Raw genomic sequence first — 144179 nt, forward strand, 5'->3', positions numbered from 1 at the left:
GATAGCTGTATTCTTCCTAAATGTGACAGCACATGTTCCGTGTAAACTATCAGGCCTGAAATCTCCAGACAGTGAACAAGGGCATGCGGGACAGTTTCCTCATCCCACCCGCACTTTGGGCAAGCCGGTAGTACTGACATGCCATGTCTGGACAGTTCATCATGAACAGATAAAGTGTTCCTATAGGACTAGCAGGTCAAGGATGTTTGGTAGTTATCCAGGTAACCCAACCCGAAAGTTCTTTTAAACAGGTTGGCTAGCTGGTCCTCATCGAGTCCTAGAACTTCTCCCAGGACATCATCCCTCTTAGACTCTACCAGCCCACTATAGAGTACCGAGGTGGTATTCTCACTGCTGGCCTTGCTCGCCTTGTGGATTAGCATGAGTGCCTGTCAGCACTCTTTTTGCCAGTCAGTCAGATTGCGTCTTTTCACGAAACAGGGTTTAAATTCCAGTCACAGAAAGAACATTTCTGCCAGCAAATTCCATACCTGGTCACCTTCCAGGTAGAGTGAGAGATGCCCCAGCTTTAGCACATGTCTGTGCATGATTAGCCATGGCATCTCTAGCCCACTCTTTAGTGGGTTTTGGCAGCAAACAGAGTGCCGCACAAGCAGTTTTCCTCCCTTCCACAAAAAGTGAAAGAAGAGGCTTCCAACTTGGTTAGCCATGAATCAGAGCAAAGGACAACGATCAGACGGTAGGTGGTAACAGATGCGATATACACCTGCACCACCTCCGCCCTCCCTTTCAGGGATAGCGCCCTTCTGGACCAGGTCCAGACTAGAGCCTCCACCCTGCCTGCCACTTCACTCCAATTCTTCTCTGTTTGGAAGTCCAGTCTAAACCAGACTCCAAGCAACTTAACAGGACCTTCTGTCCAATGTCGTGGGACACTGGACAGTATCGTCTTGCCACTCCAGGTACTGAGCCACAAGCCGACGGACATGTCCTTGTTAATTTTTGCCCCTGCCACCACCTTGTAACCTTTGATTGCCTCCTCTACATGAGGTAGCTGAGTCTCATAAGTTATGGTGATGGTGACGTCATCCATGTAAACAGAAACACACTTACCACATCCCAATTCATTGGGCATGCCCCCACCCCAAATTCTCCAACTTGTGCAGCAATAGCTCCAGAGCTAGTACATACAGAAGTGGAGAGAGGGGACACCCCTGACAAATGGAGCACTTGATCTTAAACAGCACTGACAGGTAACCATTTATCTGAACCGTAGATTTGATGTCACCATAAATGGTGGTGACCCAGCCATGGAAGTCTGGGCCCAGCCCAGCCTAGCCGCCTTGAGGACCACCACTAGATACTGGTGGTCTACCCTGTCAAATGCTTTACTTTGGTCTAAATGGACCAGTGCCCCACCTTTACCAGATAACTTACCCACCCTGTCTAAGGTGTAGCACAGGAGATGGAGATTGTCCTGGATCAACCTGCTTGGAATGGTGCATGTCTGCACCTTCCTGACAAATTTCTCCGTGACATGCACCAACCTCTTAGCTAGCACTTAAAACCTTTAACTCTACATTAAGTAGAGTTATGGGCCTAAAATTACTGATATGGTCCCCATTGCTCGGGTCTTTTCTGATCAGCGTCACCACTCCCCAACTCACAGAGCTGGGAATCCTCCCATTCTGCTGCCAGTTGGTGTAGACGCAGGCCAGCAAGTGCACGAACAAGTCCAGCATACAACAATAAAATTCATAGGATAGACCGTCCAGCCCCGGCGACTTGTCCCCGGCGCACTCAGGCAGTACCTCTTCCACCTCTGCAGCCGTAATCGGCCCTTCACAGCATTTCACCTCTCGTGCCAAGAGTCTCAGTCCACTAGTGAAGAAGTCCCTTAGGAGCTGCTCACAGTCCAGTTGGTCACTCCTGTCGAACAGCTGGGCAAAATGCTGGTGAAAAGCCTTTCTCATCTCCTCCTGTCCTTCTATTGAACGCCCCTCTTCATCTGTTAAAGACTTAATAGAGGCTTTTCTACCTCTCTGACTCTCCACATGATGTACCCATCCAGCAACATTAATACCTTCCCTTTGCACCACACAAAGTTTAGCTCTGACCCTACATCCTTCGTGTTTGGCTTTGAGATGACGGTACAAAACCTCTCTCACCGCCAACATTCTAGATGCAGAGCCAGACGTCATGGCCTCGTCTCATTCCTTAGTTAACATCCCTTCTATCCTAGTTTTATCTAGACTTAACTGCTTGCTAAATCTGATTGACTTGGAATGAATGACTCATTTGAGGGTGCACCACCACCTATTATTGATAATGGCACCTGTTAATGCCCTCCGCACTAACTCCTTAACCTGAGCACAGAAGATTTTACAAGTCAAAATAGACTTGTTCATGTTCCAGTATCCAGGTCCCTGTCTATGACACTTACCTAGGTACACCCTGCACGTCACGAACTTGTGATTCATGTAGGAGACACAACAGAAGTGTGGACAACTAGCAGCATGCCTATCTCTATCTCTAACAATAATCCTATCTAAGTAAGATCTGTATGAACTGTCGTTATTAGACCATGTCCACTGTGGAACAAGTGGCTCATCCGGTCTGTACTGGTCCACTAGATTATAGCTCTCTAGCAGCCTTTTGAGGTCAGGATTTCCCCTTCTATCTGCCAAGCCAACATTATCCACCCTTGCATTGAGAATAGTGTTAAAGTTTCCTAGTACAACTAGACTTTTAGACGTCACTAAGAAACTCTCCAGGTTCCAGTAAAAAGCAGCCTGCCTACACTTGTTTGGAGCGTAGACAGCTACCAACCTGAAGGACTGTTTACTCATGTGTGCCACATTGAGAACAACCAACCTACCTTCTGAGTCTAGAAAGACTGCACTTATCTGCACGTCCAAGTTTTTTCCTGAATAGGACCACCACGCCACCCCCACCCCCACTGACTAGGAGAAATGATGGCCCACTCAGCTTGGACTCAGTTACAACACATATATCAATTTCTAGTGACATAAGGTCGTTCAGGAGGCAAGTTTGCTTCCATTTCAACCCCAGGCCATGCACATTTATGCACCCTAACTTAAATTGCATAGAAAAGTGTACTTACATTTTGAATTTGGGGAGAGGCTGTATGAATTCAGCTTCCCCGCCACCCTCCTTTTTCTTTGGTGTAGCCGCTGGACTCACAATGAATTTCTTGCTGGCCATCTCTGTGCTGATGTCTTTAATGTCTTCTTTATATCTTACTAAAAGTTTGTTAAATAAACTCACCTCTATTCTGGCCATCCGAATGTAAGGTGGCAAGTCCTGATTTGCTTTGTACACTCATGCTTTGTGGTGAGCACATATAATCCATGACAAAGCTTCATTGCTTTCTTTGAAAGCTACTATTTTATATTGTAGTTTGGGTTGGAGTTTGGTGAAGGGTTTTGACTGGGGGTTGGTGTGGGGAGATTTTTCTTGTGTGTCTGCGGTTGCTTTCAGTGTTTTAGTATGGGGAGGAAAGTCTGGGACTGAGGCCTTTTTTCTTTTTTGTGACTTCACCATGATGAATTGTGTCTCTTCTTCTGTGTAAGCTGTTTCTTGCCTTGTTGTTTCGCTTTCCTTGGGCACTTCTGTTTGTTTTTTGTTTTCTTTTTCTGTTGTTTCTTTGCATTTTGGTTGAGTTTTTTGTTGAGGAGGGGGCCTCGTTTTTCTCTTCACATCCCTTGCAGACATGGCTGTTTTTGCCACACTTAAAACAGCGCGGCCTACATCCCTCTACACTCACTCTCATGCTCAGCCCCTTCCCTATGAACACCCTTTCGGGAAGCCCTTTGAGAATTTCCATGCTGGCTTGTACTGCCATCTCAAGCGACTGGCCTTTCCAATTTTCATCCTCCTTTTTCTGCATTTGCAGAATGGACATTTTTTCCTCCAAATCGTACAAAACGGCTGCTGCTATCCATAAAACGTCCAGCCCGGCTGGAATTTCCTCCACTTTGATTTTTGCCGTGCTTCTGCCTAAATAAGTTGGCAGGAGAATTATGTCTGCCTTTTTCAGTGTCAGTGTAGACAGTTCTTCAGCTGTACTTTCATCAGCGAATTGTGCTTCTACTGTAGCACTTTTTAAAACTCGTCCAACATATCTAATTCTGTTCTAAATGGGTTGTAAACATTTTTCGATGAGTTTGCTTTTCACCAACATTATTCTTTTTTCTTTCAGACTGTACATCTTATAGACGACAGTTTTGGCAGCTATATTTTGTAGTGTTTCCTGGGGAGGGAGTAACTTGGTGTCATTCCCTGTTTACTTAATCATGTTACGATACTTGAACAGTTCCATCATGGACACATTCAAATTTACTATGTTGCTGCCAATGCCAGCCGAAAAATTAGTTTTTTCCTTTTCAACCTTTTTTTTATACTTTGGTTTATATTCTCTGTAGCCTATTCCATCTCTGGGAAATTGAAAATTGACTCCAAGTCAAAATCCATAATGAATACAAAAGTTCCTTTTATAGGACACCCAAATTTTCAAAAAATATTTGCTTAGTAACAAAAATATTTTATGCCAAAAATGTCTATCAAATAGATATTTAAACAGTATGTAATTCAAAGATAACAGTATTTTTTTTCCCCCGCAAGGTGAAAATTGCCATTATTGACATGAACAACATTCAACTTGCCAATCACCAGCTAGGGAGGAGAAGTGATTTCGAACAAAAATGCATATGCTTTTTTCCAGCAACAAAAAGTCACTGATCTCAAAAAAGGAGAAACAAGCAATAATAACTCTCTGAGCAAGATGTAAACAGTAGCTGCACGACATCATGAAGTATATTTGCCACCTAAATGTGGCTGACCCATATGGGACGATGTTACTGTAGTTTATAGCCCCAGGAAGACATCTCCAACAGCTGATCAGGCACAGACAGTGTGTCGTTAGCCAGCTGGATGTCTCCTGGGGCTGAATTACAGCAACATTCGTCCTTGCCATGTTATGTTGGCAAACAATCTTTACTCCAAAGTACTGTTGCTGAATATCTCTCATTGTGAGATTTAAAAATAGTAATTTTCTAAAATAATTTGTGTATTGTAGAAGTATAACCAATTTATTGCAAATAAATTTTAACAACAAAATCTTATATGAACTCTGGTTGAGAACCACTGGTTGAAAGTATAATATATATCCAGGACTGCAATACATAGTAGTTCTAGCAATTGTATAGAGGTGACCAGTTTGGCTTTGGTTGAATGAGATCTGTAATGCAAGTGCTGTGGAATGCTAGTGAGTTCCTAACAAGGAAATTGTGTATGGCTACTCCAGTTCAATTTCTAGTCAAAGCATATTTCATTTATTTCTCATAGGTAAAGGTAAAATTACCCTCTCAAGTCATGCCGACTTACAAGGCCTAGTTTCCTAGTTTCATGGCATATAAATTCCCACCTGGACAGGATGCTTGTCCATCACAAGATTACTCATTTTTGCCAGCTGAGTGAACTGGAGCAATGTGAAATGAAGTATTTTGCTCAAGGACATAATGTGCTGCCCGGTCTAGGAATTGAAACCACAATCTTATAATCATGAGTCTAACATCCTAACCACTAAGCCATGTGTTTCCACATTTATTTCTCATACCAACCATAGCAATCAGTTTTAAAAGATACAGGTTTGGCAAAACTAATTTGTTTTTGATATACAACAGGGAAAGAAAATATCTAGTAGTGACACAATGAGCCATTAATAAAAATCGTTGAATATTTGCATATTATTTCATTAAATCTTTGATATAATTTAAAATATACAAAAATTACTTTCTCTGAGATTACTTTCTTCACACTCATCTAAAATTACACATTGAGTAATATTATACTATGTTCAGGAAACTATCATTTATCTAACAAACAAACTTTCCATCACAAACTGCCATCAATCAGGAAATCTTTGTTAAGATGCATTTCCTACTAGGTTATTACACCAAAATCTGCTCTTCTGAATTTTCTTGTACTGTACCAATCCATTTAAAGATATCCTCAACTACTATCTCCCTTCTTAACTAGTTAATCTCTATTAAATTACCAGGCTCCATAGGACTGGCATTGAATTTCAGTTCTGGGCATCAAAAACTTGTATGTGCAATACAAGAGCCACTCACTGGTTCATGCATTTTATCAAAACATAATTCTACAGAAACAAATTATGGAGTTAGTTTTTCCTGTTGAAGAATTGTGGCATAGTGGGTGATCTGCCGCAAGTGAAAGGGGAAGTTAGTGGGTAATGCACTGGAAGCGAGAGGGGAAGTGACATCAGATGATGAAATGAGAAATTGGAAATGTCCTTGAGTGTCCTAGATTCTGGCCAACAGTTTCAGATAAAAGAGTGCATCTGGGTCACACAGTAAGTTTTAGTTGACAATTGAGATCTTTTTTGGAGTCATTTGTCAAAACAAAGCAAGAGACTTATTATTTAAACTCTGCACTGCATATTAGCAAACACTCATCAATTTCACAGTGCTTCCACTGCTTGCTGGGGAAAACTGTACCACTCACTATCCTTACCTAGAAATTAGGTGGACTAGTGAATGTCTTAGCCATAGACACATTACAGTGTAAATAACAGAACATGAATTGTAAAACCTTCAATAGTCGTTTCACTATCAACTTAGCCATCTTAGCGGGTATCAAAAAGTTCTGGAATAGTTATATTTAATAAAAAATAACTTATTTACCCAAGTTTTAACATCATCTCCTTTGAAATAGTCACTTTGTACAGCAATACACTGGTCTCAGCATTCCTGCCACTTTTGGAATCTGACCTGGAAGTTATTTTCCATAAGCGATTTGCTCTGAATCTCGACAACGGTGTTAAAACAGTGTCCTTTGAGCTGCATTTTCATCTTGGGAAAGAGATAGAAGTCTGCAGGTGCTAAACCTAGCGAATAGGGTGGGTGTGGAAGTGATACCATGTTATCTTTAGTAAGAAACTCACAAGTGAGCAAAGCTCAGTAACAGGGTGCATTGTCATCATGAAGAATTCAATTCTTCCTGCTCCACAGATCCAGTCACTTTTACTGAATGTCCTCCCCCAAATGCTTCAGAACATCACTATATAACTCTCAATTGACAGTCTGGCACTGGGGAATGAATTCTCGATGCACAATGCCACATTTCTGGGGGTAATGTTCATGGCATGCCTTCCAGATCACTCGTTGTCTTCCAGGGATGCTCTTTCGCTTTTGAAACACCTGTGCTCCTCAAAACACTGTGTGCAACCCATTGCCACATTTGCTGTAAGCTTGCTGAAGCATTCTCAATGTCTCTGTAGTAGACTTCTCAAGTTTAACACAAAATTATACGTTGGATCTTTGTTCCTGTCCATGACAAAATCACAGACTACAGCTTACACATGATCAAAAACACACAAATTTCACAACTTGCAAAGTAAATACAGCAATGTCACTTGACACACTAACATGAGGTTTAAATAAGTGCAGAGTTTAAATAAGGTCACCTCTAGCTCTCACTGCGCATGCAACTGTGCGCACCCATCTATTGGTGTGCTACAAAACTAATCTGGGAACTTTTTCATACTACTTTATACACCTCTTTCTTTTTAGATACTGTAGTAAATATTAATCAATCCTTTATATTTAGAATTACATCTCATCATTTCTCATGATTCAAACAATTAACAAATATCAATGTTACTGACTTCACCCAATTATCTCATCTTCTGATCCTGTAGTGTCAACCTGCAGATAATTTATTTATTAATTTATTTAAAGTCCATAAAGCCTCCATAGTTCAAAGCTGACCATGCAACTGCACTTGTGTGTGCAGACTTTCACAAAATATTTTGGGAGGAAGATTGACAACTGCTTTCCCATGCATTTTCCCCTCTCCTTGCCAGGAGAAGAAAAGCACTGATACAACTTGGCATTAGTGTCATTGCAAATATTGCTGGCAGAATGCGGCAAAAAAAAAAAAGAATTAGATATTGGAAAGCATGTTGTTCAGCCCTCTAATGGTGCCATTAATCCACTGCTCTGAATTGATACTTTTCATTGACCCAAAAAGCAGGAAAAGTAAAAGTAACTTCAGTAGGATTTGAACTCAGAACAAATACTGCATGTTATTCTATCCAACACACTAATAACTCTGCCAATTCACCAACTTGTTAGAGTGAACAAAGAAAAGTCCTGAAAAATATCTATTTTTCATTTAATTTCAGTTTATTGAATTTTGTTCAGTAACCAGACATACTTTTGCAAGAGTTACTGCACTACAAATGGCAGTCCCAGTATACAGTCTTTATTATCTAAGAATGAAGTTAAATGTAACTAAGTCATTTCTTTAATATCATTGTAAATAAACAATTTATAGAGAGTTTACAGACAATCAATATCTTATTTCATATAATAATCATTGTCAGAAAAAGACTATTGATTTTGGGATGCACCAACACTTTTAAATTGAGATTTGGGGTGTGTAAACACATTTAAATTGAGTTTTCATTATAGTCACAAGAGTGATTGTAGTCTTAAGAGTGATTGCTTGATAGGACTATACAGTGACAGGAAGTTTTTTGGAAAACAGCCATAAGAGCAGGCAACCTGACATTGAGTTATATATAGCTTGTTCTTAATTCTGTGAGACAATATTAAATAATTAACAATACAACTCAGTGAATAAAGTAAGTAAAAATATTGATTTTTTTAAGAATTTATAAACTTCAAGAGAATGTAAAATAATTCTATTCATTTCTTTTTTTTTTTTGTCTCAAAGCAAATGATAAGGCTACAAGTATGGGCTGAAAGGTTCATAGGCTGACTATGAAGGAGTTGTGCTAGAGCTGTGAAAACTTGGATGCATTAATTTCAACTCCTCTTATTAGTAACTGCACTGTTTCTTTCCGACTATTCAAAGACTTCAAAAGTAACTAATAGCAATTTCTCTTGAAAATGGACAAAATTTAGCATTGTTATTATCATGTACCTTCAGTAAAAGGGTTTAGTTTCTAAGGACATTCATACTGACATGGTTGCTACATTAAGGAATGATGCTCCAAGATTCATCAACAGAGGAAAGGTAAACCACAAAACTTATGAGGGGAAGGGAGAGTGCAACTGTCACCACCTAAGAAAACATTGATCATGTTCACCACATGGTGATGGATCACAGGCAATTGATTATAAATCAAATAGCCAATGCTATTAGAATATCCCATGAGAGAGATGAGAATATTCTGCATAATGAACTTAGCATAATGAAGGTTTCTGCTCAGTGGGTGCCATGTCTTCTGACACCTGATCATAAGCACACACCAGGCTGATCACATCACAGGAAAATCTGATGTTGTTTGAGGCAGACTTAGCTAGTTTGCTTGAATATTTTCTGACCCAGGTTAAGTGTTGGCTTCATCACTTTGAGTCAGAGATAAAGGCCCCCAAAGAAGGCCAAGATCATTTCATCTGCAAGGAAGGTGATGGCCTCAGTTTTGCAGGAGACAAAAGGTATTGTGTTCATTGAGTATTTTGAAAAGGGCTGCACCATCAATAGAGAGTATTATGCCAACTAACTGAGACAGTTATGAAAGGCTATCAAGACCAAACACCTAAGAAAACTGACGAAAGGGGTCTTGATTCTCCAGGACAATGCTCCAGCTTACAAGTCCTTGGTTTTAATGGCTGCTGTGCATGACTGGCTTTGAACTCGTTGATCAGCCTCCCTATTTTCCTGATTTGGCCCCCTCTGGCTATCTTCTATTCCCCAAATACTTGGTGGCAACCAGCATTGCAGTGATGATGACATATCTACTGTTGCTACTAGTTACTTTTGAAGTCTTCTTTAAACAGTCAGATGTCAGTTTACCTGAAGAAAAAAAAAACAATGCAGTTATAAATTAGAATAGTTGAAATTAATGCATGCAAAATTTTGCAGCTCTAACATCACTCCTCCAAAGTCAGCCCATGAACTTTTCAGCTCACCCTTGTATAAATAATAGTGTGTTGATATTGGGTTAAAAACCCCTTTGGATACAAAATGCTTATTGGAGATGCAGGGTCAAATCCCACAGACAGCCTTTAACTTTTTTTGTCCAAAGTGTTTTTTTAATCCAATATATTTACATACTATTATTTAAAGCTTTATCATCTGCTTTGAGATCCACTGTCCCAAACATGGATTATCTTTTACCTTTTTAACTTTTACTTGTTTCAGTCATTTGACTGCAGCCATGCTGGGGCACCGCCTTGAAAGGATTTAGTTGAACAAATCGACCCCAGGGTTTTTTTTCAAGCCTAGTACTTATTCTATCGGCCTCTTATGCTGAACTACTAAGTTACAGGGATGTAAACATAATACACTACTTGTCAAGCAGGTTTGTGTGTGGAGATAAACACAGACACAAAAACACAATACACACACACACACACCACAAAGACACAATACACACACACACACCACAGACACAATACACACACACACACCACAAAGACACAATACACACACACACACCACAAAGACACAATACACACACACACACACACACACACATATATATATATGGCAGGCCTCTTTCAGCCTGAGACTATAGTAGAAGACACTTGTCCAAGGTTCCATGCAATGGGACTGAACCTGGAACTATGTAGTTTGGAAGCAAGTTTCTTACCACACAGCCACATCTGCACCTGTTATTATAATTTTTTTTTTCCTGTCTCCAACTTTTATGTACAGAGTGCTATTAAACTTTTAGTTAAAAGTTCTTAGTTCTTTGTTACCATCAAAGGACTTCCCTATCAACAAATACTGCTGAATGTTGTAAATAATATTAGAATAATAATTGAATTAAGACTGCTTTTTACTGATGGATAAACTAGAACTACCCAACATGCACAGCAAATGCAGATGTAATCAACTTATCCCCACCCCCAAATTTGCTATCCTTATGCCAAAATTTGAAACCAATATATAAAGGAAAACATATTTATCTGTCAGTCTTAAGTGATAATGGGGAAGCATACTTATGATCAAAGGTGATCCAGTCTTGACTAACCAATTTTGTCTTCGTGTGTCTGGGACTCCACTATCCAATGTGTCCTTGTATTTTTAAGACTATAGAGCCATTTGAGAAAGATATGGATGATGTTATTTCTAATAACAGCTTCCTTTTATTAGCTTGATAGATATAATGCTTCTTTAATATGTTTAAAAGAGCAGACAGTTTTAAATTTACAATTATTATATTTCATTAAGCTTGTCATTAAACAGATCAATCTAATTTATAAGACTTCTTTTCAATCTTATTTGAAAAATACAACAGTAAATATTGTATACCATCATCATCGTTTAAGCAGACGTTAAACGATGATGATGATAGAATGGCTATAATTAGGTTATATTTTTAGAAGAATAATAGTTGTCAAAATTGTGAAATAAATTCATTACAATGTCTTGTTTGACTCAAATTACACAAGTTTATTTTATCATGATGAACTCTATTTCCACTGTATAGTAAATATTTTCACCATCTCATTTCCTTGATGAAAACAAAATATCTCAAATTCTTTGCTTAACTCTCTGAGTGCATCTTGTAGATATTTCCTGTTTGCATTCTAAAACTAAATACAGAAATCATCTTTTTCCTTTCTTAATGTAAACTGTCCTCTAAAGCAGGCACATAAATTCTGAACAAATTAGACTTATCGTTAGTCTAGATTCTGTTGCTTTGTACTCAGTTTTTATTCATTATTAGTATTTTTTTTCTTTCGCAAATGAAAATATAGTCTACACTGAATTCATTAACTTTTGTTGAATATATAGTTTATATAATATTTTAAATGCTACTTTGAACATAGTTTATTAGCTTATTTAATTCTCTGAATCAGGCATGGCTGTGCGGTAAGAAGCTTGTTTCCCAACCATATAGTTCCAGGCTAAGTTCCACTGCATGGTACCTTGGGCAAGTGTCTCCTGCTGTAGCCTCAAGCTGACCAAAGCCTTGCAAGTGGATTTGGTTGACAGAAACTGAAAGAAGCCTGTCATATATATATATATATATATATATATATATACACACACATATATTTATACATATATATATATATATATATATATATATATATATATACACACATATATTTATACATATATATATATATATATATATATATATATATATATATATTTATACATACATACATGTATATATATATATATAATTATGTGTATTTCTTCTATCTTAATGAATAAAAATTCTTCTGATAGAATAAATGGGTTAATAGAAACCAATGTAGCAAAGAACACGAAATAACTGTGGTTTAGTTCCTGTTTTTAAGGCAGGAACTCCTTGAAATTTTGGGTATTTGAGTATATTTAAGAATTTAAGGAATGGAGAAAACGCATGTTATAATTGCATACTTTATTCCTACATATGTTTCAAAGGATTACAACCTGTGTGATCCATAGGGATCTTTGATATTAAAATTGTAACCTCATATATATATATATATATATATATATGAGTTCAGTAAAAATTTAGATTCAGGTGAATATGGTACCTAAGTTAAGGCACCAGAATTTAGTACGCTATTATCCATACAATTTCAAAGTAAAGTGATTAAAATCAAAATAAGCAATAAGGATATCCACAGGTAATGCAGTACGATCATTTCATGCAACTCCATTTAATTGAACAATGCAATCAATTTAAAATGCAGAGCAATCCTCAGCTGCACAGAGACATAGAATTTAATTAAATTAGAACAGATGGACACATTAGTATAATTATACCTAAAATCTCCAAGAAGTTAAGGAGAGAGACAAAGAGCATGTTGTCTCTATGTTGTAGTACAGACATGTTCTTTGTCTATCTCCTTAACTTCTTGGAGATTTTAGGTATAATTATACTAATGTGTCCATCTGTTCTAACTTAATTAAATTCTATGTCTCTGTGCAGCTCAGGATTGCTCTGCATTTTAAATTGATGTAATGATTGCATTGTTCAATTAAATGGAGTTACATGAAACGATCGTACTGCATTACCTCTGGATATCCTTGTTGTTTATTTTATATATATACTAGCAGTATAACCCAACCTTGTCCGGGTGTGACTTATTATGCCAGCTACGATAAGTCTTGCTAGCTGAAAATCAACTAAAAAAGAAAGCCTTACAACGAAAAAACCCTTATGATGTAAATATGTTCATAATTCAAAAAACGATGAAATTAATAGGGAAAGTCTGAAGGCTGTTTTGCGTAAAATTATTAAGCATTCGTAAATTTCATCCGTGTAATTGGCTATAGAAATGCTTGTGCAAAACAACTTTTTGCGCTGCCCTGATTATACATAGCAGGGTAATCCCTTTTCACAGGAGCTAGGGTGGCAATTTGTGATGAAGCAATTGCTGGCGATCTGTTGCTAAACAGTTTTGCCAGAATTCTATCAGATTGGGCAGAAGGTGTTGATGCACCATTTTGCATTATGTTCAAAGTAGCTACTGGAATGTGGTGAATTGCTGCAGTCTGTGGCTGTCATTTTAAACCGGTTGCTGTCTTTCCCCAGCAAACTCTCTTCTTTGGAGGCATAATCTATGTATATATTAAACAGAACAACAAAAGTTATAATAGATGGCAGGGTCGGTACTTTTCACATATCTTTAATTTTTCAGATTAACACCCGCACGATTACCCAACCCTAATCCTAAACCTAATCCTAACACTAACCCTAACACTAACCCTAACACTAACCCTAAACCCTAACCCTAACCCTAACCCTGACCCTAAAAAACGTAACCGTAACATTAATCCTAAACCCTAACCCTGACCCTAAAACCCTAACCCTAACACCCTAGTGAAAATCGTGGTAAATTTACAAAACATTGACGAACATGAGTTATATTTTACTGAATGATTGTGTACTTGCACGTGTATGCTTTTGAGAGAGCGAGAGATGAAGAGGTAGAAAGGGGGAGAGAAAGGAATAGGGGTAGTTAAAAGTTTTCTTATGACTGCTTCTCTTCACTGCCTATTACTTCATTAGAAATCTAAGGATGCACATAAGCACATAATAGAGAAAAATGAAACAAATATGGACGACTTGCTCCGAAACACCACCGAGTGGGGAACACTTCTCAAAAATAACCTGCAGTTGTTTCCTTCAAAATTCCTACATGCTTGAAATGTACATACATCAAGGTACATTTGTACAAAATTTCATGAAAAAATATTCATTTTCCTGGAAGTTAAGAGGAATTTAAGTGGAATTTCCGAATATTGTACCCCACCCCCTTCCAAAATACTTTCACCGAAAATTTTTGTATATTTGGAATCTACATAATAAATAATATATGCATAGAAAATTTCATTAAAAAATATTCATTTTTATGAAAGTTATGACCTTCCAAAGTTGGGGGATACAACTCTGTAGTTATGCCATCAATGTTTTGTAAATATACCACGATGTGAATGATTGTGTTTACTTGCACGTGTATACGTTTGAGAGAGCGAGAGAGGAAGAGGGGGAGAAATGAATAGAGATTGAGAGCAATGTGTATGTTTTTTCACAGGTCATGTATGTGTGGTTGTGTGTGTTTTTACGTATCTATGTTATGAAAAATAGGTAAAGAATACTGAGATGAAAGTTTAATCTATGACGTTGTATGTATCACTTTCTCTCTCTCTCTCCCTCTCCCTCTTTTACTCTTAATCTCTATATTTTTATGTTGAGCGCGTGTGTAAGAATGGCGTTCCAGGTAGAAGGGATGAAATATAAAAGTTGCTAGAAACAACAGCCAAATCTCCCTTAAATCACATAAAGTAAACGGAATTTTAAAAATCTAATTACTGCACTGGAAAGTTCACATCGAGAAAATTCCATTGATGCAAACATTTTTACGAAAAAGTGGAAAATGTGGATTTCTATAAATTTTTTAAAAGGCTTCACACAGACACACAACTTCAGCTTTATATATTAAGATATAAGAAACAAGTTAAAAATAATGATCATTACATATAATTCCTTTATTAGAGTAAATTTGACTTACACCTGTTCCTCACTAATCTAAGTAATATTGTTAGCCTGGTGTACCAAGAGAGAGCTGATGAAGTATTTTGCCCAGATTGATAATCCCTCACTATTTATTCTATATATATATATATATATATATATATATATATATTGTGCGTGTGTGTGTGTGTGTGTGTGTGTGTGTGTGTGTGTGTGTGTGTATGTGTGTCTGTGTATGTGTGTCTGTGTTTGTCCCCCACCATTGTTTGATAACTTGTGTTGGTGTGTTTATATCTCCATAACTTCATGGTTTGTGCAAAAGAGACCAATAGAATAAGTACCAGGCTTTAAGAAAAGAAATTCCTGAGGTTGGATTAGTTTGACTAAAACCTTTGGAGGTGGTGCCCCAGCATGGCCGCAGTCAAATGACTGAAAGAAATAAAAGATAAAAGATTAAAAAAAACAATCAGTTTACATCTGTGTTTCTTTATTTTTGTCTTTGATAAAGTTTATATAAAAGCTATACTTAATTAGCAATTCAATCTATGACTTCCCAGATATTAAAATAAGTTCTTAATGCATGCATTAATTTCAAATAACTTTATTTTTCCTTTTTAATCACTCATAATTTTCACTTAATCTAACTTGAACCTTTACTGTACCTCCTATTTCCAGAACTAGTAACCATTGTGAAGGCACATAGCTGAGTGGTTAGGCTGTTGCACTCACAATTGCTAGACCATGGGTTCAATCCCCTGACTGGGCACCACATTGTGTTCTAGCACAAAACACTTCTTTTCATGTTGCTCCAATCCCCACTTTTGATCAGTGGAGAATTGTTGGCCTGCTCACCTAGCCAGTGGGGTGACATCATTTGAAGGCTAAAACAGTGCAAATGCACATTGTGGTCGGTCACGTGATCTTGTGAGTAATCATTAGGAAAGAAAACATGCTTTCATCATCCTTCATCATTCATTCATCCTCATTTAACATCACCTTTTCCATGCTTGCATGGATCAGACAGAATTTGTTGAGGCAGATTTCCTACAGCCAGACACCCTTGCTATTGCCTACCCTGTTTCCAAGGTAATATCTCTCATAGGCTGACTTTTTTTTCCTGAAGACTGGAAATGAGTAAGCTCATTTACAACCATCATGTGATGTCAATACACTGGTACACACACACACACACACACACTCACATACATGCACACAAACACGCACACACACACCTACACATGCACGCACACACCTACACATGCACACACACACAAGTACATACAAATATATGACGGACTTCTTTTAGTTTATGTCTACCAAATCCACTCATAAGGCTTTGGCCAGCCCAAGGATTTAATACAAAACACTTTCCCAATGTGTTGCACAGTGGGACTGAACCCAAGACCATGGGGTTGAGAAGCAAGCTTCTTAACCACTGAGCTACATCAAGTAAAATACACAGAAAAAAAATGTTAATCTAATTTTACAGTCACTGACTGTGATAACTCAATTTTATTATAGATATTGTAATTTTTTTTTAATAACATATATGGTTAATACAATTATAATTTTTCAGACTATTAACATCATTAATAACTTCAAATTATTATTATCATCATCATCATCATATCATCATCATCATTATCATCGTCTAGGTGTGGTTGTGTAGTAAGAAGCTTACTTCCCAACCACATAGTTTGAGGTTCAGTCCCACTCTGTGACACTTAGGGTAAGTGTCTTCTGCTATACCCTGAGGCCAACCAAAGCCTTGTGAGTGGATTTGACAGATGGAAACTGAAAAAAGCCCATCATGTGTGTGTGTGTGTGTGTGTGTGTGTGTGTGTGTATTTATCCACCCACCACCACTTGACAACCAGTGTTGGTGTGTTTATATCACTGTAACTTAGCGGTTCAGTGAGTGAAACCAATAGAATAAGTACCAAGCTTTTAAAAAATAAGTAGTGGAGTCCATTCATTCAATTCATGGCCGCAGCATGGCCGCAGTCCAATGACTGAAACAAGTAAAAGATAAAAGAAAAGATCATCATCATTACCTTAGTGTCTTTTTTGCCATGGTAACATGGATTAGATGGAATTTGATGAGGCAGCTTTTCTACAGCCAGAAGCCCTTTCTGTCAACAACCATCACCTGTTTCAAAGTAAGGTATTATATGCCCATGGCTGGGTGTGTTTTCACAGAGGACTGGAAATGAAGGATACCCCTTACATGACAGTGACACTTGTTTACATCAATCACATGATGTCAGGACAAGGAGACACAAATACACACACACACACACATGCATATGTATGCATATATATGTATGTATTCAATGGGATTCCTTCAGTTTCCATTCACCAAATCCTTTCACAAGGCTTTGGTCAACTGAAAATTATAAAAGAAGACACTTGTCAAAAGAGACATAGAGTGGGATAGAACCCAAAACCATGTGGTCGGGAAGGAAACTTCTTAAACACACAGCCCCACCTTCACCTAACATCATTAATAATTTTTCTGATTATTAACATCATTCATAATTTCAGATTCTTTTATCTTTTACTTGCTTCAGTCATTAGGCTCTGGTCATGCTGGAGTATTGCCTTGAAGAATTTGAGTTGAACCAGTACTTACTACTTTTTGTAAAGCCTGGTTCTTATCATATCAGTCTCTTTTGACAAACTGCTAAGTTATGGGGACATAAACATACCAACAGCGGTTGTCAAGTGGTGGATGGGGACAAACACACACAAACACACACACACACACACACACACTTATATACAACAGGCTTCTTTTAATTCCTGTCGACTAAGCTTTGGTTGGCCTGAGGCTATAGAAGAAAACACTTGCCCATGGTGCCATGCAGTGGAACTGAACCCAGAACCATGTAGCTGGGAAGCAAACTTCTTACCACATGCCATGTCTGCACTTAACAATCATTAGAGATTCAATAATTACATTTACACACAGTTTGAATGGTTGATCTCTGTCATCGGGTGTTTTATTCCTGGATATACTCATCATACTAAACCAGATTTGAACAAAGAGCCTTTATTTTTAAACTAATCCTTTGTAATGTAAGCACAAGGTCTGAAATTTTGGGGGAGCAAGTAGTCAATTGCATCAACCCAAGTCCTTGACTGGTACTTATTTTATCAACCCCGAAAGAATGAAAGGACAAAGTCAACCTAAGTGATATTTGAATTCAGAATGTAAAGCCAGAAGAAATGCTGTTAAGTATTTTGTCTGGCATGCAAACAATTCTGCCAGTTCCCCTACTTTAGGAATCAAGTCTATTACTATGCATATATCCAGGGATAAGACATCTGATGTTGACTGGATATCAACCAACTTCCCTCCTCCCTTCTCCATATTTCTATCTCTCTCTACTTCTTTTTATAATCTCTCTCAATATATAAATCTTCATTTCTCTTCCTTTCCTGCTTTTTCAATTTGGATGATTGACAGCCTGTCCAATTGGTTGAATTGTCACTTATTCCTGAACAACATCTCATTCTTTTCTCCTTCAATGATCAAACTGTTTTAATTCAACAACTTCTTTACAATTTTCTTTAATTTTCAGCCCTAACATCATTTAAAAAAAAGATGAGATCAATTTGGACAATGCAGTACCAGATAAACAACATGGTTGGCATGGTTGGAACACTTTTGATCATAGATTTGCATGAAATAGACTGACTCTGAGACTACAAATACAGCAACATCCACTTTATTGCTTTCTCATTTCAGCAATTCTTGTTTCATTGTTTTATGCCAAGAAAAATCCATTCATTATATGATGGATAAATCTGTTCTGTCAACTTTATGTTCTTATTTCTTCTTATCGTCTTCCTGCTCCTTCCCTTTCTTCTTCTTCTTCTTCTTCTTCTTCTTCTTCTTCTTCTTCTTCTTCTTCTTCTTCTTCTTCTTCTTCTTCTTCTTCTTCTTTCTTCCACTTGTGTGATCTACTTTTCATTTCTTTGAATTTCTTTGGTTAACTTATTCCTTTTTCTTTTCCTTCATCTTTCTTTTATGGTATAAATGCAAATATTAAGTATTAAATATTTTATCTTGTAAAAGGCATTAGCAGGAATATCTCAAACCTATTCTCCAATATGGATGTCTTTGATGTAGTGGGTCCCTACTATAATGAGGCTTTGGCTGCCAGTAACTTTTAGGACCACATCACTTACATGCCCAGCCCTACTATCTACAAGAAAAGACACCTCTGCAAAGTCATCTAGTTTTCCCCTACCTTTTCTCACTTAACCTAAAAACCTGCATATGTAGGGCATTCCTTAGTTTAGCAAGATGAGCATTTCATGCATGACCATAGATACAGGAAAATTTTCAATAGGCATAGCTTCAGTTACATGCCTATCATCAAGAAAATTTTAGTTAATAATCCCCAAACCACAGACAGGCAGAATGCTCGTGTTAGAATTACAGTATGTGCCCACTAAATAGTGCACTACCTCTGTCTATAAGGCAGAGGTAGTTAACCATCACCAATTAAATGACAAACATACAGAAACAGATCATAGTTAGGTAGGGTCTCTTTAAGATCCACAAAAAGAACAATACCAGTTATACTGGGCAATTAAAAGAGAATGCAATATCATATATCAACTGGAATTTGCTGGAAAGATCTATGCTGTACCTCAACAGTAGTAGGAGGTGCACACTCTGCATGGCAGAGAAGATGAACAAATGTGAACCAGATACTTTCTTGGACACAAAAAGTGAAATTTGAACTCTCTCTTTTACTCATTTCAGTCATTTGACTGCGGCCATGCTGGAGCACCGCCTTCAGTCGAGCAAATTGACCCCAGCACTTATTCTTTGTAAGCCTAGTACTTATTCTATTGGTCTCTTTTGCCGAACCGCTAAGTTACGGGGATGTAAACACACCAGCATCGGTTGTCAAGCGATGTTGGGGGGACAAACACAGACACACAAACACACACACACATATATATATATATACATATACATATATACGACGGACTGCTTTCAGTTTCCGTCTACCAAATCCACTCACAAGGCTTTGGTCGTCCCGAGACTATTATAGAAGATACTTGCCCAAGGTGCCACGCAGTGGGACTGAACCCGGAACCATGTGGTTGGTAAGCAAGCTACTTACCACACAGCCACTCCTGCGCCTGAACATAAATTTATTTTGGTGAAGTGGTCAAACCTCACTTCACACTAGGGAACAATACATTCACAAGCAGCATACTTCCATTTATAGTTACTGCTACATCCTACATCACCTCTGGTCCCAACCTTCAATGGGGTTTCCAACTCCTCCAGATTTTTGCTTTCTTCACTCATTCCTTCCCACCTGCCTCATCAAATGCCCCTGCCCCCACATACACATGCAATCAAATAGTTTTTTGCATATATATAGGCATACACACACATATACACACATGTATATGTGTCTGTATGTGTAAATATGTGTGTATCAGTGTGTGTATGTGTGTGTGAGAGAGAGAGAGAGAGAGAGAGAGTGTGTGTGTGTGTGTGTGTGTGTGTATTTGCACATACAAGATTTACTCCTTTAATACCTATGATATTATCCTTCGTTGCAATTAATAACATTAGTTTTGGTTCCTTTTCCTTTACTATTGTTATTGCTGTTATTTTATTTTTGTTTTTATCACACAGCAGTTTCAGCTCATTCTTTAAAACTAATTTAACAACCGCTCTCCATTTTACAAATGACCTTTTAACACAAACCCAGGGAAATAACTCTTCCCGACTTTTTTTTATTCCACTAAATTATCCTTCTTCACTTTTGCCACCACCAATTCTGTATGTACTTCCAGGGCTAATGAAACTCTGAGCTTCTAGTCACCATGTTTGAAAAGACATCAATATTTGAAGTGAAACCAATGGTAACATCTTAACCTGTTATATGTCATAACCCATAATATATTGTCAATAATATATATAAGTTGGTGAGCTGGTAGAACTGTTAGCATGCTGGGCAAATTGCTTAGTAGCATTTCATCTGTCTTCACGTTCTGAGTTCAAATTCCACTGAGGTCGACTTAGCCTCTCATCCTTTCAGGATCGATAAAATAAGTACCACTTGAGCACTGGGGGTCAATGTAATTGACTTATTTCTCCCACCAAATTTCTGGCCTCCAAGTGGTTGGCATTTGGAAGGGCATCCAGCTATAAAAATCATGCTAAAACTAACTTCGCTTGTGCTAGTACCACATAAAAAGCACTGAGTCCACTCTGCAAACTGGTTGGTGTTAGAAAGGGCATCCAACCCTGCCAAAACAGATACCATAGCCTAGGGTGGTTTTCTACCTAGTTGGTTCCTGTCAGCCATCCTACCCACGCATGCATGGAAGAAAGACATTAAATGATGATGATGATGATGATGGTATATCTCTTTCGTCTTTCATTTGTTTCAATCATTGGATGGTGGGCATGCTGAGGCACCACTTTAAAGAATTTTAGTCAAGCAGATCAACCCCAGACAAACACCGACACAAAAACCCACACATGCATGTGTATGTACGTATGTACATATGTATGTGTGTATGTGTGTGTGCATGTGTATATATATATATATATATATATATATATATATATATATAACGTGAGAGAGTTAGGGGTTGGGGGTACAACCCACTAAGGGATAGTATCTATCCAGTATACTGCTGGGAGGGTACCCAATTATTGCTACACTAGTGCTATACTAGGTGCAATCAATGGGAGCAGGTAAAAGTGGAGGTTTTACCCAAAATTTGTGTAACAATTAGAAAATGGAGGATAATATGCTGAACCCAACCACTTGCAGACGGTGTATATATATATATATATATATATATATATATATATATATATATATATATAATACAAAGAATATATATGCATGTATACACACATATATGTGCATACTTACATCTACATGTGTATATAGATGCATATCAGGGTGCAGGACGTTAGAACAATGAACTACAGACCACGGAACGAACACATAGGAAAACAGATAGCTACTTGGAATTAATCCTTCGTCAGCTGCCTCTATTCTAACTAGACGTTTCGAAGATAAGGCATATATATATATATATATATATATATATATATATATGGGCTTCCACAGTTTGCATCTTCCAAATTCACTCTTGACACATTGATCAGCCTGGGTCTATAGTATAAGATGCTTTCCCAAGTTGCTCTGCAGTGAGACTGAACCCAAAACCATATAGTTGCAAAGTGACCTTCTTGACCACACTGCCATGTCTGCAAGAGTATGTGGTGGGGAGAGACAGGGTAAGGATTGACAAGAGGGGTTACATAAGTTGGGAGGCTACAGGGATACTGACCGTATGGTCTTTAATTGTATGCTTGTTTCTTATTTCTTTATTACCCACAAGGGGCTAAACATAGAGGGAACAAACAAAGACAGACAAAGGGATTAAGTCGATTACATCGACCCCAGTGCGTAACTGGTACTTAATTTATCGACCTCGAAAGGATGAATGGCAAAGTCGACCTCGGCAGTATTTGAACTCAGAACGTAAAGACAGATGAAAAACCGTTCAGCAATTCGTCCGGCATGCTAACGTTTCTGCCAGCTCGCCGCCTAAATTCTTTAATTCTATGTTCTAATTCTCGCCTTTAAACAACTGAAACTGCTTGCAATATCAACGAAACATTTGGTGAGGAAATGACCAGTGAGCGGTCAGCTCGAAAATGGTTTAAACAATTATTCAGTGGAGACCTGAGCCTTGAATATCATGAGCGTAGTGGACACCCATTTGTCATTGATGACGGTCAATTAAAGACTGTCATTGAGAAAGATCCACATAAAACCACTCGAGAACTGACAAAAGAACTTCAAGTTAGCCAGAAAACTGCCTGCAACCATTTGCATGCGATTGGAAAATCAAAAAAGCTCGACAAATAGGTATCACATTATTTGAATGAAAATCAGAAAATGCACCGATATGAAATTTGCTCATCGCTTCTCCATAACAAGACTGATCCATTTCTCAATGTATTGTAACTTACGATGAAAAGTAGATTCTGTACAATAATAAAAAATGCTCTTCGCAGTGGCTGGACCAAAATGAAGCACCAAGAACCTTCCCTAAACCTGAGCTCTTCAAAATGTAGGTTATGGTGCCTGTTTGGTGGTGTACTGCTGGACTCATCCACTATAACTTATTAAAACCTGGAAAAACCATTACTACAGAAACATATTGTCATGAAATTGCCAAAATGAATGAAAAACTGATACTCCTCCATCCCAGACTGGTCAACAGAAGAGGGCTAATCATTCTTTATGACAATGCTTGACCACACATTTCACTAACAACACTCTAGAAGTTGAGGGAACTTGGCTATGAAGTTCTTCCCCACCCAGCTTATTCCCCAGACCTTTCTCCTACCAACTACCACTTTTTAAGCACCTTGATGGTTTCCTGCAAGAGAAGGAGTTCAAAAATCAAACCGATGCTGAAAGTGTGTTCAAAGAGTTCATCAGCTCCAGAACTCCAGATTTTTATGTTACCAGAATAAACAAACTTGTAACTCGTTGGCAAAAATGTGTTGATTGTATGGTACTTACTTTCATGAATGAAATTTCCTCTTTGTTGAAACATATTGTGAAGAGAATTTCATGTTTCAAAAGGTTGCTTACTTTTTACTCAACCTGATATTTAATACAAAGTATCAAAAGGCTAACTAGAGAAAAAAAAAAATTGTGCAGTGATGGGAAAAAATCTTAATCAGTGACTAATATTGATTTTTACTTCATTATATAAATTTTTCTAGTTAGAACTAATATTGTATTTTTCTCATAACATTTTTGTTTTCTTTTTGATGTTCCCTGCTTTAAATATCATTTACTTGATTCAGTCATTAGACTGCGACCATGCTGGTGCACCACTTTGGAGTATTTTTAGTCAAATGAATCAACCCCAGTACTTATTTTTAAGCCTACTACTTATTTTATTGGGCTCTTTTGCTGAACTGCAAAGTTGCAGGGACAAACACACACCAATACCGGTTGTCAATCAGGGAAGGGAGAGGCCAAACACAGACACTAAGACACACACATGTAGATGTATATATAAATATATGATGGGCATCTTTCAGTTTCTGTACCAAATCCACTCGCGAGGCTTTGGTCAGCCGGAGACTATAGTAGAAGACACTTGCCTAAGACACCATGCAGTAGGACTGAACCTGGAACCATGTGGTTGGGAAGCAAGCTGTTTGCCACTTACACTTGACTATTCTTCCAAACAGATGTCATCGAAGAATAATTGGCACACCAACATAAGTGCACACTGTTTTGTTTCCTCATAACTTTCAGAAAAATAGATGGTTTTTCTTTTTCAATGAAATTTTCTACAAATACTTTTCAGACAGTGTAGATTACAAGTATATCAGAATTTGTTGTGTAAAACATTTTCAGGGGGTGGGTGGGTGAAGAAGAGTTTCAAATAATTTACATAAGCTGACTTTGTTTCCTTATAACTTTCTGAAGATAGGTATTTTTTAATGATATTTTCTACAAATACCTTTTAGATTGTGTAGGTTACAATTATATTGGAATTTAATGTAAAGAAAAAAATTGAAAGGTGCACACATGTGATGTGTGTCAATTTGTATGTGAAAACACTCACTAGATTATTTTTGTTTTGTTTTGTTTTTTCACATTAAATTTTGATATAATTTATAATTGTAATCTACACTATCTGAAAGGTATTTGTAGAAAATTTCATTAAAAGACAACAGTTTTTCTGAAAGTTATGAGGAAACAAAGTCGATGGGGGCGGGGGCACACTTGTATGCCAAATAATTTGTTATAAAATAAAAGTGTCAGTAGCAATTATGTCGGTTGTAACGAAGTGGCATAAAGGAAATTAAGATGATAATATTTTTGTTTTGTAAACAATTTTCACAGAAGTAGAATTCTCAGTGATGAACTGGAAATGAACAAACTCGTGCCCGATATTTAAATAGTATATCGAAACGAATTAGTTAATCTGAAAGAGTTGCTTCCCTTATGTTTAATCCGCTTGTCTGTGGTAAGATTTTTTACAAGTTCGAATATCGAAGAAATCATTATTATCATTTTAACGGCCATTTTTCCATGCGCACATGGTTCGGGTGGAATTTGTCGAGGAAGATTTTCTACAGCCCTTCCTGTCACCAGCCCTAACCTGTTTCCAAGCAAGCTAATGTTTCTTCATGACCAGACGTTTCCATGGAATATTGGAAATGAAGGACACTGCTTGCATGACGGTGGCGCTTGTTTGCAACTATGACGCAATGTGAAGGCAAAGAGACAGTTACACACACACACACACGCACGCACGCATGCACACACACATACGCGCGCACACACACACACGCACGCACACACACACACGCGCGCACACACACACACACACACACACACACACACACACACAAAGGACGTCTTTCTGTTTCCACCTACCAAATCCCTCACAAGTCTTTTGTAGGCTCAGGGCTATAGTAGAAGATACTTACCTAAAGGGTCACACAGTGGAACTGAACTCGGATCCATGTGGTTGAGAAACAAATTCCTTACCTCAAAGCCATGCCTGTACTATAATAACATGAAACATGGAATTGATTCAAGGAGATAATTCTATCCAGTACTTTTCTTATTGAAAAATCAGTTTTTACTTTAAATTTGAGAAGTTGTTATTGTCGTTGCTGTTGTTGTTTAACCTCAAGTCAATCCTGCTCAAGCAGATATATGATGAAAGGTATTCCAGCTCTGAATTTCCAATCATTTTTGCAGGTTGCTATTTCTAGCAGATCTAGTGAGCATGTAGAGGCTTTCCCCACTGAAAAAAAAGTGATCTATAAAGATGAAGAATCATATAAAAATACCTCTAGCCATTTATTGTCTGAGTTAGATGGTAGAAAATAGGGTTTCTTGAATAAATAGATACAGACTAAATACACTAATTCTTTATTATGATGTCACTTGGAAGCAGACGGGATTGAAACCTGTCGAGAGATCTGTTGGAGACTGGATTCACTTCCCTACTGCATTCTTTTGTTAATTCGAGAATTACCTCCCCTGTCATTCTTCCTCAAATTTAATCATTAAGGCAAGACTAACCCCTCAGACGTAGGAAGACACCCTTAAATTAAAGATACTCTCAATGGGAATGAAACCCAAGCAAACCAAATATGGCATATATCAAGTACAATGTTGGCTCTATCAAAAAATATAATATTCAAATTTCCACATCTCTTCATGACCTAATTATATATTCAAAATGACCGACAAGACAAACAGACCCTTATTTTAAGTCAATTTTTCTACCAAATTATCAAAGATAATATGCTCTAATTTGGAATGCCAACAGACTGGGGTACAGACTCGTAGATGCCGAATCAAAGACACTGATGAAGTTGGCCTAGATTTCATTCAGGGGTCGCTCATAGTCATATGCAGCAGTTCAAGCGTTTTGGATCCCTACGTAGTAGCATTCAAGTGTCTCTGGAAGATGAACAAATAAAATTTCAGCCTATTACATCAATTATTCTCAGAGATATCGTGACCTAAATATTGCTACTTATAGTCAGAAATGTCATTTTGAAAAAAAATGCAAAACACGCTGGAAATGGTTGGTTTTACAACAATGCCCAACTACACAAGTATAATATCCACATTTTAATGAAATATTTGCAGTTCTGCAATAATAACCTCCCCCTACTCTTCCTTACAAACATGAGTTGTGAAGAGAATGTAAAGATTTTTACAAATACATATTTTTAAAATTCATTTAAAAGTAGGAGTTGCGTCCCTTGTTTTAAATGCGTAACAATTTAATACAAACACCTTTGACTGGTTATTCTATATACTACAATTAGGCAGAATGATTAGCACTCTGGACGAAATACTTAGCGATATTTCGCCCGTCTTCTCGTTCTGAGTTCACATTCCGCCAAGGTCGACATTGCCTTTCATCCTTTCGGGGTCGATAAAAAGATTACTGGGACAATGTAATTTGAAATCATTGTACATGCTACAATTAGTATCCAAACCTCTTTAATATTTTACTCCACTGTCTACAAAATGGACTGATATATTAGTTAAACTAATCCTGCATTTAACACATATGATAAAAAGATGGAGCACTCACAACTTGAATACCAATCAAACACAGAAATATACTATTATAAAATGGATATAAAGGTATGATTCTAATAATGGTCATATTTCTAGACATTTAAAATACAAATATATTTATGATGACATTGTTACTTTAAAAGCTTTTGTGTATGTGTGTGTAAGGAAATTCAAAAGCTTAGTTTCCAAATTTGAACTGTTCCCATTTCATAACTTCGTGGCTGATGAGTTCATTTTCAAGCAATTTATTTAGTGTACGTAAGGTAGGCACCATTCTTTCCCAAACTTAACTGTTAGAAGTTAAAATCAGTTTTCCAAATTTATAAAGCCCTTACAATTTTATATATTTCTCACTTTATATCTCTGTTTATGGAAGAAATATCTAAGAGAAACACTCATTCAATTCCAACAATAGCCGTCCCTGTTTGTTTTATAATCCTCAGGTTCATGCCTACATAATATAAAAATGGTAATTTCTTTTTCTTTGTGCTGTTCAGTAGCTTTCATTACCCACAGCCATCCTTTTTTCAATTCAACATCATTATGTTGTACAGTTGTCAAAAGCAACATGATGTACAGCATTGATCATGCATTATCAGCATCATTCAACATCTGTTTTCTATGCTGGCATGGGCTGCATGGTTTGACAGATGATGAACCAGAAGACTGTGCCAAGCTCTACTGCTTTTGCATAGTTTCTATGGCTGGCTGCCCTTCTTAATGTGAACCACTTTACAGAGTGTACTGTATGCTTTTTACGTGGTAAAACTTGGCAAGTATATGCAAGAAAGGCTTATTTTCTTTAATATTCTGAATAAGTCCATTTATTGTGCAGTTGTGTTGTTCAACCATATGAAAATCTCTATGACATAAACACGAGGAGACTTAAATCATTTATGAAGAAACTAAACAGATGACATAATCTGCCTTTGATAGAGTGTCAATCTATTGTTGGTAATATTCTCAGTAGATTTGCTACTTATCCTCAACATAGATGGAATAAATAACATAAAATAATGTTTTCTCATCAGATATATAACAAAATTCCAAAAGGGAATCTAAACTCAAAGTCTAAGCTTTGGTAGTCCAGTTAACCGATATACTATACTTTTACCTGTTTCAGTCATTTTGACTGCGGCCATGCTGGAGCACCACCTTCAGTCGAGCAAATCGACCCCAGCACTTATTCCTTGTAAGCCTAGTACTTATTCTATCAGTCTCTTTTGCCGAACAGCTAAGTTACGGGGACGTAAACACACCAGCATCGGTTGTCAAGCGATGTGGTGGGGGGACAAGCACAGACACGCAAACACACCCATATATATACATATATACGACGGGCTTCTTTCAGTTTCTGTCTACCAAATCCACTCACAAGGCTTTGGTCAGCCCGAGGCTATAGAAGAAGACACTTGCCCAAGGTGCCACGCAGTGGGACTGAACCCAGAACCATGTGGTTGGTAAACAAGCTACTTACCACACAGCCACTCCTGTGCCTATATAATCACAATCTCACAATGACACTGCTCTTCTTTCTCCCTTTATACTACAATTGCTTCTATTACTCTGAGCATGTTGCACACCACCTGTCCCCAACCTATTTCATATACTCATCTGTTCCTTTTATCAGCCCTACATCATTTCAACACTAAGCTGCACTAAAAAATTTTCTCAATCATTCTTCGCCATAATGCAATTTCAGTCTCCTGGAATTCCCATCCTGTCTCTATTGTTGTTCTTTAGCCCCAAGTCAAATCTGATTGAGCAAACATATAAAGAAAAGCATTCAAATTGTGAAAATCACCTCCTTTCCCAAAAATCTTGGACTACATTATCTCACTAGCATAGCTAGAGGGGGTGGTCCACCCTAAGCAGCACTTTTATGAGAGCAGCACCACTTTTGGGTCTGCTATAGGCAATATGTATTTTTTTGTGGGGGCCTGGGAGCGGTAAACTGAAAGGTCGCTCCAGGCGACACACTCTAGCTATGCATTATCTAATATCTCCTTCCTTTTTAAGATGGTAGAATGTGATTTGAGAAATATTTGACATCTACTTCTAGCATATCAAATGATTATATATAGCAAGCACACAGGCAATCAGTTTTGTTAAAAGCAGACCACATGATACATGGCATCATAAAAATCATCTTTGCATGTTATGCCTGATGGCATTACCACATCCTGAGCATCATTACTGATGTAGTAAAACACCTTATCGCATACTTCTGTTTTCCACAAGACAGGGGGCAAAAAGGACAAAGCAGGAACATACATATAAGAAAACCAATGCCCAGAGTTCTGTAGGGTGTGTGTGAAAGGAGCATTGGTATTCATATACCATATTGTAATATCAAAGCAATGCTTTAACGTTATGACATTACATGGCTTGACAAAATAAAGTTTGATTGTTGAGTTGATGGTGCCTTACAAAAGCAATATGGAATGGATACATAAAAGGATGGGCAAAAAGTATGGGGAACTTAGAGAATTATATGAGACCAGAAGATGAGATGACAGTGTCTGTTGTTTCTCCTATAGATGTTATGTCGTGGGTTTGTAACTAGAGCCATGATGTTTTACTTGGTTGGTATTGAATTTAGGAAGGACAAGACTAACCATTTTCTCAAAACTCCTTTTCCCACCCAATCAGAAAAAAATTCCCCACAAATGTCTTTATAATCGTTATCTATGCTGTTTGAAAGGTATTTGTATAAAATTTCATTTAAAGAAATTCATTTTTCTGAAAGTTACAAGGGGAAAAAGTTGGACCATGTGAATTTTCCGAAACTCTTCTCACCACCCTTTCGGAAAAATTCTTTCCCATAAACCCCTACATGCTCTGAATCCACAGCATCTAAGCGGTATTTGTTGAAAATTTTGTTTAAAAGTATCAATTTTTCTGGAAGTCATGAGGCCACAAAATTGGTGGGGTACATATCTGTAGTTATGCCAACAAAGCTATCCAAGTGTTCACAGGAAGGGCAATAACTCCAGGTTTTACTTCTTAGATTTGTGGAAACAAATTTCAAAACCCGCGTATCTCAGGACTCCGTGGTCCGATTTACGTGAAATTTGTTTTATTCCGTTTGTATTCGCATTTCAGGGCTACTTTACTTTCAGAATATTTTCCCCATTATGCGCTGGTTTGACTGTATTAAATTACAGACATGATCGCAAGCAAGCAATTACAGAATTTTAGTAGACAGATAGATAGCGAATCAGTGACTTGTGGAAGAGAGAGAAACAGAAACTGTTTCATTATGGATTGGCTGATGCATGTGAGAGAAAGACCAAAGAAATGAGCAAATAACAAATGCCCAGCAAGTAGTAAAAGAAAACAAAAAAAAACGTTAAAAAGTTGCTGCAGCTGTACCCGGTTAGGTGTAATGGTTGCATTGGATAACAGAAGGAAAAAAACGTGCTCGCGTGTTGGTCAAAAGGACATTGGTAGTTATCAAGGTTGTTTGAGAGAGCAATACTGGAGTGAGAGGAATGATTCTTTATTATGAATAGTTACATTCGTACAAAGAGAGAGAGGGAGAAATATGTAGTTATTTTATTTTTGTTGTTATGCCGTTATATATAAACATTACCCAGCCTATCAGTGTTATCCCCCGTGATATATAATTGGAGGAGAACTTACAGTGGTGACACCGTTTCGATAGCCAATATGGCGTTTAATGTTCAAATACTGTGTCCAAATGGACGAAGACAAAATATTAAGACAAACTTCAACACCACTTTACTTCAGGTTGAGTCATGTATTTGTATTATTATTTTGCGTCTGATTTTTTCTGTTCACATTTACTTCACTGGAATATAGCATAAGGCAGACGAGTTATTGTAATTATTTCGCCCTTTCAGCTTATTTATTGATAAATATATTTATTTATCTATATCTCTCTTTCATATATTATATATATAGGCGATCTTTCGTCTATATATATATACTGTTTTATGTTTTCGACGTCTTTCTTGTGATACAGTTGTCACAACCATAACCTCAGCATGTTTTCATATTTGAAAATAATATATTATAAGAGAAGCAAGAATTGTATTATGAACCTCCACATGTTTTACTTCATTGCTCTCAAAGCAAAATAACACTAACCGTTCCTTTTTAATATACACCTTCCTTCCGCCGAGGTTGACTTTGCCTTTCGGGGTCGATAAATTAGGTACTAGTTGCGTATTGGGGTCGATCTAATCGACTCCCCCTCGCCAAAAATTTCGGGCCTTGTGCCTAGAATAGAAAAGAATATACACCTTTTCTTCTATACATGAAAACTTGCTGATCTTTTGGTCATGATAAGAAAAAGAAAACGAAATATATTTTAACCGCTGAAGTTGAAATATAATATTTTCACTTATTAATTCCTTAATATTAGTTTCAGTGATAAAAACAAATAAATGACGTTTATGTAAGAAGTTGTCAGAAGTGTATTCTTCACGTAAAGCACAGACAATTTCAACAGTGATATTTAAACACGAGTATAGGCCAATCTTAATTTGAAATTGAATGTAAACAAACGGTTTGATTGAACTATTAGTTCTAAGTTTAATTAATTTATTAATGTGCGCGTATTATACTTTTCAAGCACATTGTTCGTGTGGAATTTATATTCTTTGTCTAGGATTTGCTGAATCGAAACATCTGAAGTTCATAACGTGACAGGAGCGCTACTTTGTAACTGTAATCAAAACGCAAGATTACACCGAGCACTAAGCAGTACGAAGGGTGAATTAGTTCTCTATACAAACCGAAGTGTAAAATTAACGAATATTTCGTTATCTCGTAGTGCTGTGTTCAAATCCCTATATGCTTGGGAAAACGCTATATATTTTTGAATCACTATATGAAGCCCATGTCTAATACCCTAACTCTATTAGATCTAACTACCTTCACCACTATTGACGTAGTCATTCTTATTAGGTGATTGAACTAAATATTTTGTTATGTTGATATACTGGTATATCATTTCACTTAATTGGCGCTCGTATACTTGAGCATTCATTTAAGAATCAAGGGCGGTAATCAAAAGCGCTAACAAAAAATTTAGAAATTTCTCGTCGGTTGAGCTTCGTATATATAAAATTAATTCAGTTGTTAACTAAGAAAAATTAAAAGAAAGTATTCGCACACATAATGTTAAATGACTGTTTACTGTTTTCCGAGAGCAGATGAAATTTTAAAAGTCATAAATATTGAATCAGTTGTTTTTTTACGAAAAGATTTGAACCATAATAAAACCTATTTAAAAGATTGAGTTGTAAATATTCAATTAATTGTAGTTGATCAATACCAATATTTGTAATTTGAAATAAGTTAATCGAAAACAATAAATAATAATTAATAGTTTCATTAATCAATAACCGATGTTTTATTTAGATAAAGTTTTATTCAAAAGAAATTTCTCATCTCATTCCAGCAGTTTTGATTATTCTCACACCTTCATTATTCCAAATTCCCTTCGTAGTACTTAACTATTTTAGTTTTAGACTTAATAGTATTTAGGCAAGTATGTGTATTCTATTATTTAATATTGTGACTATGGTGTTAAGTCGTATTTTCTGTGTTTTCTTTGTTATGGATCAATGTTTTAGCCTACTCTGAGATGTGTAATAAATGATTTAGTTTTGTGGAATATATCTAGTAGCAAGATATTCTTGCCATTCGTTTTTGCCATTGATAGATTATTCTTCAGAAACTGCTGACTGCTCTCTGCCAACAGTCAAACAGATCCATTGAACCACCACTCTATCTCTTGCTATCCATACTCTTGTTTTTTGTTGTCTGTAAAACATTAAATTTGATCCTTCAATCTGAGGACCATCATACTATGGAAATGCTTTATAACTTTAGAATAACTGAATAAATCTTGGAATTAGCTTTCATTGTTTTTATTCAAGAGGAATTCCAAGGATTATGGAAGCTCTTACTTCCTCAGATTAATGATTAAAGAGAAAAATCTAGATGAGAAAATAATGTGAACAGACAAAGTGAATATGAATACAAAAAAAGAATTGGATCAACTCTTGTCTGACATTCAGAGATACAAGTGGAAATGATGGCTCTAAATGCCTTTGCAACCTTTAAGGATAGTGCTTAGCTTTAGATTCAGTGGAGATAAACAAATGAAATATAAAGGAAATGAACGTTTTAAAAAAAAACCTCGTCAAATTGACATCATTATATCATAATTTGCAAGTTTGAGCTCCTAAAAGTTATGAGTTTACAAATTATATTTGTAAACTTATAACTTTTTAGGAGCTCAAACTTGCAAGAGAAAGCCTTTGACAGGGTCCCCTAATCCCTTATCTGGTCATCAATGTGGAAACTAGGGATAGACAAGTGGTTGGCGAGAGCTGTACAAGCCATGTACAGGGATGTTATCAGTAAAGTGAGTGTTGGCAACAAGTGCAATGAAGAATTCAGGGTACAAGTAGGGGTTCACCAACAATCAGTCTTCAGTCCCCTCTTGTTCATCATAGTCCTCCAGGCAATAACAGAAGAATTCAAGACAGGCTGCCCCTGGGAACTCCTCTATGCTGATGATGTTGTTTTAATAGCTGAGTCACTACCAGAACTAGAAAAGAAGTTTCAGGTGTGGAAGCAAGGTCTAGAATTGAAGGGCCTTCAAGTTAACCTAGCAAAACCCCAAGTCTTAGTAAGTAGGAAGGCGGACAAATCACAAATCCCTTCAGGTAGATGGCCTTGCTCGATCTGTAGAAAACGCATAGGTAGAAACTCCATAAGATGTACCCTGTGTAAGCTATGGACACACAAGAGTTGCAGCAATATCAAAGGAAGGTTAACTGGGAAGATAGTTTTTTGTGTGGAAGATGCACAAGTGCAATAAACACCGAAAGTGTACAGAAAACAAATTCCATCCCATGCCAAGGGGAAAAACTAGAAGTAGTTGATAGCTTCCATTGCCTAGGTGGCCATGTCAGGAGCAGGGTTGGTTCTCTGAGAGCATAGCTGCTAGAATAAGAATAGGCTGGGCAAAGTTCAGAGGGTTCCTACCTCTGCTGGTAACAGAGGGTCTAGAGTGAAAGGTAGATTGTATGATGTCTGTGTGCAAACAGCCATGCTACACAGCAGTGAAACATGGGTTGTGATTGCTGAGGATATGCATCGGCTTAAAAAAAAATGAAGCTAGTATGCTCCGCTGGATGTGTAATGTCAGTGTGCATACACAACAGTGTAAGCATCCTGAGAGAAAAGTTAGACATAAGAAGCATCAGATGTGGTGTGCAAGAGAGACAACTGCACTGGCATTGTCATGTGATACATATAGATGAGGACAGCTGTGTGAAGAAGTGTCACACCCTAACAGTGGAGGGAACTTGTGGAAGAGGTAGACCCAGGTAGTGGAGCACGACCTTCAAACGTTGGGCATCACAGAGGTAATGACAAGCAACTGAGACCTTTAGAGACATGCCATACTTGAGAAGACCCAGCAAGCCAAGTGAGATCGGCCAGTGCCAGTGTCGCATAACTGACCCATTTAAAAGCACCCTTCAATTGTCAGGTGATATGCTATGCTTGTGAAGACCTGTTGAACCAAGTGAAATCATAGTTCTGGCCAATGCCAGTGTCGCCTGACTGGCACCCATTCTAGTGGCACATAAAGAGCACCATTCGAGTGTAGCCGATGCTTGTACCACCTGACTGGCACATTAAAAAGCACCATTCAAGTGTGGCTGATGCCAGTGCCGCCTGAGTGGCACGAAAAAGCACCCACTACACTTATAGTGGTTGGCATTAGGAAGGGCATCCAGCTGTAGAAACCTTGCCAAATCAGATTGGTGCCTGGTGCAGCCTTCCAGCTCTCAGTCAAGCCATCTAACCCATGCCAGCATGGAAAGCAGATGTTAAATGATGATGATGATCTGATGTTATTATTTTTTTCTATTTAAAGATATTAGAAGACTGCTGTAAAAAACAAGGGTTTTTACCACCTGAAGATTATTCTCTCATGTAAGTTCTTTACATTATAATCATGTCATTACCAATTTGTTAATGATAATATATTGTTAAACCAGTTTACTAAGAACCATTTTTTCAGCTATGTGACGCACTTCTAAGATCTAAGTCACTGTTATTATCTACTTGAATTGTAGCAAGATCCTATCTAATTTATGATATGTCTCAGCCTATTTCTTTCCAAAAGATTGTAATTCTCTTCTCTCATAACACATTGACACATTGACTTTAATGAAGTAATAATTATTGTTGTAGTTCATCACTACTAACACTTTTTCTTTGCTTTGTTAAGTCTCCAAGCTCATAGCACTTTTTCAATTCAGCATCTGCCAGCCTTTTAAATCAGTCCAGTCCATTGCTATTATCTATCCTTTTTTTTTTTCCACCAACGAAAGCATTAATACTAAGGTTAGTCATGAAGGAATCTCTATATAGGTGCTCTCCTTGATAGAAATAGCAGTCAAATCTTCCCCAAATCATGTCTTATCACCTTAAAAAGAGGAAAGAATACATTGGTTACTGTATTACAGAGTATATAGAACCTGATTCACAAAGAGATGATAAACTCCAGCTTCGATAGATAAATAGGTTACATGAAAAAATTTGTTTGTGATGTTGATCCCAGGGAAGCGAGGGCACTTGATAATGTGACACTCTGGCAATCTTATGTAATCCTACTGTGGGGTAAAGCTCTCATTCAACTGTAGGAAAAATGTAAATTCAATGAATTATTGTTCTAAACTTACATTTGAGAGATTGCAGCCATGATTTGGGTGTTCCAAGGAACTTCAGTATTACATTAAGTTGATTGTGTATTATTCAAAAGAGAGAAATGGTTTTGGTGAAATTGCAGCACTCTTGTTTGAAAGTAAACAAAAATAAACAGGCATGGCTGTGTGATTAAGAAGTTGGCTTTGCAAGGCTTTGGGTTCAGTCCCACAGAATGGCACCTTGTGCAAGTGTCTTCTACTATAGACCCATGCCAACCAATGCCTTGTGAATAAATTTGATGGATGAAAACTGTGTGGAATCCTATTATATATGTGTATGGCTATCCCCATCGCTTCTTGACAACTGGTGTTGGTTTGTTTACATCCTCATAATTTAGCAGTTTGATAAAAGAGATTAATAGAATAAGTATCAGACTTTTAAAAAAAAAACAACTACTGAGGTGAAATTTGTTCAAGTAAAATCCTTCAAGACAGTACAACAGTATGGCTGCTGTCCAGCAACTGACAAAAGTAAAAGATAAAAGATAAGCAATTTTCTATTTTAATGTCTTGATGTAACTGAGAAACTGAAACACAGTATTGCAGCAGTATTATCTGGTTTTACTCCTAGTTCATCACTTCCTATTCATGTATTAGACATGTCTCTACCAGGTTCTGTCCTGGTGCAAAATAAGCAACTAATTTGCTTCTGTTTACATTGGTTGTAAAAAAAAAATATTGAAAATAAATGGCCACTGTTGAATTAAAACCTTGTGAGTAAGCAAATCATTTGATAAGTTTGTTCAATTGGAGCTGGCTTGGAGCTGAACAACAACTACAGCCTCTTACCCAGTTACTTGAGTTCAATCTACTTCTCAAGTTTACATTTACTTATCTAAATAACTTCTTACTCTGTTAATCCAACCTTTTTAGCCACATGACTTGCTTGAAATAGTTATCAAATTTCCCTCAAACAAAATTCTACCATAATAAAAAAAAAAAGTGGGGGTATGTTTGATAGCATCCTCTATGTATTGTCTGCAAAAGAACTCAAATATAGCAAGTTAAATGATCACTTTCTTTACCACTATATGCCTTACAGTATTTAGATGTAACCAATTCCTAATTGCTTCACATTTTCTATTAATCCAAATCTCACTGTGGGTGGCTTTTGTCCCTTATGCAAAAGTAGAAATAATAAAATCATCATCATCATCATCATCATTTAACATCTGCTTTCCATGCTGGCAAGGGTTGAACAGTTTGACTGAACATTTGTAAACTGGGGAGCTGCACTAGGTTCCAGTCTGATTTGGCAAGGTCTCTACAGTTGGATGCCCTTCCTAACATCAACCTCTCCAAGTGTGTAGTGGATGCTTTTTATGTGCCACTTTCATGATCCCAACATCAGCCACAACTACGATCTCACTTGGCTTGACAGGTCTATACAAGCATGGCATATCACCAAAGTATTTACTTACATCTTTTCTTCTGATACAGTGGTATTGTGCCTAATTAGTATTTGTTTCAACAGGAACTAAAGAAACAAAACTGTCATAGAATTTTTTATTTGTTGATGTTGTTAAATCCCATAAAATAAGCTTTTATAGAACAAGTCTTTTATTTATATTTTTATACAAGTAGAATCACAATTAAGGATATTGCATGCATCTAATATCTCTTATTAAAAGATTAGAGGTTACTCTTATGTCTTCATGATGTTATGGTTACAATGAGTTTTTTTTTTAAAGTTTTTTTCTTGTAAATTTTCAGGCATGGTCGAACAATCCTTGATTTAACATTGTCCATTCGCTATTTAAATTTAACAAACAATGCTAAGCTAGAATTAGTGAAAGCAGCAACACCACGAAGAGAATCTGAGATAGTAGTTGCCTTACAATTGTCTGATGGTACACGACTTCAGAAAAGTTTTCTGCCTCAAGTAACATTATGGGAAATATTAGAACACTGGCAGAAGGAAGCAGACAGGTGAGTACATCCAATTGTTATGAAACCTACCACTGACAATGATACGTTTGTTTGTTTGTCTTTCAGTTCTTTTGTTTTTTGCAAATATACCCTCTTATTTTGGTTGTATATAATACATACCCTCATTTAGCCACCTGCAATATTACAAAAGACTCAGACAAAGCAGAAGTGCTGCGAAGGTGCCAGCTCATTGTTTGGGACGAATGCACCATGGCACATAAAGGATCCCTTGAAGCACTGGACAGGACCCTGAAAGACTCTTACATGAGGGCCCAGCTTTTCGGTGACAACTTATCGGGTGACTTCTCCAAGCAACTTCTCACCATTGGTGATGGGACAGCTCCCACTGATGCAGCTGGAGAGATGGCTGTCTCACACGTAGGCACACCTGTGGACACTGTGGATGACCTTACGACTGCTGTTTTTCCTGATCTGCACATAAACTACCAAAACTTGAATTGGCTGTGCGAAAGAGCGATATTAGCTCCCAAAAACATATTTATTGCGAAACTCAATGAAAACCTACTGCGAAACCTTCCTGGAAACCTTCACACTACATGTCTGTGGACATTTGTGGACCAAGAAGAGGCTGTTAATTTTCCCACAGAATTCCTCAATTCCTTGGAGCCCTCCAGACTACTGCCTCATCAACTGCACCTCAAAATTGGAGCTCCTATCATGTTGCTGAGTAACCTGGAGCTACCACGTCTGTGCAACGAAATGCAGTTAGTGGTAAAAAAATGTGCTGCCTCAGGTTATTGAAGCAACAATTCTTATGGGTTGCAACATCAGAGACAATGTCTTTATACTTAGGATACCTCTTACTCCATCAGATAAACAATGTCCCTGTCTCTTGTGTGGACTTCAGTTCCCTCTTCAACTTTGCTTTCCCATGTCCATCAACATGTCCCAAGGCCAAACACTAACAACAACAGGCCTCCATTTAGGCAAACCATGCTTCTTGCACAGCCAATTATACATTGGATGCAAAAAAATCCTTTTTGTGTTCACCCCAAAAGCCAAAATGAAAAACGTTGTCTACTGTGAGGTGCTGTAGGCTGTCCAACATACCGCAGCTTCCCTGCCAAACAGGTTTGTGGTGAGTGAGTACTATTGTTGCCATTCTTTCAAAATTACCTGTTTTTCTTAAGTCTTCTTTTTATTTTGTCTGCTACAGCTTCTCAATCTCCTTGCAGATGGCTTGAGTTTTGGCATCACTGCACCCACGCTTTTCATGTGAACGAAAAGGGACGTTTACACCTGTGAATGGTTAACAATCTTTTTCGGGGTTATTGTGAGAATGATAACACAGCCCTTTTCAGGGTTATTGTGAGAATGATAACACGGCCCTTTTCAGGGCTACTTTACATTCACTTGTTGCACCTCCTGAGATGCTCTTGTGGCTTCTCCAGGGCTTTTCACCCTGTTGTTACTACTTTAGTTATGGTCTATGGGAAAAATCACTTCCTCAATGTCAATGTTTGCAACTTAATGCAAAAAATATTCAAAGAGATGTACAACAAAAAAGAATGATAGAACCTATTAAGACCATTGCCGAGTATTTAATACCCGAGCAACGCCGGGTACTCCTGCTAGTCAATGCTAGTTTTTCTGTGTTTATGTTGTAGACTTTTACTTATTTCTCATAAAACCTCTTGTTTTGTATTAAATAGTTGTCTGTCTAATTTAATAATTCACAAAGTTCATTACAATCTACATGTTTTTCTGTGTTCATTTATTTCACCTACAGCTCTTTACAACCACTTTTAACAACAGAAGTTGATACAAGCAGCTCAACATGTGTGCACCCTATTTGTATATATATGAGAGAAGAGGTTAGTGAAGTTTTATTTCACTTAATAACAATGATAATAATAATATTTGTTTCTTTATTGGCCACAAGGGCCAAACACAAAAACAAACAGGGACAATACAAAACAAGGGACATGTAGGGTTTAACACAAAAATTGAGTAAACAATAAAATAACAATGACAATCAACAAGAAAAATCTAACAACAAAAATCCCCAACATGGGGAGTTCCACCCAGGACCAACCAAGGCACCCCACACATCTTGGTCACCCCGACCACCAAGGCAGGCACTCTTCTTCCTCTCAACTGCTCCAGCCTACAAGTGAATGTTCAGAGTAGGCCCATTCACATGAGCCATTTTTGCCACATTCATCCTCACTTTCCTTTTTCAAGTGGAACTTGAAAAAGTTGATGAGGGGCTTGGCCAAAGAGGAAAGTGTTTGTCTTCAGTCCTTTCAGCCTTGTCCACAACACCACCTTTTTTACTTTAGTCAAATAATGTTACCCTCCAATGCACAAGTTCAAGCAAGGTTGATTATGGAAGACCAACAGTCACCCATGAATACCAGCCTCCCTCCTCTATGTCACCAATGTTATCCAAGGGAAAAGCAAGGGTCAATACAGCTTGGCACCAGTGGCACTGCAACTCATTTCTACAACTGAGTGAACTAGAGCAATGTGAAATAAAGTGTCTTGCTCAAGAACACAACATGCAGCCAGGTCCAGGTATCAAACCCATCTCCTCATGATTGTGAACCCAACACTCTAACCACTGTACCATGCACCTTCATATATAAACAGATTGATAGATATAAATTAGAAAATTAATATTTTAATCAAAGACTAAGCACAGACATATTGCTAATAAAGTTTGCTTCACTGTCACATTGTTCCAAGTTTGATTCCACCATTTTTCAATTTGAACAAGTATCCTCTACCATAGCCTCGAGCCAACAAAGGCTTTCTCAGTATAATTTGATAATCCATCAGCTATATATACATATGTATATTCACTGGAGATAGCACATATCCTATATAGTTTAGCTTATGACTTTCTTCAATACAGTTCTATATTTAAGAGATGAAGAATTATGTACATTATTTACATTTGACGGATATTTGTCCTCATCTTGTTTGTTGTTAACACAATGTTTCAGCTGATATACCCTCCAGCCTTCATCAGGTGTCTTGGGGAAATTTTGAACCTGGGTTCTCATTCCTAGGGTATTTTTTGATGTTGCTATTGTTGTTGTCGTCATCACCATTGTCGTTGTCATTATTATTATTATTATTATTATTATTTAGGCAGTGACCTGAATAGTAGTAATAATAATAGCATCAAAAAATAACTTAGGAATGAGAACCCAGGTTCGAAATTTCCCCAAGACACCTGATGAAGGCTGGAGGGTATATCAGCCAAAACATTGTGTTAACTACAAAGATGAGGACATATATCTGTCAAATGTAAATAATGGACTTCCTTCAAGATAAATAAAATAAATACTGGGGTTGATAAAATCAACTAAAATCTTAGATTTTGCTTCAATATGACCGCAGTCCAATGACTAAAACTGGTAAAGGAATAATAGAATATTATTTCTGAGATATTACAACACAATTGATTCAAACTCTTTCCTTTAAGAAATACATTTTAATGATTATAATTTGTATTTACATTTTTTTGCTGTTTAGATTATTGGAGAAATTGCTTTGAAAACCACACCCTTACGGAAATTAGGACTTACTGGCGGCAAAGCAGTTATACGGTAATTAAGTAGGATTTATATTTGAAGTTGTTAAAATTATTATGAATATTGATCTCAAATTTTGACACAAGGCCAACAATTTCAAGGCGAGATTAAGTTGATTGCATCAACCCCAGTACTCAACTGGTACTTATTTTATTGACCCCAAATGGATGAAATGCAAAGTCAACATCGGCAGAATTTGAACTCAGAACCTGAAGACAGGTGAAATGCTATTTAGCATTCTGCCCAGCATTGCTAATGATCATGACAGCTTGCCACCTTAAAATTGTTATAAACATTGACATGAAATAACAGTAATACTTTTTATGACATACTATACTTGCTTCAAATGTTATGTATTATAAAAACTCTACCATGCAAAACAAAGACACTGTGTGTGTGTGACCACCATTTGACAACTAGTGTTGGTTTGTTTACATCTTCATAACTAAGTGGTTTGGCAATAAGAGACTGATAGAATAAATACCAGATTTTAAATAAAAAACATGTACTTGGGTGCTCCAGTATGGCTGCAGTCTAACGATTGAAGCAAGTAAAAGATAAAAGATATTGTTGTATGTATGTTTGACAGAAAGAGAATTTTGTTGTTTGTCCCAACAAATTTGACTGATAGAACTATTATCTTATGAACCTTAAGGGGGTAACGATTTTATACTTTACTCTGCAATTAACCTTATTGTTTTTGTTTTTTTCTGTCTAGGCTAGTTCACAGACAAGTTGATGATGTTACCTATGCTCAAATTATACAGAAGATTGATACTGAAACTGCCAAGAAGATGAAATTAGATCAGATAGCAGCCAGGCATTTAAGAGAAGAGAAAAATGAAAGAGAATTGCGAGCTGTTAGGGATGTTGGTGATAGTTCTTCTGATTATATGATGGAAGTATCTCAAGAGGCACCTAATCCTGTTTCAGCGACCCAACCAAATATGCAGATCTCAGGGCATCTTACTTCTCCACAGGATGTGGCACAGCGTGATCAACAGAGAGAATTTAAACAACAGCAGCAACAAAAAGTATGTATGTATCCACTTGCACATAGACATAGGCATGCAAGCAAGTTCAGAACCAGGGCCTAGATTCAATGGCAAGTTAAAAGCCTTTGGTTGGTGGTCTGTAGTCTGAGTCTGAACCTCATTGATCCAGTACATATTTCTAACAAAAGATATTAAAATGTTCCACCGTGAAACATGCAAGATAGTTTCAATCCATGACCCGTGAACAGATAATCCAATATCTTATCTATTTGACTAGCCCTCTCTTACCAGCAAACATCTAACTGCCATTCTTCTCTCTATTACTGTCTTCTCTATCACCCTCTCATCCCATTCACTGTTTGTCTCAACATATTTTCTCTTCATTCACCCTCTCACTCTGGTTCTTCTGTTTTGCTCTCTCTCTCATTTATCATCTTGATCACATTGAATAAAGATAACATATAGTAATGAGAACTCTTCAACCTTGCTGGATACAAAGTGGCCTTACTACTATAAGTGTTACAATAAAATGCCTCCAGTATATTCTGTTGAGTGGTTGTTGCTAGGAAGAGTATCTTGCCATTGAAACTGTACCAAAAATAGAAAGTACAAGTGACGCATAGTCCTTGACCCATTTGGAGACATGTAATTCTGAATAAAAACTCACTCAGACCATTATGACCCATCCTTCTCATACCAGCATAAAAAACATGTAATGTGACATTATGTTATGTAATGGCTGTGATGTTAAAAGTGATGGTCTGTAAGTCAAATAGGTCATTATTTCAAAGCTAACTTTTTTAGAAAGTGTGCTATGTCCCTGTGCAAAATATACACTTTTTACTTGAATAAAAAACAAAATAGTGAAGGGAACCAAGAATGATTCCTTCTGAATATAGCAAGATGCCGTATCTGTTTCTTAGTTTCTTTCATAACATCTCTTTGCAGCAGTTGTCAAGTATGCTAAACAAGCCCTTGTTTAAATATCTGAGCTGAGTTATTGTTAAGATTATAATAGTTCAAACTATGAACTTCATTTTTAGACATGAGAAACAGGCACTGAATAGGAGGAAGAGCTTTGGCAATTACAAAGGAGCAAATTGTTAGATTTGTAATGTTAAATAACATTTGAGTAAGGTTGAGGACAAGTGAATTGAGATAATGATAAACATCTACTGAATTTCTTTAAATACAGGGTGAGTCAAAAGTATTGCCCAATTCCTGCTTCCCAACTAGGAGATGCTTTTGACTCCGAACACTTGTTCTGCAAGTTGAGATATTAATGAGTATTAACATGATGCATGATCCAGATTCAGTAACTTTTAAAACTCAGTAATAACCTGCAAAACAACTAAGGCATGACTTCCCAGAAACTCTGCGCTACTTTTGACTCTGTATAAAAGCCAGACAATTGTGCTGGTATTTGCATAGCATGTTTCTTGGTGGATGTAGAAAAAACCTGCAGAACACAGACAAGAGAAATAGTGGAGAATATGTAGTAAGGTCAGAACATTAGGCCTCACAGATGATGCACAGTATAAAATTGAAATGCATGGAAGAGTGCTATGTTGAAGACCTTTCCTAATTGTTAAAATTACCACTGTAGCAGCAATATCAAAGATGACTAGTTTGTTTTAATTAAAGGAATTATCTTTTCTATAAAACTACTAAATTCCATTTTTACCCCCTTTTTTTCATATTTTTCTCTTTGTTTTTAATTATTACAATATTGTGTCTTCCAGCACCAAGAAAGAAATTTTGCCAATGAGAGGTTAGTGTGGGTTTTATACTAACTTTTATATATAAGGAATTTTTTATAAATGCATATTTGCAAATATTACTAGGCTGTAAAATTAGAGGTGCTATACTACTAATAGTTTATAATTTCTTTTGCAATAAAACATGCTCTGAACTAAATGATGTAATTAAGAATTCTAGCTTCTTGACTCAAACTTTTCTGATACTTTCACATTATGTTTATGCCTCAAATCTACCTAACATGTAACTTAAGAATGATAAGAATTTTATTATAAACTTTAGCATTTTGATATACTATACTCAAGAAGACATGTCCACCAGAACAGAATCGAGATCCTAAAATCAAAATGCCATGTAAAAAGCATTGGTGTGGGTGAGTGCTGGTGCCACGTAAAAAGCACCCTATACACTCTGTAAAGTGGTTGGTGTTATTAAGGGCATCCAACTGTAGAAACCAAACCAAAACAGACTATGGCATTTGGTGTGGCTTGTCAATTCCTGTCAAGTCATCCAACCCATGCCACTAAGGAAAATGGTCTTTAGATGATGATGAGGATATTGTCTGCATATGTTTCACAGAAAGAAATTTTTGTTATTTAAGATTAATTATTTTATGTTCTAATCTACAACTGACTTCACTGTATTTCCTGTGTAGGCTAGTTCATGGAGAAACTGAAGGTACTACTGATGCTGTACAGGAGACCAACAGAGAAACTGTCAAAAAGATAAAAATGGAAGCGATAGCAGACACACATTTAAGAAAAGGAAAAACTGAAAAGGAAATGGAAACTGTTAGGGATGTTGGTGATAGTTCTTCTGATTGTAGGATGGAAATATCTCAAGAGGAACATAGTTCTGTTTCAGAGACTCAACGAAATGTGCAATTCTCAGGGCATGAAGAAAATCTTATTTCTTCACAGGAAATGATGTGGCATGATCAACAGAGAACATCTACACTTCAACAACAACAACAGCAAGAAGTAATTATGAAACTTTGATTTTTTTTATTATTTTTATCTATACATGATGGCACCTGTGCCCAGTGTCGCCTTCCTGGCACGTGTAAAGACATTCGAGCGAGATCGTTGCCAGTGCCGCTGGACTGGCTCCTGTGCAGGTGGCATGTAAAATACACCATTTTGAGAGTGGCCGTTGCCAGTACCGCCTGACTGGCCTTCATGCCGGTGGCACATAAATGCACCCACTACACTCTCGGAGTGGTTGGCGTTAGGAAGGGCATCCAGCTGTAGAAACTCTGCCAAATCAGATTGGAGCCTGGTGTAGCCATCTGGTTCACCAGTCCTCAGTCAAATCGTCCAACCCATGCCAGTATGGAAAGCGGACGTTAAACGATGATGATGTACTGGCACATATTCTCATATCAAACAAAATACACAACCAGCTTTGAACACAAACAACCAAAATTAGCTCATAATTGACATCAAAATCAGAGTCCAGGTTGAATGGCAACTAAAACCATGTAACTGGTGGTTTATAGTCTACGTGTGAACTCCATTGATCTAGTATATATTCTTGATAGGAAATGATAAAATATTTTACCCAGAAAAACACAAATGACTTGCAGTAAGTTTGAATTCTATCTCTAGGAATTAATATTTATGTCTGTAGTAGATGTAAATATGTAAGAAATGTTTCTTCCCAAATAGTCTGAACTGTTATAATCTTAACTCACCTCAGCTTCTACACAGAGATGTTGCTGTAATTATGAGAGCAGAACTACACATATTGTATTTCCTTTTGTGCTACCAGTTATCCCTCTCCCTGGAACCATTTCTTCCAGACTTCCAGACAAATATATTAGTAATTAGTATTGCATGTGTCTGAGAGCAAATGAAAACAGTGGATGTTGAAAAACTGCAGTACACCAACAAGAACAATATTGAAGAATATGTAGTAAGGTCAGAATGTTAGGCCTCACTGATGATAAATGATATTAAATTAAAATACATGGAAGGGCCTGTGTTGAAGACCTTTCCAAATCAAACCTGCATTTAAATGTGGATGTTAAATTTACCACTGTAACAATAATGGTAAAAAAGATGATTTTCTTTCAGCAAAGAGGATAATTTTGGTTGCAGGAATTAACTTTTTTCTAAAATAAACTACTATCTTGTAACTAATAGTTTTTCTTTTTCCCAATTTTAATACTATTTTCTTTTATTTTTAATTATTTCAATAATGTGTCTTCTTTCAGTTGCAAGACAGAACTTATTCTCAAGAGAGGTAAGTGTAGATTTGATACTAACTTTGTTTGTTTACTTTCATCGTAAGTTGAATTTAACGTTAGCGTCTTATGAAGCTATATTTATAAGTTCTAAAATTGCAGAAGAATTTGTTACTGGACAGTTTAGCTTAATGGTATAGCACTTAATGCGTAATCACGGGGATGTGAGTTCGAGTCTCATGGCTGGCCGGTAACGTATTTTTCTGCAATATAAGGAGCAAGTAATTTGGTTGATTAGACAACTGAATCCTCATCATTCAACTGGTGGGGAACCCTCCTCTCTCTCTCTCTCTATATATATATATATATATGTAAAGTGCCAGTCACTTAAAGTAGGAGGAAGTTGTGGAAGAGGGAGACCCAGAAAGATGGGACAAAGTATTGATGGCTTATCTCAAAATGCTGAACCTTATGAAGATGACAGAGGGCCATGATATGCAGTACATTGCTGTACTAAAGAAGACCCACCCACCATAACAGAATTGATATCCTAAAACCAAGCTACCACAAAAAAAAAGCAGTAATGTGGATGCTGGTACCATGTAAAAAGTGCTGGTACTACATCTTAAGCACTGGTGATGGTACTCTGTAAAAAGCACCCAGTACACTCTGTAAAGTTGTTGGTGTTACTAAGGGCATCCAGCTGTAGAAACCAAGCCAAAATAGACTGGAACTTGGTGTAGTCCCTGGCTTTGCCAGTTCCTGTCAAGCCATCCAATCCATGCCAGCACATGAAACAGATGTTAAATGATGATGATATATAATTATCATTTAACATCTGCCTTCCATGCTGACATGGGTTGGAAGGTTCAATCGGACCCAAATCACCAGAGGACTGTATCAAGGTTTATGTCTATTTTGATAGTTTCTATGGCTAGATGACCTTCTTTAACACCAACCACTTTTTTTGTTTTCATAGCACTAGTGAAGTAACTTGCAAAACAAAAAGCTTCTTTTACTGAGTGGGGATGGGTGGGTAGTAGAGAAGGAGTGGCTTTATGCCAAGTGGTAAGAGGCTAAAATATAATGGAGGGACAGAAACAGGTGTCTTGTATGTATGTGATCATAGACAATCCACTCTGCAATGTTCTTACTATTTACTACTATGACGTCTTTCTCTTTATTTCCTAATTCAAATATATTTCTATTTCTTAGCAATAATTTTCCATCAAGAGAGGTCTTTTGGACCTCTTGATAGAAAATTATTATATAGGTTAACGTCTTAGCCCTGCTGGGTTCAGTGGTTACAGCGTCGGGCTCACAATCATGAGGTAGTGAGTTTGATTCCCAAACCAGTTGTGTGTTGTGTTCTTGTTTAAGACGCTTTTTTTCATGTAACTCCAATTCTCTCAGTTGTTGAAATGAGTTGTGACATCACTAATGTCAAGCTGTATTGGCCTTTGGATATCATCCTTTAGATGACATTGGTGGTGTGGAGAGGGGAGGCTGGTATGCATGGGTGACTGCTGGTCTTCCATAAAAAAGCCTTGCCTGGACTTGTGCCTCAGAGGGTAACTTTCTAGGTGCAATCCCATGGTCATTCACAAACAAAGTGGGGTCTTTACCTTTTTACTGATAGCAATATAAAAAATTAAGAGGAACATGAGACAAGATATTTAGATCTTTTCTAAGAAATCATACTGTAGGTGTATCATTAATTATGAAATGAAGTGTTTTGCTCAAGAACACAACGCGTTGCCTGGTCCAGGGATTGAAACCACAATGTTATGATCATGAGTCCAACACCCTAACCACTAAGTCATGCGCTTCCACAAAAACAGTAAGTGGTTCCAAGACATGAAAAAGCATTTTAAAAATTTATTAGCTTAGATTTATTTTAATAAATGGTTTGTACATATTTTCATATGTATTTTATTTCATATTATACTTCTGTATTGGCTTTTAGGTATTTTTTTTTTGATCAGCATAAGGCTGCAGTAAATGACATATGCCTAAAGTGTTGCATAGTGGGATTGAACCTGAAACCACGTAGTTGGAAAGCTGGCTTCTTAACTACGCAGCCATGCTTTTTATATTATTATCATATTGGGTCTTTATGTCTCTATTACATGTTTAATTTGGGTTCTGAATTCTCTGGGCACTTGCATTGACTATCTTCAGTAACATTTTCTGGTTGGTTTCATGCTCATTTTATTTTGAATCTAAATTTCCAAATAAACTGCTCTCCATCCCTTTTCGTTTTTTACTTCCTTCCACTTTATGGTGATAAATTTGGTAGGATCAGTGACAACAAGGTCATGTAATTCAAATCTTTTTAAAATATTTTTTCAAAATTTTTTTTTATCATTAACTAGCAGTATAACCCGACGTTGTCCGGGTGTGACTTATTACGCCATCTACGATAAGTCTTGCTAGGTGAAAATCAACTAAAAAAGAAAGCCTTACAACGAAAAAACCCTTATGATGTAAATATGTTCATAATTCAAAAGACGATGAAATTAATAGGGAAAGTCTGAAGGCTGTTTTGTGTAACATTATTAAGTGTACGTAAATTTCATCCGTCTAATTGGCTATACAAATGCTTGTGCAAAACAACTTTTTGCGCTGCCTTGATTATACATAGCAGGGTAATTCCTTTTCGCAGGAGGTAGGACGGCAATTTCTGATGAAGCAATTGCTGGCGATCTGTTGCTACACAGTTCTGCCAGAATTCTATCAGATTGGGCAGTAGATGATGATGCACCGTTTTGCATTATGTTCAAAGCAGCTTCTGGAATGTGGTGAATTGCTGCAGTCTGTTGCTGTCTTTTTAAACCAGTTGCTTTCTTTCCCCAGTAAGCTCTCTTGTTTGGAGGCATAATCTATATACATATTAAACAGAACAACAAAAGTTATAACAGATGGGAGGGTCGGTAGTTTTCACATTTCGGTGATTTTTCAGATTAACACCTGCACGATTACGTAACCCTAACCCTAAAACCGTAACCGTAAGACTAACCCTCATCATAACCCTAACACCCTAGTGAAAATCGTGCGGGTGTTAATCTGAATAATAATAATAATGACCTCTGCAGATCAAACTCCCAACCCACAACTAAGTCTTAAGTGTATATATATATATATGGGCAACACACACACACACACATACACACTAAATAAAAAAATGTTAGTAAGTACAGAACTTCAGCATTATATATTAAGATGGGCAACACACACACACACTAAATAAAAAAAAATGACAGGTGTTTGTATGTATGTGTGTATTAATGTGTATTCTGTGTCTATATATGGTAGTAAGTAAATTCGTTTTAAGAAAGATATTAAAAAAATTCAGTTTGTAAGGAATAAATGTTTAACTGTCGATCGTATTTGGAAGAGAATGACAGATATTTGTATGTATGAGTGTGTGAGTTCAAATTCCGCCGAAGTTGACTTTGCCTTTCATCCTTTCGGGGTCTAAAAAATAAGTACCAGTTGAACACAGGGGTCAATATAATCGACTATTCTCCACCTGCCCGAAGCAGCCGTTGTGGGAAAAATTTAAAATAATAATAATAATAAATAAATAATAATAAAAATGACCTCTGCCGATCAAACTCCCAACCCACAACTAAGTCTTAAGTGTGTATATATATATGGGCAACACACACACTAAATAAAAAAGATGTTAGTAAGTAAAAGTGTTTTAAAAAAGATTGTTAAATTTTCAGATTAACACCCGTACGATTTTCACTACAGTGTTAGGGTTAGGTAGGTAATGATGTGGGTGTTAATCTCAAGATTTACGAAAAGATTTTCCAAAAAAAACTCAGTTTGTAAGGAATAAATGTTTGTTGATCGTATTTGAGAAAGATGTCTCGATGGTGAAGGACAGTGTTAGAAATGGAAAGTAAACTTACAATTCCCGCCAATTAGAATGAGGTCATTGGTAACCATAGGTACATATATATGTGTGTGTATTTACGTATGATTGGTAGTGTGTCTGTTTATTTGACTCTCACTCTCCTTCGTTTCTCTGTCTTTTTTCTTGGATTGTTCGTAAACGTTCATAAGAGAAAGTAGCAATTGAAACGATGTGTAAGAGGAATAGAAATAGTTAATTTACACAGGGGTCAATATAATCGACTATTCTCCACCTGCCCGAAGCAGCCATTGTGGGAAAAATTTTAAATAATAATAATAATAAATAAATAATGATAATAATGACCTCTGCCGATCAAACTCCCAACCCACAACTAAGTCTTAAGTGTATATATATATGGGCAACACACACACTAAATAAAAAAGATGTTAGTAAGTAAAAGTGTTTTAAAAAAGATTGTTAAATTTTCAGATTAACACCCGTACGATTTTCACTACAGTGTTAGGGTTAGGGTTTGTTAGGGTTAGGTAGGTAATGATGCGGGTGTTAATCTCAAGATTTATGAAAAGATTTTGACAAAAACTCACAGTTTGTTGGGAATAAATGTTTGTTGATCGTACTTGAGAAAGATGTCTTGATGGTGAAGGACGGAATTAGAAATGGAAAGTAAACTTACAATTCCCGCCAATTAGAATGAGGTCATTGGTAACCATAGGTACATATATATGTGTGTATTTACGTATGATTGGTAGTGTGTCTGTTTATTTGACTCTCACTCTCCTTCGTTTCTCTGTCTTTTTTCTTGGATCGTTCGTAAACGTTCATAAGAGAAAGTAGTAATTGAAACGATATGTAAGAGGAATAGAAATAGTTAATTTTAGAGGGGCAAAGTAATTTTGTATGTAGTTTTAGTATCTGTCATTAGAGTATCGAAATGTGATTGTTTCAGTTTTGATCTTTTTGTATTTGTTGTTGGATTGATCGTAAATGTTCATAAGAGAAAGTAGGAGTTGAAAGGATTTGTATTAGAAAGAGGAAATTAGATTTTATTAGGGAGAAAATGTTTACTGCTGTAGTTTTATGGATTTTATTCATTATTAGGAAATTTTTGGAGTGAAAAAATGACGCAGTGACCTAACAAATTGTATTTAGAATATTAATTGCGATTGTTCAATCGAAGAAATTTGGAATTGTGTAAATGTATGAATTTTAAACATACACACACACAGAGAAAATTTGCCCTTTATAGTATAGATAAATCACAATAATGCTTGTTTGTGTTTAGCTATAAATAAGTTTCTTGAAAGATTATCATGCCAAAAAATGACTGCTCCAATTCATATGCAAATATCCAAAATTTACAAAAGCTTTTTCACTCATGTTGACATAAGTATTTTTAACTTACTCAATATTTTTATTCTACAATTTTTTTTTTGTTTTTAGTGATAAAGAAAGTGATGATTTTGAGGTAAGTTTTTTTTTTTTTTTTTTTTTTTTCTCTTTATTGAAATAACTTTGCTACTGTTTAGTTTATTTATTCTATTTAAAAGGTTTTCTTTTTATGATGTTATTTCTTTTCTGAGCACTAAAACTTGTTCAACTCCAACAACTGAGAGTTTTCAAAGAGCACCCTGAGTAAGAGAGTGTATTGCTTAATTTGTTTGCAATTCAATATTCTTAGGGCTATGGTTACTGTGAAAATTTGTTTTTTAAAATAAGATTTGATGATTTGGAGTTGCCAAGTAAAAGTGCCTGTGCGATGTCACCTAAAAGTGCCCGTGCAACAACATATAATAGCACCTGTGTGGTAACATGTAAAAGCACGTGTGCAGCAACACACGTAGAAATGCCCATGTGGTGATACGTAAAGTGTCCATGCAGTGCCATGTAAAAGTATCCATGCAGTGACTTGTAAAAGCATCCGTGCGGGGACATGTAAAATTGCCCGTGTGGGGACATGTAAAACTGCCCATGTGGCGACATGTAAAACCGCCCGTGCAGCGACATGTAAAGCCATCAGAACTACTGTCACACATGCTATCAGTGCCAGCCTTAGAACCACTCTTAAAAACTATATTTTAAGTTTAATAATTATACAAACAGATGAAAGACAGTGTTGTTGGTGTAGGGATTGCCATTTATGTTGCCAACCTCTTCATGGTATGGTGAGACAGTCTTTTGAAGCAGTGCCTAGCAACTAGTAACATCCACTTAGCTATGTACTCTCGATACGTCAACGACATTAACCTTGTCGTGAAAAGAAATACACATATGAACAATATACTGAATGAAGAACAGATAATTACAATTATACAACACATAGTTGACTAAAGGTTACTGTAGACTACCCCTCTAAACACCCCAGAAATAGATTATCTGTCCTAGAGCTGTGGATAGAAAATACTATGTTCAACAGAACTGTTAAACTCTGTTTACTCCATTCACACTATTATAAGCCTATGGTTAAGCCACTGGTAATCTGTAGTGACTCAACAGTGTCAGGTACTACCAAAATGAACATCCTTATGGCAGACTTAGAGCAATGAAGAACATATCCCCACTATGCCAACCACAAGAACGACAACACATCCAGCAACATTCCAGTTACACACAGTATGATAGAATCAGAGTGTACAAAGGAGTGGAAACAAGATTTGAATACATTTTAAGAGATGATGAAAGCGGTATATGCCCACTATACCACAACAAGTTCTGGAATAGGTTGGAGAGAGACACCAACAAAAGAAATAAAAATAGTACTTGGTATGATAAGAATTTTCACAGTGTACTGTTTATTGATGCTACACCTATGAACAAGTTAAGTAGGACATTTAAGAAAATTTTACGCACAACTGGCCTTAAGATCAAAGTTGTAGAAAAGACAGGTAGGACTATCAAATCTATATTAAGTAAGTCATACCCATTTGATAGAATCATGTGTCAAAATAATTGTGTAGTATGTTCTACAAACCCACATATGAACTGCAAAACGAATAACACTGTATACCAGATTAAGTGCCAGGAAGGGACTTGCACGGTTCTCTTGAAGTCCTATATTGGTGAGACATCTAGAAGCATCAATGACAGGTTCAAAGAACACATGGACAACTACATTGAGAAAAAAACCAAACTCCATCTTTTATCAACATACTGTAGACTGCCACAATGGCTCCTTAGGGAGACTTAGGTTAGACATCCTATCTACACATACCACTGATGCAATGCTGAGACAAGTCACCGAAGCTGTCTGTATACAGGAATACAAATCCACCCTCAACCGTTATTCCAAATGGGGTAACACTCTGATTCCACCTGGGAGTACCCATTCATAATCACCTCTTTCTCTCATTTACATGTAGAAATCCATATATACATATTGAGAGGTATGATACTGAAATATATTTATGTAATTATATTTAGTCGTATGAATGTACATAGATTAATATGTATGTACGTATGTGTATTTTAGCGTGTGCGTATTTGTATGTGTATGAGTGTGTATATGCATGTACGTATGGGTATGTATGTATGCACATATATGCATATTCTGTAAGATTATATGTATATATGTGTTTATATGATTGTGTGTGCTTGTACATATGTATAAGTAGGTTTATATTTGCATGTATGTATCTAAGACATTGTATCCATTCACCGTTAGATGGTGGTGAAAGGAACATATATATGTACAACCTTCAACAGAGTTGTATAGGATCTCTTCAGTTTCGCTCACAGATTGAAACATTTTTTTTTTTTTTAACTAAACAGTTTGATACTTTGTATACTGGTGTAATTTCTTATGCTGAACATAGTTTACTTTCAACATTTTTGACAAAATTTGATATTTTAGAAGTTATTTCTTATTAAAGTTGTCATATTTGGGTAATTTTAAGCAATCAATGACACGTATTCAGCTGAAGAAAGCTACTGCTGTATGCAATAGTAATCAAAGAGCAACAACTTCCAGATCATCTCTACTAAATGTCACCACTCTGTTCTATTTTATTTTTGTTTACTGCCTGTGTTGCATATTATATGGTTTGTTTGTTTTTTTTTGTTTTTTTTTATCGCCTCTGTACAAGTGGTGACAATGCAAATGTACAAAGAGGTGACCAAAAAGTGAAAAAGAGGAAAGCGTGTAATATGCAACACAAGCAGTAAACAAAAATAAAATAGAACAGAGTGGGGACATTTCGTAGAGATGACGCACACATGCATAAATACATATATACATACATATGTACATACATACATATATGCTTATATGCATGCATACACATGTACACATGCATACATACATGCACACATACATAAAAACATATATATCATGAACTAACTGTTACTTTCTTAGATGCAGCATGAAGTTTTGTTAGTAAATAGGTCATGGTTTCAGAACGACAAAAATATTAAATGAAACTAACGATTTTTGTGTGTTCTTAAATGGCTTACAAACATCTTCTATACTGCAATTATTATATATATATATATATATATATATATATATATATATATATATATATATACACACATACACATGCACACACATATATATACACACGCATGCATACATATGTATATACATTGTGTCTCTCATTTTGACTTACAGATACCTGAACGAAATACTCTGATCTTTTATCAAGGTGAAAAGGAAAAAGAACAAACTACATATGAAGGTAAGTTAATATTAATGTTTCCCCTTCCTCTAGGTTGTAATAATAGTAATTGCTTATACAGGAAACAATGCCACAAATAATACAAAAAAATAATAGGAGTACATTTTACTTGATAGACCTTACTATTTGAGTAATATTTTTTTTATCAACCTCAGAAGGAAGAAAGGCAAAACTTCTACCTTGCTACATTTAAATTTCAAATATAAATGGAGGAAACTAAATATTGTACATTCTAAGTTTAAATTCATACATGGTTAGCTTAGCCTTTCGTCTCTTAGAGATAGATAATTACCAATAATTATCTTGGAATATTCATCATCATCATCTTTCTGTTTTCCATGCGGGCATGGGTTGGATGGTTTGACCAGAGCTGACAAGCCAGAGAGCTGCACCAGGTTTGTTTTTTGGGGCTTGATTTCCACAGCTGGCTGCCCTTCCTAACACCAACCACTTTACTGTGTAAGCTGGATGTTTTTAACATGGCACCAGCATGGGTGCTTGTGTGTGGCACCAGCACAGACTCTTGCAGGCCAATCCTCTTTACCAGAGGATGCAGTCTTAACACTTCTAGTGTGGTGCCAGATATCTTGGGCCTTTTTCATCTCATGACTATTTAAAAAATAATCTTTTTTTTTTTTAATGTAAGTAATTCAATTTAAAAGTTTGCTACCTTTTTATTCAAATGTTATTAATCTGTTTTAAAAACATTCCTTTACCATAAAGTTTCACTATTTTAAGCAATTTTTGATATCAACTCACCAGAGATTTCTTCGTTTTCCATGATACAAAACTTCCTGTTTTAAAGTATTCAGATTTAAAACTTTGCATTTTATAGTTTAATATCAGAACCTTTTAAGATACATTCCAAGTGTCACCTTAATTAGGACAGTTAGTTTACTAATTCCCTCCAAAAACTTGATTTTCAAAATTAATTGAAATAGCATAGATTGTGTACTTATATAAACATATGTACAAGAAAGGAGTAAAAATGACACTGTCTGTATTATAGATCCTCCTGATGAATTTTTTGAGGTTACAAAAGCAGATGTGATGACTATGATGCTTGATCTTCAGAAAAGATTGTGAGTTAATAAATAGATAAATTTTGATTATTTTTTTTATTTTATTTTTTTAACCTTTTAGCTTTCAGATAACTCAATTAAGTGTAATTCATATTCATGTTGTTTTGAATTAATCATGCATTATCTCATAGCTTCAAGATTTCAATGATGTGATTGTTTATTGTTATGACTCAGTAGGGTAAGTGTGAGAGGCCTGATCTAGCTGGCTTTAGCATAAACTAGGTCAATTATTTGAGCTGGGTGTAGCCAGCTTAAATGCTAAAAGAGTTAAACAGTATAACTTCTAATTTCCATATATATTTCTCCAGACCTGTGTCTCACATAGCTTTATTTCATGTTTGTATAATTTGCAGGTATAGGTGTCCTGGAGCTGGAATAGACTTCTTAGAATTAACAAAATAATTCTAAGTTGTTGCTGTTTAACTCCAGCTCAGTTCTGATTGACCAAAACCATGACCATCCTGTTTTTTTGTATATCTAAGACTAAGTCACTGCAAGGTTACTCCAACTTATTTTGGAAAAACCTTGTTTTTCAGTGAATTAAACTGAAGTTAAGTAAATCTAGAAAGCAATATAATCATATAATATACTAATATATTATAATATTCCCTTTTCATTATATTGGGATTTAAAGTAAAAACAAGACTTGATACCTAAGTATCTCAGAAATTTCAATGCTACCCAAATTTGCACAGTGCTGTCTATGGGTATCATGAGAACCATATCACATTATCTCATTTAAAGTCACAATGTTAAGTATAGGGATATGTGGATAATCTCAGCAATAAACTATATTTTCCTTATGTCTTAGTCTGAGGAAGACCAGTGCCTACATTTGCAGGCCAGCCAAGACTAATGAAGTTTAAACAGTTGTTCAGACTTCAGTAAGTTAATATCTGCAGGAAAAATAGGGACTGAGAGGGAATTCCAGAGTGATGACATTGTGAAGAGGAAGGGTTGGGAGGAGTTGTTAGTATGAGAATTAGGGACAGAGATATAACAGGAGGTGGCAGGTGGATCTGAAGGAGATAATGCATGTAAGAAACTAATTCAGAGGAACATTGTTGTAATGGTGAGAGAATAGAGTGATGAGACAGCATATCTGTAGATCAGACTTTTGTAGTGTCTTGGTGAATCAGTTGGATGGCATTTCTATTGATGATAGTAGGGGGTCTAATGTTTGTGAGTGTCTTAGATGTGGGGGGCAGTATTCCAATATGGGTTTTACTTTGTAGAGGGTCAACTATTGATCAGAAGTGAAGTATTTTCTGACCCTGAAGGGGATGTCTAGTCTCTGGGATACAAATTCAGCTATGTTATATATATATATAGGGGCCACTAGGAAGATTCATTGGGTATTTGTAGCAATTTTAAGGGGTTTTGATTGCATATGGTTCAGTCTTGGAGAAAGCAAAGTACAAGATTGTTTCTTTGATATGGCCAGTGATTTTGTTTTGTGCTTTTGAAGGAGACTAGATTGTCTTGTTGCTTGATGAAGAAGGTTTTTCATGTCTTTGTTCAAGGAGGATTGCTGGTTCGGTGTGAGATATCTAGGTTGTATTTTGGTAAGGTAATGCTTATGTGTTAACGGTTAAAGAATTGTGTGTTATAAGTAAGAATGAGAACTGGAAGGGTATTGGGGAGCATAATCATCCTTTGTGTTTCCATACAGTAAGCATAATCTCTCATGCTAGAAATGGTTAAAGGTTTTGCTGATGCCCAATGCAGCAACATTACTTTTGCTGAACATCTTCAGGACAAAGTACCATTTGTAATATGGGAGAGCAGATTCCTAGATCCGGAGTCTAAAAAAAACAGCCGTAGTCAATGAAGAGAGAAAGAGTGTGTGACTTGAAATATTGGAGATTATTGCTTGCAGCTGTTTCCATCATGTTTTATATGAGATAGTGGCCGTTGCCAGTACCGCCTGACTGGCCTTTGTGCGGGTGACACGTAAAAGCACCCACTACACTCTCAGAGTGGTTGGTATTAGAAAGGGCATCCAGCTGTAGAAACTCTGCCAAATCAGATTGGAGCCTGGTGTAGCCATCTGGTTTCACCAATCCTCAGTCAGATCGTCCAACCCATGCTAGCATGAAAAGCGGACGTTAAACGGTGATGATGATGAGTGAGAGAAATAGTGGGAACAATAGGTCAATGGTTGGCAAGGTTAGAAAGTTTGCCTTTTTATGAATACTAGTATGTTTCCAAAGATTGGATTAGCTCTACATAGAGAGAAAGATTGAAACATCTAATGCTGATATGAACTTTCTCTACTTTGATCATTTGAAGACAAATGAAAGGGCATTGTCAGGGCTGGTGGCATTACTGGCTTTGAGTGACCAGAAATGTGATGAGACAGCAGCTTTGCTGAGTGTGTGCAGTGTGGAGTTGTAGACAAATGTGGAAGATTTTTCTTTGATAGTAGTGTTTATGGAGTTATCATGGTTGAGAGGTAGGAGTAAGAAGTTACTACAAAGTCAACAAATCCTTGTGGTAGGGGACTTGAAGGATCAGCGGCAGTTTGTAAATAATGAAAACATCATTTTGATTAGTAGTCTTGTAGGAGTTGTGGGCTTTGTTCTTTTCCTGTACTGCTACAGTGCAAACTGTACCAAAGCACTCAGCTGCTAAATAAATGTCTCTCCAACTTAATATTTTTGAATATTTAAAATTATTATTATGTCTCATAATATCTTAAAATAACTATAATGCTTATTAAATTACATTTCACTGATTCTTCACAGAAATTACATTGCATAAAGTTTGTTCATAGTAATTTTTCTTTATGGTAATTCTTTGAGATATCCAAGTTCTTGAATAAAAATACAATGCAATTTAAATATTTATAGCAAAGAATAATATTTAATGAAATTGTTAATTTTTTTTTCTTTTAATGAAAGGAAAACGTCTGTTCTGGCTCTAAGAAATACTTTCCTCAAATGGCTTACTGAATATCATCTAGACATTTAAAATATACATTTTAAAATATATTGTTACATGAAAACTAATTTCTGTTTACCATTTATTTTGGTGTTTAATATGAACAGCCGAGACCTTGAAAACGTGCCTTTAATGACAAAATCTGCAAAAGAAGCTAAACTGTTTCAAAAGTATGCAAAATACAAAAAAGCAACTATAAGAATACATTTTCCTGATCGTATGGTATTGCAGGGAACATTCCATCCTAGAGAAGATGGTATGTAGATTTTTATTTCTAGAATTTTTTTTTTTAAATAGTACTTGTCAAATAATCCAGTATAAAGTTAATAATACAGAAATAAATGTATTTATACCGAGCACTCAGAGAGTGCAAACATCCGCCAAGGCAACACCAATGTTTTCTCAACGATTAGCCAGAGATGATTTTTAAAATGAGAATATCTGAAATAAACTTGACTGCTCTCACAAACAAGAATACTAAAAATGAACCCGACCGCTCTTAAAAATTAAGTTTAAAAAAAAATGGAAAAATAATCCAGAATCCTTGTCTGGTACCTGATCAATCCCAATGGTTGTCATGGAATGTGAAGGTGGCTGTAGAAAATTTAGTAACAGTAATAAATAGTTTATCCTTATCTAATAACAAACCAAAGTTAACAAATTCACCATTCAAAATAGTTACAGCGTATAGGGAGATAATTGAGAAAAACTTGAAAGTTAACGTAAGATTGTAATCAATCCAGAATCCTTGTCCTGTACCAGATCGATCCCAAGATATAATCTGTTCATGCCAGTCACGAGGCCAAACATCCCTGAAAGTTTCATCCAAATCCATCCAGTGGTTCTTGAGATATCTTGTCCACGGACAAACAAACACGACTGAAAACAATACCTCCCCCTTTGCTAAGGCGGAGGTAATAATCTAGCATAGAATGAGATATGTATTTTATATTTTCTACTGCAACAAGTGGATAATTGTGTAGTCTATAAAGTGCAATAAAACTGAAGTAAACTTTTAAATGAAAATAAAAGTAAATTAGGTAACTATGTAGTTATTCATTTTCTCTCTTTTACTTTGAGTTAGAGGATGTCATGTAGGAAGAAAAATTGATGAAAAATTACCAATGATGATACTAGGATTCATGAGTGTTTCTTTAAGCACAAATTAGTAGGGAACAGCTCTTGACAAGATAGAAATATACAAGTACACTCAAAGCATTTACAATTTGTATTTAGGGTTGTTTTAAGTCAAGTAAAGATGTAAATTAGAACCAGAAATCCATTTCATTTGTTCTAGATTCCTGGAATAGTTCCCCAAACCATTATTTTCTAGAAACAATATCCTTAAAATTTATCAGCAGTAAGTTTGATAATCTGATTTGGTTGCACATTTATTAAATAGTATTTGTGTTTAACTGTGAAGATGAGAGGAATGACACCTAAATAGATCATCAAGGAAACATATGACCATTTAAGGGGTTATTACATATTCAGAAATATTTTGTTTTATTGAACTAAGGCAAAAGATTCAGGAATGTATAAATATTGACTACGGAAATATTTGGTTTGTATTTGTTTCTTTGGAAACAAATAAAAATAATTCACGGTTTGCTCAGAAGATATATTAAAGAAATAAATCATAGATAATACCAAGTTCTGTTACTGTAATCATAATTTATTGATATTAATCAGTGTAATTATGTATTAATGTTACAGTGGCTGCTTTACATCAGTTTGTGAGAGACAACTTAGAAGATAGTAAGACAGTATTTCATCTCTGTAAGTATAATTAATTAATTATTGTCTTTTCATTTACTTTCCTGTGTGTATGTGTGAGCGTCATTCTACCACTTGATCACTTGAACAAAGTTATTGTTATATAAACTATAGTGTGTTAAGCATTCTTGCTGGAATAAGCCTTTCAGCATAATACAGTTTCACTGCTAACGATAATCCTACCCTTGTTTCCTTTCCACATAAGGATTTTTAATCTCAGATTAAGCACACTACATTGTATATAAATTATAACACAGAAGTAATTTTTCATTTGAAACTAGTTGTAATTCTTGTGAACTAGAGAACTAGAGTTGTTCTCGTATGCAATTTTAATAGTTCTACATACAGTTATGTATATGGATGGTAAATTATACACCATTAGCTGACTATAGAGCGTGCTTACCTATTGGTCCATGATTTGTATATGTGGCTGTGTGGTGGGCTCTAGATTCAAACCAGGACCACCTAGTTGCACTATACTTTTGGGCAAGTGTTTTCTACCATATCATGTGTATCATTTGTTGATTTATCAATATAAGATATAAATTTGATGAGAAAAAAATATAATAAAAACATTCTTTTACAAGAAGTTCCTTTCACATGGCGAAATGTTCCCTTTATACTCTGACTCAGAAATAAAATGAACTAATGATTGGCCTCTTGGAAATCTATGACTAATGATACCAAAATAAACAAACTGCCTGTGCTGTATTAATGTCACCCCTAGAGATATTTACTTTTCAGAGATTCAGTCCTCTTGGTTCTACATTATACACCACAGATCAGGCGACCTCTATAAACAGTGTATTACTTTAAATGTTTTCTAATATTGCTAATGATTCTGCCAGCTTGCTGTCTTCACATTCTGAGTTCAATTTCCACCAAGGTCAACTTTGCCTTTCATCCTAAAATTTGAAATCAATATTGCTAGAAGGACTTGCATTCATCAGGAGAGGATAGTTGATTAAACTGATCTCCAATAATTGACTGGTACTTCATTTTATTGATCCCAGAAGGATGATAAGCAAAATTATTTGAACTGCAAATGTAAAAATTAATGACTAAATACCATAATTGATAGGTGTTTTGTTAGCTTTCATAGCTGAAGTGAAATCCATTGTCATTTAGCCATCTTTAAACCACTTCATAGCAATGTCTTATTTGATGACACAATGAATACTGCTCAGTGAGATTTTAGTTGTACTCTAAAGCAGTTTTGTGTGAGTTGTTTGATTGTTTTGCTTTTGAGAAGTTCTTTTTTTTTTATTTCAATAAAAATCTAAAATAAATTGTTTATTCTCTTTGCTCTGTTACAATCACATTTATAGAAAATCTAATAAAAACAAATGTTTAGAACATATTTGAACTGATATAAATGTTTAATTCACAAAACTGCTTTCATGTGCCAACTGCATATTAAATTAAGACAATTTTATTGACAGATATCTCTCCTCCAAAGCAAATTTTGAAAGACACGAGCGAAAACTTGATTTCAGTAAGTTATTACTACATCAATATATAACTGCTACAGTATTACAATACTGTTTCCACATTTTGACTGATCTGTTAGACTGAAAAATAGCTTTTATAGATTTATAACATAATTAACTCTTTACCATTTTAAAGGAGCATAAGATAAATGTAAATGTTGGTATTAGGAAGGGCATCCAACTGTAGAAAACCATGCCAAATCAGACTGGAGTCTGGTGCAGCCTTTCAGCTTACCAACCCTGGTCAAACTGTCCAAACCATGCCTGCATGGACAATGGACATTAAATGATGATGATGATTACAATACTTCTGCTTCAGTTTTGACTTAATTTCTTTCTATTTTATGTTTACATTCCTGGTAATTAGAATTATTTTTATCTAACTGAAGAATTATGTTAATCTTAGGAAACATGAATAAAAACGTCCAATGTTAACAAAGCCATGTGAGAACATTGTAATATTTACAGATCCCAATTTTGCTATTTTTTAAACATATCTATGAAAGGCACCAGATCCATTGTTGTAGTGAATGATATCTATATTTATATGAAATCAGACAATGATATACAGAAGTTGTGCACCATCCTATACAATTTATATTAATATTTGTCAGTTTATATTGTATGTCTTCAGTGATCTTCTGTGTGCCTTGTTCTATGTTTGATTTTTGGTTTTGTATTTTCTGATATAAATATATACAGCACTTTACTTGTATAGTGCCTCGTAGTGCTGCTATCTCTTTAATGTGTATAACTTTTGGAATGTCAGTTTATGAAAATATCAGGTTATCCCATAAGTTCTGTCCGAATTTTGAATAAAGAAAACAATTGATCAAATGTTATATTTAATTGAAATTTAATCATCAATGTACTTTCCCTGATTTTCTATGACTTCCTTCCATCTATTTACAAGCTTTTTAATCTCATCAATGTAAAACTCTTTTGGTTTCAAAGCGAAGAACTCTGAAATGTCAGTTTCGACCTCTTCCTGGCTTGTGAAAGTTATGTCCCCCAAATGATTCTGTAAACTACAAAACAAATGGTAGTTTGAAAGAGCAAGGTTAGGAGGATAAGGTGAATGAGGAATTTTTTCCCAACCAAGCTCTTCGATCTTCTGTGATGTGATCTTTGCAGTGTGGGATCACACATTGTCCTGATGAAACATCACTCCTTTTCGATTCACTAAAGCAGGTCTTTTTTTCTTCAAAGCTTGGTTCAAACGCTCTAATTACTGACAGTAGACTTGAGCATTGATTGTTGCATTAGGTGGTAACAATTCAAAGTGAATTACTCCTTTGTAATCCTACCAGATAGAGAGAAGAACCTTTTTTCCATGAAGTTACCTTCTCTGTTGTGATTGAGCTTTTTCCCTTTTACCAAGCCACTGTTTACGACGTTTAACATTTCGATAGAAGATCCATTTTTCCTCACCAGTCACAAGTCTATCCAAAAAGGGTGAAATGAGTTCGCGAGAATGGAGAGAAGAGCAGATGTCAACTCGAGATTTGTAGTTGCTTTCTGACAATTTATAAGGCACCCATTTTTTAAGTTTAGGAACCTTTCCAAGTTGTTGAAGTTGACGATGAACAGTTGTATGGTTTGAACTAAGCTTTATTGCCAATTCTTTAATTGATAATGCAGGATTTTCTTCAAGTAATGCCTCAAGGAGCTTATCATCAAACTCAACTGGACATCCTGTTCGATCTTCATCTTCAAGGCTGAAATCTCCACTTCTGGATTTAGCAAACCATCTTCTACAAGTTCTTTCATTCAAGCATTCTTTCCCATAAACTGAGTGTATGTTTCGAGTCTCTTCGGCTGCAGAGTTTCCTTTTTTGTACTCGTAAAGCATTATGTGCCTCAAATGCTCTTTGGATACTTCCATGTTAGAAAGGGTTTTAATCAAAGAAATTTTAATTCTATTATTCTGTAAAATAATATTTAATTAGTTTAAATGTACACAAATGCATGAAAATAATTTTAAGTTCCATTAGACATTATAAAATGTTATTAAATTTCATTCAATTTTAAAAAAGGTAAAATCAGACAGAACTTATGGGATGACCCAATAATCTAGAATGTCTCTCCTTTTTGCCATTTTCTTTAGATGTTCTTATGATTATTACAAAAATCTATACTAATTTTGAATACCATTTCATATTTTGATATACTTGCTGATATTTAAACAAGGTTCGTTTACTTTTATTTCCTTACATTACAGGCAAAGCTTGTTCCGGCTTCCAACGTATTTTTTGGTTCTACACACAACAAAGGTGCGCATATAATTTTAATCTGTTTTGGGCTTTTATTTGTTTATTTATATGATTAAGCAAAAGTATAGCTATGTGACTAAGCAGTTCACCTCCCAACCATGTGCTTTTGGGTTCAGTTCCACTGCATGATACTTTGGACAAAAATCTTTTAGTAGAGACCTAAACCAACCAAAGCTTTATGAGTAGATTTGGTAGATAGAGACTGAAAGAAGCTCATCGTGTGTGTGTGTGTGTGATAGATATGTGACATGTATATTTTTTTCAGACAATCATACTGACTTTCCCGTAACAGCATGTATGTCAACTTGTTAATTTTGGATAATTCCTGATTCATGAGATTATCTCCCCTTCTCGTTTGGCGTTGGTACCGATTTCCACCATGGAAAATTAGTTTACTTGCTCTGGAAACCAGAGACAATTTCAGTAAATCGAGAATTTATCTGGTAGGTTATCTAATATACCCTTATTATTTTTTGTTTTAATGTTCATGCCCACTATGCTCGTTTTTATTTTATATCCGAACAAAGAGTTATTAATAAGAGATTAGTAATCTAAGCAAAATACTTTTTGGTGCTTGGCATTGAAATCCAGGTAATCTGAAGGTGAGATCTGAAGTCAAAGTCCATCACCAGTTGACATAGTAAATCCATTTTTACATTACCTAGTTAGTATAGTATGTTTTCACAAAGTGATACACAAGAAAAAGACAAATAATAGGCTTTATGCATTTATTTGTGAATTATAGACTTACAGCTGCTGTTTCTTATATGCATTTCGAGAGCATTCGTGATTCAGTTAACTCAGCCGATTAACTGATTGATTGGAAATGCAGTGAATGCTACTGTTGTCAGTCCAACACACCAACTGCAGTAAACTAAATCATGAATGCACCCAAAATGCATATCAAATACAGGTATAAGTTTATAATGCACAAATAAATGTATCCAGTCCATTATTTATACCTTTTACTTTTATTTATATATACCAACCAGAGGCACAGGGACTTTTAAATGCAAGTTACAAAATTTTTGGCTCAAAAAACATAAAACAAATACATGAGTGGACAGGAGGTACATATATTTTTTAATGAGTTTGACTTAGCTCCATAAATGTCTTGAGTGCATAGGACACACCCATCTCATCAGATTTCTGATTAGATGAATGTGTCTTACATACCCACAAAACTTTGTCATATGGAACCAAGTCAAATTGTTATTAAAATATACATACATAGTTATTCAACAGAATTTTTTCACAAATATAAACTAACAGGCGTAGGAGTGGCTGTGTGGTAAGTAGCTTGCTAACCAACCACATGGTCCCGGGTTCAGTCCCACTGCGTGGCACCTTGGGCAAGTGTCTTCTACTATAGCCTCGGGCCGACCAAAGCCTTGTGAGTGGATTTGGCAGACGGAAACTGAAAGAAGCCCGTCGTATATATATATATATATATATATATGTGTGTGTGTGTGTGTGTATATGTTTGTGTGTCTGTGTTTGTCCCCCCAACATCACTTGACAACCGATGCTGGTGTGTTTATGTCCACGTAACTTCGCAGTTCGACAAAAAGTGACCGATTGAATAAGTACTAGGCATCCAAAGAATAAGTCCTGGGGTCGATTTGCTCGACTAAAGGCAGTGCTCCAGCATGGCCGCAGTCAAATGACTAAAACAAGTAAAAGAGTAGACCCACACACACATAAACGTGTGTGTGTTTGTTTATATTTGCACACCACCTAATTCATGAGCTACAAGTAGTGTTGGTAGTATATCTCTTGTTAACAAATCATCTTCTCACTTTAAACCTTCAAATATGTATGCAGTAAGAGATCCCTCACTTGGAAAACAGGCAAGGGCTTACAACAAGAAGGGCATCTGACTATAAAGCATAAACGTAAAAAGAATAAATAATATATATATATATTATTTCAGTATTCTTGCTTAGAGATTAAAATTACCTGTATCACTTAATGATTTTAACTCTGTCACTGATTGTTAACCATCTCATTAAAACTGATCATGAATTACATCCCTTGTCTTAAATTGACTATACTTTATAAAAATCCATGGGGGCGATGTGCAATATGTTGTATCTTTTATTTGTTTCTATAACTAGACTCTGACCAACCTGGGACTCTATCTTCAAGAGTTTTAATTGAACATTCAGTCCCATGTTTTTTTTTTCCGGCTCTGGTACTTCTGTTGGTTTCTTATACAAAACTGCTAAGTTATGGGGGATGTAAACAAACCAACAGGTGTCAAGTGGGGAGGGAACACACACATATATATAGGTGCAGGTGTGGCTGTGTAATAAGAAGCCTGCTTCCCAACTAAATGGTTGCATGGTACCTTAGGCAAGTGTCCTCTACTACAGCGTCGGGCCAACCAAAGTCTTGTGAGTGGATTTGGCAGTCAAACTGAAAGTCTATTGTATATATATATATATATATATATATATATATATATATATATATATATATATATAGATAGATAGATAGGTGCAGGAGTGGCTGTGTGGTAAGTAGCTTGCTAACCAACCACATGGTCCCGGGTTCAGTCCCACTGCGTGGCACCTTGGGCAAGTGTCTTCTACTATAGCCTCGGGCCGACCAAAGCCTTGTGAGTGGATTTGGTAGACGGAAACTGAAAGAAGCCCGTCGTATATATATATATATATATATATATATATATGTATATATATATGTGTGTGTGTGTCTGTGTTTGTCCCCACTAGCATTGCTTGACAACCAATGCTGGTGTGTTTATGTCCCCGTCACTTAGCAGTTCGGCATAAGAGACAGATAGAATAAGTACTAGGCTTACAAAGAATAAGTCCTGGGGTCGATTTGCTCGACTAAAGGCGGTGCTCCAGCATGGCCGCAGTCAAATGACTGAAACGAGTAAAAGATATATATATATATATATATATATATGTATATATATATATATATATATATATGGGTGTGTCTGTGTTTGTGTGTTTACATCCCCGTAACTTAGTGGTTTGGCAAAAAACACTTATAGAATAAGTCTTGGGCTCAATTTCTTTGACTAAAACCCTTCAAGGTAGTGCTCCAGCATGGCTGCAGTCAAATGACTGAAACAAGTAAAAGAATAAGAATATATATATACTCTCTCTCTTTACTCTCTTACTTGTTTCAGTCATTTGACTGCGGCCATGTTGGAGCACCGCCTTTAGTCGAGTAAATCGACCCCAGCACCTATTCTTTGTAAGCCTAGTACTTATTCTATAGGTCTCTTTTGCCAAACCATTAAGTTACGGGGACGTAAACACAACAGCATCAGTTGTCAAGCGATGTTGGGGGGACAAACACAGACACACACACATACATATATACGATGGGCTTTTACAGTTTCCATCTACCAAATTAAGTGGAGCGCTAACAGCACCATCTGAGCAGGATCACTGCCAGAGCAGTGGTCTTGCTTCCGTGCCGGTGGCACATAAAAAGCACCATTTGAGCGCGATCGTTTCCAACTTCGCCTTACTGGCACTCGTGCCGATGGATGCGAACAAAACATTGGACTGACTCCTGTGCAGGTGGCACGTAAAAAAACACCATTTGAGTGTGGCCGTTGCCAGTACCGCCAGACTGGCCCTTGTGCCGGTAGCACGTAAAAAGCACCCACTACACTCTTGGAGTGGTTGGCGTTAGGAAGGGCATCCAGCTGTAGAAACTCTGCCAAATCAGATTGGAGTCTGGTGTAGCCATCTGGTTCACCAGTTCCCACTCAAATCGTCCAACCCATGCTAGCATGGAAAGCGGACGTTAAATGATGATGATGATGAAGGCTTTGGTTGGCTCAAAGCTATAGTTGAAGACACTTGCCCAAGGTGTCACGCAGTGGGACTGAATCCGAAACCATGTGGTTCGTAAGCAAGCTACTTACCACACAGCCACTCCTACGACTATGTATATATTTATATACACACGTGTGTGCACATGCACACACACACACACACACATACACACACTGTGAGCTTCCACATAGTTTCTGTCTACCAAATTCACTTATAATTCATTGGTCAGCTCAGGGCTATAGTAAAGACATTTTTCCCCAAGATGCTGCACTGTGGGGCAATTCAAAACCAAATGGTTGCAAAGCAAGCTTCTTCACCTCACAGCCATGCCTACACCTAACCAAAATTCCTCCCTTACTTGGGAAAAGAAAGCAATGACGTATTAGCATTTATTTACTGCTTTCAAAAGAAAGCAGAAATAATTTTAAGTAATTAAGAATTAATCTTTCAAATTTTATTTACATGTTTAAGGGAAGAGAAGTCTGATCTTAGTCAGCAAGGACATAATTATAGACTTATTTTGGTCTATTAGACTTCTTCAGTATAGTATAAGCTAACATTGATCAATTGACAAAGATATTTACACATAGAAAAAGAATTATAATTTGCATTTTTTATTTTGATAAATAAAATGATCTAAGGGGAGTAATTCAAATGGGCCATTGACATAAATTAGTGATGTAGTAAATACCATGTGCAAAGACTTAATTAAAATTTTTCTGTTAGTTGGAGAAACTACCTTAAATTTGTATTTGTTATCACCTGTTGTTTTTTTTAAAATTGTAATTGTATCTTTGAAAAGAATGTATACTGAATGAATCTGCATAAATGAACAAGCCAAGTTGAAAACCAAAATCAACCTCAAATGTGACATGCCATTACTAGGGCATCTTGTGGTCATTCAATCTGTTAGAAATATCAGCCATATTGCTCTCAGATTAACTCCACTATGTTCAAAAAAGGACATATTGGATGATGTATCTCTTATCTTGTTTCAGTCATTGGACTGCAGCCATGCTGGATCACTACTTAAAATGTTGTCAAGTGGTTTAGGGAGACACACACACACAGAGGCTACTACATAGTTTCAATCTACTAAAACCACTCACAAGTCTTTGGTCAGCCTGGGGCTATAGTAGAAAACATCTGCCCAAGGTACCATGCAGCGAGACCACAAGCTATGCTTGTGCCTATATATTCACAAAACAAAAGTTGCATCTGGATAACTGGAATGTTTTTGATCATAAGTCTCCTCAGTCATGTCTGACCTGAGGCTAGACAACATTGAATAAAATTAGCTAAACATGTGACTATATGGTCACTTGGTCTGCTATAAATGACAGCCAAACCTCCCTCAAATCTTACCCCTACTGTCTTAGAAAAGAAGGACCCATAGGATAATATTGCTGTATGTGTACTGTTTGAATGAAAGATGGGATGGTTTCAGCTGAAATACCTTTCATTGTGGATCTGCTCAATACTATGTGACCTGAGGTGAAACAACAACAACATAAAAAAAATTGTCTTTTTTTTTTTTAAGGATGGTTTCATAGCAATGGTATTTCCTGCATTCAATGCCTTGCATTCAACGCATGCCTAAAATGTAAACAAATTGAAATTATAAATCAGATTTTAATATATTACGTGGGTGTGTGTGTGTCTTCTACTGCCATTTGACAACAGCTGTTGGTTTGTTTATGTCCCTGTAACTTAGCAGGCCAGTAAAAGAGACCAAAAAAATAAGTACTGGGGTCAATTCATTGAACTAAAAGTTCTTCATGGTGGTGCCCCAGCATGGCTGCAGTCTAATGAATGAAACATGTAAAAGATTATAAAAAAAAAAAAAAAAAATGTGCTGTATTAAGTCTCAGGAGTCATTACTGTTTCATAGTATTGTTCCATTGATATTTTGTGTGAATAGATAATGTTATAGGGGCTGAGTGAGTTGGAATATGCAGCGGACATAAATTATAAGCCTCAGATGCCTAAATGATCTTAAAGTTTTGGTTGAATAAACTGTGTGGAAAATGTGACAACAGGTGATTAAATTTTTTTTTAATATATTTTATGGTTTCATGTTATTGTTCCAGTGTGTTTACTGGTGTGAACAGATAAGATATAGAAAGCAAACAACAGACACGACCTGCATGCTTCAGATGCCTAAACAGTCTTAACACTTTTAATACTTTTATTTCATTGTGTAGGTAGTTGATATGTCTGGTATGTGTGCAGCCTGTTATAACATGGAAACCACCACTTTTTCTTAGATCTTTATAGCTTGTGTCAGAAACAGTATGCATCTTGGCAGAGCCAGCATGTCCATGATATGTATATATATATATATATATATATATATATATATATATATATCATTTAGTCAAATAATGAAAGGCAGTGCTCATGACCCCTCTCAGAGCCTTAGAGACTGGTTGGAGGAATTTATCCAAGCAGTAGTGTTAAGCTGGGTGATAGATCTTTAATCTTTTAATCTTTTACTTGTTTCAGTCATTTGACTGTGGCCATGCTGGAGCACCGCCTTTAGTCGAGCGAATCAACCCCAGGACTTATTCTTTGGAAGCCTAGTACTTATTCTATCGGTCTGTTTTGCTGAACCGCTAAGTTATGGGGACGTAAACACACCAACATCGGTTGTCAAGCGATGTTGGGGGACAAACACAGACACACAAACACACACACACACATATACATATATACGACGGGCTTCTTTCAGTTTCTGTCTACCAAATCCACTCACAAGGCTTTGGTCGGCCCAAGGCTATAGTAGAAGACACTTGCCCAAGGTGCCACGCAGTAGGACTGAACCCGGAACCATGTGGTTGGTAAGCAAGCTACTTACCACACAGCCACTCCTACGCCTAGTTCCTATATATTTAGTGTATTGGTGTAGTTGTATAGATTGTATAGATTTTCTGGAGTTAAGATTCTAGTTTGAGTTTTTGTTGCTATGCCCAAGAAGCTGTATGAAGAAATAATCAGTATGCTGTCAACAGAGAATGATGTATGGTTGCATTAGTAAAGTCGTTCGTGTGAGTGTGTAGAGGGTGGAGTTAGCGGAACAGAATCTTGTCATTCTTTTTCAGTAGTCATGGATCTTGGAGACTCTGTTGTTATATTAATTGTCAACACGTCTCAAGAAGTATTTAGCTAATTAAATAGGGTTACATAAACTTCTGAATCTGGAATTAAATCAAAGATTTTACTGGTATCTGTGATTGTTATTTAGTCCCATATCAATCCTGATCTAGCAGACTTGTAATCAAAAGAATTCTATCATTTTCGTGTATGTGTAAGGGACCCAGAATTACATTATCCAACTTGTTCGTTTACGCAATGTTGTGATATGATTTGAGAGAGATTTGAGTACTATTTCTAATAGGTCAGTAGACCATATAGAACAGCACTTCACAATCTTTTTTTTACTTGTGAACTCCTTTGATTACTATTTTACTTTAGTGGATCCCCATTGCCATTCAATGTCTAAAAACTAGTTTTAAGGAAACTTCTTTCAGAGTTCTTTTTCTGTTTTTCACACATTAACCTGTGTAGGTTGAACTATGAAAAACATTAGAGAAAGCAGTCTAGCTGTTTTTGCTATAAATATAGCTAAAGGAAATTTTTTTCATGGACCCTTAATATACTACTGTGCATCCCCAATTTTGTATTTTGCTTGTGTGGACCCCCAAAAAACTTATATAGAACCCCGTTTGAGAACCACTGAGGTAAAAGATTTCTCTTGTTGGGATTGCAGAAATTTGTTGTTAGAATGGTGATTGATTGTAAAGACAGGAAGTTTTTTAATAAACCTTTAGAAATTGTAAGGGTGTTGATAGAGGAGTGGTGATTTAATTGAATGTAATTTCAGTTGGATGTATTGTGATTAAGTTTGCCCTGGGAGTGGCACAAATCCAAGCTAGCTAAATGAGATGATGAGGGAGTGGTAGACTTTTAAGCATGTGATTGGTCAAGGTTGAGTTTTAGAGAGGTAGACAACTTGAAAAGTTGTTACAGTGACATAGAAGAAATAGGATTGGGAAGAGTATTGTAATTATAGAATGTATTCAAGGGAAAACAATAAGAAGTGAAAGGTTATAGATCAGACTGATGAATAATTTTTTAAAAATAAAAGTAAAAAAAAAACATAAATAAATTTCTAGTGTATTAGTGTTGTAAAAAAAAAAAGGGCTACTTGTGTCCTGCTTTCACATGCTACTGAGGTTACTATAAAATAAAATAAAGTACCAATCAAGTCCTAGGATCCATGGCAATGAGTAACCCATCTCCTTAAATCGAGAACCTTGTGCCTAAACCAGAGACTATTATTAAAAGGACTATATCTCTTCTCAATAAATTTGTACTAATTGTATTGTTAACAGGTTTGCTTCATAGCTGCATAGTTTGGAGTTCAATCCCACTACGCAAGGGTAAAAAGGTTGAGAAACACTGGTCTGCAGGCTTAATCTGTCAACCAATTTAACACCACTAGCTGGCCATGGGATGCCTTTGGCAGAGTTTACTCTGCCAAAGTATTCTCTCCAGATCTCGTCTGGAGGAAAGAATTGCAGGCATTGAGCTTTCACCTGTGTAACTTAAATAAAAAATAATAATAATAGCTGTAGTTTTTATTTGTTGCAATTGCAATAAATTATTTTAATCACAAGATATTTGTATTAGCCACAAGATTTTGCTTTCCAGACGGAACTGTATAAGGAAACCTTCTCTTTATATGCTACGGCTACACTGGGCTAAAAAAAGACATTTAACCCTTTAGCATTCACATTATTCTGCCAGAAGTAATTCTTATTTATTCACAGTTTTGAATTAATCATGCATTATCTCATAGCTTAGAAATTTTGATGCAGTAACTGTTAATTTTTAGAATGATGTTGTATGATCGGTGTGAGAGACATTTAACCAGTTTGAAAACAGGTAGAATATTTCGACTGGATATGGCTGGTTTTAAATGCTTAAGGGGTTATATCCTAGAAATAGTTAATTGCATTAATCATATAATTAATTACGTTAATCATAGCATCAAGGGTGATGTTTTGTTTTTTTGTTGCTTTTTTTGTAGGGAATATGTTTGTAGTCCAAAGTGCAAGCACAGTGCTCATGATTCTTGGTATGAGAAACTGAATATCTGCACTAAATAGTTACAATAGAATGGACTCTACTAAAGTTTAGATTATGATATTAAACTGGACAATGATTTTTGCTAAGAGCAAGGTGTAGGTGGCAGTACTGGAATTAAGGGAGGGATAAAAGTTGTGTTATGAAATATTACTGTTGCTAGAAACCAGATCTCTCTCACTGAGCCAAGGGTAGAGGATTTTACATAGGTATCATCATCATCATCATCGTCATTTAACATCCGCTTTCCATGCTAGCATAGGTTGGACGATTTGACTGAGGACTGGTGAAACCAGATGGCTACACCAGGCTCCAATCTGATTTGGCAGAGTTTCTACTGCTGGATGCCCTTCCTAACGTCAACCACTCAGAGAGTGTAGTGGGTGCTTTTACGTGCCACCGGCACGAAGGCCAGTTAGGCGGTACTGGCAACGGCCACGCTCAAAATGGTGTATTTCATGTGCCACCCGCACAAGAGCCAGTCCAGGGGCACTGGCAACGATCTCGCTCGAAAGTCCTTACACATGCCGCAGGCACAAGTGCCAGAAAGGTGTCGCTGGGCACAGATGCCATCACAATTTCGCTTTCGCTTGCTCCAATAAGTCTTCGCAAGCTGAGTTTCGTGTCCAATGAGGGAGATGACATTGGCATGGGTGTCAGTCGTCAAATTTAACTCGATTTCGATTTCACTTGCCTCAACAGGTCTTCGCAAGTGGAAGTTTAGTGTCCAATTTAACTCGATTTCAATAAGAATTATATAATATATATGGATACTTCTGGACTGTACGTACACTAATTAGATAATTATAATCTACTGGATATGCAATGTTAATCTGTTAAAAAAGACTTGGATAGCAGAAACAACAGAGTACCTTAACAGTGTTTAGTTATGAACCTTTATGTTCTATGTTCAAATCTCACTGGAGTTGACAAAGAAAATAATTACCAGTGAGCTACTGGGTTTTGATTCAATTGACTATATACATTATTGCTCACAAAATATGTGGCCCTCTGCTAAATTTACTAATCAAGCACTGGGGTTCATTCAGCTGATTATATTTACTATTAAGAAATATGCAGTCCTCTGCTAAAATTACCAGTTAGGTACTAGATTTGATTCAACTGACTTTTATTTTACATTATTACTCACATTATTGTTGATGCTATTTTTGCAGCAAGAAATATGAGAAATTTTAACTATCATAATGCTAATTTCTCAGTTGTTTAACTCTAATTTACAAACTATTTCTGTCATATCAAAAAAATTACTATTTGTAAATCTCACAATGAGAGATATTCAGCAACAGTACTTTGGAGTAAAGATTATTTGCCAACATAACATGGCAGTCCTGGTTTAGGACGAATATTGCTGTAATTTAGCCCCAGGAGACATCATCACCAGCTGGCTATACGCCATGATCTGTGTCCTTATATTTTTGAACAAGGGAATCTAGCACCCCCACTCAGCTCAAAACAATATCTGTGTATTGCGATTTTCGGGTTATTTCCCTTCTGAGCTGATGAAGGGAAATAACCTGGAAATCGCAATACACAGGTATTGTTTTGAGCTGAGTGGGGGTGCTAGATTCCCTTGTTCAAAAATATAAGGACACAGATCATGGCGTTTAACCAGCTGGAGACAGTGTCTCCTGGGGCTAAATTACAGCAACATTCGTCCTAAACCAGGACTGCCATGTTATGTTGGCAAATAATCTTAACTCCTATTTCTGTCATGATTTACTACTTATCAACAGGCTGTCTAATGTGTCATAACTTGTTGTCATCCCCCAGATAAGTAGCTCTCCGTTTACAGAAATACTGTGTTATATAGAGTTGATAGGTTAATAGTTCAACTTTTTTTTATGTGTCTATTAAAAGCTTTTTTACTTCAGTTTCTCAATTAAGTAATTTTCTGTATTTTTATAATATCTTTTCTTTTTTTTATTTGCAGCTCCTTTTTTAAAAGCTGATTTGTCAGCTCATGTTACATGCAAAAAGGATATAGATAATAGCTTTCCATATTCAGAAACGTAAGTGATGTTTTTGAAAATATAAATTTATGATTTAAAATTTGTTGTTATGATTTACATCCTTAGTCATTAGATCCTCGTCAATTATGAACTCTAAATGGTTAGATCTCAATTATCTGAAGGAGACAGGAAGGGAGTATTCATTTTGGATAACTGGCATGATCATATACAAAAACAAGACATTCAACATAATTACATAAAGTGTCTCTTTACAGAGTTCCTATCATTGAATTGATAAAATGTATACTTACATTAGACATTACTTAAAAATTCATGTTACAAATAAATTACCATTCTCTGCTTAAATAAAAAATATGGAATTGAAGATTCAAGGCAGCATGGTTGAATGCATTTGTATCTGCATGCATGCATTCATGCAAGATGCATGCATGCATGCATTCATTTGTATCTGCATGCAAGAATGCATTTGTATCTGCATAAGTTCATAGATTTTGGCACTGCTTGGTTTTATGTAAATAATTCTTTGGGGTAGAAGTTGGTCATTGTTGCTTGAGGTAGTTTTGCCCCTTAAAATAACCGAGATCAAAGTGGTAGAGTGACCAATATGCAGGACTTTTATAATGATTATAAACTAAAGATGGGATCATCACACAACTGTAAAACCTCTTTATATAACAATTAGCTTATAACAGAGTATGAAAATATTGGTTTTAAATTTTGGCACAAGGCTGGCAATTTCAGGAGAGGGGCTGAGTCAGTTACATCAACCCCAGTGCTCAACTGGTACTTATTTTATTGACCCTGAGAGGATGAAAGGCAAAGTTGACTTAGGTGGAATTTGAACTCATAACATAAAGACAGACAAAATACTGTTAAGCATTTTGCCTGGGACGCTAACAATTCTTCCAGCTCCAGCTCACTGCATTACTGTTTCAAATTTTGGTACAAGGTCAGCAATTTTGGGTGAGGGGCTAAGTCGATTACATTGACCCCAGTACTCAACTGGTACTTATTTTAGCAATCCCAAAAGAATGACAGGCAAAGTTGGCCTTGGCAGTATTTGAACTCAGAATATAAAGACAGACAAAATGCTGCTGAGCCTTTTTCCCAGTGTGCTAACAATTCTGCCACCTTGCTGCCTTCAGAGTATAAAAATATTTGCAGTCATTCACTGTCTTGTCAGCACCCATCCCCCTCTAGATAGCAATAGTAATGACCACATTCATTAGGGACTGTAAACATTACTTCAATATAGCATAGCTGTCTTATTCAACTTTTCTCTATTTGCTCATAGTCATTCCTCCTTTTCACTCATCTCTTTTCCTTGACATACCAACTGGACAATATCAAGTTGAACTACCATACCATACCATATCATACTTAGAGTCAAACCTCTGTTACTTCAACAATGGATAATCTGAAATTAAGATAATTGACCTTTTACCCTTCAGATTTCTCTGTCAAATGTAAGGTAAGGGTGAGAGACCAGATATAGCCAGTTTGAACATAAAACTGGTAGAATATTTTGGCCTGATATAGCCAGTTTAAATGCTAAAGGATTAATATCTCAAGCTACTGTGAACATTTAGTTGAGTTTAGATTACTCTGTGTAATTCCAAACTCAGGGATAATTTCCGTAATTTGAATTTGTCATTAATTATTGTAAACAAAATACAAAATGGTGGTGCCATTATTACTGTCAAGATTGGGTTACATGGTGTAGCTAACTAAATGTTCATGGAAACTTAAGATATTGTTCAGATAACAGGTCTGGTATGGTAGTTCAAGTCAATATTGTCCAGTTGGTGAGTCAAGGAAAAGGGTTGAATAAAAGGGAGGAATGGCTTACAGCCAAAGGAAAGAAGTTGAATGAGACTGCTATATTGAAGAATGTTTGTAAACCTTGATAACTGGTTATTAGTGTTGCTAGCTGGAAGAGGTGAGCAAATACTAACAAAACTGTATCAGGCTGTCAATATTTTTATACTCTGTTATCAGTTTATTGCTTGGTCACTACGGCATTTATGTTAATCAAACTGTGTCAACAAAGAAGGCCTACCACTATAATTGGTGCAGTGTGTATGCTCCAGCCTGCTCAAATGGTACAGTATAATCTTCCACTTGACATACAGCATATTTCTAAATATGGTGCAGTGTTCAGTGAAATGAGAAATTTATCTTGTTATATTTTATTTTCAAATCATATTTTGTTTTTCATTTTCCAACCAATATCATCATAATTTTAGTCCTCATAGGTAGCAGAAGAGTTTTAGTATGTAGATTTTATAATGCCTGGATAAGCACATCTTCTTCAGTCATATGGCTTTACAGCCACTCTATTGTGAGGGCTTCTGAGGTGGGGGACTGTATTAAAATTAACCTCAAACAGCTGAGTATGTAGCTGTAGTTTTAAGATACATCTTTTGGATGCTCTGGGATGCATTGTCAGTGATGTTTTCAGAGTCTCAGAGAATTTCAGGTCTTCCAACATCAGACCCCTCATCTAGTTGATTCAACCAGAGTTGATCAAGTCCCAGCTTGCATCCCTATAACAGCAAACCACTGATCTTTATCCAAGCTACTTCATGGCCTTCACTACAGCTTCAGTGACAGAATTTATAGCCCTCCTCTTAGTAACCAACTATCATTGACTTTGTCACTATAGAATCTTTGATACATAATTCTTTGCTGAACCAAGGATCTCGTCCTTGGTTTGCATCAGAATGAAGCAGGATTATAATGGCAAAGGGTGCTGGCCAGCTTTATTTAACCAAATCACCATCTCTCTTACCTACATAAGAAAAAGATCTCTTCAGTGAACATATAATCCATAATCTCAAAATGTTAGATTCAGTCAGTATGTTCACAGCCTCTAGTTTTGTCTTTCAAGCACATACATCCCATCATAAATTTATAAAAACCTGTAGCAGTGCTGTGGTTGAGTATAACTCTAATATTCACCTTATTCACACATGCTCTAATATTTAAACTAATAACCCCCACAAAAAATGCTGACAAAAATTTCCTGAATTAACTACCGGCACTGGTGTACCATTATCACTAGATTTTCTGTGGCACAAATTTTGTCATTGACTACCAATCAATGTTTTTGATAGATTTCCAATGCTTTCTCAAGTAAAATTCAGTCTTTTTGTTTTGGTTTTTTTGGGGACCATTTTTTTAACTTCTAAAAAAATGGTATGCAGTTATTCTTAATGTCTTGTGTGAAATTTGTTCCTTGATATTCTGATTGTCTTTGTTGGGTTTAGAACAATTTTTTCTCAATGTTAAACAACAAAAATAGCGGATTGGCAGAATTGTTAAATTCTTAGGTCAGTTTAATTAACTTCACTCTAATCTCAAATTTATGGCCATGCATCATTGTTAAAAAATCATTATATAAGAAATCAGTGATCTGTGGAGTGATAGAAAAGGCAGGGTCAAGCTAACTATTTTGCCATATTTAGCTTTATCCTTCCATGTTCTGAGTTCAAGATCCAATGTGGTTAATTTTGATGTATTTCTCTAGAGTTGATAAAAGAAATAACAGTGAATTCAACTCTTTTTCCCTATTAATTTGTGGCCTTATTACCAATGAAGGCTTGTCCTTTATAGAATAAGTCTAGATACCTCACAAATTTATTCTATTAATAAACATGTATGTTTCACAGAAGATAATTAAAATTTAAACTACAGCAATCTTTGTTTTGACAACAATCATTTTTCAGAGTCTCTGAAATTGGTTGGGGATGGACTGTTAAATAAAGGCGACAAATGTAATAACAAAATATGATGGTTGCAACTAGAATGCTTTTGATCATAAGTCTGTGTAATCAAATCTGACTGGGAAGTTAAACAACAGTCAATGATACAGCAACACACCCATTACTGACCTCAATCTTAATCACCCCTTCTCTCTCTCTGACTGAATAACTTCTGTTGCTCTGTCAATGATACAGCAACACACCCATTACTGTCACACTCTAACCTTTCATCATCTGATGTACAAGATCACCTCCAATGCTACGTCCCCTCTCAAAGGATCTTTGTCTTGTTGATCCTACCAGTGTTGGTACCTCATAAAAAGCATCCACTGCACACTGTAAAGTGGTTGGCATTTGAAAAAGCATCCAACTGTAAAAAAAAACATGCCAAAACTGACCTCACCTGTGCTGGTGCCACATAAAAAGCACTCAGTCCACTCTGCAGGTTGGTTAGTGTTAGGAAGGGCATCCAGCCATAAAAACCATGCCAAAACAGACAGTGAACCCTGGTGCAGTCTTTTGCTCCTACGAAACCTTGCAACCCATGCCGGCATGGAAAGTGGACATGGTGATGTTAATGATGATGATGAGTTGCTAGTATGTTGGAGATAAGTGATTTTAAAAACCCACACAATCCATTTTGACATTAAAAATGCCCCCCACCCCCCAAAAAAGGTTACAATTTTCTTTAAGAATAGGAAGATAAATGTTTGTGATTGTGAAAAAACAATATTTATTCATATTAAGATATAATTTGTTTAGTAACTAACAGAAAACTATTTTTGAAGTCTATCAATTCTGTTAAAATTTGGCTACTGTTTCAACATAGAAAAACTGTATAATTCTCAGATATTCCTGTAGAATCAGTGATAAATATTCTTTGAAAAAGAAGAAATAAACAGACCAAAACTTTTTCACTATTCCAATTCGAATTTGTTGAAAAAATAAAATTGGAATGTGGTTTATTTATATAATCTAAACTGACAATTATTTTAGCCTAGGATAAAATTAAGATTCCAATGAAAAACAGGTTCAAATAATTATGAAAACAAAAGTTCTGTTAACAAAATAAAAGGAAGGGCTAGATAGTTCTTCACAATTTTGTACATCTAATATCATTTACATTAAAATTTGAATAAAAATTTACAAAAGTATGAATTAACAAAGTAATGAATGTCTGAAACCAGCTGACTGTAGCTTATGAACTTAAGCAAATATAAGACACAGTACTTGTTAGATTAACACTTTAGCATTCATTTTACTTTGTCAAATGTAATGCTTATGTATTCACATCATTTAAAATTAATCATGCATTATTTCATAGCTTTGAGATTCCAATGATGTGATTGTTGATGTTTAAAATGGCACTGTACAGTAGGTGTGAAAGGCCAGATAGGACCATTTGGAGATAAAACAGGCAGAATATTTTGGCCAGATATGGCCAATTTAATTTAAAAGGGTTAAATGGGGGGCAGAATGAATGTCCAGCCATAAAAGAAAACACCACTTTCAAAAGTCAGAATTTGACAACTAAGACACAGATGTTTGAACATTGGCAATTTGGTAATGCTGACTGGACATTGAACTTGTTTTGCTGACTGCTCTTTGATACTGGAAAACACACACAGAAATACACACACACACACACACACACACACACAGAAATATACACATACAGTAAGTGAGACATTACAATTTATTAATTGAACACAACTGACCAAAAACACTTTCCCTTCTCCTTGTACACATAAGGAGAAATATATTCACTCACATAAACAAGAGAGACATAAAAACATCTGGTGTCAAAATAAGTCTGCTTCAAATCAACACCAGACAGGTGGCACCAAACAGATGCACCAACCCTTTAAAGGATACCAGCATTCCAGAGTAGATCTACAAGAAAAGTGAAAAAATATTAAGAGTAAAGCATGAAAAACACGTTAAATGTTGATGATAATGAAATTTAGTTTCAGTTTCTTGTTGGTTAACCACCAGATCAGTCTTGATTCAGTAGACTTATGATCAAAGACATTCCAATTATGACAACCCATTTTTCCTGTTAGGTGGGGGTCTCTCCTTATCAGATAACATACCTTAGTCCAGAATTTCTTAACTGAGGTCCATATAAGATTTTGTTGTTAAAATTTATGTGTAATAATCTGGTTATATTTATACAGCACACAAAATATTTTAACAATTTTTTTTAAAATACAATTTCTAATATTATCGATAATAATAATAAAGGGTAAAATTAATTAATTGATAATTAATAATTTTACCAAGTAGTTTGGTATGTTAAAAGAACCATTATCGGTAAACTTATACAAAAGTTTTATAATTATAATTAGGGTTCAGCAAAATTGCTTCACCACATACCGAAATTTAGAAATAGCAGTTAAAATACTATTCCACTACCATAAGATATCTCCCAGACAGAAATATTCCCAACTCACGCAGGCAAAGAGAATAAATAACGAATCCACCCGGCTTTGATCAACTATATATGTGTTTCTGGATTAAAGAGATGTAAAATATCATTTTTACTCACTTATTTCCGTCTTCAGTATAGTATTTCAATTATAAATTTGACAGTACTAATAATTAAAATATGTATTCAACCAAGCGCCATCGAACAGCTCATATCCAAAAACCAGCACTTTCGAATTTATATAGACAAGTGAGAACTCACATTCTTCCCCAATCACCCACGTGTGCTATGAGTAATCCCGCAGAAACTGCAGTTTACTATCAAGGAGTGAATTATATTATCATATATATTATCATATCATTATCATATATGATAATATAATTCACTCCCTGATAGTAAACTGCAGTTTCTGCAGGATTACTCATAGCACACATGGGTGATTGGGGAAGAATGCAAGTTCTCACCTGTCTATATAAATTCGGAAGTACTGGTTTTTGGATATGAGCTGTTCGATGGCGCTTGGTCGAATACATATTTTAATTATTAGTACTGTCAAATTCATAATTGAAATACTATACTCAAGACGGAAATAAGTGAGTAAAAATGATATTTTACATCTCTTTAATCCAGAAACGTGTATATAGTTGATCAAAGCCGGGTGGATTTGTTACTTCTTCTCTTTGCCAAGGTGAGTTGTGAGTATTGCTGTCTGGGAGATATCTTATGGTAGTGGAATAGTATTTTAACTGCTATTTCTAAATTTTGGTATGTGGTGAAGCAATTTTGCTGAACCCTAATTGTAATTATGCTTATAATTATAAAATTTTTGTACAATTTCTAATATTTAAGTATAAAAATATAATGGGATTTCTTAAACATCAAATAGCTATGAGGGTCCACATGAGTGAAATAGGAATCAAAGGGGTTCATAGGCAAAAAATGGTTGAGAACCTCTGCCTAAGGACGCCACAGTATAACTTTTAACTGAAAACTAGTTAAATTTATGGTTTAAAGAGATTAGATATCTTTTGAATTGCTACGTAATGGAAGGATGAATGTGAGATTGTCATTAGAGTAAAAGTTTGTGTTCAAAAGATTGGACTTTTGTATAGAAAATGAAAAGGAAAATTGGTCTTCTAAAAGGGAAATAAACAAAATAAATATTTTACCATTTTCTAACATGTTTCAGGTTTCCACTCTTCATTAGATTTGTACTCACAAGCATTTCAATTTCTCTAGTGTGTAAATTGTTTACTATTTTTACTTGTGTGTGTGTTAGTCAGAAGAGAAGGGCATTGATCATGACCTTCTTAGGCCAAGGTGCTTGATATGCAGTTGATTTTATTTCGTGGTTCAGATACATTTCAATAAATATTTAACCATTCACTGAAAATTATCTATTCTTTGTAGAAATAATACAAAAGAAACTGTTTCATACAAGCCTCCTCAACCTTCTACTTCTCAAGAAACTCCATCAACGCCCAAGACATCTACTCCAAAGCCATCAGGGTCTCAAAATTTTAAGAATTTTGTTCCCAAATGGTTCAAACTGGGTAAGTTTTCATGTATGAAATTTCAAGCATTTGTCATTTTCTAGAATGTGCATATATAGCAACAAGTCCAGTGTTAAGTAGATACTATCTGAACTTTCCTGTAGCAAGTGACATAAAACAAAAGTAAAACACCTAGTGTTTTGTGTTTATTATTTAGCTTTCATTCCAAGTTGTAGGTATTTCATTTCACTTTCATTGCTAATATCTTTTAGAAAAGGCTCTTATAGCTGAATCACTACCAGAACTAGAGAAGTTCCAGGTATGGAAGCAAGATCTGGAATCGAAGGGCCTTAGAATTAACTGAGCAAAAACCCAAGTCTTTTAGTAAGTAGGAAGGCAGACAAATCACAAATCCCTTCTTGATCTGTAGAAAAGGCGTAGGTAGAAACTCCATAAGATGCACCTGATGTAAGGTTTGGGCACATAAAAGGTGCAGCAATATCAGAGGAAGGTTAACAGGGAAAATAGCTTTCGTATGTGGAAGATGCACAGATACAATAAACACCAAAAATGTATAGAAAATAAACTCCATCAACTGTCAGCAGGTAAGCTAGAGGTAGTAGACAGCTTCCATTATCTAGGTGACCAAGTTAGTAGCAGAGGTGGATGCTCCAAGAGCGTAGCTGTGAGAATAAGATTAGGCTAGGCAAAGTTCAGAGAGCTCCTACCTCTGCTGGCAACAAAGGGCCTCTCTCTGAGTGAAAGGCAGATTGTATGGTGCATGCCTGTGTGCGAACAGCTATACTACATGGCAGTGAAACATGAGCTGTGACAGCTGAGGACATGCATAGGCTTGAAAGAAATAAAGCCAGTATGCTTTGCAGATGTGCAATGTCAGTGTGCATGTTTGACAGAGTGTAAGCATCTTGAGAGAAAAGTTAGGCATAAGAGGCATCAGATGTGGTGTGCAAGAGAGACAACTGTGCTGATATGGTCACATGATGTGTATGGATGTGGACAGCTGTGTAAAGAAGTGCCAATCTCTAACCATAGAAGGAACCTGTAGTAGAGGTAGGCCCAGGAAGACATAAGACGAGGTGGTGAAGAACGATCTTTGAACTTTGGGCAATGACTAGTGACTGAGACCTTTGGCAATATGCTGTGCTTGAGAAGACCCATCAAGCCAAGTGAAATTGTAGTCGTGGCTGATGCTGATGTCATGTAACTGGTACCCATGCCAGTGGCACATAAAAAGCTCTTTTCAAGCAATGGGCTTCACAGAGGCAAAGTGGCTGAGCTGCTTTTGAATGTTGGGCTTCATGGAGACAATGACAGAGACTTTTGGCATTATGTCATGCTTGAGAAGAAGACCCATCAAACCGAGAAAAACTGCAGTCATGGCAGATAACGGTGTCACACAGATGGCATGTAAAAGTACCCATTACACTTTCAGAGTGGTTGGCATTAGGAAGAGCATGCAGCCATAGAAACCATGCCAAATAAGAATGGAGTCTGGTGCAGCCTTCCAGCTTACCAACCCTGGTCAAACCATCCAGCCCATGCCAGCATAGACAACAGACGTTAAATGATGGTCTTTTAGAAAAGGTATAAACATCACAACAGTTTATCCTCTTTAGATTGTAAATATGTAATAAAATAATTCTTGAAATACTTATTATAATTCTTGTATAGTTCTGTGGGCCCTGATAAAGTCAGATCTATAACTTTTCAAGAGGAATGTACGTATGGTTTTGACATGGTATTTCCATCTTTCCTATTGAATAATAGAAATTTGGCTTCACTGTATTTTTTTTAACAAGGATATCATTGCATCATGAATTTCTGACAGCCCATCATGAAAACAAGATATCTCTTTCTACATTACCTGGCATGCATTTCTTATCTCTGAAATTGCAGCCAGGTCTCTTGCCAAGAGGATTGTTATTGATTTTGTAGAATCCTACTACTTGCAGCTCTCACCAAAAAAAGGTTCTATAAAGTAATTCTCCAGCTGATCAAGCCACTGCATTTGCTGCCTATCTTACTTCCAACTCTATAGTCAGTAAAATCCCTTTCCTAATTCTTATCTTTTAGACCACTTCCTTCAACACCACATGTACATAATCATCAAGTGTGAATTCTCATTTGATCATTTCAACCTTCTAACATTGTGCTTCCCATTAACCTCTAACAATACATCCCAGTGACCTGTCTACCAAATTCTTTTCAGTTTTGAAGGATAGATCCTGTTCTACAGAAAGGCATGGCTGTGTGGTAAGAAGTTTGCTTCCCAACCACATGGTTCTGGGTTCAGTCCTTCTGTGTGGCACCTTGGGCAAGTGTCTTCTACTATAGACTCAGACTAACCAGTCTTGAGAGTGGATTTTTTAAGACGGAAACTGAAAGAAGCCCATCATATATATATATATATATATATATATATATTGTGATGGTTTGTTGCTAACTTAATGTGGCAGTCCCAGGAAAGGGAAGACTGCTACTGCTATTTAGCCCCAAGAAACACCATTTCTAGTTGGCTATGTGACATAAGCATTCTGTGTCCTTAAGTTTTCAAACTGGAAATAAACACTTCCAGCCAACAAAGCCAGCATCCAGAGACTAGTTTCAGGGTAGTTGCCTTTCATCAGTCTGGAGTAGCTTGGCTTTGCGAGCTGTCGGTGCTAAATCGCTGCTGAAAACATTGAATTTCATGTGAAATAAATTCACTGATCTACAAAATTAGAAATATTGCATTTCTAAATCTCTCAGAGAGAGTTATACAGTAGCAGCACGATAAAGTGATGCTTTGTTGCCAACTTAATGTGGCAGTCCCAGGAAAGAGAAGAACACTACTACTATTTAGCCCCAAGAAACACTGTTTCTAATTGGCTACGTGACACAAGCATTCTGTGTCCTTAGGTTTTCAAACATCCTACAAATGCTTGACTTTACAATCTATGTCTATAACATTGCGTATTTCATCTTCAAATTAGGCTTCCATTTCAGGACTAGAAAATACTTCAGGTCTGATCAATAGTTCACCTCTACCATATTAGAATCCTGTTCACATGTTTGAAGCTAGCACTAATACTTCACACACAGACATCCAAAACAAAAAGGCATTTTGAATGATTGGCAAAGATTTTCTAATATACTTGATACTTTAACTCACAGAAATACTGTTTCTTCTCTCTTTCTGATCTCTCCATTGCAATAACCTCTGCTCTTCTAAACTAACAAGCAACCTACCCTCTCCGTTCAAACCCACCCAACTCATCTTGCTCTTCTTTCATCAAAAAACAACCTAGATAATGTGGTCCTACATACCCCTAAAGACACAATATACTCAATGTTAGAATGCCTTTGATCATAAACTGCTTGATTTCAGTTGGCCTGGGGTTCAACAAAACCAGCAACCAGCTACAACTTTTTGATAACTTTATTAATGGTGAAAGGATGAAAAATTATGTTGACTTGAAGTACAATTTAGTCTCATAGCCATATACTGCCAAAATGTTCATCAATTATAGACTAAGTGAGCAAACAGTTTTCCTTGTTGCCTTAAATGGAACAGAATAAATAATTGAGAATTTCTCCAGCCTATGAGAGGAGTAGAGCTGTTTCTGATAAAATTAGATACAAACTTGAGCAGTTTAAAATTTTGGATGAAAATCAGGATAAAATAAACTATTGAAAACACTGAACAATGGGAGCAGTGTGATTTCTGAAAATGATTAAGTGAATAACAATTTAAGATAAGAATCTGAATAGTATTTATAATTTGACCTTTAATATTAAGTTTTAATTTTTTTATTTTTACTCTTCCAGGTCAAAAATAACACAGCTTCCAGCAAAAATGGTTGAAACTAATTAGAAAATATCTTACTGACAAGTTGAGATATTTTCATTTCTATTTTATGAATTAAATTGTTACATAAGTCTTACCAACCAAGTTGGTTTTGTAATGGTATTTCTTTATTATTATTATTATTATTATTATTATTATTACACAGGGTGAGTTTTAGTTACTTTTTTTTTTCTGAAGTTCTTAAGGCTCTTCTATAATTATTATACATGTTTCTACTGCTTTAATGAACAGAAATAACTGTACACTGAGTAAAATAATTTTTGCTTTCTTTGTTGATATTCAGTTAAGCTCAGACGTTTTAGCCCAGAAATAAGCTTCTATTTATGGACTAAAATTGCTGGCATTTTACAAAAATAGAAATAAAAAATAAACTGTTAATGAATTATGTTCATGATAACAAAAGAAGCAAGTGATAATTATTGCAGATACCAAAGACTTTTCTCAAATATAGTGTTTCCAGCTCTAGAAATAGAACCTTGTGATACTTTACATAACTACTTGCATAACATAGAATGAATATTCTATTCACATCCCATACTATTTATATGCATACACACACGGCAGAAGCTGCTTATTGTAATAACTTTTTTGATAACATGAAGCAAATAAAGAATTTGACATCAAGTTCAATAGGAAAATGCTTAATAACGTTATTCATGATAGTTTGAGATCCAGCAATTTTAACAAAAAAACAGTTAAGATAATTTGTACTTTATAATATGCAACTTCCAGTGAAAATATTACTTAGATATATGTATTATACTTAATCATTGACACTTAATTAAGATAGCATATATATATATATATATATATATATATATATATATATATATACCAATACAAATACAACTGTTTGATTTTTTTCCCATCATGTTATTTTTGTGAGATTTTAATTAATGTATTTCTATTTTCCTGTCATAAATAAATGAATGGATACATGCTATGTTTTTTAATAGTGTATAAACTGAAATAAAATATTTCAATGGGACTTCAAGACTGTGAAGTGTTTGATTAATTGTATTCTACAAAAATTATAAAGAATTTATCCTTGAATATAAATAAGTTAATCTTTCAGTGAAAATATATATCATCATCATTTAACATCTATTTTCCATGCTGACATGTGAATGTTTATATATATAAATATATATACATTGTATATATATATAAATACCCTCACATACACTCACATACAGATATCATCATCATCGTTTAACGTCCGCTTTCCATGCTAGCATGGGTTGGATGATTTGACTGAGGACTGGTGAACCAGATGGCTATACTAGGCTCTAATCTGATTTGGCAGAGTTTCTACAGTTGGATGCCCTTCCTAACGCCAACCACTATATATATATATATACTAGCAGAGGCACCCGGCGTTGCTCGGGAATGAAATTCTTGCTTATGTACTTGAAGAAAAAAAGGCAAAATATGCTGTATAGAAATTTGAGAGGACATTCTGTAGATGGACTCTCAGATGAATGATGGCTGGGCGCCTCATGAATGGGGAAAATTGAAGATGTGCCAAAAAGCCTCATTGGTACTTGGAAACTTTTACGAAAATTAAAATGGGGATTAAATGAAAAAAATGATTTACGTGAATATTCTCACAAGAGTAATTGAAATAAATGGCAATTGTGGAACCCCCCCCCACGTGTGCGCGCATACACACGTGTGTCTTTGTAAATATGTTTGTATACATTTATGTATGTGTGTGTTTGTAAGAGACAGAGTGTGAGTGAGAGAGAAAGGTTTGTTGTCATGTATACGTATATCTTTGGATGTATGCATATGACAACACAGCCCTTGACTCACTCACACTCTGTGTCTTACAAACATGCACGCGTGCGCATACACACGTGTGTCTTTGTAAATATGTTTGTATACATTTATGTATGTGTGTGTTTGTAAGAGACAGAGTGTGAGTGAGTCAAGGGGTGTGGTGTGAGACAGAGTGAGAGAGTGGTGTGTATGTAGTATTTACTCTCTCTCTCTCTCTCATACACACGAACACACAAAATAGAGAGTGAAGCTTTTTTTGGCTTTGTTACGTCAATACTGGAAGTTGACATTGAGGAACCTTTTTAAAGAAGTGAATCTTAAATATAAAGCAATATTATTTATTTTTAATTAAAAAAATCAAATGAAGAGCCCAAGATTTATCCGAGGTCAAATTATTCACGCATCACAAGTATGGAAGCATTTGGTGAAGTCGATTTCACGTGAAAAGCGATTACACACACATCTCTGTTTTATATATAGTATAGATATATATATATAGCACAGGTCTTCTCAAGAAGACCTGTACTTCGCAGCAGAAATGTTAAGGCTGCTCCTTCTGGTGGTGTAAAGTATTCATGGCGGTGTCACATAAAAGTGCCATGTAAAAGTACTGGTGCAGCAGCACATAAAAGCGCATATGCAGTGTCCATGCAGTGCCACATGAAAGCACATGTGTGGTGTGGTGCCATGTAAAAGCACCCAGCACACTCTGTAAAGTGGTTGTTATTAGGAGGGGCATCCAGCCATAGAAATCATGCCAAATCCGACGGGTCTGTTGCAGCTTGCCAGCTCTGGTCACACTGTCCAACCCATGCCAGCATGGACAATGGATGTTAAATGATGATGATGATATAATACATATGTCATCATCACTTAAAGCCCCTTTTCCATGCTGGTATAGGTTGGGTGAATCAGAGAACTAAGCTGAGCTGTAGTATCTGATTTGACATGGTCTCTAGAGCTGGATGCCCTTCCTAATGCCAACCACTTTACAGAGTGTACTGGGTGCTTTTTTTAGTTTGTGGCACTAGCACTGAGGTCATGACATATTTGCAAGACGAGCCCCTCTCAGCCAAGGGGGGTGTAGTATTGCAGAAGGTGAAAGTATGACAGAAGGACAGGATCAGGTGTCTAGTTGAAGAAGGGATACATGGCTTCCCCATCTGAAAAGAGAGAAAGAGATGGTGGAGAGCATGCCCTCAAGGTATAAGGTGAATACAAGAAAGAGAGAGAAAAGTGTAGGACAGAAAAGGTGAGAGTTCCCTCAATCACCTTCATATTTCCACCCATTCACAAAGTATGTCCCCTTCTTTTAATTTAATCTTTTTTTTTTTTTTTGACAGCTGAACAGTAGCCCTCATTCTAGTTCAATGTGCTAAAGTACTATAACTCAGTTTGTGTTGAAAATCATAGTCATATAGGTCAGATAATTATTATGAAATATAAAAAGTGAAAATTTTATTGTTAATTTTCAATTAGAAGAGGTCATTTCTCAGAAATTCAATATGGTCATAGCTGAATCTGACAACAAAATGGTGAAAAGGCTCAGTCAATAAAGAGGGTGGCATTACCATGCCTGCTTGTATAGGATTAATGCATACAGACGCTATTTATTGAACTGATGCCGGAAGAGGTCAAATGGAACATGACTTCCAAGGCTTCAATCAGAATTTCAAAAAATGCACTAAAGTAAGTCTTTTAGAACCCAAAATTAGCATATATTTTTCATATTGAGAATATTGTTTATTCCTTCTCACTGTTTTAATGTGTGGAGAGTGATATCCAAATTTTAACTTGTGGATATTCTTGTAGATGTAAATTTCATTTTCCTTTGAGAAATATTAGTCAAATTTTGCCAATAAAAATTATTGTGCAATGAACATTATTTTGTAGACTATTAAAATCCAATGGAGCTTTTTTTTTTTTTTTTTTTTTTTTCAAAAATTGTGAATACAGACAGATAATTTGTAGTAGTGTTTACATTCATTTTGGGTTTTCTTTTCTCTCCCTCCTATTAACAAGTTTGTTGTAAGTTACAGATGCTTTTAATACTTTTAGTTTGTTTTTAATGCTAAAGCAAGGAATTTAGTTTTCACATTTTGTTTTGTTTTTTAATCTAGATCTACAATGCAATTCTGAGATAGGTTGTGGGGATGTGCTAGAAACAGATAAATCTCCCTTAAATCACACACCCTTACATTTGAAAATATTTTCAAATGTTTTATATTTTTTTTTAACCAAAATGCTTTCTCCCATCATTTTTAAGTGCATAGTGCAAAAAAAAATTGACCAAAATTGGCCTGAATGATGAGATGAAGAAAAGCGGGGATGTGAAAAAGAAATATCAATTTTCAAAAATTTCTTTTTATAAAAAGTTTCCCCACCCCCACCCCTCATTATTTCCAAGGCTGTAGTGAAAAGGAAAAGATTGGAAAAATAGGAGAAAATCCAACTTAATGGGTGTCTTGATCCAAAACTCTGCAGTTTATAGCTATTTTAATAGTCCATTAAAATTTTATTGAAATGGTATCATATCGCCAAAGCTTGGGATTTATTCCTATACCTACTACAGATGTGCCAAAACTCAACTCCCTGTGGCTTGTACTTTTGGGATTTAATTAGGTCTAAAAACACTGAGAAAGTGACTGTTTGTTACATGTAACACTATGGGCTCTACATAAATATTTTTAAAATTATCACAAAAATGTTTTCTTTTCAAGAACCTGGTAAAAAATTAGGCAACTGCTATACCAGGGATACTCTTAATTTGTGTAATTTGAAGATGATTATCACCTCAGTTTCAAAGATATGACATAACAAATATGCCAACTAGGTAAGATTTCAACCAATTCGCTGACCATTCAAATTGTCATATTTCCTTAAGTATTAAAACAAATTTCACAAATGAGGTATCAAAATGTTTCTTTTTAGATGGTTTCCAAAGAAAAAGGTACAGTAGAAATTAGATTTAAATATTTTCAAAAATTCATCGTGACACCTATTATTAGCGATGGGGATTGAAGTGAATGCAGTAAATATCAGTTGTGAGGTATGAAGGAAATAGGAGTGAGTCAAGAAGGAGATGGAAAAGACAATAACAAGGATACAATATGAGGTACAGGGAGATAAATGGTAAAATTTACAGCACCTGAGTGAGTAGTAATGCAGTTAGTAAATTGATAGACAGATGGATGTTAGAAGATAAGTTATGGGGAAAAGCTTGACAGTACCTCATCTTTTGGTGAGTTGGGTGGGTCTTGCAAAGCATATCTTGACCCTTTGTCATCTCTGTGAGGCATCAAACTATCTACTACCTCTGAGAATTCTCCCAAGCATTCTAAAAAATCGACTTCCTATATGCTCTTATGGTATATTGCCTCTACACATATGTCAGAACATCTACTTTTTCTATTAACCTTACTGTGATTCCACTGCATCTCTTATATGTCTACAGTTTGTACTAGGTACAGTATATGAAATTTCTACCTACACTTTTGGGTCATTTACCTAAAGGGATTAGCATCCAGTCTGTTTTTTTGCTTACCAGAACTTTAATCTTTGCTAAATTAACTTTAAGGCCCATTGATTCCAGGTTTTGCTTGTACACCTACAATTTCATTTCTAATACAGTTTCAGCTAGAAGAACAAGGTCATAAGTATAGAGAAGTTCCCATGGGCAGCTAGTCTTAAATTCCTGTTATGGCATGGAAGACTGATAAACAGTTGGGGACTTAAAACTGAACTCTGAACTTCTAGCTGCACACTAATTCAGTGCTGTACTTGTTGCTAACTCTCACCTTACTGATAGCATCCCTGTTCATGATTTGAACAACTCTCACCAACCATTTATTTACTTCTAGCATCTGGAGTGACCACCAGTTCAGGGACTAAGGGACTTTGTCAAAGCTTTCTACAAATCGACAAATTTTAAGTACAATGGTTTGGTTTTGGTAAATACTTCTCTTGCTGCTGCCTTACTAAAAGAGAGCATCAGTTGTACTTCTCCCAAGCATGAAACCAAATTGCATCCCATCTAGGTTAATTTTCTTCCTAATGAATTGAGCTATATATATATTAATGTACACAGTATATACACCCAGAACCACACTAATAACTTAGGAGTGAAATTTAGGATTTCTCGGTTTTCTGAAAATCGATTTTGGTAAAACTTTTCCCAGCTGGTTTGCACACTATGACAACACCATTGTTATGTTTTCATTATTCTGTGTAACGTCCTTTCTTTTTTATTTCAGATTCTTCAGTTTTTGAGTGAGCCACACTAATAGCTTTTGAATGAAAATTACCCTTCATTTTCTGAAAATGAAGAGTAATGATAAATATTAAGAATACATTGAGTTAACAGAAAACCGTAATAATATCATAACATTTATTGACATACTGAATTATTTAGCCTCATGAGCACCATTTTGATGCATAACTTCAAAAACCCTGTTAGTCATGGAATCTGTCAATTCCTTAATCGTAGCAGGTTGGACTGCTTCTGCTGCAGCTTTGATAGTTGTCCACAAGACATTTTTCAACATAAATTGGCATCCATTGGCATAAACATCTTGTTTAATGATAGATCAAAGATTTTTGGTAGGGTTGAGATCCAGGGATGCTAGTGGCCACACCATCACCCTTTCATCTTGTATGCCATAAGACCCTAGCATACAAGACCACTCTGGGTGGTCCTAGCAGAGTGGAAGGGAGTGTTGTCATGAATATGAGATTCCTTAAAAGTGACATCAGTATGTCATCTAGCCAGGGATCCAAGACCTCCTTCAGGAGATTGCAGTAGGCGACTGCAGTCACTTTAACCTCTTTAGGCATCCTGACTGGGCCAACAAGTCTGTCCCCAACAATACCAACCCACAACATGACTCCTCCACCCTGTTGTTGACATCGTAAACATTGGTAATGCTCATCTCCAAAACAGAACCAACCATTTGCCCAACTGTCAGGTTCATCAAGGGTCAGTAAACAGAACACAATTCATGTCTAATGTCATGTACTTTTGGGCCCATTGAAGCCTCAAACTCTTGTGAGGAAGCAGTTTCAGGGGTTCTCACATGGAAGCCATGGTCCCAAGGATGCGATTTCTGGTGGTTTTCAGTACATGAGGAAGTTCAGAGGTGATGAAAATAGCTTTATTTGTTTGTCCAGGTTTCCCATGTAACTTGCGGCCAATATTCCTTAAATCTCTAGCTGTCACAGTCTTGGAGGTACCACAATCAGATCAGTTCTTCCTTGGCGCACATGTTGCTGAATAATCCATTATGCCAGTAAATGTTATAATATTATTATGGCTTTCTGTTAAATATATACTCAATGTAAGCTTAATATGTATCATTACCCTTCATATTCTGAAAAAAATTGTCTAGATGGACTATTTTCCTTCAAAAGCTATTAGCATGGTTCATCCAAAAACTGAAGAATCTAAAAGGACATTACACAGAATAATGAAAACATAACAATGGTGTTGCCATAGTGTGCAAACCAGCTGGGAAAAGTTTTATCAGAATCGATTCACAGAAAACTAAGAAATCCTAAATTTCACTCCTAAATTATTAGCGTAGTTTTGGGTGTAGTTGTGAACTTCTAACAGTTTCATACATTGAAGAAATCCTTTAGGCTGGTTTTATACACACACTCCAGCAATGGAAAGTACTATGCCAACTTGCCGAAGCAGTTATGAAAAGCTATCAAGACCAAATGCCCAGGAAAACTGACAAAAGGTGTCTTGATTCATTAGGGCAATGCTCTAGCACACAAGTCCTTGGTTTCAATGGCTGCTGTGCATGACTGGCTTTGAACTGGTTGAACAGCCTCCCAATACTCCTGATTTGACCTCATCTGACTATCATCTGTTCCCTAATATGAAAAAACACTTGGCTGAGAACCAGTATCACAGTGATGATGATGATGTTATATCTGCTGTTGAAGACTTTTTTGATCAACAGAATGAAAGCTTCTTCACCAAGCACTGAAATACTGATGGATGAAGTGTAGACCACAAGAGGGATTTTGTTGAAAAATAAACCTCATTTGGTCACATTCCATGAGAGTATCTTGGACAGCCTATGAACTTTTCAGCCAACCCTCATAGCATAATAAACAATGGATATGCAAATGGTGAAGTGAAATCACAGGCAGGCTGAAACGGAAAGCAGACTTTATATATGGTAGATTAATACTGAACAAATGGGGAAATAGATTAGGCTCAGCAAAAATACAACTTTGTCAAGAATTATATTCTAATATTGGAACACAATAATAAGTGCAGATGTGACTGTGTAGTAATAAGTTTGCTTGCCAACCACATGGTTCCGGCTTCAGCCCCACTGTGTGACACTTTTAGCAAGTGTCTTCTAATTATAGCCTTGGGCCAACCAAAGACTTTTGGGTGGATTTGATGGACAGAAACTGAAAGAAGCCCATCGTATATACAGGGTATGATGGGTAAATTGTCACCATTTTATATTAATTTTGCATATGCACATTATTTGTTGTCAATTTTGTCAACTACACAGTATTATAGGGTCAGTTGGGAACCATCTGTGAGAAAAACTACCATGACACAATTCACTCTGCCAGAAATTTGGAAACGATATATATTGCTTGGCATTCACACCAGAAGCTCCAATACGAACATATCAGAGTGTTTGGGTGTCAATCTGAGGACATGTACTGAACATGATAAAAATCAAACATCCAGTTGATATCATGGTGTTTGGAGTGAGCACTAGTGATGGCAACATTGTGCCTCCATTCATCTTCCCACACAGTCACAGACACAACACAGAGGCCTACGTCAAGTGCCTGGAGGAGGTAGTGCTGCCCTAAGTCAAGAGGGTGGCTGATGGAAGACCCTATGTCTGGCAACAGGACTCTGCACTGTGCTTCACAAACAAGAGAACCCAGTCATGGCTGTCAGATGGGTCAGTCGGAGCTTCCTATCTTCAGTCAAGTATCAGATTATTTTAGCAGTTTCAACCGGTTACACTTGAGACTACTCCAATGTGGCTGGCCTCAAGAAAATCTAAGCTAAGAGCACTAGATTCCTTGGAAGAAAGCAAGCAAATGTATACGGAAAAACCAAGAAATGGTACACAATTACAAATACAAATAACAGGACATTAACAACAAGTGTCTTTTGACTAAGGACGAATTAAATTAAGGTGGCGTGTATGAAAGTGAAGCCTGACAGCAGGAACATAAGAAATGAAAGTCATGGGAAGGAATATAAGAGATGCTACACGGATGGTAGTTGAACCAAGAAAGAAAGGTCAGGCTTGGCAGAACACCGGTCACTTGGAAGGAGAGGAGAGAGGTAGGAGCAGAGGGATTGAAGAATTAGGGAAGGACAAGAAAGAGAGAAAAATTTAAAAAAAGGAAAGGGACAGAGTGAGGTAAAAGAGGAAGGAAAGTGAGAATGAAGGGAAGGCAAAAAAATGTGAAGGAAGGGGAAGGAGTAAAAGAAAAGTGGAAAGAACGAAGAAAGTGAGTAGGGAGCTAAGAGAAAGCATAAGAGAGTTATACAGAATTTAGATATATATATGTACTTACATACAAGAAACCAAAATATATGTATGTGTATATATATATATATATATATATATATACATATGTATATATATATACATATATATGTATATATATATATATATATATATATATATATATAGGTGGGAAAGTTGGTATGTGAAAGCACGTGGTTGGATGTATAAAAGATAATAAGAGTGAAAAAACTACAGAAGGCTTGTGTTACATGGTTAAAGTATATATTTAAATTATGTCAGAAAAATGTTAGAAAAATGTTATAAAATCTTTTTGGTATATAAACATTGTATTTTGAGAAATAACCGGTTTCGTGTTGTCTTTTCAAATTTCTCTACTTCATTGTAACGTTACAATGAAGTAGAGAAATTTGAAAAGACAACACGAAACCGGTTATTTCTCAAAATACAATGTTTATATACCAAAAAGATTTTATAACATTTTTATAACATTTTTCTGACATAATTTAAATATATACTTTAACCATGTAACACAAGCCTTCTGTAGTTTTTTCACTCTTATTATCTTTTATATATATATATATATATATATATATATATATATATATATATATATATATATATATATATATACATATATATATATATACTTATATATATACATATAATATAATATACTTATATACATATAATATACTTATATATACATATATATATACAGATATATATAAAATACACTGCTTTATTTTGAGATTGCTAATATTAACAATACTCGCAAATAAAATACAGACTGGAGTTGTAGTGCTCCAATTGAGCTATATTCCGTTTAATAATCCGAATGGAGGCAATGTAAGTGGAAACTAGGGGAACATGATTAATAGCCACACACAAAATCAAATATATTCTTCTACGTTAATAGAATCGATATAAAAATTCCAAATAATATAAATATAAAAATACATATAAATGGATAAATATCGATATAATATATAAAACGTAGTGAATTTTAAATTTACAAGTTACAATACATTGGTATAATAAAAATTTTGATACGATAAAACATTAAAAAGACATACTAAAACACCACGAAAATATTACAAAGATTTAAAAGTTCCATCTATGGGCCGTTTCAGAGACATGCCAAGTAATATGATATATATTTCATATTTTTTAAAACTGACACTCACCTCATCAGGATGTTTACACATAATGCAAAGAAAAAAAACAGAAATACAAATTATCCAATTACATACCAGCCACTTTTTTGTAATTATATGTAAACATCCTGATGAGGGTCATGTCAGTTTTTAAAAATATGAAATGTATATCATAATACTTGGATATTTATCCATTTAAATGTATTTTTATATTTATATATTTTTATATTTGTATTATTTGGAATTTTTATATCAATTTCATTAACGTAGAAGAATATACATATATATTAGAGTTTGTGTGTGGTTATTAATTATGTTCCTCTAGTTTCCACTTACATTGCCTCCATTCGGATTATTTAACGATATATATATATATATATATATATATATATATATATATATATATATATATATGTATATATACACATATAGGGAGAGAATTCACAAAAAAACAATAGATGAAGAGAGGTGGTGTAAACAACAAACAGATGTATTAGTTTAATACTCGGGAAGTGATATATATATATATATATATATGCATTGCCGTAAGCCTGACCATTAATTTTTGGTTCAGCAGCTGTCCATGCAACATCTATATTCTTCCCTGTGCCTGTGAAATCTTGTATCCCTGCCGTAAGGCTTTACTTCCACACACGTCAGCTTAATTTAATTTGTCCTTAGTCAAAAGATACCTGTTGTTATGTCCTGTTATTTGTATTTGTGTAACCTCCGTTTTTTTTCCGTCCTTGTTTTCATATACCTTTGCAGCTTTCTTCCAAGGAATCTAATGCTCTTAGCTTAGTTTTACCTTGGGGCTGGCCAGATTGGAGCAATCTCGAGTATAACCAGCCGAAATTGCAAAGATAATCTGGAACTCGACTGATGAAAGAAAACTCCAAATGACCCGTCCTTGTTTTCTTTGTATCATCTATATCTATCTAGATGTTTTGTTGTCTCTTTCTTGTATTGCCTAACTGTCTGGATGTTTTGCATTCTTGTCCCATTTTGTATTTTTTAGATATATAACTATACATACATATATGTATATATATACACACACACACACACACACACACACACACACACACACACACACATATATATATATATATATATATATAAGGTGCAGGAGTGGCTGTGTGGTAAGTAGCTTGCTTACCAACCACATGGTTCTGGGTTCAGTCCCACTGCATGGCACTTTAGGCAAGTGTCTTCTACCATAGCCTCGGGCCGACTAAAGACTTGGGAGTGGATTTGATAGACAAGGCTATAGTAGAAGACACTTACCAAAGGTGCTACACAGTGGGACTGAACCCGGAACCATATGGTTGGGAAGCAAGCTTCTTGCCACATGGCCACGCCTGCACCTCTCTCTTTCTCTCTCTTTCTCTCTCTTTCTCTACACACACATATTTCAGGTACATTCAATGCATTTTGTATTTATTTTGTTTCCTTTTGAAATGTGGGTTATTAACAAAGTAATTCTTAATGTATTTTGGATGATCACATGATGAATTTTTCCTTACAGCAAATTGTTTTTATACCCTGTGAATTTTTTAATAACAGAATTTTACCTGTATGTAAAGTGAGGTGTGTGTTTGGGGATGGATAGATAGACAGATAGATAAACAAACACATATACATATTAGCAGCCCAATGGAGGCTCCCTTGATTGTTGAAAAATTTGACGAGTTTATGATGTTTACCTGTTACTCATTATGCTAAATTCATTGGCCAAAAAAGCTAAACTCATTTCTCTCTCTCTCTCTCTAATGTTTGCATCATTCTTAAACTTCATACAAAATGTGTATTTTAGTTCTACATTTCTTTCCCTATATCTTAATTGGATGTTAAATGTATTTGATTTGGAAACATCTTACGAACTCACTACTCAACTGTTCCCACAATGTATTTGTGCATGTGACTCTGTGTGTGTGTGTGTGTGTGTGTGTGTGTGTGTGTGTGTGTGTGTGTGTGTGTGTGTGTGTGTGTGTGAAAACAATTACATAATTGTTCTAGAAGGGTGTAGAAATGATCTTGAGAGATACAACACAATAAAAGAATTTGTCATGAACACATAATTATTATGAATAATTATAGCCATAATTAAGATTGTTGATAAGCAATGAATAATTTTCTTTCTACAAACAGACAATTACATGTGTAAAGGTAGTCACTCCCAGTTACCATCAATTTAGACAAGAATTGTGTGGAATGCAATTTCACAAAATAAAAAAAAAACATATATATATATATATATATATATATAGGTGCAAGCATGGGTGTGTAGCAGGTGTGGGCATGGATGTGTGGTAAGAAATTTGCTTCCCAGCCATATGGTTCCAGGATCAATCCCATTGCACAACACCTTGTACAATATAGCCAAAGGCTGACCAAAACCTTGTGAGTGGATTTGATAGACAGAAACTGAAAGCGGTCTATCCTCTGTGTGTGTGCATGTGTGTGTTTCTTTGTGAATGTCATCACCACCACCACTTGACAACTACTGTTGGTATGTTTACATCCCCATAACTTAGTAGTTTAGCAAAAGAAACTAATAGAATTGGTACCAGGTTTAACAAAACATTAAGAACTGGGATCGATTCATTCAGCTAAAAACAATTTCTTCAAAGGATGCCCCAGTATGGTCACACTCTAATGGCTGAAACAAATAAAAGATAAAAGATATACACACATACAAGTGAGTGGACAAACAAAAGAAAGTGGTGCTCTACACATTTAGCAGAAGTGATATATATTGGTTTCAAATGTTGGCACAAGGCCAGCAATTTCACCGCAGGGGTTAAGTTGGTTTATGTGCCACCTGCACAGGAGCCAGTCCAGCGGCACTGGCAATGACCTCGCTAAAATGTTTTCTCACGTGCCAGTAAGGCGATGTTGGTAACGATCACGCTTAAATTGTACTTTTTACGTGCCACTGGCACAGAAGCCAGACAGCTGCTCTAGCAATGATCATACTTGGATGGTGCTGTTAGCGCTCCACTGGCACGGGTGCCAGTCATTGAATTTGGTTCAATTTCGATTACCATTTCACTTGCACCAACAGTCTTCGCAAGCAAAGTTTAGTGTCCAATGAAGTAAACGTTGGCATGGGTGCCAGTCGTCAAATTTGGTTCGATTTCGATTTCACTTGCCTCAACAGGTCTTCACAAGCACAGTTTAGTGTCCAATGAAGAAAAGGTACACATAAGTGGGCTGGCTACACCCCTGACAAAGGCTTATGGTCTCACTTGGCTCGCCGGGTCTTCTCTCGCACAACATATTTCCATAGGTTTTGGTCACTAGTCATTGCCTCGGTGAGGCCTAATGTTCAAAGGTGATGCTTCACCACCTCATCCCAGGTCTTCCTGGGTCTACCTCTTCCACAGGTACCCTCAACCACTAGGTTGTGGCACATTTTCACACAGCTATCCTCATCCATTCTCGCCATATGACCATACCATCGCAATCATCTCTCTTGCACACCACAACTGATGCTTCTTAGGTCCAAATTTTCTCTGAAGGTACTTACACTCTGTCGTGTATGCACACTGACATTACACATCCATCGGAGCATACTGGCTTCATTTTTTGCAAGCTTACGCATGTCCTCAGCAGTCACGGCCCATGTTTCACTGCCATGTAGCATGGCTGTTTGTACACATGTGTCATACAGTCTGCCTTTTACTCTGAGAGAGAGACCCTTTGTCACCAGCAGAGGTAAGAGCTCTCTGAACTTTGCCCAGGCTATTCCTATTCTAGTAGCTACACTTTCAGCACACCCTCCCCTGCTACTGACTTGGTCACCTTGGTAACGAAAGCTATTAACCACTTCTAGTTTTTCTCCCTGGAATGTGGCAGAAGTTGTTCTCTGCACATTTTCAGTATTTATTGCTCCTGAGCATCTGCCACATACAAAAACTATCTTCCCAGTTTGCCTTCCTTTGATATTGCTGCACCTCTTATGTGTCCATAGCTTATACTGGGTACATCTTATAGACTTTCTACCTACGCCTTTTCTACAGATCGAGCAGGGCCATCTACCTGAAGGGGTTTGTGGTTTGTCTACCTTCCTACTTATTAGGACTTTGGTCTTAGCTAGGTTGACTCTAAGGCCCTTTGATTCTAATCCTTGCTTCCATACCTGAAACTTCTCCTCTAGTTCTGATGGTGACTCAGCAATTAGGGCAAGGTCATCAGCATAGAGAAAAGAAAGAGGATATACATTTATCAGTTTGTGTTGCAAGATTCCTGTGTGTTGAAACAGATATTGGAGCAAAGCACATGATAAAGAAAATTGTCACTGAAGAGGCTACAGATGTGGGATGAAAGATTTTTGGACAATGGACATGAGTTAAAATGAAAAAAGAAATAAGAACAGTAATAAAAGAGTGAAGAACAAATATGTAGTGCATGTGATTTATTGGGAAAACAAAAACAAAAAATGACCATCACGAAATACAACAATATATACATATATATATAGATATAGGGGAGGGAATTGCCAATTAATTAATAAAATTAATAATTAACAATTTTGCCAAGTAGTTTATTAGCATTTTCAAATTTATAATTTTGGATATCATGCTGATGAGTGGAACAAATTTTTATATTCTAATCACGAAACGTCGTACATGATTAACTAACAGCAGGTTTATTTTCTCTTCTGTTTTGTTCTATGTGTGCCATAAATATCGCCATCCGCTGGAGAATAAATTGTAGTTAGAATTAGTAGTTTTAACTGCTATTTCTAAATTTTCAGTATGCTGGTGAAGCAACTCCTGCTGATCCCTATATGTTTATACATATATATATATATATATATATATATATATATATATATATATATATATATCGACCTAAGGCGGTATCATTCTTTTTTGCATTGTCTTGGTACAAACCAGTCACGATTCTCTTTGCTCCTCGCTCTACCCCTCCTGTTCTATTGTCTATTGTCCTTTTGGAGAGTTTTTATTTCTCCTTCGTGTTACCCATTTTTGTCTGTCTTGCAGCCCCAAGGCTTTTTTTGTTGTTGTTGTTGTATATGCATTATTATTTTGGCGTAACTACAGATTTCTGGGCAAGACTTCCGCCCGTCCCCCACCAAACCACCCTTTCAAAAAAATTTTTTTTCGACACAAACCCCTTTTTTCAGCAACTGTCCGTAATTTTATTCCATGAATTCTTCACCCAATTCATAACTTCTTGGAGGTTGGGTTTGACAAAGTTTCTACGCTGATTTCTCTCCATTCTATGTTTGATATAGTCATTCACTTCCATCCGCAAATAATCCTTGAAGGGCTTATTTATTAAAAGATCTAATGTTTGCAGATATGAAGTGATTCCCATGGGAATGATTATGTGGTCAATTCTTCTTTCAGAATGGAAGGCTTTCATATCTTTTGCGCGATGAGTACTGCGATATGGCAAGGGATTACTGTATATGTGTACATGTAAAATGAGAGAAAACAAGTCCCTATCTTTTGCATTCTGTTGTTTGGCATGTATACATATATATATATTTGTGTTTCATACCCAAACTATTATATTTAATATATCTAATTGTTTATCTGCACATAATTGCCCCCCACCCTCTCTCTCTCTCTCTCTCTATATATATATATATATATATATATATATATATATATGTATATATATATATATATATATATATATGTAAAATGATTTATATGTTACAAATAAATGGTAGGATAAAAATATTAGTAGCTGATATGACCTTTATTTCATTGTTTCAATGTAAGATACAACTTTCAGTTGTTGTACACAGATTATTTGCAGTTTTGTTATCCATTCTATAGATAGTTAAGTTCATCTGTGAGTGACTGCTCGAAGAAGGAGAGAAAAAGAGTAAAAAAAATTACCTCCCCGGATTGATGAGTAGAGAGGGTGAAAGTTGCATAGTCCCACTGTAACAAGCCATAAATGAAGTGCTCCTTTTGGCCAGAACTGAATTTGGGTCCTGTATTTATGTTTTCTAACTAAATTAGGTCAGGTTAAACAGAGGATTATTCATCTGTTATTGGCCTTGACCTCAGTTTGGCTTGAAATGGTTACAAGTTAATAGTTGAGTCTTATGAATTTCTGAGTGTAAATGCCAAGAATAATAAGAAGGAACTAGTAGAAAAATCTAGGCTAAAGTTTCGAATCTTAGCTAAGAATCTAGGAAGCAATTTGCAACATGTTTTTGTACACTTTGAATCATAATTACTCAATTCACTCATCAAGTTCACAAACAACCTACGACTACTTCAGTATCAAAATAGTGATAGGTTGTTTGTATGCTTAACAAGTGAATTGCACAACTATAATTTAATCTCACCAAACAATTCATTGTGTATCTTGTCAGTTGTTGTATATTATACAATTGTAAACTCAGGCTGTTTCGATTTGACACTTTTGATTTTATTGAACATTTTTACACACATGGCTTTTCCTGGCATATCACCATTAATAAAGTTATGTATCTTAAAAGTTTAATTCCTTTTGTAATTTTAGCCAATAAGACCCATCTAGTTTTTATTATGAAAGGCATCATTTTTCCCTTTTATTTTTGATTTTGGAAACCAGTTATTTAGTGGTGGGGAATTAATAATAATAACTTACTTTTGAGAAGTTAATAATAAATCATTATGCAATCTTAAAGATGAACAATATTTAATGAAAAGAAATGAAACAAAACCACAAATTAACTTTTACAATGAAAGTGGTTGCAATTTTCATGTCTGAGCCACCAAATAAATTCACTAATGTACAAATCAATCACAGAACAATGAATGCCACAACATCATTTATTTGAACTTTTAGGCAGTTCTGTATGCTTTCTATTTGATATGTGGGCCCCACCTTCCAAAATGACAAACTTAGAACTGCTATTCACCATTCTATACTGAAAGTCTCTAGGCTGGTATGTGTGGAATACGGGATTAGACTAATCACAAGTCACTATATATATGTGTGTGTGTGTGTGTGTGTGTGTATAGTGGTTCTTAGTAGAATTAACGCCCACATGCATATTTCAGGTGTACTGCTGTCGCAACTTGGTACGGCAGACAGAAATATCTGCCAGGTCTTGTAACACACACCTCCAAAAACTTGCTGTTCCAGTAGCACTCTTAGTTGGTTGTATTTGCATCTGGACTTCATCATTTTGTCAACCTTAACTATTATTCCAAGACTGCCTAACTATACTGGGTTATGAAGTAATCCTCTGCACATAGTTCTTTCATGTAATTGTTGTAATAACTTTGCTGTCAGGGTTCATTTGCAATCCTTCTTCACAAAGACAAACAATTGTAAGTTCTTTCATCTGAGAATAACCAAACACAGCTTGGCTTGTTAGCAGAAGAATGCCACCTTCTAACCAGGTTCCTCTCTGTGCAGACACTAATCTAAATTTGCTTAACTTTTTTTCTGACAGCACTACAAGACATTTCCAACAACAAAAAATATCACCATATTATGTTTTCACTGACAAAACTTCTTCATCTTTCTTTTCTTCTTTCCTAACTCACTGCATTCTCTTGAACTTTCTATTTCTCCCACAAACTTCTCAAATTCTCTACTCAGTCACTAATGATGGTCTCAACTGTTTGGTTTCAATTTGTTGCTATAGGAACATATAGCAAACTCAATTTCAATCATGCCAAGAATGGATGGATCTGATTGGCTAAAATTACAAAAAAAATTTAATTTTTAAAGATTTGTAATTTTTTTAGAATTAATTTCTCCAAAAAATGGTTGGGATTTTCAATCTTTGGCAAAATATATATATATATATACATATATATATATATATATATATATATGACTAATAATAACAAATTACTTTTGTGTTGAAATTTTCGATAAAATCAGAAGTGTCAAAATAAAAAGATCTCTAAATTCTATCAACCTGATGTTGATTGCTCTATTTCCTTATCTGGCAATCACATCATACACATCATCATCAGTTGGCATGGGTTGGACAGTTCGATATGAACTGACAAACCAGAGGGTTGTACCAAGCTCCAATCTCTGTTTTGGAATGGCTTCTACAGCTGGATGCTTTCCCTGATGCTAACCAATTTACAGAGTGTACTAGGTGCTATTTTCATGGCACCAGCACTGGTGGGATCACCAAGTATCTGCAAGACAAGACCCCTTGACTGAGTTGGGTATAGTATTGAGTGATATGAAAGTATAACAGAACAACAGAAACAGGTGAATACATGGCTTCCCTTTCTGGAAAGAAAGAGACATGAGAGGTCAGGGTACAAGGTAACCATACAGATGCATACACACAGGTCAAAAATAAGCTACAAATTACTCTGTCAAATATAATACTTATCTTACGCTTTTACTTGTTTCAGCCATTTGACTGTGGCCATGCCAAACCACCGCATTAAAGTCAGAAAAAAATGACCCCAGGATTTATTCTTCGTAAGCCTGGTACTTATTTTATCGGTCTCTTTTGCCGAACTGCTATGCTACCAGTACATAAACACATCAGCAAGCAGTTGTCAAGTGATGGCATGAGGGAAAACACACATACACACACACATAAATGTATACATATATGTATATATTAATATTTTATAAGCTTGTATATATATATATATATATGTATATATATATATATATATATATATATATATATATATATATATATATATATATATATATATATATATATATATATATATATATATATATATGCAGCAGGCTTCTTTCAGTTTCTGTCTACCAAATCCACTCATAAGGCTTTGGTCAACCCGAGGCTATAGCCGAAGACACTTGCCTTAGGTGCTATGCAGTGGGACTGAACCCAGAACCATTTATTCACATTTTATTTATTTACATTTTTTTAAATGAATCATGTATTATCATGCAGCCTAGAGATTTCGATGTTGTGAGTGTTTATTTTTAGAATGACATTGCAAGGTAGGTGTGAGATGCTGAATCTGGTCTGTATGAACATTAAATAGCTAGAATATTTGGACCAGACATAACTGGCTTAAATACTAAAGGGTTTAAAGAAAGAACTTTACCCAAAAGATTATGAAAATAAACGATGCATCTGAGCACTCATCATCATCATCATTTAACGTCCAAGCTGGCATGGGTTGGACGGTATGACTGAGTAGTGGCAAACTAGTAGACTGTTCCAATCTGATCTGGCAATATTTCTACAGCTGGATGCCCTTCCTAATGCCAACCACTCCGAGAGTGTAGCAGGTGCTTTTTACATTCCACTGGCACAGGAGCCAGTCCAGTGGGACTGGCATTAACCACGTTCAGATGGTGCCTTTTATGCGCCACCGGCATGGGAGCCAGTCAGGGGGCACTGGCTTCGACCATGTTTGGAAAGTGCTTTTTACATGCCACCGGCACAGGGGATCAGTTGCGGGGCACTGGCATTGACTCATGCAAACTCATTACATTAAAAATATTTAACAAAACATTTATGAATTTGTCTTGCAAGATTCCTGATGTGAAAGCCTATGTTGAAACAGATATTGCTATATTTCAGGATGGTCATTTTTTTTTTTTTTTTTGCCAAATAAACACATGCACTATATATTCGTTCTTCTGATGTCCATTGACAGGAAATCTTTCATCATACATCTGTGACCTCTTCAGCAACCCTTTCCATCAATGTGTTTGTTGAAGAGGTCACACATGTGTGATGAATGATTTCCAGACAATGGACATAAAATAAAATAAGAACAATAATAAACAAGTGTGTGTGTGTGTTTATTTGGCAAAAAAAAAAAAAAAGAAAAATAACCATCCCGAAATATATATACATTTTTATGCTTCCTACATATTGGTTACATAACATTTTTAGATGACTACCTCAGTTTTTTTATTTTTTTAAACCCCATTGCAGACAGGTATGCAAATAATCTGAATATAATGGTAAGAATATGTTTCATTCAGTGAAATCATTTATTTGGCTTGTCTAAATCAGTCCTTTAACTATGCTTTAGAAATAAATATACCAGCTAGATTTGTGGCTTCTGGGAAGGACAACTTTTTCCAAATACTGGCATCATGATAAGCTCACCCAATCCCAGTAGCTTGTGTTAGCGAGGCAGGCAGCTTTTATTTAGTTTCTAGAAGCAAATATGCTAAAAGGCAAGAAGTATGGCTGTGTGTGTGTGTGTGTATGTGTGTGTGTGTGTGTGTGCATGCGTGCGTGCGTGTGTGCGTGTGTGTGTGTGTGTGTGTGTGTGTGTGTGTGTGTGTGTGTGTGTGTGTGTGTGTGTGTGCAGGCACACAATATGAGTATTTTAAAAATAAACATAGGTATATATTTGTAAATGAATGTATGAAAGTGTACATGAAAAAATAAAAAAATTACCAAAAATCAGCTAAAGAAAAAAGATTGTTTGTGTCATAGGCGAACAGATGTTAAAATGATGATGATTATGATGATAATGAAGTTGGTAGCTAGGCAACATTATCTAAAATAACCATCTTTTTAAGCTTGCAAGATCTTCACTTGTTTTTTATGGTTCACTTTGTTAGTGTTTTAGAAATGGGGTGGTGAAAGAAAAGGAGAGATGTGTGGGGGGGAGAGTTACTACTACTACTACTGCTGCTGCTGCTTCTGCTACTACTACTACTACTACTACAACAACAAGCAACAGCAGCAGACAAGAAGTTGACCCTAAAGAAGAGACTGTTTGTTGCAGGCTAGCTCGTTAGCAGAAATGGACAGTAGGGAAAATATTTGGGATGAAATGGAAAGGAAAAAAAACGAAATGGAAACATAATTCCAAAAGTCAGGGAAATGTAAGGTGAGGGTTGGGGGTTATTCTTTATGGGGTGAAAAAAAAACTGGGATCTACTTACTGCTTATTTTATAAAGTAGTTCTTAGGGAAAAAAATCTAGGAGTGGTTTTGTCTGAATGTATGAGAAATTTTGTTTGTCACTAATAGACTAAAGGTGTTGTTTAGCCCCAGGTTAGCTTTGATTGGATAGACCTATGATAAAGCATTCATCTTATTTTCTGACAAAGTCGCTACATTAAAAACATGCATAGCCTCATGGCTAAGAAGTTTACATTGCAAGCTATATGATCTTGGGGTATGGTCTCAACATGGGGCATCATGGTCAAGTGTTTTTGACTGGAGTCTCAGGCTGACCAATGCCTTGTGAGGGAAACTGGTAGAAAGAACAGTTAAGAAGTGTGTTGTATACGTATGTGTATGTATATATGTATGTGTGTCAGCAGATGTGTGTGTGTGTTTATATGTCTGTCTTTACATTAGCACTGCCTGAAAGAAAAAAAACTTTATGTCTTGTAATTTAACAGTGCAACAACTAATAGGAGCCCCCTTCAGTCATGAATGACCATGGGTTTCCACCTAGAAAGTTACCCTCTGAAGCACAAGTCCAGGCATGGTTGTTTTGTGGAAGACTAGCACTCACCCATGCATACCAGTCTCCCTTTTCCACACCACTAATGTTATCCAAGGGAAAGGCAAACACCAAAATAGCTTGGCACTGGTGATGCTGCAACTCATTTCTACAGCTGAGTGAACCGGAGCAACATGAAAGAACACAATACACAGTCTGGTATGAGAATCAAACTCACTGCCTCATAATTGTGAGCCTGATGTTCTAACCACTGAGCCATGCACCTTCCTTTGACATCACAAAAATAAACATTACACTGAAAAATAAATACTGGGTCAATATAATTGTCTAAAACAATGGTTCTCAACTGGGGTTCCATTATAGCCCTTGAGGGTACATATAAAATTGTGTTGTTGAAATTTATCTGTAATAAATTGGTTATATACTTCTACACAAAATATTAACAGTTTTTTTTATATAATTTCTTATATTTAATTATAATAAGCAGTGGTGGGAGACAAACACAGACACAAAAACATGTGCACACACACACATACAATATATATACATATGGCAGTCTTCTTTCAGTTTCTGTCTATCAAATCTACTCACATGGCTTTGGTCAGTCTGAGACAATAGTAGAAGACACCTGACCAAAGTGCCACGCAGTGGGACCAAACCCTGAACCATGTGGTCAAGAAGCAAGCTTCTTATTGGTTATGCTTCTACAATATCATCCAACCCATGCTAGCATGGAAAGCGGACGTAATACCAGTAATATTTCAAAACTAACAGAAGTAGCAATAATGTATATATTTCATCATCATTTTAATGTTTGCATGGATCAGATGGAATTTGTTGAGGCAGATTTTCTACAGCCAAATACTCTTTGTGTTACCAACTTTTAACTGTTTCCAAGCAAGGTAATATTTCTTCATAGCTAGACTTAAACACACACACACACACACACACACACACACACACAACAGGCTTCTTTGAGTTTCCACAACCAAATCCACTCAGAAGGCTTTGGTCAGCCCAGAACTAAAATAAAAGACCCTTGCTCAAAGTGTCACACAGTGGGACTGAACCCAGAACTATGCAGTTAGGAAATAAACTTCTTAGCCACACAGCCACTCCAGTAAGACCTCCCAGTTGTGTCCTGTATTGAAGGCAACTGCTTCGGTGAATTGCTACAATAACTTATTAGATTTTGTAGGAAATTGTAATAGTCAAGTCCCAATACTATAAAACAAATAACCAAATGTGAAATTGCTAATGATTCTCTCTGTTTATCCAAAGTAAAGCTGTCCTGACTTTTTATTTTGATTTTTCAAAATCTAAATGAGAGATTTAGTGATCAACCATATTGATTTTCATAATCAGTATCACTATACTCCCACCTATCCCCATCAGGTCACGAAAGTTACAGAAAGGGTCATGGGTCAACTAATTAGGAAGAGAGTTAACCTTGAAGAGATGCAGCTGGTTTTGTGCCAGGAAGAATCACTACCGATGCTATCTTCCTAGTAAGAGAAGCACTTAGCCGAAAATGAACTTCTGTGCTTGGCTTTTGTCAACAAGGAGAAAGAAAGCCTTTAATAGGGTCCCTGATTCCTTATCTGTTGGTCAATGCAGAAGCTAGGAATAGATAAGTGGCTAGTGAGAGCCATGGATGCTGTCAATAAGATGAAAGCTGACAATGAGTATAGCAACAAATTTAGCATACAGGTAGGAGTTTGCCAAGGATTGGTTCTCAGCACCCTCTGTTATGGCCTGGCCATAACAGGAATTTAAGACTTATTGTCTTTGGGAACTCCTCAACACTAATAACCTTGTTTTTATAGCTGAATCTCTTTCAGGTGTTGATTGCTAGGTCTGGAATCAAATGAGAGTTAATTTAGCAAAGACTAATGTCTCAGTAAGCAGGAAAGCAGACAAATCATCAATCTCTTAGGGGAGAAGGCCCTGCTCAGTATGTAGAAAAGGTGTAAGTAGGAATTTCATATGGTGCATCCAGTGCAAGCTATAGGCAGATAAGAGGTGCAGCAGTATCATAGGAATATTAACAGAGAAAGTAGTCTTTTTGTGTGGCAGATGTGCAGGTGCCATAATCACTGAGAATGCACAAGAAACAGATTCCCTCCAATATCTTGGAGGATCATTAGAAGTACTAGATAGCTTCTGTTACCTAGGTAACCAAGTTAGTTGTGGTGGAGGATGCTCTGGAGCATAGTTGCCAGAATAAGAATAGGCTGGACAAAGTTCAGAGATCTACTACTTCTGTAGAGTGAAAGGTAGACTGAATGATGCCTGTGTATAGACAGCTATGCCACATGGCAGTAAAACATGTGCTGTAACTGGAGAGGACATGCAAAGGTTTAAGAAAAATGAAGCCAACATGCTCTGCTAGATGTGCAATGTCAGTGTGGATATATAACAGAGTGCAAATGTTCTAAGAGAAAAATTGGATACATGATGCATCAGATGTAGTGTGCAAGAAAGAAAATGTGCTGGTATGGTCATGTGATGTGTATGAATGAAGAGATCTGCATGAAAAAATGCAAATCTCTAACTGTGGAGAGAACCTGTGGAATAAGTAGATCCAGGAAGACATGGGATGAAGTGATGAGAAATGATCTTCAGATGTTGAGCCTCACAGAGGAGCTGGCAAGGGACTGAGACATCTGGTGATTCACTGTGCTGGAAAAGACATGTCAAGCAAATTAAAATTGTAGCCATGCCCTCCCCACATACCCACAGACACATAATCTGTTCTCTCTCAAAACTACCCCACAACCCATCTTACCAAAACCCCACAGCCCACCACCAGCAGTAGGCCCTTCCACTATCCCTTACATGCCTACCCATACACTCTCCATTTCCTCATATCTACCATAGCACCCACCTCTAGTCACTCCTGTTTATCACCCCATCACTTGCTACAGTCACCTCTTCCTCTGTCTCTAAACATCTCCCCTCACACTCTTATGGAACATCCCTCTCTGTCCCTTCTGTATCACTTCTCTCTTACCTTCTATCTATCTTTCTTTCTAACTCTAGCTTTCCCTCCTCTCCTTTCTTTTCCAACTGGGGAAACCAAACATCTCATCTATAGTAAGACACCTATCTCTATCCTTCCAATATACTTTAACCTCTCAACTGGCACAAAGCCACCTCCCTCTGTTCCACTTCCTCTCCCAACTGAGAGGTTTTCATCTCACAAGTTACTTGGCAACCCTGCTGATGTTGGTGCTACATAAAAAGCACCAGTGCCAATTCCACATAAAAAGGCACCCAGTACACTCTGCAAAGTGGTTGGTGTTAGGAAGGATATCAAGCCATAAAGACCATGCAGTTCTTAACTTGTCTTGCCTAGCTCCTGTCAAACTGTCCAACCCATGCTTGCATGAAAGATGTATGTTAAATGTTGATGATTATAAATATTAATGTGCTTTGTTAAGGAGGTATAATGAGTCTGAAATATGCCTATTGTTTTCAGTATCTGGCTTTAAAAACAGATCCATTTACATTGTCTATTGCTGTTCCAAAATTTTGATCACTTAATTTTCTTAGAATTATCTCTCTTGTTTTTCTTTTCTTTAAACAAAGATTTCAAGCATCTTTAGAAGGATTTTTGTGTAATTGTTTGAATACTCTCAGTTGATAGAAGTTTTCCATCTTACAATATTACATGTGTGGGACCCTACTATATTAGTTTTTGTAGGACCATTTATACTGATGTGGTCTATGTAGTTTGAAATTGTGAAGGTTGGTGCATGGAGGGAGATCATAAGCCAATGAGGGAACCTCTACATGGTCAATGAACCTGCTAGAAACAGCATTTGAATACTCTTCCATCTTAAAAAATGGAAGAACATATTGAATAATGTAGTTCTAGATACACTGTATCTGAATAAAATATGAAATAGTCATGACTGAAATGCTTTTAGCCATAGGTCTATTCAAGCTGACTTAGGGGTAAACAATATGAGAAGAAAGGGAGTTCCAGTGGGTTACAGTTTCTAAAGTTTACGGTGAAGTACTCAGTAAATAAAAGGTGATCGAATTGGTTGGTGCAAAGCTATTTAGTTCAATTGAAACTACACCAAAGTAGACAGTGGAACATGGTGCAATCTTTATATCCATCAGATTCTGTCAAACTGCTCAGTCAATGCCAGGATGGGACATCCTCATCATCATTTAATGCTTGTTTTCCATGCTGGCATGGATCATTTGACATGGAACTGATGAGCTGCAGTACAGTGTCAAACTCTACTGTTTGCTTTTGCATGATTTCTAAGGCTGGGTACCCTTCCTAACCTAACCACTTTACAGTGTACAGGGCGCTTTTTTTATGTGGTACCAGCAAGCAACTTGCAAAACAAAACCTTTCAACAAAAGTATTGAGACAGGATGGCTTTGTGCCATGTGATGAGAGGTTAAAGTATGATGGAGGGACAGAAACAAATGCTTTGCTGCGGAGGAAGTACATGGTTACCTCAGTTGGAAAAATGAGAGAAGAGAGAGAAGATGGTGAAGCTGTGTCAGGGTGTATCCTCAAGTTACAGGGAGGAACAATGATGTCAAATGATGATGTTGACGGTGGTGGTGGTGGTTTTGCTGCTGCTGCTGTATGATGATGATGATGAAAGTTTAGGAAATTTATACTTACTTTGTTTTATGAATCATATTCGTGTTTAACAAAATTACAAACAACACATTTTTTCAAGATGTTCAAGCATTAGTATGGAATTTCTATTTCTGGTGTGCTCATAATACCTACTGCTCCAGTGCATCTGTCACATACGAAGCTTACTTTCTATGTTAATTTGCCTGTGATTCAACTACACTTCTTATGTGTCCATAGCTTACAATGGGCACAGCACATGAAGTTTATACCTACTTCTTCCCAGCATATCAAACAAGATCATTTCTTCTAAAGGTACCAAGTTCTTGACTTCTTTCCTACTTAGTAAAACGTTAGTCTTTGCTAAGTTTATATGGAGGCCTAATGAGTCTAAGTTTAGCTTCCTCTCTAATTCCCCTATGAAAACTAAGTCATCAGTACAGAGGAGTTCCCATGACATCCAGTCTTAAACTCATCTGTGATGGCCTGTAGGACTACGATGAAAAGGAGAGGACTAAGGATTGCATCTTAATGAACTCCTACCTTCATGCTATATTTATTGATGAAACTGTTGTTGACTCTTATTTTATTTACTGCATCTTTGTTCACAGCTTGTACAGCCTCACAAGCCATTCATCTACACTTAGTTTCCTTAGTGACCACCAAATAATAACTGAATATGGTATTCTGTCAAACACCTTCTCCAAATCAACAAAAGCCAGATACATCTTTGTTCTAAATTCTTAAAAGTTTTTTTTTTAATTAGTTTCAGCTCAAGGATTGTTTTTTTGTTTTTTTTTTCTTGTTGATATTTCTTTATAAAGTGCACAAAATTTTTGCTTGTTCCCCTGGGCACCATCAAGACAAAAAGGTTAAGAACCACATATAGGATAAGAAGGTATTTAAGCAAAAATCATACAGCTCTATTTTGAACTATAAATGCTTGGGTTTTAGCTGTTATAGTTTAGCCCAAGTCAACCCCAAATGAACAAACTTAAAATGTATTTTGGTTATGAGCATCCTATCTTTTTAGGAGTATGTGAGACTACATTATCTAATTATGCAATGTGTCCTTTTCTTATATAAGCTTGTAGTGTGTGAAATGTGAGAGATTTAATTGGTCTTTCTAGCACACTGGGTGACCTTAGAGATGCTCCTGCATTGGGATTTTTGGTGTAAATTGTAAAGAATGTAGCCAGTCAGTAACTGGTGATATTATCTTACAAATGTTATTTCCTTTTAACTTTTTTTTTATATCTCTCTATTGTGATCAGAAAGATGATGTTGAACCAATCAGATACCTACTGTGTGAGAGGTTAATGAGTAGTTCATTGGTTGAGTGTAGAGGCCAGTAGGTAAAGTAGGTGTTAGGAAAAGAGAGAGAGACAGAGAGAGAGATGTGTTGTTTGGTGAATTAGTCTCTATAAGATATGTAACGATATACAACCAGAGAGATATGGCTGTCTTTTTAGGTCACTTGGTGAACGTGTTTATGTTTGTGTCATTAATGTAGGAATGTGTTAAGATAATATCGAGATAGGTTGTTTGTGGAGAGTTGAAGAACTGAGTTTTATGTTATTGTGAAATTTAAGGTTTATGGGGGCAAAAGTCTGTATCTGGTGAGAAGCTTTTGCAGCTGCTGTTGATGTTGCTTAGTTCAAGGTCAGCCTTCATCAAAAACATTTCTAGGCATGATCACTTCTTCAAGCATAATATATCTACGTCTGCATTGTCCAAGCTGCCCTTTTTTAAGGTGGTGTAATGTGTTTGAGTTTGACTTGGCTGTTATTTCTAGCAGGTTGAGTAACTGCTTTGAGCTGAGGTTCTCAACCATTTTTTTAATCTATGAACCCCTTTGATTACTATTTTACTCTGGTGGACCTGCAAAACCATTCAATTTTTAAAAACTAGCTTTATAGAAACTTCCTTCAAAAGTCCTATTGTGTTGGTTAAACTATGTAAAATGTTAGAGGAGGAAATCTAGCTGTTTCTTGCAGTAAATACATCAAATGCAAAATGTTTTCGCAGACCCTTAATATACTATTGTGGGTACCCAATTTACTGTTTTGCCTGTGTGGACCCTGCCAAAATCTTATATGAACCCCAAGGGGGTCATGCTTGGAGAAAACATGAGCAACCTATTTTGCAAAGTAGACTGCATGCTCATCATCAGGCAACCTATACTACTAATGAATTTCAAGGTAATATCTTACTGGGTATGCCTTTCAGAAAGTTCTGTAGGCCACTGTTTGCCCATGATTGGCTTAGAGCCTCACCCGTTGGCTTTTGTTCCAATTCAACTGATACAGTAGACTTACAACCATTATTATCCCAATCATGACCATTCAGTTTTTATTTTAGACAAAGTGTATCAAAGACTACATCATCCACATTCAAACATTTTTTTAAGATGGTAGGGTGATTTGGCTTCTATTTGTGGCAGCAAGTCGAGTGACTACATAAAGATTCCCTCTTTGGCTTGGAACTGCTTCTGCAGTTAATTTGCTGTGGTGAGCGAGTGTATTAGTATGGATTGTTTAGAATATGTACACAGTTTGCCTGAAGTATAACTTGTTTGTTTTCTCTATTACATATGTTATTTATGTCCTATGAAACGATCATGGTGAGAATACTTCGAGCATATTGTCTTACACAGTAGTTAGTGTTAACATATTTAAAGTAGAGAAAATATTATATAACTATATACAAGTTAGTGTTAACTCATTAAAGCAAAGAAGTACACTCTGTAGCCAAATAGAATTTTGAACTAACATATTTAATGCAGTGAACATATTAACTACAAAGTAGTTAGATAATATGTTCTCTACAATAAATGTTAGCATATTATCCAAGAAGCCTATTATCCAATTATATTATCTAGCTGCATAAAAGTTAGTGTTAACATATTTAATGCAGATAATATCTAACTACATAGAGATTGTACAGTTGTTGCCAGCTGTCATTCACAAGCACATATGGCTCGGTAACAACTACCATGCTTTTTGGTAATTGTTATACATGCTTCTGTTGTGAGCAGACATAGACATCCTCTCAGCCCTCTTCACTTTTGAACCAATCAGGATGTAACAGCTGGGAGAAGAAGAAAAGGGCTGCACTAACACACTGGCTAGTATTCACTGCAGGTGAAAATACTTGAGCAACAGGAAATTTAATTAATAATTTGGTCAAAAGCAAAATGCATCATGCAGTCCAGGAAATGAACCTTGTTCAATTCCTGGACTGAATAAAACATGCTCACCACTAGGCTACATATTTTTACACACAGAATTTGGTATTTAGATATTTAATATAAGGAGCTTATTATCTTACTATAAAGAAATTTGTGTTAAGATATTTAGTATAGGAAGCCATCCATCTATCTTCTTCACCCACTATTCCTGGGAAGGTCTCCTCTATAAGGTCTATCAGAAGTCATTAGACTGGAAGAATCCATCTTGCAATTCTTTACTACCACATTCTAATCACATCCATGATACCAGAGTTGTGACTTTTCAGCACAGAGAAGTAGCAGTTGATCTGGAGAGACTCCCTAATCTTCAAGCTATGCACCCTGTTGAGTAACGTTACCCCAGAGATACTTCAGAGGAACCCTATTTCAGCCTCTTGTATTAACAATCATACTCTTTCAATCATTACCCGACATTCATGACCATATTTGAGGATGGACATAAAAACCAAATTGAAGATAACAAGCTTGGATGTTTTAACCAACCACTCCTCTTTTGAGGAATGAATGCCGGAACTGGTACATTACTGTGTCAGCACTTGCCATTCTAGCATTGAATCCTCCTATTTTCCATCACTTGTGAATACAGCTTCAAGATACTGAAACAGGAAAATATAGGAGGCATATTATTTAAATACATAGAAATTCTTCCACTGCTTCATGCAAATGAAGTTACATAGATTCCTAAGAGCCAGTTCTATAACCAATATACGTTTTACAAAGAGATATGTTATATACTTAATTACAGAACACAAACTTTTGATATCAATTTTGGTGACATTCGAGAAATTGTATAATTTGCTTCATGGGTTGTTATAAACTAATTGATTAACCTATACATATGTATATGTTGAAGGAACTGTTTGTGTCATATATCTGCTCATGCAAGAGAAACGGTTCAGCTGCACCACATGCAATTCAATTTTCAATACCGTCTTTTTGGAATCTTACCATTGCCTGATACCTATGCCTTCAATATAAGTCAATTGGTACGTTTACAATGGCGGTTGTAGTATATATTTACAGTTTACTTCATCTGATTTAGTAAAAATAGAGTGAAATAAGAGATGCTTGTTATATTTCTGTATTTGCACTTTGTTTTTTTTTTGTTTATTTGTTTCACTTTATAGTTGAAGTAGGATCGAGTATCCTTTTGTGCTCAGTCACTCATACTGCAGTCTGCATATTATTTTCAAACATTGACTTTATTTAATTGCACATCTAATTAGGTTGCAAGCTACCAAAACTATTTTTTATCCTTTCATTTACTTCCTCTTACTACTTACATGTCAGTTATAGTGCTATAAGATTTCCTTACAAACTTAGGGAATAACGCTGTGAAAATAATCAAAGACTAAGGGTGGTAGAATAAAACTATCACCCAGTTTAGCATCACTATTTAGTCCTTAAGTGTCTTTAGCAGAGTCCACTCTATTGCAAGTATTCATGACCAGATCACTCTAAGAATAACTTCCAGCCTTCCTACTATCATTCCTCATCTAAGTACTAAAAATAAAAAACAAAAAAAAATGGGAATATTTATTAGTTAAGATAAGAAACTATCAAAATCAAGTGTGAAAATCTATTTCTGTAAATTTCAAATACATACTGCTTTACAAGAAACGAGTGTCTCATATGTAAAACACTAATTTATGCATGATGATGATATGATTTTTTTCATTTTTTTATTTTTTGGTCTTAGTAATGTCTCAGAGATATTATTTCTCTGGTTCCATTCACTAGTTTTTTTGCTAAGATTGATCTTTTTTTCTTTTAACCATTTCATACTCTACAGAACATTAGTCTGTTCACACAATGATTTCTGGTTTCTTCGAACAGTTTTCATAGCATGCCAGATGAGAAGTTTGCTAGTCCTTCACTCAGTCATTCTCCAATTTAAGGAAACAGAACATTAAGAGTCTCTCTTTCCTATGACTTTCTCACAATGAAGTGCAGCTGATACTGTGTGTGTGTGTGTGTGTGTATGTGTGTGTGTGTGTGTATGTTAGGAGGGGATAGAGAGAGAAAAGAATCAAACTTGTACTTGAATGGTAACATGGTAACAATCATGGAAGTATGAAAGAAAGTTATCTTGGCTGGATTTTAACTTAAAGACAAAGAATTACCACAAGGTATTTCTCTCTGACTTAACAATTCAGTCAACTGACCAGCTTTACATTCATGAACACATTCACTTTTAGTTTATCTTTGCTTTAACCTTTTGCTTGTTTCAGTCATTGAACTGCAGCCATGCTGGAGCACTGCTTTGAAGGGATTTTCGTCAAACAAATCAACCCTAGTACTTATTTTATCTTTTTAAACCTTGTATTTATTCCATCAGTCTTTAACTAGTTTCAATTTTGGAGTTGTGGCCATGTTGGGGCATTTCCGTTAAACTATTTAGCATTTGCCTGTTAACTTTTTTATGACTCTTTCTACAATTATTACTTGACCTTCTTTGGTAAAGTAGTTTTGATTATCCTCTCTAATTACCTCAGAAAAGAAACAGTCATATGATTTTTGTCTTGCTTAAATTCTATTTCAATACATAATGGTAATGGAATTAATGAACTAAATATATTCATCATTTATCTTTTACTTGTTTCAATTATTGGACTGCGGCCATACTGGAGCACCATTTTTAACTGAACAAATTGACTTCAGTACTTATTTTTTAAAGTCTGGTACTTATTCCATTGGTCTCTTTAGCTGAAACTGCTAATATGGGAATGTAAACAAACCAACATTGGTTGTCAAGGGGAGCAGGACACACATGCATATGCATGCGTGCATGTGTGTGTGATGGGCTTCCATGTAGTTTCTTTCTCTCAAATTCACTCACAGGCATTGGTTGGCTTGGGGTACCAAGCAGTGAGACTGAATTCAAGATCATGTGGTTGCAAAAGTGAGCTTCTTGGCCACACAGTCATGCCTGCATGTTATTTTACACATGTAAGATAATGTATATAGCATGTAGATATGTTTCAGTATATTTAGACTCACATTACAAAAATAATATTAATGTTATAACAGCAAATATTTCCTACAAGCCAAGGAATAACAACTGTGGCCATTATTAAAGCCAACTAGTTTCTTTATTTTCATCAGGGGAGGACTGAAACCACTTGATTCAAAAATCGAAACATAGAACTGCTTATGAACAAGCAGTGTCTCAAGCATAGATAAGTTTATCTCAATTTTTTGCTTTAGTGAACAATAACATCATTGATTACTGGTTTCCAATAGGACAATCATTGATTCACAGTATTCTAGGCAGTTAAAGTAGTAAAGGATTGTCACTAGAGAACTCTCTTTTACTCTTTTACTTGTTTCAGTCTTTTGACTGTGGCCATACTGGAACACCGTCTTTAGTCGAGCAACTTGACCCCAGGACTTATTCTTTGGAAGCCTAGTACTTATTCTATCGGTCTCTTTTGCCAAACCGCTATGATACGGGGACGTAAACACAGACACACAAATACATACACACATACATACATACATATATATATATATATATATATATATATACGACGGGCTTCTTTCAGTTTCCGTCTACCAAATCTACTCACAAGGCTTTGGTCGGCCTGAGGCTATAGTAGAAGACACTTGCCCAAGATGCCACGCAGTGGGACTGAACCCAGGACCATGTGGTTGGTAAGCAAGCTACTTACCACACAGCCACTCCTACGCCTACTGCAAGGAATTTTGTCCAAAAAGCCCTTGTTTTTCAGTTTCTTGCTGCTGTTCAACCCTTTAACATTTAAACTGGCCATATTCGGTCCAAATATACTTCCTGTTTTATGTTCAAAGCAGAAGACTTAGCTTCTCACACCTACTTTACAATGTCATTTTTAAATAAACAATTAAATCATCAAAATCTCAAGTTCCAAGATAATGCATGATTAATTTAAAGGAATGTGAATAAAATCACATTACATTTGAGAGACTAATCTGAATGCTAAAAGGTTAAATCCTCTGACAATATACATCAGCAAAGGACACACACATACAAATAATATATATCATCATCGTTTAACATCTCTTTTTCTATGCTGGCATGGGTTGGATGATTTAACAGGAACTGACAAGCCAGCGGGCTGCACCACGCTCCAATGCATACTTTGGTATGATTTCTAAAACTGAATGTCCTTCCTAATGCCACAGCACTGGTAATGTCACCAAATACTTGCAAGACCTCCTTCCTACCACTCAACAGAGGATTCTGAAGGTGGGTATAGTATTGAAGGATGTGAAGATATAATAGAGGGACAGGAACAGGCTTCCCCAACTGGAAAGAAAGAGATGTTAAGTGTGTACCCTCAAGGTACAAGGTGACCAAGGTAAGCATGAGTGAGAGAGAGAATTGGAACAGAGGAACAGAAGGAGAAGGTTAGCAGGTAAGCTTGTCAGAGTGTGACAGGTGATTAGAAATGGAGAGTGAAATGGATGTAGAGAGTATCATTTGGTGTGGAGAGAAAGAAATAGGAGTGTGTCAGGAAGGATGAGGAGGTGATAAGGGTATAGTCATAGAGATAAAATATAAAGTGCAGGTGGATAAATGGTATTAATTACAGCACCTGAGTGACTAGTACAATAGTTAGAAGACTGATGAAAGGATGGGTGTTAGAAGATGAATTGTTGGAGAAGGCTTGACAGAACCTCATTTTTGCTTTTATATATATATATATATATATATATATATATATATCACATTGTAACCTCGTGGATATCGTTGGCGATTTTTTCTTCCTCCGTCTTCCCTTCTTTGGACTGTCCTATGTTTCCGACGAAGAGCTCCGCTCGAAACGCCAAATTCTCTTTCTTTCCTTTCCCAAGTGTCCAGTAACACATCCTCATGTTGTTGTTTTTTGCCGTTTTTCTTTTTTGAACTTTATATATAGGCGCAGGAGTGGCTGTGTGGTAAGTAGCTTGATTACCAACCACATGGTTCTGGGTTCAGTCCCACTGCGTGGCACCTTGGGCAAGTGTCTTCTACTATAGCCTCGGGCCGACCAAAGCCTTGTGAGTGGATTTGGTAGACGGAAACTGAAAGAAGCCCGTCGTATATATGTATATATATATATATATGTATATGTTTGTGTGTCTGTGTTTGTCCCCCCAGCTTCGCTTGACGACCGATGCTGGTGTGTTTGCGTCCCCGTAACTTGGCGGTTCGGCAAAAAGAGACCGATAGAATAAGTACTAGGCTTACAAAGAATAAGTCCTAGGGTCGAGTTGCTCGACTAAAGGCGGTGCCCCAGCATGGCCGCAGTCAAATGACTGAAACAAGTAAAAGAGTAAAAGATATATATATATATATATATATATATATATATATATATATATATATATATATACACACACACATATATATCATCATCATCATCATTTAACGTTTTTTTTTTATGCTGGCATGGGTTGGACGTTTTCACAGAAGCTGACTTGCTGAAGAGCTGTTCAGGCTCCATGTCTGTTTTGGCATGGTTTCTACATCTGGATGCCCTTCTTAATGCCAACCACTTTGTAGAGTGTACGGGATGCTTTTATGCAGCACCAGTATGGGTGCTTTTTACATAGCACCAGCACTTATGAGCCCACAAGGTTAGGGATGCTCTGCTGGAGAGGGTTGCAAGGGATGAGCCTGTATACAAGGGCAACCATGCTTTTACCTAGCTTGATGTGTCTTTTCAAGCACAGCAAACTGTCGAGAATCTCAGTCCCCCGTGATCCCCTCTGTGAGTTCCAACATTTGTAGATCATTTCTCACCACTTTGTCCCACATCTTCTTTCTAGTAAAAATCTGGTAACTTATGTATAAGAGCTCTTATGTCATTATTTGACTGAGCAGCATTCAACTGTATAATAATTATAAAGAGCATTCTTCTATAATGATCTTTGAATATAAACTCAGCAATTTAAAGCTGGGGTGTGGTACAGAAACAAACGTGATTTACTTTCTATTAAAGCCTGTTATTTTTGATCCTCATGTTATATTATCCTTAGTTGCCATGATTGACCTCTAAATCCACAAGTTTTTTAATTCTTTCTCTGTTTATTTCCTCCGTGTTCCTTTCTGTTGAAGAGTGTAGGCTCGAAACGTAAAATACTTTCTCACCTTCCTGAGTGTCAAACTACTACACCTGCTTGTTGTTTATAGACCTATCTTCGTCTTTTGTTTTTCTGTAAATTTCAACTATATATATATATATATTTTACACTCTCGGAGTGATCGGCGTTAGGAAGGGCATTCAGCTGTAGAAACTCAGCCAAATCAGATTGGAACCTGGTGTAGCCATCTGGTTCACCAGTCCTCAGTCAAATCATCCAACCCATGCTAGCATGGAAAGCGGACGTTAAATGATGATGATGATGATGATGAGATATATATATATATATATTATGGGATTCCATACTATTTTCATTTACTAAATATCTTTCACAAGGTATTGTTTAATGTGACGCCATGGTAGAAGACCTTTTTCCCAATTTACCATGCAGTAAGATATAAGATCATATCTGGAACCGCATAGTTGCAAAGCAAACTTTCTATGCACTCGATTTCAAACTCATTGCATAGACATCAGTGTATTTTGTGTAATAAATTCAATATTATTATTCTGCATCAGAACTAAATAAGTTTTGAGAATATTGATATGTTATAAGCATTAAACACAGTTGTCAGTTGCATTTGTGCTATCTCACAAAGTTTATGCTCAATCTTTTGATCTTTATTTTAACACTTTATGTGTTCATTTTCCATACTGACAGAGACAATCAGTATTTTATTGTATGTCTAGAGTTGGTTTGGCTCAGACAGGTCTGCAACAGATCATGTCTCTATTCATCTTAAAGTGTTACTCTCTCATCTATGAGGCACAATGTTCTCATGTCTGACCTAAGACAAACTTGCTGGCAAGTCAAAGCTATTGAGCAAATGTTTTCTTTCACCATATGACTTTTCAATATGTATTGTACTAAAATTAATGAAATTATTAAAGCCTAAAATAGGGATTGGATGGAATGTTTACAACACCAGCTCCATTTTAACTCTTGGCACTCTTCTGAACTGCCAAGTTTGGCACACAGCCTGACTGACTTTCTTTGACTGTTTCTCAACACCTGACCATCAAATTATCATAGATTCCTTAATATCGCATGAACATATTTTCATTTCTACTGTTCGTTTGCATATCTGTATCTTCTTTTGGAATTTAGCCAAATCTATTTAAAATATGCATGCGTCGGTGGCAGTAGTAGATTGTTAACATTACAACTGGCAATTGTGGCTGCAAGACTAATTATTCCCTTTGGCAACATGTCTTTCTTTCCAGTTTCACTCTTAACACACTTTGTTCCACTACTTGGCTCATTCTTTTTAATTTGCTCTCAATCTCCCCCTATCTCTTCATTTCATTCTTTTTCCTCCCTCTCTTTTTGTATGTGTGTGTATGTGTATGTATGTATACACACACACACACATACATGCTTATATATATATATATATATATATATATATATATATATATATATATATAGTTTGTTCTCATTTATTTGCTCCTTTGCTTTGTCTTATCAAAAAGGGATATTTTGGAAATATATTACTTATTTATATTGCTTTTATGTAATATCCCTATAGGAAGCAATTTGTTGGCGTGATGGATTGATACTAATATAGAATGTTAATGGATTAATGGTAGTATAGAACTAATATAAAATAATGCTGATTAGTTTGTGTAAGCAGTGAAGAATCACCGCCACCAGACAGTCTGCTTCAAAGTCTGGCAAGGTAAGATGTAGGAGAAAACTAATAGCCTGGAGAGTTGCACATGTCATTAATGTATTAATGGTAGAAGACATCAAGGAAGCTGTGTTAAGAAAAACAGGAAGCATTTTTCATTTATTAAAAAGAGTGACAGTAGAGCACTGTGATATATGATAAGTTATTGTTGTCATAAAATGCTATAGACTTTTTGTAAAAATAACTATCACTTGGAACCAATCCAGGATGTTTGGTGTGTGGAGAGAACTCTAAACACTGATGTGTTAGCAGTACTCTCTAAAATCTATTCACAGTAGTCAGAAAGTTTGTTGAAAATAACCTTAGTTATGTTATATTATTTATTATTTCTTTACTACCCACAAGGGGCTACACACAGAGGGGACAAGAAAGGACAGACAAACGGATTAAGTCGATTATATTGACCCCAGTGCATAACTGGTACTTATTTAATCGACCCCGAAAGGATGAAAGGCAAAGTCGACCTCGGCGGAATTTGAACTCAGAACGTAGCGGCAGACGAAATACCGCTAAGCATTTCGCCCGGCATGCTAACATTTCTGCCAGCACGCTACCTTAGTTATGTTAGCTCAGAGGTTTTCAACCAGGGTCCACGTGACCTTTGGGGTTCCATATAAGATGTTGCTGTTAAAATTTATCTGCAATAAATTGGTTATACTTCAACAATACACAAAATATTTTAATATCTTTCTTTTGTACAATTCCTAATAATATCTAATTATAAATATATAACAGGATTTTTTTTTGAACGTCAAATGGTTCTGAGGGTCCATTCAAGTAAAACAGGAATCAAAGGGGTCCATAGGAAAAATAATAATTGAGAACCACTGCTTTAGCTGAGAGTGTTTATGAGAAATAGAGTTCACAGGTTTCAGTGGTGGAAACATAGCATAAAGGCTAAGTGCTTTGGTTTGCAGTTCTAGTCTTAGATATTTCCACATGCCTGGTAAAGCAATGAGTAACCATTCTTTCAAATCACTACATCATCATCATCATCGTCGTCATCGTCATCATCATCAACATTTTACAGCCATGTAAGCAACTGTTTACATCCATGTTAGCAAGTGTTGGACAAGTTTTCAGAGGTAGTATTTTATAGCTGGATACCTTTCCTGTTTTCAGCCAGTTAGTTACTTTTTACGACACAGTGCACTTGTTATAAAACTGAGATATACACAAGGGATTTTCAAAAATCTTTATGTGAATCATCTACAGTAAGGTCATATTTATGGCCATATAAATAACACAGTTGCACAGGACCCCAACACTTTAGCTCCTCAACTCAAAATATGTCTTTAAAAAATACCTTTTATTTATTATTCTTTTAAAAAGTAACCTTTTACTCTTGGCTACCATTTACTTATAAAGATTATAATAATCAATGAATTAGATATTTAGATATTAATTATTGGCACTGTACACAATTCTAAACAATAACTAACCATAAATCAAATTTAGAGTTTATTGATCTCCTAATTCCTTTATTCTGTAAGCGAGTTATTTTACTGGAGTTTATCAAAATTCTACTCGGTCAATATTTTTCAATGAACATATAATAATGGATTTTCACTGTAGTTTATTTTCCAAATAACAGGAATGCTAAAAGGTTGGTATTATTGGATTGCTTCTTTTTTTCTTTACTTTTTTTTGTTTGTTTTGTTTCTAGACAAACCATGAAATCGTCTCATCTAAGTGAGCAGGAAAAAAGAAAGTGGGATAGAGAAGCTTATCATATGATGATTGATCTGGCTAAAACAACAGATAACACAATTCTTGAAGAACAGATGTTGTATCTACTGAAACTGGAGGGCACACAATACAATGCTGTTCATTGAGAACAACTACACCTACAGACACAGGTACCAATATAGTAGTTCAACCATATGTATTTGAGAAACTGCAATAGCTACATCTGAAACAGAACATACTTCTGTTGATTGCAAATTGAGTAAAGGCACTGGAGAAAAGCCTTTTCCAATTACTCCTGTCAAATAAGAAAGAGAAATACAATACACAATGGCTTGGACTCAATGAAACAGAAAGGATTACAGTATTCAATGAATAGTGGTAGACGATGTACAATGGAAATGTTTTTTTAGAATGTTAGCTAATGGTGAAACTACTGAAAGGAAGTGGTTATGCTATTCAAAAAGAACAGGAAGTATTTGTTGTTTTGAAAGTAAATTGCTTTAATACATCTTCAATCACCCTGGCATGTCATGGTTTAATGATTAGATCTACTGCTAGCAAAAGGTTATGTGAACATGAAAAATCAAAAGGCCATATGAGTGCTGACAGTAATTTTGCTTGGCAAGCTGATATTCATGGACATGTTGATTTACAATACAAAGAGAAATTGAAGAACTTATTCTTTCACTTGTTTCAGTCATATGACTGCAGCCATGCTGGAGCATCACCTTGAAAGATTTTTTTTTTAGTCAAACAAATCAACCCCAGGACTTATTCTTTATAAGCCTAGTACTTATTCTATTGATCTCTTTTGCTGAACTGCTAAGTTACAGGGATATAAACACACCAATATCAATTGTCAAGAGATGGTGGGGGGGACAAATACAGATACAAAGACACACACATAAAAATATATATATATATATATATATATATATATATATATATATATATATGATGAGCATCTTTCAGTTTCTGTCTACCAAATCCACTCACAAGGCTTTGGTCAACCTGAGGCTATAATAGAAGACGCTTGCCCAAAGTACCATGCAGTAGGACTGAACCCACAACCGTGTGATTGAGAAGCAAGCTTCTAACTACAAAGTCTGGAAAAAGTGTTATATAGACTTTGTTTGCATGATAAAGATATTGTCAGGATGTGGTTTGGTTTTCAGAGCTGACAGCTACAACGTTGGTTCATCTCAGAATAGCAACTACCTCAAACTCTGAGAGCTCATTACTGAATATGATATATTCCAAACACAGGACACAAAATTACATGTTAAAAAAAGATACAGGCACACTAATTATTTATCTTCCACCAGGTGCAAGCATGGCTATGTGGTAAGAAGCTTGCCTTCCAACCACATGGTTCTGGGTTCAGTCCCACTGCATGGCACCCCCTGGGCAAGTGTCTTCCTCTATAGCCTTGGACTGACCAAAGTCTTGAGAGTGGATTTGGTAGTCGGAAACTTAAAGAAATCCAGTGTGTGTGTGTGTGTGTGTGTGTGTGTGTGTGTGTGTGTGTGTGTGTATATATATATATATATATATATATACACACACACACACACATACATATAGATATATATGTATGTGTATTTATATATATATATATATATATATATATATATATATATATATATACACACACACACACACACACACACACACACATACATAGAGATATATATGTATGTGTATTTATTTATATATATATATATATATATATATATAGATAGATAGATAGATAGATACATACATACATACATACATACATACACACACACACACACACATACATACATGCATATCTTCGTCTGTGTGTCTTTGTATTGTTGTTTGTCCCACCACCACCATTTGATAACTGATGCTGGTGTGTATGTCTTCACAGCTTAGCAGTTCATCAAAAGAGACTGATAGAATAAGTACCAGGCTTTAAAAAATAAGTACTAAGGTCAGTTCATTTGGCTAAAAATTCTTCAGTCACATGACTGAAAGAAGTAAAAAATAAAAGAAAAGATATGTGAGAAAATGATAGTCATTATCGGTCAAGTTTTGAATAAAGTAGTTATTCATGCATAAATAACAAAGTGTTTTACTTTAACTTGATTTCGTTGAAGATTACAGTTGTATTCATCAACTTACTGTTGTATTGAAGTTTTTGGAGAGAACAGAACCAAATGAATGGTTCTTTCTTAATTCTCCTGGACACACAAGAATTAAAATGGCTAATTTATTTATTTCATAGTTGTAGTAACAGTGAAAATTCCAGAATAATTTTGAAAACTATTGGAAGTTTATGAGATAGTATGTTGTGTGAAACATTTGATTCTGTTTAAATGGTGTAAAACGTCACACAGGTAGTATTGAATGTGCAGTCTTCTCACAGGTGGTATTGAATGTGCAGGTAGTATTAAATGGGCAGGAAATAATGCCTCTGAAAGCTATATTCTCTGTTATACAATAGTTATCTATTCTTTTTTCACTTCACACAAAGAAGGAAACAATGAAAGATATAATCTAGCATTACATGGAGAAATGCGATCATGAAAAGTAATATTCTTAAGATTATAAACCTGGAAAAGTACAGGGCAAGTTATTACATCTGGAAAAGTATAGGACAAGCTATTACTTCTAGTAAAGTAAAGAATAAGAAACTTTTTACGTAAAATATTGCAGCAAAGAATGCCACTTCTTCTAATTTATCACTCTTTACAGTTTTCATCTTTTAAATTTATTGTTCAAAATTGTTCAGCTAATTTGTAAGTTTGTCTAATTAGTCACTTTTTCCAGGCATTGCTATTATAAGATAATTAATAATGTGTCAATTAATAATTTAAGATTTTAACTTATAAAATACTGAAAGATAATATTTCAATTTTTTCATATAAGTGATGATAATATTTCAATTTTTTTCATGTTTAGTTTAAAAATATGTTGTGATTGAATTATTTGATATTACCCATTTACACCAAATTAATGGCAGGGAATTTTACCATCTTGTTGGTTGCACCATGGCTCACCATAAGTTACGAACAGCAAGACCCCAGAACCATCAGTTACCAGGCTCACCTTAAGTAACCTAGATCTTGAGTTGGTGATAATAGCACTGACTGTTGCTAATCTAGATCTATCAATAATTATTCAATACAGCAATAATTATAAAAGCATATCAGATATACACAAGTTAAAATTACCTACATCCCATTAATATAAATTTGATTTATGAAAAATCTCTTAATTAATTTTGAAATTTAGAAAGTAAATTTAGAATATAAGCACTTTAACCAATGCCTTTTCTGGACAGCCCTACTACATGCCTTCAGGTTTGCCCATAGAGACACAGCCAAAAATGACTATATTCCTTCCCCAATAAATTTAGATGCACATATCTGAAGCATATAACACATTAATGAACTAGCCTGATTAAATAATTAACTAAAAAAAAAAAGGAAAGCAACTAAAAAGGAAAAGCAAAACAAGCTTTCTGCAAGTTAATTAAAGCTGAAAGAGAAAATCAATAATAAAAGTTAAACTTACCCTAATTCAACAGCATGTTAAAAATAGCTTTATTAAATATTTCATTAAAAAACAAAATATATGAAAGGTAAAGTCGGCCTCGGTGGAATTTGAACTCAGAATGAAAAGACAGACAAAATACCACGAAGCATTTCAGTTGACATGCTAATGTTTCTGCCAACTCGTTGCCTTAAAACTTAAACATTCATTTTAGAAATATATTCTTATCTTAACATTATTCCTTGGAGTGTTACTTTTTACCTCCTCACTTACTGACAATAAATTACATGACATTTCACCTCATAACTTTTTTCTACTAATTTTTGTTCAATGCAACTAACCTAGTGATGCCATCAGATGGTGTAAAGGTGGCTCTGTATGCTACCGCCCTTGAGAGGCAGGATCCTTCTAGTAGATGGGTGGAGGAGTTTCGACAGTTGCAGGTTGAGTTTGAGGGTTGTGAGGGTGCATTTTTATGTCTGTTGATGTGGACGATGTAAGAAGTGATGTTGTCTAAGCAGGAGAAGTGCACCTTGAGCTTATGGGGTTGAAGAGTTTGTAATACTTATGACCTCCAGGGAAATGTTTTTTAATTAACGACAGGAAGCCCCTGGATATGTTTCCCTTCTAATCACATACTTTCAGGTTCAGTCTTGCATGGCACCTTGGGAAAATGTTTTTTACTATAGCCCTGGGCCAACCAAAACCTTGTGAGTGGATTTTGTCGATGAAAACTAGAAGAAGCCTGTTGTATATATATATATATATATATATATATATATGTGCATATGTTTGTGCCTCCTTGTCTTAACATTATATGATAGTTGTAAACAAGTGGTGTCCTTGTTGTGTTCTTCATTTATCCATCATGGGGAATATTACCTTACTTAAAAACAGGTGAGTGTTGGCGATAAGAACGGCATTGAGTCATACAAAATCTGGCTCAATACATTCCATGTGATCCATGCAAGGATGGAAAAGTGAAATCAGTTAAAATAGTGATGATGGTTATGATGACTCAAGGGGATCCATCCACCACAGCAGAATTGATACTGGTGCTGATGCCACATAAAAAGCACTGATGCTGGTGTCACATAAAGAGCGCTCATGCTTGTGCCATGTTAAATGCACTGGTGCTGGTGCCACATAAAAAGCACCCAGTACACTCTGTGGAGTGGTTGGCATTAGGAAGGATATCCAGCCACAGAAATCATTTCAGAACAGACAATAGAGCTTGGTGTAGCCCTCGGCCTTATCAGCTCTGGAAAAGAGATGTGAAATGATGATGATGATGATATATATATATATATATATATATATATACACACATGAATGTGTGTTTGTATATGTGTATATGTGTGTGTGTGTGTGTATATATATATACATATATATATATATATATATATATATATGTATATATATACACACATATATATATACACATACACACATGAATGTGCATGTATTTACTTTAATGGTATTCACATCCATGAGGTTGTTGAGATGACACAGCAGTTCAATAAACTCATTGAGAAAATATGTACCGAACTTTAAAATAATAACTGGAGATGATATACTTGAATAAGATCTTGAAGTCATTGCCCCTGCATAGCTGTAAACCAATAATCAGTAAAAGACTAAATGTATAAAAATATATAAATACCATGCTTAATTAATTAGCCTAGATTAATTATACTCATAACAATTGCCTTATTATATTTAATTTGCTTGACACAACTGTCTTTAGTTAAACGCACGGTTTAACCTTTACATATGCATTTATACACACTCCCACATACATGTGTGTGTGTAATACGCAAGCAGGCAAACATACATGCATACAGAAAATCCTAGCACTTTCTTCTGTTCTTGTGGCAAAATATTTCTTTTGTATATCATCATCATCGTCATCGTTTAATGTCCGCTTTCCATGCTAGCATGGGTTGGACAATTTGACTGAGGACTGGTGAACCAGATGGCTCCACCAGGCTCCAACCTGATTTGGCAGAGTTTCTACAGCAGGATGCCTTTCCTAACGCCAACCACTCCAAGAGTGTAGTGGGTGCTTTTACGTGCCACCGGCACGAAGGCCAGTCAGGCGGTACTGGCAACGGCCATGCTCAAAATGGTGTATTTTACGTGCCACCTGCACAGGAGCCAGTCCAGCGGTACTGGCAACGATCTCGCTGGAATGTCTTTACACGTGCCACTGGCACAAGTGCCAGGAAGGCGACGCTGGGCACAGGTGCCATCACAATTTCAGTTTCGCTTGCCCCAACAGGTCTTCGCAAGCCGAGTTTCATGTCCAATGAAGGAGACGATGTTGGCATGGGTGCCAGTCATCGAATTTAGTTCGAATTCAGAAACACTACAAACAGGGAGAGAAGGTAAGAGACAGACGGAGAAAGAAAAAGAAAATGCAATAACTAAAGATGCAGTGATGTCACTAACTTTGTAACATCATGATATTCCGGCACTACTCCTTTGTATTCATGCTTACGTCTCCATTTCCTTCACTTACACACTCTTCCTCTTGCACATATCTCTATCTCTCTCTCCCTCACCTTTGTATCTTTCTCTATTTGAGTTACTTCTCTTAACATTATGCAAGAGGTAGGTAGGTAAGAACATACTACTGTACTAATGTAATACAGATATGGAACAAATTGCAATATCTGATATCCTTAATTGTTTCAGAGAGTCTTTTGATAGCACAAGTAATATATATATATATATAGCCAACATGTGCTGGTGGCACATAAAAGGCATTTGTGCAAGTGACACGTAAAAGGCACCCATGCCAATGAGACATAAAAGACACCCAGTTCACTCGGTCGAGTGGTTGGTATTAGGAAGTGCATCCAGCCATAGAAACCAAGCCAAAACAGACAATGGAACCTGGTTTGACTCTCAGCCTTGCCAACACCAGTCAAATCATCTTATGTCAGCATGGAAAATGGATACTAAATGATGATGGTGATGATGATGATGAACACATATAGGTATTCAGAGTAGAATCAATGCAACTAAATGTGCAACATTCATTCCCAGTTTTTGCCATTCTGTAAACCCTTTTGTTACTGTTTCATTTAAAATACATTGCAAAGGGTTCTGAAGAAATAGTGAATGTACTGCTTGATATATTTTGAGAACAAATTCATTTAATCTGAAATGTGTTTCAATTTGTCTGAGGATTTATTATGTAGCAAAAAGATTGATTTTGATTCAGATGGGACTCTACCTTAAATTAAGCATCATCATTTTATAAATATGTTTTTTAGTTTTCACTTGTCTGAAAGTAATAGCTAAATGCAAAAACAGAAGGGCCTCCACCATGAAAGGAGGATTACATCAGAATCCTTGCTGAAAACGTGAAGGAATCCACTGAGAAACTCCAACTCGGCCACAACTAGAAGTCCAGCAGGACAATGCTCCAAAACATACCACCAAGGTAGTGAAGAAATGGTTCAAGGACAATGATGTCAATGTCCTAGAATGGCCAAGTCAGAGTCCTGACCTGAATCTGATTGAGAACTTGTGGTGAAACTTGAAGACCAGAGTGATGGCTAGGAAACGGAGAAATGTGACCCAGTTCGAGGCTTTCGCCAAAAAAGAGTGGACCAAGATACCACAGGAGAGATGCAGGAAGCTTGTGGACATGTACATGAATCGTCTACAAGCAGTCATAAAAAACAAAGGCTATGCTATTGATTATTAAAGGAAAACCTTAAGCCTCAGTAAACCTACCATTGAAAATAATTTTGAACATGGCATTTTTTGAAAATCCATGATTAAAATACCCCCAAAATGAAGAATTTCTTGAATTGTATATTGTTGTTATTTTTTCAGTTGTTGGTCACATATAACTGATAAACAAACTTGACAAAATGCTATCATCACAAAAATAAAAAATCACAAAAATTAACAAGGGTATGAATAATTCTGGAGGTAACTGTATGTATGTCAATGATGTATATTAGTGAAAACTGAAGAACAGGTGCTTCACAAACAAAATCACTTGAGATATTTGTCCTGCACCAAATTACAGATATTTCTTTGTCACTCATGCATTGAGAATACAACAATCCAGTGACTGGCTCTTTGGGAAACCTATAATCAATAATGCTATTATCCACAGATTGCTATATAAATAAAATTAGAGTAAATGAACTAAATTCTAACACAAAATTAATTGACAAGGTATTAATTGGGTTCATAGATCTGGGTTACATCTTTGGACGTGGCACTGGATTGATATCAGTAAAATATATATGTGGAATCACCAAGGATTGCCTGCTGTAAAATACTGCCAGTACCATCTGACTGGCCTTCGTGCTGGTGGCACATAAAAGCATCCACTACACTCTCGGAGTGGTTGGTGTTAGGAAGGGTATCCAGCTGTAGAAACTCTGCCAAATCAGATTGGAGCCTGGTGTAGCCATCTGGTTCACCAGTCCTCAGTCAAATCATCCAACCCATGCTAGCATGGAAAGCGGACGTTAAACTATGATGATGATGATGATGATGATATGATGTTGTCGAGCAATTCCTACTTTTACGATATTTGATGAAACTATTTTGCTATTATTTCATTTATCATTCCTTGGAGGTGTGGGTCCAGAAACAGGACTAACATCCTCATCCAGATGCCAGGTTTGAAGCACTCTTAGTTTTCTCCACTTCTCTACTGGTTCAACATGATTGGTATTAGCCAACTTTACCCACAGGATCACTTAGCAGCCACCTCATGATGACAATGTGTAACAGCAATAAGGACCTGGTGAAGGATCCATGAACCCCAGAAACAAGTGAACATATACAAAAACGCTATGGTTAGGCCTCAGTAGAACAGCAGTTAACTTACACTGATGGGGATATTGTGAATCCCCTTTATCCCTGTTGTATGGCTTAGCCACATCAATCTTGGGTGGGATGTAGAACGATCAATGAAGCTGATAAGATATTCATCAATATTGGATTTCAAATGTAAATTTGGAAGTGAGAGACACCATATAAAACAATAAACTTGTTTATCATTCATTAGTTATTTTATTTGTTTACAGGCTCCTCAATGTTTGTTAATCAATATAGTTTTAACATTGTGGAAAGCACTGTTAATACTCCTAGTCTCAGTTCTCTCCTTCACTCCTACCCCCATGCTAACAAGCATCCATCAAGCGAACAGAAATTCAAGCTATTCAATGGAGTCAAATCTCATTAACTTCATTCAGCTGGCTGAGAAGGTTACAGAGATCATGAACACCAGCCATCCTTCTCTTACTACATAATGTTCTAAAATACTGCAAGCAAGTATTGCTAACATAGATTGGCAGAATGTGGTGGGAGAGTAATTGCTCAATATGAAGTTAGAGAAGGCAAACGGAGAAGACAACACAGGTTTTAGTTCAAATTCATCGAAAACTAATGTAGACTTAAATACTTGTGAAGTTAATATAGAAAACTGCACAAATTATCTGCAAAATTTGAAATACTTAAATCAGTGTTAATATATTTAAAACAGGGAACATTTAAAAGTTAACTACAAACAATTATATATTGAAAAGCAGAGGTGATGGGGCCATATAAAAAGCATTGGTACTGGTATCACATAAAAAGCACCTTGTAAAGTGGTTGGCATTAAGAGGGGCAACCTGCCAGAACAGACAATGGAACCTGGTGTGACTCCTAATCTAGCCAGCTCCTGTCAAACTGCCCAACTCATGCCAGCATGGAAAACAGTCATTAATGATGAAGTTGCAGGCATGATTGTGTAGTAAGAAGTTTCATAACTACATGCATGGCACCTTGGGCAAGAGTCTCCTACTTTAGCCTTGGGCCAACCTAAAAGCCTTGTGATTGGATTTAATAGATGGAAACTGAAAGAAACTTGTCTTATATATATTTATGCGTGCGTGTGTGTAAGTATATACATATATATGTAAGTAGTATGTGCGTGTTTCGTGCCTTGACATCTCTTGATAATTGTAAATGATTGTCAGTCATACAAGCTGTGTTATTCATTTCCAGTATTCTGCAAAATCATGTCTGGTCATGAGGAAATATTATCTTGGCTTGGAAACAGATGAGGGTTGGCAGCAGGGAGGGCATCTGATCATAAATAACCTGTTTCAATAAAACTCCATCCAATCAATGCAAGCATGGAAAAGTGAATGTTAAAATGATGACGACAACGAGTATGGATAGAAAAACAAAAACAAAAAAACAATATTATTCAGTGACAAATTTTAATCTATTTATTTTGCTAAATACAGGAATCAACTCTGGATATGATAGAGAATTATTATGACCTTGTCAGTAAAGCATAAACTTCAGGAAACATGTTAAAACAGTGATGGAAGGATCAGTGGTGTAACAGGAGTTCGCAGTTCTTGAAGGCAAAGATACTTTCGGTACAGCTGCCTTGGTGAAAATGAGGTGATAGGTTTGAGGAAGTTTTGTGCCTCTTCACATATATGTGCTCTGAGGCAACCGCTCTCTAGGCCATTTCTTGCTGTACCTCTGGTCTTCAACAGATAATGAAAGCTGTTTAATTGAGTATTCTAATGATCTGTAAAGGTCAATCACCAAAGCAAGCTGTTCAATTAGATTAACACCACTGGAGTCTGACAGTGAGGAATATTTTGAAAGTGTGGAATGTTTAAGTTCAGTTATATAAGCTTAATTCCATTTTCGCATATCAGAGTATTATATAACGTCTGCCAAGAAATTATGTAAACTAAAACAAATTAAGATTGAAATTTAGGTTTTAAACTTTTTTTTTAATGTTTTAATGAGAAATCATGTATACATATGTACACACACACACATGCACATATATTTGCATATGTACCAGTGTTCAAGTTTATATTTATGGGAAGATTCCAAATTAGTAGAGAATAATGCTATCTAATCATTTCTATTTGAATGATGAGTCGCTCAAGAACACCCAAGTGGTTCACTTGCAGCTGTACTGCTGCAGGACATGTGAGGAACATTGCCTGCTGTAACTAGAAAAATTTAACACCTTACCAATTGGAGGTATCTTCCCACCATTGAAATGTCTGCAAAACTACTACATATTAAGGCATGGGCACACAGGGCAGTTCTCCAGGGGTCTCACGAGTCTAAGGGCCCAGTTTTAATCTATGTATGCAGTTGTAAGCTGTCAATAAACACGAAAGAGCCCAGTGCATTGATTCACTGGGAGACCTATAATGCTGCAAAGATGGACCTGTTATCAGAAAAACAAAGGACACTTTCATATATTGTATAGCTTGGAAGTTCCCTTTCCCTTCCAAATTACAGAAGAACTTTGGTTCTCTACTAAGAAGATATATACTGACTTTACAGAATATTCCCACTAAAATGTCTGACTATTTTGCTTCCCATTCCATTCTGAATTCTCACAATAGAACTTCTCCTGGAGTTCCCACTCCACCTCCCTCAGCAATGTGTACATTTTAATCATGAAGTGTGAAAACTTAGATACCTTATATTTAGGAAAGTGAGTTTTCTATTTCTCTCTAATAGTAAACTCTTGAACTAGCTCTTATCTTTGCCAGACTTTTCCATCTTTCTCTTTTCCCAAGGACCTATCCTATTCCATGGAAACACACAGCAATGTGGCCCATTCCCAAGAAAGGTTCCCCCCATCAAACTATACCAGCTACTGATCTATCACCCTTACTTCATACATTTCAAAGACTGAGTTAACAAGGCAGCCTTTATATAGTTGCTTGACCTTATGGAAATAGCAGCCAAATTTCCTTCACATCACAGCCAACATCTTAAAAATGGACATTTGGATAATTTGGTTCTAGGTTCTCTGCAGACAGGAAAAAATGGAATAGTCACATTCATGTGCCTCTAATCATAGATCTACTTGATCAGAGTTGACATAGGGTGAAACAACATCAACAAAATCTCAAAGATTATAGAAACAGTTGATAACTTCTTTCATATCTTTGTGACTGTCTCACATCTAAATGACCACTAGTATAGTTTGTGTTGAGCCAGAGTTACCAGAATCTCTATTTCATATGTTACACACCAGTATTTTTTCAACCTAGAAAAATTTAGGGAAATCAATGTTGTTGCCTTGACCATAGTATGTTTGGTATAAGAACCTTGCCACTAAGTTGCCTACCTTCTGTCTGTCTCTAAATCTTGGACTGAAAATTTCCTCTCAGACTGGCCGATTGCAACATGAACTGACAGGATTCTCCATTATCCACAATTTAGAAACACTGATGTTCTCTGAGGCTTGGTTACAGTTCTCCCACAGTCCCTTGATTATATTATTGACCTTTGAGTGGTGGTCAGAAAACTACAGGGAAAATAATACAGGATCCATTTCCATAAAATATTCAATATAATATGGTAGTTTTTTATATGTGAGAGGTACAGCATTGACTAAATGTATGGCATGCAAATGGGGCCTATATGAGGTGGGTACAGTGATACATCTGAACCTGAAAATTTACTTGGAACTCAAAAAAGGTTTGCATATATTGAAGACTAGCATTCACACAAAGAAAAGAAGTATAAAAGAAACTTTATTCTCTCAGATAAAATTCTTTTGAAAGGTTCTGGCTTGTAGGCTTCTTGAATGATTGGTTGGTTCGTATATCACAAACATGGTACAATCACATTACTTATTCAATAAGTAGGAAAAGGAGCAAGAAAAAGAAGAGAGAGGGAGGGGGAGAGAGAGGGACACACTGATGGTACAATGCCTAATTCACTGAAATCTGATGCACAGCTTCATGGTTCATAATTTCAAGGTTGGACTTATTCTCACACACTCTATGGCCAATCTAATATCACATAGTTGACTTTGAATACATGCAGTTGTTTCTTCCTTAATTTATCAATGCAAAAGTAAGCAATGTTTTACATTCAATTCTTTTATATTCCTTTTATTTTATTTCCATTGACCTTTAGCGACATTGATGGATAACAATTATGATGGATAACAAAGAATTTTCAAAAGAAATAAATTTACACCAAATAGTTTACCTAAAACACTCTTGAAGCATTTACAATATGACAAGCAAGAATGTAAGAAGTAAGCTATCAATTAAAACATTACACTAAATAGAATGCCAGTTTTCAATTGCATATTCGTTTATTCTTTACTTGTTTCAGTCATTTGATTATGGTCATGCTGGAGTATTGCCTTGAAGGATTTTTTAGTTGAAGAAGTCAACCCCAGGACTTATTCCTTGTAAGCCTAGTACTTATTCTATCAGTCTCTTTTGCCAAACTACTGAGTTACGGGGACATAAACACACCAGCACTGGTTGTCAAGCAATGGCAGGGGGATAAACACAGACACACACAAATAAATATATACATGTGTATATATATATATATATATATATATATATATATATATATATATGACAGGCTTCTTTCAATTTCCATCTACCAAATCTACTCACAAGACTTTGGTCAGCCCAAGGCTATAATAGAAGACACCTGCCCAAGGTGCCATGCAGTGGGACTGAGCCTAAAACCATGTGGTTAGGAAGTAAGCTTCTTACCACACACCCACACAGTTTCAGCCAAATATTGTTTACTTTTGCATTGCTAAATTAAGGAAGAAACAACAGCATTTATTCAACATCAACTGATGTGTGAAATTAGGTTGGCCAGAGAACAGTGGCAATCATAATATTAACAAATAAAAAAAAAAAATAAAAAAGAAGCAGTTATGTCAGTCAGGAAATGCATAATCAAACAGATATATTTACTACTGCATTTTTCTCGGTTTATGAACTGACAAATGTAATGTTTGTTAAATATTACATAAATATGTAATTGAATTAATAAATCTCAAGAATCCAGTGAGACATCTTTTGTTTTAACCAATATTCAAAAATGCTGCCAAAATTGAGTTAGCAATAATGTGGGAATAGACAAAGTACCCTATAAGAGAAATAATATTAACAATAATTTCTGTTTAAATTTGTTGATCAGAATTGAGATTATCCAAGCCTTTACTATCTATCACTCTGACACAGTATACATAAGCTATCATTGTGGATGGTGTTCAACAGCAATTGCATTTATATCTTCTAGACTTTGTATTACAGTTTCAATTGTATGAAAACATCCACAGGTACTACTGCCTACTTTGCTACATTTTCTAGATGTGTAAGGGCTCATTTCACCTTCATTACTAGCTAGAGCAACTGATTGAAAGTTAACTTACAATTTGGAATTAGAGAACATTAGTGATTTTTAGATTGTGTTTTCTTACTTGTAAATGATGCAAGAGATCCCAACCCATCATCGTTTTATGCCTGTTTTTCTCTCCTTGCATGGAAAAAAGTACCACTTGTCATGGTCACTCATTATCTTTGCCAATTTTCGACATCTAAAAGCAGAGCTTATCTCCTGATTTTGGGAGTACTCTGTCCAACCAGTAATTTGCCAGTTTGAACAGGAAGACCCACAACCAGAGTAGATAATCTAGCAATATGAAACTGTGGCCTCATCCTACATTGGATTGAAGACAAGCAGGATGTAAATAAATGAAGTTTGCTTAAAACATTTAATCTTGTTACAACAGTATTTCCATGCTAACTTTGCTTAAGGACAAAAATTGTGTTAGTGTAATTTATTCTACTATTATAGCCACAATGTTATAACTCTAAATATTTACTTTGCTTAATACTCTTTCTGTTTGAAGAGTGAGCCAGCATACTCATGAAGTGCATTTTGAAGTTATCATCTAGTTTGCTGGCAATATTACTAATATAAAAAACAAAATTGCTTGAAGTGTCATATAACTATGAATTTTAAACTCAAATCCCATAAGGTCAACTTTGGCTTTCATCTTTTTGAAGGTCAATAAAACAAGTACTAGGTGAGTACTGGAATTGATGTCATCAACTATACTCTTCATAAGTGTAGCAAAAGGGAAGTGAGGAGGGCTGTTGTTCCTGGTTGCAAGGGTAAAGAGGCACAAAATTTCTTACAGCCTATCATGCCAGTTAATTAAAGGTGAGGGAGCCAAAAGTGTTTTTGACCCCAAGAACCACTGCCCACTACACCACTGACACACTCCCTCGAATTTGAATAGTTGCATCCATGTGAGAAATCAATATTATAAACGGTATATGTTTTCATACTTTCACACATTGCGTAGACATTCCATCTAATTGTATTTCAAGTTTTAATGATGATAATGTTTAAAGAAAAAAACAAAGGAATAATTCATCACAAGTATAAAGTGAGCAACAACCAATAAAACTACATTACATACAGCCATATGATGAAAGACCTTTCCTTTCCCCAAATATCATATTTCTGATAATCTGATATTAGGAAATAGTTACTCATTAACTTTCAAGTAGTTAATCAACATATAATTTGATTCATGGGAACTCTCTCTCTCCCCCCTCTCTCTCGTTGTAAACATCAAATTAAGGAGAATTGTTGTGCCATGTTGGACATATGTATGGTATATATATATAGTACTTTATATATGAAATTTAGCACAAGTAACAATAATACATTTATATATGGTAACTAACATGCAATTTTACATGGTATTTTTATGTAATTGATATATATATTACATACAATATTTATGTGAAGTGTTTAACATGACTGACAAGTATAATTTCGATATTTGGAGTTAAACATAACAGACAAGATACCTTTAGTGAGAAAAAGAAAATTTAAAAAGAAACGAAAAACATATCTATAAACAAATTTGAGAGAGAGACTCTATAGTGTAATCAGTAATGTGATCCAACCAAACATACACACACACATATTATGTATATATCTATATATATAAAACTGAGAATGCGTCTGTCTGTATGTGTGCATCACTAAAACTCAAGAACTACCCAACCGATTTCATTCAAATTTTACACATGCCTTACTTAGTGTCCATGCAGTGTCATGGACCAAAAACAACTTTCACCTTCTTGCCTAATGCGAGCCCGGAGCAATCTCTTATCCCTTACACTATTGTAATGTGAGATACTTTCAGTTTAATAGTTTCGCTATTAATACTGAAACTGTTAAAGTGAAACTATTATCATATATGCATGTATGTATGTGTATATACATCTGCGCATATGTATGTATATATATAGATTCATATGTATATGTATGTATATATGTGTGTATATATATATGTATAAATATATGTATGCATGTATATATGTGTACAAATATATGTATATATATATGTATATATATTTATATGTATATATGTATGTATATATACGTATATACATGTGTATATATAGGGTTTGGGTGTTGGCATTTGTTGGAGCTAAGATAGCTCTTTCACACATCCATTTATGACTGACATGATTGGTAGAGAGGTTGGTGTAAACAGTTGTGCATAGCTCCTCAGTTAAGGGGAAGGTTAAATGTTGAATGGACTGTTCTGTCACCGTCTAGCAGTGTTGATTCTATTCCTGAAGATACCATTGCAATGGCAATCTGTCCACTTTAGCGAACTTTGGCAAGAAGGAGGTTGAGAAGAAATGTCTTTCATGTGCTACCTGCCGCAACAAGGAAGAGGATGCCACTGGTGGTGTCTTCAAGCATTGCCAAAATAGAATTATAGACACACACACAAGGGTGCACATGTATATACATTTACATACACAGGTGCACATTATATGGGCATGTATGTGGACACATGTATGCCCGCACACACATCCATGTGCATGCATATGGTGAGTAGATACATATGAGCACTCATGCATATATACGTGTGTGCTCATGATTAAGCACCGCCTGCACCAAGGTCACTGTCACAAATTAACCCCCATGAACAGCACCGCAAATCACCAATCCACAACACTTCTCCATCACCCCTTATGCATGACCACACATGAATGTTTGTGTGCATGCATGTAATGAGTGCACCTGCATGTAATGAGTGTGCATGTGCATATGTGCCTCTATGTGTATGTGTGTGTGTGAGTGTACACACTTGTATAAGTATGGATGCATACACACAGATATATGGACATATACATGTACATATAAACATATACGCACCCACATCTACCACCCCTTCCTACTTCTTCCCAACCACATGACCAATTTTTTGTCCACCACACGGTTGATTTCGTGTTCACCATGTGGTCAATTTCCTGTTCACCAACATTGGACTGTTATACTGCATGATCTCTCCTGACAAATCATAGGCTAACGTCCAGTAGTAAACACTGACTCTCTTTTGTCAAACTCTCATTAAGACCCCAATGGCTAAAGACTAGCCACATGCTTGAAACTCAGAGTACCAAAGAGTCTGAATCAAACTGTTTTGATCTATACATGTAACTCCCAATAAATGTGTTGAGTGCCCTGCTTTCATTTGTCTACTCACTCGTGTGTATATATATATATATATATATATATTCTATTATTCTGTTATTTATTTCAGTCAATCAAATTGACCCCAATACTAATTTTATCAGTCACTTTTGCTGAACCGCTAAGTTATGGGGGACATAAACACACCAACATTGGTTGTCAAGCGATGGTGGGGGGACAAACACAGCCATACATACACACAGATACAGACATACATACATATATATATATATATACATAAAGCCTGTTGTATCATCATCATCATCATCGTTTAACGTCCGCTTTCCATGCTAGCATGGGTTGGACGATTTGACTGAGGACTGGTGAAACCGGATGGCAACACCAGGCTCCAATCTAATTTGGCAGAGTTTCTACAGCTGGATGCCCTTCCTAACGCCAACCACTCAGAGAGTGTAGTGGGTGCTTTTACGTGTCACCCGCATGAAAACGGCCACGCTCGAAATGGTGTCTTTTATGTGCCACCCGCACAAGCCAGTCCAGGGGCACTGGCAACGATCTCACTCGAAAATCCTACGGGAGCCAGTCAGGCGGTACTGGCAACGGCCACGCTCAAAATGGTGCATCTCATGTGCCACCCGCACAAGAGCCAGTCCAGGGGCACTGGCAACGATCTTACTTGGCTTGCCGGGTCTTCTCACGCACAGCACATTTCCAAAGGTCTCGGTCAGTAGTCATCGCCTCGGTGAGGCCCAATGTACGAAGGTCTTGCCTCACCACCTCAGCCCAGGCCTTCCTCTTCCACGGGTTCCCTCAACTGTTAGGGTGTGGCACTTTTTCACGCAGCTATCCTCATCCATTCTCACCACATGTCCATACCAGCGCAATCGTCTCTCTTGCACACCACAACTGATGCTTCTAATGTTCAGCTTTTCTCTCAAGATACTTACACTCTGACGGGTATTCACATTGACATTACACATCCAACGGAGCATACTGGCTTCATTCCTTGCGAGCTTACGTATGTCCTCAGCAGTTACAGCCCATGTTTCACTGCCATGTAGCATGGCTGTTCGTACGCATGAGTCATACAGTCTGCCTTTTACTCTGAGTGAGAGTCCCTTTGTCGCCAGCAGGGGTAAGAGCTCTCTAAACTTTGCCCAGGCTATTCTTATTCTAGCAGCTACACTTTCAGCGCACCCACCCC

The 144179-nt window shown here is 36.1% G+C and overlaps 1 protein-coding gene across 2 annotated transcripts; it reads left to right on the top strand.

Annotated features, from left to right (window-relative positions):
• The first annotated feature begins 26119 nt into the window (after window positions 1–26119).
• LOC106871830 (tether containing UBX domain for GLUT4) lies at window positions 26120–87316 on the top strand. Of its 2 annotated transcripts, none has more exons than XM_014918544.3 (19): window positions 26120–27183; window positions 35045–35103; window positions 37593–37808; window positions 39559–39643; window positions 41313–41386; window positions 42090–42405; window positions 44109–44137; window positions 44780–45104; window positions 46340–46368; window positions 51636–51660; window positions 54799–54865; window positions 55875–55947; window positions 58998–59146; window positions 60607–60669; window positions 62109–62161; window positions 64378–64429; window positions 75353–75431; window positions 82995–83137; window positions 86906–87316. In XM_014918544.3, exons 1-19 carry the CDS (start codon window positions 27118–27120, stop codon window positions 86914–86916), a joined length of 1914 nt encoding a protein of 637 aa, XP_014774030.1. In that variant the 5' UTR covers window positions 26120–27117; the 3' UTR covers window positions 86917–87316. The 2 variants fall into 2 exon arrangements, with proteins under 2 accessions (XP_014774030.1, XP_014774029.1); XM_014918543.3 differs by lacking the exon at window positions 26120–27183 and adding an exon at window positions 30317–30870.
• Window positions 87317–144179: the final 56863 nt, after the last annotated feature.

This window comes from Octopus bimaculoides, chromosome 4 (genome assembly GCF_046866305.1).
Source record: "Octopus bimaculoides isolate indiv1 chromosome 4, ASM4686630v1, whole genome shotgun sequence".
NCBI lineage: Eukaryota > Metazoa > Mollusca > Cephalopoda > Octopoda > Octopodidae > Octopus > Octopus bimaculoides.

Excerpts from the sequence above, each read along its gene's own strand:
- LOC106871830 (XM_014918543.3), top strand. The coding sequence starts at position 30,790 with ATGGCGTTTAATGTTCAAATACTGTGTCCAAATGGACGAAGACAAAAT. Across the intron at positions 37,809-39,558 it reads TGGCAGAAGGAAGCAGACAG|CTCTTTACAACCACTTTTAA; the intron begins GTGAGTACATCC and ends TTTCACCTACAG. Across the intron at positions 64,430-75,352 it reads TGGTTCTACACACAACAAAG|CTCCTTTTTTAAAAGCTGAT; the intron begins GTGCGCATATAA and ends TTTTATTTGCAG.